General features: G+C 42.5%; 7 protein-coding genes across 8 annotated transcripts in view; 4 read left to right on the top strand and 3 right to left on the bottom strand.

The window, feature by feature from the left end:
- LOC117448658 (lipopolysaccharide-induced tumor necrosis factor-alpha factor homolog) overlaps positions 1-3,461 on the bottom strand; it is a 4,286-nt gene extending 825 nt beyond the window's left edge. Inside the window, exons 1-3 of the mRNA XM_034086004.2 lie at positions 3,388-3,461; positions 2,626-2,655; positions 365-497 (exon numbers count right to left, since the gene is read on the bottom strand). Of these exons, the coding sequence (XP_033941895.1) occupies positions 365-497; positions 2,626-2,650 (158 nt within the window). The 5' untranslated portion in view covers positions 2,651-2,655; positions 3,388-3,461. The remainder of the gene's footprint in view (positions 1-364; positions 498-2,625; positions 2,656-3,387) is intronic.
- A 4,302-nt stretch (positions 3,462-7,763) lies between these two features.
- Positions 7,764-19,842, bottom strand: txndc11 (thioredoxin domain containing 11). The gene is made up of 13 exons (XM_034087702.1): positions 19,527-19,842; positions 18,195-18,291; positions 17,289-17,408; positions 16,701-16,798; positions 14,299-14,428; positions 14,030-14,123; positions 13,222-13,334; positions 12,907-13,110; positions 11,239-11,908; positions 10,342-10,526; positions 9,462-9,574; positions 9,286-9,366; positions 7,764-8,708 (listed from the first exon to the last, which is right to left on the bottom strand). Exons 1-13 carry the CDS (start codon positions 19,652-19,654, stop codon positions 8,189-8,191), a joined length of 2,553 nt encoding a protein of 850 aa, XP_033943593.1. The 5' UTR covers positions 19,655-19,842; the 3' UTR covers positions 7,764-8,188.
- A 3,292-nt stretch (positions 19,843-23,134) lies between these two features.
- On the bottom strand, positions 23,135-38,512 carry LOC117449818 (bifunctional apoptosis regulator-like). The gene is made up of 9 exons (XM_034087709.2): positions 38,349-38,512; positions 37,293-37,593; positions 36,855-36,953; positions 36,422-36,515; positions 28,775-28,947; positions 27,662-27,806; positions 26,766-26,945; positions 25,022-25,218; positions 23,135-24,708 (listed from the first exon to the last, which is right to left on the bottom strand). Exons 2-9 carry the CDS (start codon positions 37,571-37,573, stop codon positions 24,516-24,518), a joined length of 1,362 nt encoding a protein of 453 aa, XP_033943600.1. The 5' UTR covers positions 37,574-37,593; positions 38,349-38,512; the 3' UTR covers positions 23,135-24,515.
- Positions 38,513-41,154: 2,642 nt separating this feature from the next.
- LOC117449834 (zinc finger protein 184-like) lies at positions 41,155-51,317 on the top strand. The gene is made up of 12 exons (XM_034087731.2): positions 41,155-41,337; positions 42,120-42,294; positions 42,394-42,776; positions 43,169-43,382; positions 43,684-43,736; positions 44,787-44,937; positions 45,023-45,109; positions 45,284-45,358; positions 45,460-45,546; positions 45,755-45,832; positions 46,207-46,449; positions 47,404-51,317. Exons 1-12 carry the CDS (start codon positions 41,329-41,331, stop codon positions 48,186-48,188), a joined length of 2,340 nt encoding a protein of 779 aa, XP_033943622.1. The 5' UTR covers positions 41,155-41,328; the 3' UTR covers positions 48,189-51,317.
- Positions 51,318-59,401: 8,084 nt separating this feature from the next.
- Positions 59,402-68,236, top strand: LOC117449842 (zinc finger protein 271-like). The gene is made up of 6 exons (XM_034087739.2): positions 59,402-59,599; positions 61,012-61,145; positions 61,583-62,535; positions 62,969-63,152; positions 64,849-64,977; positions 66,716-68,236. The coding sequence occupies exons 2-6, from the start codon at positions 61,028-61,030 to the stop codon at positions 67,408-67,410; spliced, it is 2,079 nt and encodes a 692-aa protein (XP_033943630.1). The 5' UTR covers positions 59,402-59,599; positions 61,012-61,027; the 3' UTR covers positions 67,411-68,236.
- Positions 68,237-69,834: 1,598 nt separating this feature from the next.
- gaa2 (alpha glucosidase 2) lies at positions 69,835-91,676 on the top strand. Its single transcript, XM_034087721.2, has 21 exons — positions 69,835-69,981; positions 71,274-71,391; positions 73,898-74,476; positions 75,120-75,265; positions 75,863-76,028; positions 77,740-77,836; positions 78,315-78,434; positions 81,999-82,117; positions 82,213-82,344; positions 82,453-82,563; positions 83,580-83,693; positions 83,784-83,868; positions 83,968-84,085; positions 84,178-84,311; positions 85,566-85,717; positions 85,809-85,957; positions 86,361-86,502; positions 86,591-86,689; positions 88,004-88,168; positions 88,479-88,625; positions 89,975-91,676. The coding sequence occupies exons 2-21, from the start codon at positions 71,305-71,307 to the stop codon at positions 90,038-90,040; spliced, it is 2,928 nt and encodes a 975-aa protein (XP_033943612.1). The 5' UTR covers positions 69,835-69,981; positions 71,274-71,304; the 3' UTR covers positions 90,041-91,676.
- A 6,643-nt stretch (positions 91,677-98,319) lies between these two features.
- LOC117449850 (MICAL-like protein 2) lies at positions 98,320-122,128 on the top strand. 2 transcript variants are annotated; one of them, XM_034087748.2, is made up of 16 exons: positions 98,320-98,697; positions 100,241-100,289; positions 109,509-109,647; positions 110,213-110,412; positions 110,608-110,735; positions 110,931-112,805; positions 113,475-113,647; positions 114,403-114,460; positions 114,902-115,020; positions 115,235-115,296; positions 116,562-116,685; positions 116,829-116,931; positions 118,021-118,094; positions 119,578-119,692; positions 120,338-120,384; positions 121,715-122,128. In XM_034087748.2, the coding sequence occupies exons 1-16, from the start codon at positions 98,555-98,557 to the stop codon at positions 121,789-121,791; spliced, it is 3,486 nt and encodes a 1,161-aa protein (XP_033943639.1). In that variant the 5' UTR covers positions 98,320-98,554; the 3' UTR covers positions 121,792-122,128. The 2 variants fall into 2 exon arrangements, with proteins under 2 accessions (XP_033943639.1, XP_033943647.1); XM_034087756.2 differs by having other exon boundaries at positions 98,608-98,697; positions 109,517-109,647; positions 121,715-122,127.
- Positions 122,129-140,000: the final 17,872 nt, after the last annotated feature.

The following is a 140,000-nucleotide window of genomic DNA, read 5'->3' on the forward strand; positions in this document are numbered from 1 at the left end:
TCATATAAAGTAGAAAAAGCACAAAAATATGAATATTATAATTAAACCAATTACCCCTTTTTTATTTTATATTCTTAAACTTTTTAAATGTTTAATGCTATTTTATTTCTAGTTCTCAAATATTTTGGACTGTTTATTTCTTGTGTCTTAATTTCTCTTACGGTATGTATTGCCTTGTGTGTTTTTTATGCTGCTGCAACGCAAACATTTCCCAAATTGAGATCAATAAAGTATCTCTCTATCTATCTCTCTATCTCTCTATCTATCTATCTATCTATCTATCTATCTATCTATCTATCTATCTATATCTGTCTGTCCATCCATCCATCCATCCATCTATCTCTCTATCTATCTATCTTCTCACCCACAAAAGAAGAGTCCTCCACAGAACAAGTAGGTGAGCAGCCCGGAGGAGTGATGCACCTGGGAGAGGACCATCTGATGGCACTGAGGACAGGACACCTGGACCGGACCGTCTCCAAACGAACCGACTACCACTGCACAGCATCAGGAGGGAGGAGAAGTGAAGTACAACAGACAACATGGATTGCTCTTCATTATAAAAAAGCTCTATTATCCCGTAACTTTTTTAGAAATTCTAACTCTTTTCACCACTTTTTTTCAAGGATTCAAGGCTTTTATTGTCAACATAGCTACAGTGTCCACTGTCCATCCATCCATCCATCTTCTCCCGCTTATCCGTGGTCGGGTCTCGGGGGTAGCAGTTCCAGCAGAGAGCCCCAAACTTCCTTTTCCCTGGCGACATCAACCAGCTCTGACTGGGGGATCCCAAGGCGCTCCCAGGCCAGCGAAGAGATATAATCCCTCCACCTGGTCCTAGGTCTACCCCTTGGTCTCTTCCCAGCTGGACGTGCCTGGAACACCTCCCTAGGGAGGCGCCCAGGTGGCATCCTAACTAGGTGCCCGAACCACCTCAACTGGCTCTTTTCGACGCGAAGGAGGAGCGGCTCAACTCCGAGTCCCTCCCTGATGACCGAACTTCTCACCTTATCCCTAAGGGAGACACCAGCCACCCGGCGGAGGAAACCCATCTCGGCCGCTTGTTTCCGCGATCTCGTTCTTTCGGTCATGACCCATCCTTCATGACCATATGTGAGGGTAGGAACGAACATGGCCCGGTAGACAGAGAGCTTTGCCTTCTGGCTCAGCTCCCTTTTCGTCACAACGGTGCGGTAAAGCGACTGCAGTACCGCTCCCGCTGCTCCGATTCTCCGGCCCATCTCACGCTCCATTGATCCCTCACTCGAGAACAAGACCCCGAGATACTTGAACTCCTTCACTTGGGGTAAGGACTCATTCCCTACTTGGAGTGGACAGTCCATCGGTTTCCTGCTGAGAACCATGGCCTCAGATTTGGAGGTGCTGATCCTCATCCCAGCCGCTTCACACTCGGTTGCGAACCGATCCAGTGAGTGCTGAAGGTCGCAGACCGATGAAGCCATCAGAACCACATCATCTGCAAAAAGCAGTGGTGCAATCCTTAGTCCACCGAACTGCAGACCCCCCCCCCCACGACTACGCCTCGAAATCCGATCCATGTATATTACAAACAGGATTGGTGACAAAGCGCAGCCCTGGCGGAGGCCAACCCTCACCGGAAATGGGTCCGACTTACTGCCGAGGACCCGGACACAGCTCTCGCTTTGGGAGTACAGAGATTGGATGGCCCTGAGTAGAGACCCCCTCACCCCATACTCCCGCAGCACCTCTCACAGTAACTCCCTGGGAACCCGGTCATACGCCTTCTCCAAGTCTACAAAACACATGTAGACCGGATAAGCGTACTCCCAGGCCCCCTCCAGGATCCTTGCGAGAGTAAAAAGCTGATCCGTCGTTCCACGACCAGGACGGAATCCGCATTGTTCCTCCTCAATCTGAGGTTCAACAATCGGCCTGACCCTCCTTTCGAGTACCTTGGAGTAAACTTTCCCGGGGAGGCTGAGTAGTGTGATGCCTCTGTAATTGGCACACACCCTCTGATCCCCCTTTTTGAAAAGGGGGACCACCACCCCGGTCTGCCACTCCTTCGGTACTGTTTCCGACTTCCACGCAACGTTGATGAGACGTGTCAACCATGACAGTCCCTCAACACCCAGAGCCTTCAGCATCTCCGGGCGGATCTCATCCACCCCCGGGGCTTTGCCACTGTGGAGTTGTTTGACGACCTCAGTGACCTCCCCCCGGGAGATTGGTGTTGATCCCCCGTCATACTCCAGCTCTGCCTCTAACATAGAGGGCGGAGTTGTAGGGTTCAGGAGTTCCTCAAAGTGTTCCTTCCAACGCCCCAACACTCCATCAGTTGAGGTCAACAACGTCCCATCCTTACTGTACACAGCTTGGATGGTTCCCTGCTTCCCCCTCCTGAGGTGTCGGACAGTTTTCCAGAACAACTACAGTGTAGTTATGACAATGCAAATCCTGTGACCTAAGATTTTCATTGGCATAACTACACTGTAGCTATGTACAAATGACAATAAAAGCCTTGAGTGTGTCACAAAACGCTGTGATAAGAGTTAGAATTTCTAAAAAGGTTACAGGATATTGGAGCTTTTTAATAATGAGGAGCACCCCATGTGTTCTGTCGTACAGACAGTATAGACTCACCCACTGGTATTTGTGCATTTGCCATAGTTCCTGTAAATAAATCGTAGCAAACATTTAGGTAACTAGGGCTGCAACATCTACATACTTCACATTTAGTAAATTATTGTAGTGATCACAAATGCATCATATATCAGAATCAGATTATACTTATTGTCATCATTCTCAGGGACAAACAATGTCATAGGCTTCTCTCAATGCCGTTAAAGAAATAGGAATAAAATAAGTAGTGATAAAAGCAGCGGTAGCAGCATAGAGAAGGCCCCAATTATATTAGATTAAAATAAATGAAATGTACATTAAATACTTTACAATACTACAGCATATGGCTGGGTGTTCCTAAATAGATGTCATCAATATAAGTAATCCGACATCTTTGAAATCTTTCAACTGTTGGTTATTGACTGCCTCTATTTTGACAAAATAATAAGGCATTATTTTAACAGTTTGAACATTATTTAAAGGAGAACACGTTTTTTTCAGTTTGGGAGGTATTTTTAATCAGGTGGTTTTGTTTGTGTGCAGGAACATTTTTGATTCCTAGAATATATTCTCAAATCTGTAATGGGTCAAAGAAACATCACTACGTGACTCTTGTGAGCATCGTTAACCATGCAGTATTAAGACGTACACATTATACAGAATGGAATTAAACATTGTTGCTTGTTAAAGTGCAACAAAGTTCACACACGGACAAATATCTTACAGATAGCTTAAAATCCAAACATACAAATGAACCGTTTTTAAATAAAGCAGAGTACTTACAGTCGTTGTAGAGTAAAGTCTGACTCCAGAGTTTTCCCCACCGTCGGCTACACCTCCTTCTCTTCCCCTGAAGTCATGAGATTGCTGAATTGCCTCCTGTGTGAGCTTCTCTGACCCAACCCTGCCACAAATCAAATGAGCGAGGAAATACTTTTATAACAACAATCATAGATTTCCTATTTCCCACATCTGTGCATGAAAGGAAATCTCTTACATGCTAATCTAACCTTTGACATGGTATCGTTTTTTGCAACAGTATATTTTTAACACATGCCAACAAAAAACCACATACATATGTTTTAGGTTAATTTGATTTTTAAATCTCCACAGTCATTTCCTCATGATAGAAATAGAGATCGGTGCAAATGACCTCCTCAAATGGAAATAAACAACCATCTGTTAAAGTGAAATACATACTGATGTTTTACAAGGCATTTCATCACTTAAGAAAGTAGTAAGAGCTATTTTTAAGAATGAAGGAACATAAGAAGTATCTGGTCAACTTGAAAACATTTACAACATCCGTGTGTCTGAGAGACTTGCAGTGCATGAAACTAAAGACGAATACCTCTCCATTCAGACTGCAATGAGCAGCACATGACTCCTACTGCTCCAAATTAAATCTGGCATTTAACTCTTGGCTGAACACAGCGCTACGGGATTTCCCTTCAGCACCAAGGACATATCTTCATAGAAACATAAATCTATTTTTTTTAAAAGGCCAGGAATATATTATATATTTTTAAAGGTTTTGGTTATTTCTTGAAAGGCTTGGCATCATAGTTTTTATCAAACACTGTCAGATAGACGTAAATGACACATTATTGGGAGTTGTTTTAAAGGTCCCATGACATGGCCATTTCTACTGATCATAATTCCATTGTTGAGGTATACTAGAATAGATTTACACTGTTCATTGTTCCAAACTCACATTGGTTTCTCACAGCATCTCTGTATAGTATGTGTATTCACTCTCTGTCCTACACGGCTTGTTGGAGCTCCTGCCCCGCCCCCTCCCTCTGAGCCACTGTGCTCTGATTGGTCAGCTCGCCCACTCTGTTCTGATTAGTCCACCACCGTCAGCTAAACATCAGTGTTTATGTGTTACAATGGCGTTTGTTAGCAACCAGAAAATGACACCACCAGTAATGACAAACAGATGAGAATGCTGCGTGGGGTCTGGGTGCCGTATTGGCACGTAACGGCTCCGCGGATTGATCCATTTGGGTATGGGCACGTCACTGCACTCAGGAAGGAAAAAATGGAAAATGAAAAATCCCCAACGAGGCGTTCTGGGGCAGCACAGACAGGTCTTTTCTGTGTTAGAGTTGTACTCGCTACAGGGTGTACTTTGAGGGTTTGTGACTCTGCAGACCGTTTACATGCAGAAAAAGCTCCATAACACACAAGGGGACGGGTAATAACCGGAAAAGCATGACATGTGACCTTTAAAATACAGATTAATATGTAGTGAAATAAGTACTTATTCTTTACTGAAGTAAAAGCAGAGATAGCATAGTCTAAAAATACTGCAAGTAAGTCCTGAATTTAAAGTATTATTAGCAACTGTCAGAGAATATTTTAATGACATGTCTTTGTGTTTTAAGATTCTCAGTCTTTCTTTAGTGTCTCCTGCAAGTAATTTCTCAGGAAGACACAGGTCAAAAGGTCTTCTGCCTTTCCTGTGGGAGGAAGGGTTTACTGCCCGATGCAGTTACGAGACAAACAATCTTTGTTTGTTCATCTGTTATCGATTTAGAGTAAAAGCCCGCGCTTCTAAGCTCCACCCCTTCTCAGAGACCAGGTCCGAGCGGTTCTTTCTTTGTGTGGGCAGAATTGATTTGGCAGCCTGCATTAACAGTGCGAGTTGCTTTGTTAATCCTCCGGCCGTATTGAACTCCTGCTCCTCCCGTGTCTCTCTGAGTCCTTTCCATTGCAACAGAAGTTTCCCTTACAAATTGGCGTTGTCGACAGGATACGAAAAGATCTTCAGAGACTGGTAAGTGTACATTTATATTTGGAGATTGCCTTACCAGAATCTGTTATTGACGGTATCATAAAATTACCTGTGAAACTGAGCTTTAATTTTTTTTTGGTTTCTCTACTCGTTTACATTTGGAGGATTAATAAATAACCTTGGAAATTGGTGTCTCGGGGACGTTGTCCTGACCAATTTGCCCTGTGGTTGTTGCTGGGGCATGTGCGTACAGAACAAACACAGCTCATGTAAAAAACAATGAGAATATTTGGGGCTAATAAATAACCTAGGAATATCGACTTTTATTGATTTCCTCTGTGTGTGATTCTCGGAATTAAATTACTGGACAATTACACACAGCAAATATTCGGAGACATTTACTTAAAGTGTCAAAAGTTAACATAAAATGTGTAAACGTTGGTAAAAGTATACAATACATAATTAAACTGGTAATATGTGCTTTGCATGCACAAGGACTGCATATGGAAATGAAATGAAGCTCAGCGCAAGTTCTTTCAGGAAGACTGATACATTCACTCCGTCCCTATATGCGCACGGCTGCATTCCCCCTTTCGATAATACGAGTTCAGGATCGCCAAAGACTTAACGTGTATCATATGGCATGTGTCAATAAATGTTCTTTAAACAAAATGAAGTCTTTCCTGATTGAACTAACATTTGGAATAAAGCTTCGTTTCCCTTTGAGATTAATGTTGCTTGCATGCTTTACATTTCAAATACAGTGTGTCGCATTACTGAAGGAACATCGATGCAATCTTTACTTCATAGTGCTTCTTATGTATTCAGTCAGAAGCAACTGATAAAACAAAGAAATGCATGAATGTAATATCACATAATGTGAGCAGAGGAGATTTTGATTTTTTCACGATGACATTTTTTGCCGAAACCTTAATTCCTAGATAACAACAAGATGACTTTTAGATGAAAGATGATTATTTTTTAATCAGTAAAAACAGGTGCAATATTTCACATGTAAACAATTGCAGCATCTCATTCTTAATACCTGAATAGTTACAAAGAAATCATATTTTTATTGACACAAGGATTCCTGTAAAAATAGATCAGTTTAACAAAACAACGATATCCTTCAAATAAAAAAAAGAACGTCTTTGCAAATCATTTCAAGTGCTCTAAGGCTAACCAACAGATGGGTTAGCAGGCGCCACATCTTCAGTATTAAGTCATTATCAGCTTCATTAACAGCCCTCTGTCCCTGCAGCCAGACGATACACAACAACCAGAGAGTAGTGAGGAGAAGAACTGAAGGAAAAGGTATCGTCTCCGTGTGTAGCAGCTAGCAAGTTAATGGCATTGAAATTGACCTCCGTAATATTCCCTACTTAATCTTCTACATGTTAACAGTTTGTAGTGATAGTTTTTTGTAGAATATCATTTTCCACATTATTGATTAGTCATGTCAGGGGTTACGTTGCATTTCCCCCTGAACCATGTCGTATACAATGCATGAAGCTTCCTATGCCTACTGTCTTTTATATGTAGGCTTCTGAAGTGTCGAGTCTTTAGAGTCACATTCATCTCGAGTAACGCAAAGAAGACTTTGTGTTACATTAGAGAAACAGATTATATCATGACTGTTGTTCTAATGATGGGTCCAGTCCTGTGGGAAATGTCATTATACTGAATTAATTAATGTAAGCTGTATAGATAGATATTTATATATACATCAGATTTAACTTGTTATTGCCAGCCCTGCTCTTTTTCTGAGACGTGGCCATTGTTTTAAATGCAAAGTAAATCAGGGAGTTTGTAGAATTTGGCTGCTGGTCTGTGTAGTAACTTTAACTCAGATTACATCTCCACCCTTCAACAGAAATATATATATATATATAAATATATAATACATATTTGCAAGCAGTTGGCACTGAGTTCCCACATTAGTTTGATCCTACGAGTGGATAAGACCACCGTCGTTACAGCAACTTGGAGCTTTCTCGAGCATCGCGACTCGCCCACCTTTACTTTCCGTTAGTGCTTTTCAACCTAGACTCCATTTCCACATATTGTGGTGTCAAATTAAAGTGAACAATTAAACAACAACCGGTCCAGTATTAAGTTAGAGTGCTGCAGCCGGGGAATGCACGTCCACTAAGCGTTTGCTGCTGATAGGTTCTGACAACATGGAAAGTGTTTCCTTCACCCTGGACTGGGTCTGTTTGTTATTGCGTCATGTTCTGAAAGCTTACCAGCGGCTCGGCCTCTTCCACATCGTCAACATTAGCCTCAACGTTTATCCGTGAACATCTTTGAGAGAACGCAGCACAGCGCTCCGCTCTCCAACAGTTAGTCCTTTCTTAACCAACGATTCAACTAGAAGTCACAATAACAAACATGATGGGGGGGGGGGGTCAAGAGAAAGTGATAGAAAACGGTTTTATTTCTCTGTTGACCCTTCTCAACAGGTTAACAGACACTTTGAATACAAAGCTGAGCCTGCAGGTTATAAAACACGTGTAAGTAGAAGTCCATCGACGGTGCATAACTCCCACGTTACTAAACTGTTCTGCACACTCTCTCAATGCTGGACCCATTTCTAAAAGTACTGTCCTCGTCCATAACGAAACACATGTGGAGTCCAGTGCGTCCTTACTTCTGTCCTGACTCAGCAGCAGTCTTTCTCTCCTGACAGACCTTCGCTGTCCTCATGTTCTCTTATCCGTGACACAGAGCCGCGTCGCGATGCCCCTCGGGTTTCACACGCCTTCCTCCCGAGGGCTTCATTCTGCTCATAACCTCAGGTCTGCTCACACGTCTCCTGGCCCTCTCTCCCCTGCAGCGTTACGGTCAGGATGCCATGTGGCTTCTCCTCTGTTCTCCTTCGTCCCTCTCCTTCTCCTGCTGCTCGTCGGTCTCCGTGCTGTCCTTCAGCGCCCTCAGCAGGACTCTGAGCAGCGTGTTTTCGCTCAGCAGGTTTTCAGACGCGTCCACCAGCTCTTCCAGCCTCCCCACCGCCTCCCCCAGCTGCCGGCTCGTCTCCCGGTGCTGATCCTCCAAGCTCCGCCTCTCGCTCTGCAGATCTGAGTTCGGGGCTTCGAGGGTAATGGCGTCAAACGTCAGCCGCCGGTTGTCTCGCCACAGCTGCGCCAGCTGCTGGGAGAGGCGTTGGCGGGCGTGCCGCAGCGCCTGGACCTCTCGCTGCAGAGAGAGGAACTCTGATCTGAGGACGGAGCTCTGTTCTGCGGCGCCGGACGCTGACCCCGGTTTGTCCGCAGACTGCACAGAGCCAGAGTGCTGCAGCAGGAAGTGAAGGATGTTGGGTAACGTGATGGGCAGGTCGTCGGGATACTTCACACTATTAGGTTTACTGGAAATTAAACGGGGAGAAAATAGTGAAAACAATGTGGCTGAAATGCACAAACATGTGGTAAAATACTACTTCACTTATATAAATAATAATAAAATATGACTTCTAATTATTTTTGTCAAATGTCTCAGCCGAAACTAATGATTTCTGCTTTTTTGTCATTGTTATGTTTTCACTTTTTTCGCCAGGGAAACAAATATATAATGTTTTTTATTATAAGACAATATTAACGGTTTTAAATACCAACAGTCAGTGGTTGCATTGAATTCTTGTTGTCCATAATAATACATTATTACCCATCACGAATCAGTAAGATAATAAAATACACATTAAATGTACATTCTTTCAATTGGGTTAAGTTCATCTTTTAAAAACTAGTAAACAGCATCGAAGTTGTGAAACATGCACAATCCCCCTAGGCCAAGTTATTATGTTTACGTTGACACGAGACAAACATTTCTTTAAGTCGTCCAATTTAAAAAAGACTATAAAAATAAATGGATTCTGGAAACGTTGTTCCTCTTTGATTTCTTGCTGATTATGAGACTGCATCAGCAGCTGAATGCGTGTTTCTTACTTGTACTTAGGAAAGAGAAGAATGGAGGGGACGTGATCCACCATGAACTCCCATGGAAGATCGTTGCGTGCAACATTCACCCTGCACAGAGGATTGCATTTCAGAAATAATGGAGCAGAAAACCAAATGATATGAAAACAGAACAGGTTTGCAGAAGAACGTAAAGCAGAACGCACCTGGCCACGGTGACGGAGCCGTTTCCCTGCAACAGCCGCGCCAGCTGGATGAGGACGTGGTTGAGAACGGAGCAAAATCCACACCACTGAGTGTAGTAGAACAGCAGCACATCCTGCACGAGAACACACACACACACACACACTTTTATTTTCCTCCACAGCTCGAGTCCATTAACTTCATTAAATTGATCTAAAGTGAATTTGTTATAATACAAATGTTCCAATGGTATACAGAATTACAATGGCTTTACCTGAGATACATTTAGTCATGTCTTTTCTGGACATGATGAGGTCATGCCTCTTCATTTGTTATTATAATAATCGTGTTGCATGGGCAGCACCTCTCATCTCCAACATCACTGATTTAAGAATACAGTTTATTCTGGTCGTGATGCTGAAAACTATGGGCTCAGAAAAGTCTCATAATACACACAGAAGGATCCACACTTGTGTTTTTCAATGCATACACAAATGTGTTCCGTTTCATATAGGCTACATGTAATAAAATCCAAATACAGAAACAAGTTTTGCATATGTATTTTTGATCCTCACATATTTGTTTTCCGTTTAAATCCTCTGCACCTGCAAACACACACCACCTTCTGAGCACGGATCGCTGTGCTTTCGTGTGTGGGTTTTTTGAGACTCCCCTGACGGTCACCCGATTCGTACTTGTAATTTTTTCTATCTTTAGCCAATCAGATGTCTCCTAAATTCTAAGCCAATCACATGAGCGCGCCCCCACGAGGGTAGATGTCTTGCGTTCATGACGTAGCGCTTCATGTACGCATTTTGCGCTCTCCGGAGCCGGCAGGTCCGTGGAGCCGGCAGGCGCTAATCTCAGGACCGAAGTACTTCTAGCACCTCTACTTCTTCTTACCTTTTCCACGTCCATGACTGCGGGCAGGAAGGAGGAGGTGGTCAGCTCAGTGATGAAGCGGCGAGGGGGGGGCTGCTGTGTGTCTGCATGCCGAGTCTCCCCCTCCCCAGCTGTCCTGTCCTCTTCTCCCACCAGATGTCTCTGCAGGACGCTGTGTGGAGCGCTGAAGTTCCTGATGAAGGCCTCTGTAGAAAGATAGGAGACACACAGTGAGAATAACTATCAAGGTCATATTCAAGTGTGATAAACAAATGAGTCTTCTAGTAATCCAAGTATTTCTTTCAAACGTTTACGGACTTTCACGTGAAGAGAAATACTGCTAATGTCTCACTGCAGTAACTTGTCTTGTTGATTAGATTAATCAATAAACAACACATCGGGTTGCAGACGGATCAGGGGGAACATGCAGAATGGTTCATCAACTTTCTACATGTTAACTATTCATGAGCCACACTTCCTTTGTCCAATGACTTGCACACTTCTTCGTGGTGACCTTCCCTGTACCGTGTGCAAAACATGTCAGTGTTTGCTTTCGGTCTCCTTTGTCTGATGATGTGGAGAGTGTGCACTCCTCTCTGCACCGAGCACACTAATCTGTGTCCTCCATCAACAGGACAGAGAAACTCTTCACTTTACGTAAATGCGGCTCAGAGCAACACTAGACATGTTTTAAAGAGAAACTAATCAAAGTGCAAAGTTTTAACCTCATTTAAATAATCATTGCCCCTCACAACTCTGTGTAACAGCGGCTTTTCACGTCACCTTTGATTGAGGACATTTGGAACAGGTATATATTTGACTTCACGCATGATCTAACCACCATTGTAGAAACTAGTTGGACCAGTTCCAAACCACACAAGACCGCCTGATTGGGCTGAACCACTCTGCAGGCCTCACCCAGAGACTCCGTCAGCGTGGCTGCTGGGCTGCGGTGCAGCACGTAATGAACCTCGTCCTTCAGGTGCACAATGGTTGCAAACGACCCGTCTCCTTGTGCCCCGGCCCCCTGGTGAGGAGACACACTTCGGTTCCCCGTGGCCCCCAGCCTCTCCGCCAGGGGCCAGTTCAGAGCCACGTCCAGCACGTAGAACCGGAGCGTCCTGTTGGTGTGACAGCGCAGCCCTGTGATGCCTCCCCCCGTGTGAGAGGACGGAGCAAGGGGGGAAGACGGAGGTGGGAGGGGAGCTGCTTGCTCCTCTTTGGCTTGTGATTGGTTGAGCTGAGGTTCTACTTCCCTGCAGCAGGCACTGTATTGGCTGAACGGGCTGTAGCTGCTCAGGAAGTGGCTGCAGCCCTTCAGAGACGCAGCAGGCAGTCGGTGGAGGCAGCAGTGACGGAGATGAGACTGGAACACTTCTCCTCCCCGCGTGGTGGTGGAGGAGAAGGAGCAGCGCACAGAGGAGCTGCTCAGGCTGGATGGCGACAGGCGGAGGCACACCTCACACACCCTCGCACTGAACTCTGGGAGAGGGACTGACTGGCAGCACGAGTGGGGGGGGGAGGTTTCCTCTGAGCTGGAGTGGTTAGCGTTGTCACAGGAATGATAACGCACAGCAATGTCTGCAATCTGAAAGACAAAGGAAAGACAGTTCAGTCGGACAACTCGCGAGTTCTTAATATGTTTATTAGAAGCAGCATAAGTTTGACGTCTCGGCTCGGGCCTCATCACTCCACAGATGTACAAAGAACATTGAGTGATGATTAGATAACTATCCCCCAGCCTACAGGTGGAAGCTGGGGTGGTGGGGGGGCAGGCGAGCAGCAGCAAGTGAACACAGCAGCAGCACAGCGAGGCAGGAAGACCTGGCAGCTTAAACAGAGCGGCATGAAACTGCTGTGACTATATACACTTTTTAGGATAATGCTGCTACTGCCCAATTTTATTTTTAAATTTCATTTCATTAATGTCTCTTATTTTTATTATATATTTTATATTTCAATTTCATTTAATTTTTGTAATGATGTCCTGTCTTGTCTTTGTCTCTGTTTTTCACATAATTTGTTTTATTTTAATATTTTGTTGTCGTAAGTATTTGTAAGGTATTGTTGTTTAAAATAATGAAAAATTAATAAACATATTCTTTAAAAAAAAATAGAGCAGGTGTTTAACAGGTTGGTACGTACATCTGAGTTAAGGTAAGACAGGTTTAATTACATAGCAGTTTTCAAAAACAGTCAATTTAATCTGTTATTTATTATTATTTATAATCTATTATTTAATACATAATAATGCAATCTTTAAAATGACAAAAATAAGCATTTTCTTCAATTCAAGGTATTTTGATTCTGATAAATATATAATAAGATAAAATATATATTATGTAAGTGAATAATAGAAATATACAAAAAGAAAGCTATGAAAGACCTACAACAGAGCCCTTTGACAGGAAGTAAAGGATCCAGTTTCCGTCTCAAATATTTATTTCTTTTGTTCAGGAACTGAATTAGCCTTTCAATTGTACCTGAGGCTATCCATCCTCCTGAGACAATGAAGAAGCATTCTTTGGTCCGTTGTATGAAAGGCAGCCTTAAGATCACGTCCGCTCTCTATCTCTTGATGCTCACCTGCTGCAGCATTGGACTGGGTTTGGTCCCGAGGGGGTTGTGCGGCAGGAACAGCAGCAGAGCCGGACCTTTACTCAGCTCGTGCTCTAGGAGGCGGGACTTAGTTCCTGGAGGCTGCAGCCATTGGAGGACGGTCTCGCGGTGTTCAAACACCCAGCTACATATGGCCTCTGACGTGAAGTTGCGTTCCCTTCGAGGGAAAATCTGACGCAAGAAAAAAAACAAACGGGATTGTTAGCATTCGTCCGAAATGAAAGTCAAATGGAACGAGCATTTCATGATTCCAACACCCGTTTCTTGGTGACAAATGCTTACCAATGAGGAGTTAAATCTTCTGTTGAGATAAACGGATTCATCTTCTTTAAGAGAGATGGCCTCGGCCACCTGCTTGTTGGTCACAACGCCGAAACGTACAACACCACGGAAATCTGCACCGGAAAAACATAGAGACTGAGGACTGGATTGGACATTTCTTCTCCAGGGTCTACGCGGGAATCCTGAAGTCAGATGTAAGACCTTTTAAGACCTCTTAAGACCCTTCCCATACATTTTAAGACCTCATCGCCACTTCCAGTTCTAACCGGTTACATTGGCGACGCACTTAACCTCACATTGACTATACACAGTATTGATTGTCCTTCCTCCTTATCTTCCAACCATTTGGACGCAGACTTGCATTTCCCCATAACGATGTTGCTTAACAACCGGCGTAAACGGACCTTCGCGCTATCAAGCAGTGAGCGTGCGATGTCCTGTTCAGATGATGTCAAATCCAACGGGATGCCATAAATAAACTCCACAGAATCACACTACACACCTATGCCATGATTACATTCAGGCAGACTGTAGAATACAACCTCTCTGGACCATTTATATACTTATTGAAAACAAGCTACACAATGTAATACCTTGGAAAATGCTGTTTAATACTTTTTAAAAGTTGATAATTGATTTATCAACTTTTAATACTTTTTAAGACCCCGCGGACTCCCTGTTATTCCATATACTACTTACTGCTATTTTCAATCATATGCGTTTTCCAAAAGCGAGCCATATCTATCCTACATACTTGACACACATACGACTCTACGATCTTCAGTACCGACTGATCATCATCTCTTACCCCTTTTCAGGGCCTGCAGGGCAGAGGACAGATACGTCATGTACCCCGGGGGCTGAGGAGAGGAGTTAAACTGGAAGAAGCCCACCACTCGAGGCTGGAAACAAACAAGAGACAGCCAATTAGAATACATCACATTGAAATATAGCCGTGGACAGTTTAACACTAAGGTTGATCCACAGATCTTATTTGAGCAGCGTGCATAACTGTAACTGCACGTACTCTGAAGATCAAACTGACCTCCCATCAAATGGCCTGAAGTCAAACAGTACCTCGTGATAGGAGAGAAACTCTTTGAGTGCGTCTCTCGACGGGAGGTAAGTGAGCGGTGTGATGACCCGGAGGATAAAGCTCTCCACATATGGAGCTACATACGGACCCTTGTACTCTATAGGCCCAAACCTGCAGCAAGGAAACACAAAGACAAAGAACATCGTGGATCAATAAGATGATCTCACGCCAACAGCTCAAATGTACCAATCAAATGATTTTAAGGTTGTCTGCTACGTGAACTGATCATGAGACGAGACGCATACACAATTTCTAATCATTGCCATGTGACAGATGAAAAGCAGTTCACTATCTAACTCTGAAACTGAAATGTCGATTAGCGTGCGCTGTCCTGGTAAACAAATAAACAGGAATTGAATGGCTAAAAACCTGGAGTGAAAGTCCAGGGGAAAACACGGACACATGATCCACCTAAATATCCCAAACAGTGAGATCAATGCTGCACAATATATAAGCTTCTTGCTTTTCAGGACAAAATGCTAATCATTTACTGGTTCCTGCTTCTTAAATGTAAGTATTTAGATTTTTGTCCGAATGGAACTAGAAATGTGAAGATGTCCCGTTGGGAAAGTAAGAAAGTGTGTCAGCGAGTGTTGTCACGATACAAACATTTTGGTTTCGATACCGATACCAAGTCAAGAATTGCGATTCCGATTATTTTTCGATACTTTTCTTAAAAAAAGGGAAACAGTCTTCAATGTAATTATTGTGCTTTATTTCACACCAGAACCATGACACAAACTTTTAAACAATGAGAACAATAGATAAAATAAATGACTAGAATTTGTATTAAATACAATTAAGCATCATCTATAAACACATTTTTAGTTTTTCGCTTCTGGCGTCTTTTTTGTCAAGAGAGGGGCGGGACTTAGAGCGTGCTTGAGAGGGGGAGGGACTTAGAGCGTGCTTGAGAGGGGCGGGACTTCGAGCGTGCTTGAGAGGGGAGGGACTTAGAGCGTGCTTGAGAGGGGAGGGACTTAGAGCGTGCTTGAGAGGGGGAGGGACTTAGAGCGTGCTTGAGAGGGGGAGGGACTTAGAGCGTGCTTGAGAGGGGCGGGACTTAGAGCGTGCTTGAGAGGGGAGGGACTTAGAGCGTGCTTGAGAGGGGAGGGACTTAGAGCGTGCTTGAGAGGGGAGGGACTTAGAGCGTGCTTGAGAGGGGAGGGACTTAGAGCGTGCTTGAGAGGGGAGGGACTTAGAGCGTGCTTGAGAGGGGAGGGACTTAGAGCGTGCTTGAGAGGGGCGGGACTTAGAGCGTGCTTGAGAGGGGCGGGACTTAGAGCGTGCTTGAGAGGGGCGGGACTTGGAGCGTGCTTGAGAGGGGAGGGACTTAGAGCGTGCTTGAGAGGGGCGGGACTTAGAGCGTGCTTGAGAGGGGCGGGACTTAGAGCGTGCTTGAGAGGGGAGGGACTTAGAGCGTGCTTGAGAGGGGCGGGACTTCGAGCGTGCTTGAGAGGGGAGGGACTTAGAGCGTGCTTGAGAGGGGGAGGGACTTAGAGCGTGCTTGAGAGGGGGAGGGACTTAGAGCGTGCTTGAGAGGGGCGGGACTTCGAGCGTGCTTGAGAGGGGAGGGACTTAGAGCGTGCTTGAGAGGGGAGGGACTTAGAGCGTGCTTGAGAGGGGAGGGACTTAGAGCGTGCTTGAGAGGGGAGGGACTTAGAGCGTGCTTGAGAGGGGAGGGACTTAGAGCGTGCTTGAGAGGGGAGGGACTTAGAGCGTGCTTGAGAGGGGAGGGACTTAGAGCGTGCTTGAGAGGGGAGGGACTTAGAGCGTGCTTGAGAGGGGAGGGACTTAGAGCGTGCTTGAGAGGGGCGGGACTTAGAGCGTGCTTGAGAGGGGCGGGACTTGGAGCGTGCTTGAGAGGGGAGGGACTTAGAGCGTGCTTGAGAGGGGCGGGACTTGGAGCGTGCTTGAGAGGGGCGGGACTTAGAGCGTGCTTGAGAGGGGAGGGACTTAGAGCGTGCTTGAGAGGGGCGGGACTTAGAGCGTGCTTGAGAGGGGAGGGACTTAGAGCGTGCTTGAGAGGGGCGGGACTTAGAGCGTGCTTGAGAGGGGAGGGACTTCAGGCACAGAGCAGTGCAGGGAGTGGAAGCAGAGCGCTGAACACACACGGCTCTTATTAAAACGGCGCTTTCTCACCGGAGTACTTTTCCCCGTCATTCTTAAAGTACCGATACTAATGAAACGGAGGAATCGTAACGTTTTTAATGGCAGGGTATCGCGGTACCTTTCAAGTATCGGTACACCGTGCAACACTAGTGTCAGCAATAAGAGGACTCCTTTGGTGTCGTCATAAACATCATTATGTATTTTTTAAACCTCAGAAATCCTATTCATTGAAGCCAGAATGTCAAAGTGATAACTCTGAAGAGCGTCTTACCTTCTATAAAACAGGTGGATGATCGGGTACTGATAGAAGCGATTTTGCTTCCTACATTTCCCATGATTCCACCAACAGTTAACAGCTAGAAACTGCACCTGTGTGTGTTTGTTTAGAGAGAGAGAGAGAAAGAGATGGAACAACTATTTCCATAGCACAGATAAAGTGTGGAGCATCGTCAGAGATACGTCCGTCCAGGCGGTATTCAGTCTCATTTACATAACACATTAGCATTTAGCTCTGAGCCTGAGGAACATCCTCCCAACAGCCAGACACATCGTAGCAAACAGGATTCTCACGCTGAACTTAAAGATGGGTTTGACTTTATAACTCAGTCAAACGTCACGATAACTGAGCTGCTCTTTGCGGCTGCTCTTTAGTCAGCGTGTTTAGACTATTCTCAAAACATTACAATTACTACTGTTGTCTTTGAAAACTACATTTACTCTCGTACATGTATTCTGTAACTCATAAGCATGTCACTATAACAACACATGTTCTGCTACCTTATCAGTGACCATACACACGCGCTGTAATGAATGGGGCCACTTGATATGGGAACACTCCTGCAGAGTGCACGTCCTGTACCTGTTTAGCGAGCTTCTTAGCCACCTGCTGCACTTCCTGCCTGGCAGCCATGGAGTGAGCACACCACGGTGCATAGAAGAAGATCAGAGAAACCTCCGCCACGCTGCGGAGACGCTCCACCTGCAGAGGAGATGTCCAGGTTATTGATCAGTTATTGACTTTGCTAGGTTGTAGTTCTCAATGAATGCATTAGTATTATTAAGGACTGACAATTCCTTAATAAAGTACTACTTTAAAGCAGATGTGCGTCTCTTGGTGTAAAGAAGTGGAATTCTTTACTGAATGATTTTAAAGGGCTGTAAGAAAATGTTTATGTTTAAGAAAAAGTATAAAGAAAGCGTATTTAGACAGTATGAAGTTGACTGTGTTCTGGTTTTATGTTTCAGTATTTGTAAGCAGCTGTGACTGAAAGAATATTGCTTTTATTTAGCCTTTTAATGGTTATTTCATTTGTTATTTTTTTGTAAGGCGCAGGTCAATTAAGATTTTCTTCCCTCTACTCCTTTCCACCATGCGCTATAACAAATAAAAAACCAGTACAAGTGTACATGTTTTGTTTTAAAATAACTGACATGTGGAAAAAACAAATACATTTTTTTTTTTAAGTACTTTGAGAAACTATTAGCCGACTCATGGAGCTGCAGACACGTTATTATTTAAGGCAATGGCAAACTAATGTGCATGTGAGTTGGGGAGCAGTCAGGTGAAAGCTACATCAGGAAACATTCGAGTAAGATTCACGCGCAGGAAATGTAATGAAGACTACATGTAAGCCGTATGTACTCTGCAGCCTTATCATGTTGCTAGTTGTTACGGCTGTCCTCATATCCATTCAACAAGTAGATATCACTAAATGTATTGGAGTACATGTCAGGAACACTTGACTCCGGTGTGTGTGTTTCTCACCTGGTCTAGCTGACCCAAGTACAGATCCACTATCGGGGCCTCGGCAGAGAAGAACCGCACCGGAGGCCGAGCTGCTGCCACCACATTCTTAGCACGGCTACAGGGAGGACAGATTTCAATGTAAATACAAAACCATTAGGTTCCCTCTATCAAGCCAAGCACTTCGCCTCTGGGGTTGAAGGGCAGGATGGGTCTGAGATCAGTCGTATACAATATGCATCCAAAGATAAGTTAAGACGGAAAGTATGTGCTGTTAAGTGCTCTTATGAATTGTTAATCGATTAATAAGTCAGTGGACAGAAAATGAATCACTGACAAGTTTGACAACTCTTCATTGGATTGGATTTATTTAGCTAACGAGTTATCAGGTAGCTTTCTTTATTGTTGTAATTTAAATCCATTTAGGTTTTGGACTTTTGATCAGACGACACAAGCACTTTCAAAATGTATTATTACTTTGGGCTCAGAGAACTTGCGATGTATGTTTACAATAAATGGGTAGACAATATATTTAAGATCAGCTGCAGATCATGGAGACCTCAACTGGTTTAGGGCTGAAACTAACAATTATTATAAATTCATGTTTTGTTCAGGAAACAGTCCAGAACCCAAAAATAATTCTTCTTTGTACTATAATGAGTAACAAGGAACGCTCCTTTGACTTGAAGAGCTGGAACTAGATACTGATTAATAAAGTCGAATGATTGATCAAAATAATTAATTTGACTTATTGTTTTCACCTCTTTAGCTGCTAATACTTGTTTGACTTGTACTTCAATAACAACTTGAACTTCTGACTTAAATGTTTACAATACTCATTCTTCCCCCACAACCAGCTAAACAGGATGTGTCTTAGACCATTTGTTTGCTATTTGCCTCAAGTTTCTGTCTCCCCAGCTGAACCTCCACAGCTGGCCTCACAGGAACATACATGTGTTGTTTACTACAGAGTTATGACGTTAACACTGTTGACTTAAGAGTCATGTACAAATACCGACGCTCAAACCGTATTAAAACTAAGACATTAAAGGTATGATAGACTCCTGGGAAAAGGACTGTCTGTTTAAAGTGATTATAGCATTAGTTAATCCTCCTGTCCAGCAGTACACGCCAGTATTAGATTAACTCCACAGCATTATGAAGACCCTAATTACTTACAAGTAGCTACATTGTAATTAGGTGTAGCTAATTTACGACTTTTCAATGCTACAACATGTATCTCTCAGCAAAGTAACCCACATGTTCAGTCAGTTATGGTTGTCTCGTGTTAGCCTGGTGGTCACAAAAACACACTATAAACTAAGTGTATGTTAAGGCAGCTAAGTGTGTTACCTGCATGTGAACTTGACGGCCAGTACGAGCAGCACTCCGAGCAGCACAGCCCCGCAGAGCAGCCCTGGTCTCCGGGCCATCAGAAACAGCGCCTGCCGGAGAGAAGACTGCCGCACCCGGCGCAGCATTACAGGCGGTCAGCGGCTCTCCGTCCCATTTATACTCCCCGGTTTACGGCTCTCTACGCGTCCATTTGCCTACCAAGGGGCGGAGAGAAGGACTGGTTCGACAGGGAGGAGGAAGGAGCTAACCTGGATTGGACATAGGTGCTGCTGGTATTCAAACACGGTCACACCAACCTTTCTTTCCCACGTAGACTTTTCACTTCCGCAACAATGACGTAAGGGAGGGACCGTCAAATGTTGTTAGCTGTTTAAAGCGCACGGTGCATTTCAAAATTAAGGATACATGGGTAGAATAACATACGGTATTTTGGTTGAATGATAAATAAACGGGTTTATATAATTATAATGCTTTAATATTTGGACATATATTGTGTTTTTAATAGTTTTTTCGTGTTGAGTCTTTCTTGCTGTTTTGAGACAGTTCCTACGTTGTTGTAGTGACAGCCGTTGCTGCCATGACGATGGTCGAGCACTAGAGGGTGGTCGTTTAAAGAAAACGGTGCATTTAAAAATCAAGGAGAACTGGGTGAAATAAAATAGGGTACTTTGATGGAATGCGAAATAAATTTGTAAAAATGTATCATGTTTTAAAAACTGAAATATCACTATATTTGTATTTATTTTTGCGTAGCGAGGCTCTCCCTGCTGATCCCAGACAGTCCCTATTGTTGTAACTACAGCCGTTGCAAAACGGCCACGGTCGAACACTAGAGGGCGGACGTTGTAAAGTTTTCAATCAATCAAATCGTTTTAAATAAGATTAAAGTTATGATTCATTATTTTTTATTACATTTATTAAAAATGACTACAGTGACACCTTCATTGGCAATGACAATCTTGTATCTAAGGCTCTCTCCAACAATTCCTGGTAAATAATAAATTGGCGGCCTATAGGAAACAAATAACATACGATTAAAAGCCAAATTAGCATTTTAGGCATCGAATCATTTTATTTACCTTTCATGTGACGTAGACCATAGATATATATAAACACTAGATGGCTCATGGGAGATTTTCCAGCGTAGCTGACCGGCCGCCATCTTGCCACAGTCAACAGTTACTCTGATTCGCGTTATGGTAGCTGTTGTAAGGTGAGTGATCTGCACAAAAATACTCTTAACTCTCTGAAATCTTGACTGATTTACAAACGGTTTGGTTTATTAGAAACATTATTAGCATGGCTATGATACAGGATACTTGGACATGTTGAAATTGCAGCTTTTCTTTGTGTATGTAGTTGTATTTATTAGCTGGCTAATAACAAGAGGCTGTGACCTAGTATTACAAATTTGACCCCGCAACTTTACACTAGTGGGAGAGGCAGAACTGCTCTTTCTTTTCAACATAACTTAAGTTACACATGATTTCTTCCAAGTGGTTTGGCTTGTTAAAAACATCTTGCATTATGATACAGGAATTTGCTGGCTTTGTGTTTACAGAAGTACCTGACCATACCGGACTTTTGTGCAGCCTACGGATGTTTAATGGCGAATCGCTATCACTGGGAGCATATATCGCCAACTACTATGTATTTATTAAATATTCATGTTCCATGAGACGCAGCACTATGTTCCCCACATATGTTTATGTTTGCTCAGTCTAATAAACCCATAACATGGTTGTGAAAGAATACCAAAGCTGAGGCTGGACGATCAATCAATCAATCAATGTTTATTTATATAGCCGAATATCACAAATGTTACATTTGTCTCAGTGGTCTTCACAGTGTGTACAGAATATCAGTATGACAATACGACACCCTCTGTCCTTAGACCCTCACACCGTACAAGGAAAAACTTCCGAAGAAAACCCAGTTTAAAGGGAAAAATGGGAGAAACCTCAGGGAGAGCAACAGAGGAGGGATCCCTCTCCCAGGACGGACAGACATGCAATAGATGCCGTGTGTAAATTGAAAAGATAATACATTTGCAACATAGGTAGTCCAAATGTTTGGAAATGCATGTGTGTATAATAGGAAGATGAATCCACGAGGATATCCATCCAGGACCGATGATCCAGGACCACAGCCACGATTCGCGATCCAGGGCTCGTGATCCAGGACACAGGACCGCAGGATCATCCATGACTCCGGATCCCGGCGTATATAGACACCAAAAAGAAAGACATTTGGGGAAGCTGGGTTAATCGGAACATGAGAGTACACCGGTATAGACAGAGAAGGAAGAAGTAAGATGTCCCCCGACAAACTAAGCCTATATCAGCCTATATCAACAATCAATCATCACGATGATTGATTGTTGGTGTGCCATGTGTCACCGTGTGTCTTATTGGTTTTGTGTTATACTGTATTTTATTGTGTGCAGCTGGTCCTTATCTCCAAGACACATTTAAAACATCTCTCCCCACCTGCTCCTGCTTCCTATACCACACCAAGTTGTTCTTCTTAATAATAATAATAATACATTTATTTTCGGGGGCCGCCTTTCATAACACCCAAGGACACCTTACAGGGGCATAGGGGCAATATAGGGAACAATTTAAACAGTGGATTTTGTGATATATCAGCCGGGGTGAGACAAGACAAACCACAAATGGACTACAGAAGGACACATGGTACAGTTTATATTATTCTTGGTCTTTTCAATAACATATTTCAAAGGTTCTGGATTTGTTTACAAATCTAGAAACTAAATACAGAACTAGGATGATATGAAGATCTCATGTCAAAAATAATTGTGATAAATTAGACAGAACTGGCCTGTCTGTGAGCACATTTTATGTTGGTTTGGTTCTTCTGATAAAGGTGTGAATATCTAAATAATATACCAACATATGCTATTGTCATTAGTTGTGTCCCTGTTCTTCAAGCTAAGGCATTGCTAAATTAACAACTCTTGGCTTACAGAGTGGTAACATGAGACCGATTTTTATATATAAAATATAAATGTATTTTAATTTTATAATTTATTTATAATTTATTTTAAATATTAACAATATAATAAAATAAATGGAAATATATACACCGGCAAATATTTAATATAAATACCTTGTGTGTGTGTGTATAGCTATTGCTTTATCTGATTAATGTTATTTTCATATGAAAGTCCATGATTATAAGTATGCAGTATCATAACTACATCTTTGATGTTTATAAAAAACCAAACCGTTTGAAAATTGAGCAAGCTATGGTTATTTAAATAGTAAACCATAATGTTATGAATGAGAGAACTGCCTGTGGCAAGATGGCGGTCAAGTGGCAACGTCGGTCTCCATTGGCCAGCAGCGCGGGTGAGTCATCTAGTGTTTATATATATCTATGACGTAGACTACCCCTCTGGGAATTATGAAACTGTGTGGACAGCTACTAGAATTTGAGAAGAAAGGCATTTGTTTAATATTATACATTTTAAATAGTTCACATCTCCAGAGCCTTGTTGATATTGTCCTTATAAACATTTGTATCTTATGTTTAAATGACGTAAATGACTATTTCACGAGAAAATAATACACACAACCCGATAGCATTATTTAAAAATCTTTATTTGTTGTCATTACAGAACATTAAAGAACAAAATCACAGTGTATAACTCTTAAGTGCAAACAAACAATGTAATAAAAAAAATAAAAGTATTTGATTAGCTCTACCTACCCGTCACATGGAAATGTATACTGCAAACAAAAGGTTTCTGAACAATAAAAAAAGAATGTGCAACACAATATTTGTCAGCAAGTACAATCTGCTCCGAACAGTTTCTACTTAAAATCATAGGAATTAGAACATATCTTTATAAGCATCTCCATTTTTTTTTAAGACCATATATTATATTTCAATGCTAAATGAGACATGAATAGAGTGCCACAGTCCTAAAACCCGGGGCGACTGTGGCTGCGAGGGAGTGCGGTTGTCTTTCAACCAGAAGGTTGTGGGTTCGATCCCAGCCCGTGCAGCCAACATGTCGATGTATCCTTGGGCAAGATACTGAACCCTGAGTTGCTCCCGATGGCATGGCCAACGGCGTGTGAATGTGTGTGAATGCTAGTACCTAGAGCAAGAGGTACTGCTCTGTATGAATGGGTGAATGACACGTAGTATGTAAAGCGCTTTGAGGGGTCGTAAAGACTGGATAAAGCGCTATATAAGTACAGTCCATTTACCATTTAAAGCCTGAGGTTTCCGTCAGGCTGCAGAACTACAAGCCTCAACATTTGACACATTTCACAACCATATCACCAAACCTCGAATGGGGAATTTCCCGAGAGCTCTGTGGCACTAGGACTGCATATAAAGCCAGGACTGCACTGCAATGATTTAAATTCATGCCAAATAAGGATTTCTATACAGTACACGTATAACACTGCTTAATTCAAACTTTTTTTTAAATTATTTTGAACCAGCAGTTTTTTATTTTAATTTGTTTTGGATTACATTTAATAAAAGAAGCCAGACAAAAATGCATTTACTGATGTTTTAATCCACCTGCAGGCAGCATATGCATCAAAAAAGCTCACCTCTCATCGGACTACAGCCCTCTCTGTGCTACAAAGCTTTCAGAAAATTACTTAAGAGGCCAGGCAATTTCTTAACTGCCCTCTTGACAATCTAGGCAATGTGGTTTGTGAATGCACGCAGAGAGAAATCACCGCAGTAATCAATAACATCACAGATATTTCAGCGATTCTCATCTTGTTGGTTTTGTTTCTTGTACAAAAGCCTCTCTTGTTCCACATGGCAGCCATCCAGCAGAGTCAAGCCTCGGAAGCCAGAAAACTTCCTTGCCAACAGCGAGTAAGCCAGTCTCATGTGAGTATACTGCTGAAAATAAACGCCCTCTCCTCTTCAGCAACTCTTGATATTTGCTGTGAACTGTATGGTATTAATGGAGCACTGTCAGCATGCAGTTTGTTACAGAGCCTGTGTTTCTGGGTGCATTAGCTGCTGCACCACCAGGTCTATATTAATGATGGGACTGAAGTACAGAGCCCAGTAGAAGAGGCAGTTGCACACAAACTGAGGGAAAAAAGGCCACAGGAGGGCGAAGGCAAACCCCTGAGAGAGCATCTTCCACAGGTGGTTCCACATCTTGCGTGGCATAGCCCTAAGGAGAGAGGAACATAGAAGTTAGTGAATAAAGTCTTCTCCACCTCCGAAGCCAACTATAACTTCATATGTAGCTTTAAGAGAACAGAGTATGCTTATGTTCAGGTTGTATTGTGTGCTTCTACTGTGATATGTTTACATGCTTTAATGTTCAAAACATGTTTTATTTTTCTCATACTGCAGCACTTCTTTTCACCCTGTATGTAACCAGGACGTGTTTTTTTCCAAGTGTCCTTACACACAAGAGGCGACTTAAAATGTATTTAAAAACATAAGAAGACAGAACATAAAACCCCCTGCTAAGTGTTTACCTGATGCTGGCTCTCGCCCAGAGTCTCCACAGTGCGCAGCCCTCCAGCACGGACAGCAGCATGGCGTTCACGATGATGAAGCGAGACGTCCAGTAGTGCACGGCCAGCCAGTCCCAGGCAAACTCTGCTATCAGCTGGTACGGGAGCAGGAGGTACTTTACAAGAAACTCTCCCCACTGTCGCCAGCTGGGCTCCATCTGACAAACACAGAAACATCATATGAAACAATTAAACTGGTATGAATGTTAAATATACGAGTAGAAATAAATTGTACAGAAATTAAATATCCTGCATTATATTTGTTACTGGAAATTTGTATTTTTTTCAATTTGTAATGCTATTTTACATATATTTCTGAAATATTTTGGAATGTTTATTTCTTGTGTCTTAATTTCTCTTATGTACATTGCCTTGTGTTTTTTATGCTGCTGCAATGCAAATATTTCCCAAATTGGGATCAATAAAGTATCTATCCATCCATCTATCTAACTATCTATCTATATCTAGTTACCTCAATGAAGTACATTATATTTTGTTGAGAGCTTCATAGTATGTTGAATACTTAAAACGAAAGTTAGTTATAATCAATTATATTCTTGTATAACCCACAATGAAAATGATTCATATTTTAGGTTTTTCTATATTTACAGCATAAACAAAACAAAGTGGTTTGTTAAGTTGAGTGTAAGACCTATAATTATGTATGCCTTACTCTCTGCTAAGAGAGTAGGCAGGTTCTTCCCTCTCCTCTCACAGCAGGGAGGGGGGCTCCGGACTTAAGGAGAAACACATTGAGGCCTCAAAAGAGTGGTTATGTCATAGCCATAGAATATGTTGGTTGGGTATAGAGGAGGTGTTTGGGGGTTTTCTATCCTGTTTTTTGAGCATAAAAAGACTGGCTTTTTTGGATTTCGGGGGGAGAGAGGGGGAAACCCCTGGTATACTCTCTCCCGGTAAGCTCTGGCCCTGAGAGCTGGGTAAGACGTTATTAGTACGTATAGGGATCTTAGAACTAATAACTCTATTTGAATCTGGGAAAGATGAGAAATATGAATTAAGCTTTTTGAAAAAAATATAACCCCTGCATGATATGTTTTGTATGATTATAATGTGTTAAAAGGTAAAGACTCTGTATTAGTTTGGACCTATTTTTCTTCAAATAAACTGATCTCACCTTTTTGGATTGGGACAACTAAAAAGAAAATCTGTGCTCTCCTCTCCTGCTTCAAAGGTAAGACTGCACCCTGCCACACACACTTAGGTAGGAACACACCTCATTTACTGATACCAAAATCCTTCGGGATCGCTTAAACAGATTAAAAAGAGTTGTCTGAATTGAAACAGCAGTTAATTGAACCTGGTTCTTCGGGGAGTTAATAGAGGTGAGATCTTGCTGACGTTGGTGGATCTGAGCCGAGCAGTAAACTTACATAGACTCAATAACTTCGGTCAGGTCAATTAGTAGGTCAGAGTAATTTACCGGAATACATTATCAGGACCTCACCGACTCTAAACAATTTACATGCAAGTGGACAATCGGATGTTAAATCAAGATAGTCGTTGATATGATAATTTTTGTCGGAATAAGGTTACAACACATCATTGTTAGAGTAGTGCCTATTTAACATTTCCAAAATATTCTTATTTTTTATTTCAGTGTGTGTGATCATGGGGAAAGATGACCCGAAACCCCAACTTTGAAGAGGACCTAAGAGAAGGATACACCAAGTTTGCAAAGTGTCACCTGTGTGTTGAGGAAGCTGCTCTCCACTGACTGTCCGATGTTTGTGATGGCCGGACAGCAGGTGTGCAGGAAGGGCAGGAAGGTTTCCGAGTAGTCGAATAAATACAAATAGAAGAGTGTGAGGCGGGGGGAGCGCTTCAGCGCGTACAGCAAGAACAGCGACTTCCCTGCATTAGTAACCTGGCAGAACGTAAGAGAAGAACAGTATATAGAGTAAGAGGACAGTCATTTGTGTGAGAAATATGACAAATACTATCTGGAGATTCAGTGAACTCTTCAATAGGCGCTTTCACACAGGAGTACTTTTCCCAGTATAGTTCCGATAGTTCTTGAAATGTTGCGTTCACACCAAAAAAATCCGGAACTAGAACTTAGTTAATGAGAACCTTTCCCTCCCCCCTTTTTAGTCCCTGCTAGAGAGGTGGTACTTTCCTGGGGAGGAAAAGGTTCTCATTTCTGATTGGCTGGGCGGATTGCAAACCACGCCCCGTAAAACTCAGAAAAGTTTTGTGAAGCCGCCATTGTATTTGCTGGCATTAGCATTATTAGCATTAGCCAAGCTCACCAACGGAGAGAGACTAACATATGGCAACACAAAAGAAAACATGGGAGCGGTGGAGATGAGGAGGTGTCGGCGTTCTGGCGATTTACTCGGAAGGCTTCAGTAGAAGCTGCTGGGAGTCCCAGCAGCTTCTACTGAAGCCAGTCCCCAACTCCGGGGACTTCAGGTGGCAGTATACGCCGTGAAGTTGTTTGCGGTCTGCCAGTAAACCCAAAGCAGAAGAAGAAGTGACGTTAGCAGCTTCATTTGCCTAATCCACCCCCAATAACTCATTCCGGTGTGAACGCGATCTGTACTTAGTTCATCAGAACTGCTAGCAGACCAGACTGTTTACCTTGTATTCCCAGAGGTTCTGTGGAGGTTTGACTCCGAGGGTTTTCACTCTGTCCAGTTCAGCCAGAATAGCCCGGCGGTGAGCCTGGTTGTCGATGCTGTAAGGAGCCTTCAACAACTCTTCATCCCCAAGCATCAACAGCAACCTAAAGCAGAGAAAACAACATAATGACACACAACATGAGATTATGTTTTTCTCTCAAATGCAGGGTGACCTTTGCAACCTCATCAAAGAACTACATTTAGAAGACGAAACATTCTGAATTAATACAGCTCATATCAGTTCTATTTTGTAGTGTATAGTTTAAGCCCGGGTCACACTCTCCCGAAATTGACGATAAAGGAAATGTTCAAATTCGGCTCTGATCGTAAGAACATCGGGCCATTCGTGAGGGCATCTTAAGCCATCGTATGACCACTGGTGGAGTTTCTCAGGCTCCGGCAGCAACTTCGTGAGCGGTGGTAAAATCTTTGGCATGCCAAAAAATTGTCGAAGGTTCATTTTCGTGTTGAATTCGTGTGTCCATTTTGCCCTTCGTAAGGCCATCGTGAGGGCATCTTGTCAAATCGTGTCATCTTCGTCTTTACTTCGTGTGATCATCGGTGCCATCGGGCATTTTTCGCCTCACAAAGACAATGCGAAGGAAACAAGAAGCTGCCCGATTGTGTTAGGAAGACAACACGACCACGTGAAGCCCTCGCAATGCCGTCGTGTAGCCATCGTATTATAGTACAATTTGTGTTCTGTGAAACTGAAAAGGATATTACATTGTTTTTGTTACTTTCGTTGCAGTTGTATGTCTTAAATGTAATTTAGGTTAACTTCCTGTTTTATTTAGATGCTTTTATTTTGAAGGCGAGTTTACGCTGTTGACAGAAAGTTGTCGTTGCTATGGAAACAACATGACGGATTGTGTGATTCGGGTGCCATCGTGTGGCCTTCTGTAGGCATCGTAGTTGCTTCGGCTGTTGCTTGGCTGTTGACCGAGTTCGGGGCCATCTTCGTGCGAAATTCCATATTCGTGTGTCCATCTGGTGTCAATTTCGGGACAGTGTGACGCCAGCCTTAGAAAAGAAACAAAAATGTCGCTAAAATAAAATGTAATTTCTCTACCTCCCGTTGACACTCTCCTGCTGGAAGGGCTCTCTGTAAAGCTGAGCCCAGGGCCCCAGGAGCTCCAGCCAGGACACCACGTCCTCCGGCGTCCAGTGAGACACGGGTTTACTGATCAACATGTCCTGCTGCTCCATCACCCCGCTGCTCCAGTGGTACACCAGCACCATCACCTGCAAACACACACACATTAACAAACAAGGTACAGTTTACATGCCGTTTATCACACGAGAAAGCATTATGGGTATATGAAAGGCGCTCTAAACATATAAGTAATCATTATTAGGGTCTGAGACCTAGGTCGGCGAAGACCCTATTGAAATTGGAAGAAATCGGTCGCGCAGCGACCGATAAACCTGCCAAAAACACCCAAAAACATGGAAAACGACCAACTAAAGCACCGAAAATGTTCGTAAATAATGTCGGCTGATAGACCGCGTGAGCCCAGTCACGTGGGCGAAGCCCACGTGACTGCAAATCGCATAATTGATATCGTAACAATCATCGTAGTCGCTCGCGAAGCGAGCGATAACCATGCAAAACCCCCTCAAAACAGGGTAAAAAAGGGCCAAAAGCCCATGAGAGGTGGCGCAGTGGGTAGGCCGGACGGCCTACAGTGAGGTGCTCCCATCCACCTCAATGTTAAATCGAACAAGATTGAAATTGGACCGATTATTTATTATGATTATTATTTTAATTCTTAAAACGCTCTTTTGAGCCCCGCAACATAAGTGAAAACTCACCAAATTTTGCACACGCGTCAGGCCGTGACAAAATTGCAAGATGTTATTGGTCCCGGAACTTAACGTAAAAAATTGCGTAGGCCACGCCCACTTCCGTTTTTGACGTTAACTCCCCCTATTTTAACTTTCACGTAAACGAACGAAACTTGCCACGCATATCTAGGGTGCGGAGACGAACCAAAAAGCCTCTTGGAGGGGTAAAAAATAACGTACAGGAAGTCGGCCATTTTGAATTTGGTGTCGAAAAAACGCGATTTTATCGCGTTTTTTGCCCTATTTCGCGTACCTACGAAATCTATCTCCTCCTAGGGACTTTTATCGTACGCCTCGAAATTCCTCGGGTAGCTTCGCGAGACATGGGAGAGCTTAAGTTATCACGAGAATTGTTTTCTTTCGCACGGCGTAGCCGTGATTTGTCGCCAAAGTTCGCGTTCGTACGATTTTTGGCGGTCCCTCGCCATGGAACCCCATGATGTCATAACTCAAACTGACATTCTCAGAACGCCACCAAACTTCACATGACGTTTAGCACCACAGCCCTGAACAGCTCTAGGTCAAATCTGATGTTAGTTAATTTGGCGTTACCATGGCAACGGATCCTTCGCCATAAACAACGGTGTCGCTGTAAATGCAATGGACAAGGTCCCATCGTCCCCCAATCTTCACTTTTATATCACTGGTCCATGCCTCAACAGCTCCAAGTGAAATCTGAAATCTCAACGTATGCCGTTTCCATGGAAACGGCATCCCTCGCCAAAACATCCGATGTTGTTGTAAGTCAATGGAAAATCGTCCAAACAGCACCAGACTTCAGACTATCATCAATGGTCCGGCCCTCAACAGCTCCAAGTGAAATCTGAAATCTCAACGGATGCCGTTTCCATGGAAACGCATCCCTCGCCGTCAAACATCATGTCGTCGTAATTCAATGGAAAATCATCCAAACAGCACGAGACTTCAGACTATCATCAATGGTCCGGCCCTCAACAGCTCTACGCCAATTATGGGATGTCATAATATGCCGTTTCCATGGCAACGCGTCTCTCGCCGTGAAACACGGTGTTGTCCTAATTCAATGGAAAAGGTTCCAAACGGCACCAGACTTCATATGATGGCTAATGGTCCGGCCCTCAACAGCTCTATGTCAATTATGGGATGTCATCATTTGGCGTTGCCATGGCAACGCATCCCTCGCCATGAAACATCATGTTGTCGTAATTCAATGGAAAATCATCTAAACACCACCAGACTTCAGACTATCATCAATGGTCCGGCCCTCAACAGCTCTACGTGAGATCGGAAATCTCAATGTATGCCGTTGCCATGGCAACGCGTCCCTCGCCAAAAAATCCCATGTTGTTGTAAGTCAATGGAAAATCATCCAAACAGCACCAGACTTCAGACTATCATTAATGGTACGGCCCTCAACAGCTCTACATGAAATCGGAAATCTCAATGTATGCCGTTTCCATGGCAACGCTTCCCTCGCCATAAACGACGGTGTCGCTGTAAATCCTATGGACACTGTCCCATCGTCCCCCAATCTTCACTTTTATATCACCGGTCCATGCCTCAACAGCTCCAAGTTCAATCTGAAATCTCACTGTATGCCGTTTCCATGGCAACGCCTCCCTCGCCGTGAAACACGGTGTTGCCCTAATTCAATGGAAAAGGTTCCAAACGGCACCAGACTTCAGATGTTGACTAATGGTCTGGCCCTCAGCAGCTCTATGTCAATTAGGGGATGTCATCATATGCCGTTTCCATGGCAACACGTCCCTCGCCATGAAACACGGTGTTGTCCTAATTCAATGGAAAATGGTCCAAACAGCACCAGACTTCATATGATGGCTGATGGTCCATGCCTCAACAGCTCTACGTGAAATCTGAAATCTCAACGAATGCCGTTTCCATGGAAACGCATCCCTCACCAAAAAATCCAATGTTGTCCTAATTCAATGGAAAATCATCCAAATAGCACCAGACTTCAGATGATGGCTAATGGTCCGGCCCTCAACAGCTCTATGTGAAATCTGAAATCTCACCATTTGTCCGTACGTTGACACGTCGACGTGCGGGCAACAGCCTGCGGAACGTCGAAGACCCGCTCAACGCTGCTTGCAGCTTTAATTATGATTATTATTTTAATTCTTAAAACGCTCTTTTGAGCCCCGCAACATAAGTGAAAACTCACCAAATTTTGCACACGCGTCAGGCCGTGACAAAATTGCAAGATGTTATTGGTCCCGGAACTTAACGTAAAAAATTGCGTAGGCCACGCCCACTTCCGTTTTTGACGTTAACTCCCCCTATTTTAACTTTCACGTAAACGAACGAAACTCGCCACGCATATCTAGGGTGCGGAGACGAACCAAAAAGCCTCTTGGAGGGGTAACAAATAACGTACAGGAAGTCGGCCATTTTGAATTTGGTGTTGAAAAAACGCGATTTTATCGCGTTTTTTGCCCTATTTCGCGTACCTACGAAATCTATCTCCTCCTAGGGACTTTTATCGTACGCCTCGAAATTCCTCGGGTAGCTTCGCGAGACATGGGAGAGCTTAAGTTATCACGAGAATTTTTTTCTTTCGCACGGCGTAGCCGTGATTTGTCGCCAAAGTTCGCGTTCGTACGATTTTTGGCGGTCCCTCGCCATGGAACCCGATGATGTCATAACTCAAACTGACATTCTCAGAACGCCAACAAACTTCACATGACGTTTAGCACCACAGCCCTGAACAGCTCTAGGTCAAATCTGATGTTACTTAATTTGGCGTTACCATAGCAACGGATCCTTCGCCATAAACAACGGTGTCGCTGTAAATGCAATGGACAAGGTCCCATCGTCCCCCAATCTTCACTTTTATATCACTGGTCCATGCCTCAACAGCTCCAAGTGAAATCTGAAATCTCAACGTATGCCGTTTCCATGGAAACGGCATCCCTCGCCAAAACATCCGATGTTGTTGTAAGTCAATGGAAAATCGTCCAAACAGCACCAGACTTCAGACTATCATCAATGGTCCGGCCCTCAACAGCTCTACATGAAATCGGAAATCTCAATGTATGCCGTTTCCATGCCAACGCTTCCCTCGCCATAAACGACGGTGTCGCTGTAAATCCAATGGACACTGTCCCATCGTCCCCCAATCTTCACTTTTATATCACCGGTCCATGCCTCAACAGCTCCAAGAAAAATCTGAAATCTCACTGTATGCCGTTTCCATGGCAACGCCTCCCTCGCCGTGAAACACGGTGTTGCCCTAATTCAATGGAAAAGGTTCCAAACGGCACCAGACTTCAGATGTTGACTAATGGTCCGGCCCTCAGCAGCTCTATGTCAATTAGGGGATGTCATCATATGCCGTTTCCATGGCAACACGTCCCTCGCCATGAAACACGGTGTTGTCCTAATTCAATGGAAAATGGTCCAAACACCACCAGACTTCATATGATGGCTCCTAGTCCAGCCATCAACAGCTCTATGTGAAATCTGAAATCTCAACGTATGCCGTTGCCATGGTAACGCATCCCTCGCCATGAAACATAATTCAATGGAAAATGGTCCAAACTGCGCCAGACTTCAGACTATCATTAATGGTCCGGCCCTCATCAGCTCTACGCCAATTATGGCTAAATATATTGGCAGAGTCCTCGAGACACCTAGACACACACGTCGACGTGCGGACAACAGCCTGCGGAACGTCGAAGACCCGCTCAACGCTGCTTGCAGCTTTAATTATGATTATTATTTTAGAACATTGCGAGCACTTTTGACCCCCGCAACATATGTCAAAACTCACCAAATTTTGCAAGCGCGTCAGAAGTCGCTCAAATTGAACGTGTTATCGGTTTCGGAACTTTGCGTAAAAAATGTGCGTAGGCCACGCCCACTGCCGTTTTTAACGTTAACTCCCCCTACTTTAAATTTCACGTAAACGAACGAAACTCGCCACGCATATCTAGGGTGCGGAGACGAACCAAAAAGCCTCTTGGAGGGGTAAAAAATAACGTACAGGAAGTCGGCCATTTTGAATTTGGTGTCGAAAAAACGCGATTTATCGCGTTTTTTGGCCTATTTCCACGTACCTACGAAATCTATCTCCTCCTAGGGACTTTTATCGTACGCCTCGAAATTCCTCGGGTAGCTTCGCGAGACATGGGAGAGCTTAAGTTATTACGAGAATTTTTTTCTTTCGCACGGCGTAGCCGTGATTTGTCGCCAAAGTTCGCGTTCGTACGATTTTTGGCGGTCCCTCGCCATGGAACCCGATGATGTCATAACTCAAACTGACATTCTCAGAACGCCACCAAACTTCACATGACGTTTAGCACCACAGCCCTGAACAGCTCTAGGTCAAATCTGATGTTACTTAATTTGGCGTTACCATGGCGACGGATCCTTCGCCATAAACAACGGTGTCGCTGTAAATCCAATGGACACGGTCCCATCCTCCCCCAATCTTCACTTTTATATCACTGGTCCATGCCTCAACAGCTCCAAGTGAAATCTGAAATCTCAACGTATGCCGTTTCCATGGAAACGGAATCCCTCGCCAAAAAATCCCATGTTGTTGTAAGTCAATGGAAAATCGTCCAAACAGCCCCAGACTTCATATGATGGCTAATGCTCCGGCCCTCAACAGCTCTATGTCAATTATGGGATGTCATCATTTCGCGTTGCCATGGTAACGCATCCCTCGCCATCAAACATCATGTTGTCGTAATTCAATGGAAAATCATCTAAACACCACCAGACTTCAGACTATCATCAATGGTCCGGCCCTCAACAGCTCTACGTGAGATCGGACATCTCAATGTATGCCGTTGCCATGGCAACACGTCCCTCGCCAAAAAATCCCATGTTGTTGTAAGTCAATGGAAAATCATCCAAACAGCACCAGACTTCAGACTATCATTAATGGTACGGCCCTCAACAGCTCTACATGAAATCGGAAATCTCAATGTATGCCGTTTCCATGGCAACGCTTCCCTCGCCATAAACGACGGTGTCGCTGTAAATCCAATGGACACTGTCCCATCGTCCCCCAATCTTCACTTTTATATCACCGGTCCATGCCTCAACAGCTCCAAGAAAAATCTGAAATCTCACTGTATGCCGTTTCCATGGCAACGCCTCCCTCGCCGTGAAACACGGTGTTGCCCTAATTCAATGGAAAAGGTTCCAAACGGCACCAGACTTCAGATGTTGACTAATGGTCCGGCCCTCAGCAGCTCTATGTCAATTAGGGGATGTCATCATATGCCGTTTCCATGGCAACGCGTCCCTTGCCATGAAACACGGTGTTGTCCTAATTCAATGGAAAATGGTCCAAACACCACCAGACTTCATATGATGGCTCCTAGTCCAGCCATCAACAGCTCTATGTGAAATCTGAAATCTCAACGTATGCCGTTGCCATGGTAACGCATCCCTCGCCATGAAACATAATTCAATGGAAAATGGTCCAAACTGCGCCAGACTTCAGACTATCATTAATGGTCCGGCCCTCATCAGCTCTACGCCAATTATGGCTAAATATATTGGCAGAGTCCTCGAGACACCTAGACACACACGTCGACGTGCGGACAACAGCCTGCGGAACGTCGAAGACCCGCTCAACGCTGCTTGCAGCTTTAATTATTATTATATTTGGACTTTTTTTCGTGCTTTTACCCAGCAAGATGACACCTTTTGTAAAATCAGCATACGTCATAATTAAAGATAAACCGTACAAATCTCAGTTTCTAAGGAACATCATTTCCAGTACAGTTCATGTGAGCCAATAAAACAAAAAGCCAAAATCATCCCAAAGAAACCAATTATTGGCACACAGGTCAAGGCTGCCTCCACCAACATGATTACATTTTGACACACACACACACACACACACACACACACACACACACACACACACACACACACACACACACACACACACACACACACACACACACACACACACACACACACACACACACACACACACACACACACACACACACACACACACACACACACACACACACACACACACACACACACACACACACACACACACACACACACACACACACACACACACACACACACACACACACACACACACACACACACACACACACACACACACACACACACACACACACACACACACACACACACACACAACTGCCACGTAGTCAGACACACAGAAACGCTGCTCCAAAGTGCCACATGAACAAAATAAACATGGTCTGTCTACATGACATGAACCACCGACCTCCGCATCCAATACTGTGCTAACTTGCAAATAATACACACCACTGTAGTTAAGAAAAACAACCTAAAAAAAAAGTGTAATTTTGCACGCTATAATAGTTACGTTTACAAGACTCTCCTGATATCATGAAGCAGGAAGAGGGACATAATGTATAATAAATAATATTGATTATTGCGCACCATTGCAAAGTAGTCTTTTATGCATACTGTATATTAAGGAGTATGAATCTAATTACCAATCAAGTTATGTTAGGCAATCATCAAGCTCATAATATAACTTGTTTAACAATATAGGTCTTTTTTAAAAGTTCGGACTGTTAAACACACAGGTTTTTAAGTCAAACAACCAAAAAGATTTACGTTTTTTACATAATTTCTATTTTCCAAGGAGAAAGAAAAAACGAAATGACATTGTTTACAGTAAAAAAGAAAGTGTTCAATAAGGTTACTTTTTCATGGTAACCTTGTGCCATGTCAATAAATCTATAGAAAACCCTAAAAACTCGATGAATCTGATGAAAGTAAAAGTGTCAAGCACAGGTCAATGGCACTGGTAAGAATGCAGCGGGGCAGCAAACTGGTTTAGGGCCAGTTACCATTTGATGTTCACAAAAAACTGTTTTTACTGATGTTAAGTACTTACAGCCACACACGTGAGTGCCGTCAGGACTCCAGAGAAGAAGAAGCCCGCTCCTTTGTGCTGGTTTGGCTTGGATCTACCTAAGTTGTCACCATACCTAAAAACATGTAGATATATTTGTCAGACCAGGTAGAAAAGCTATTAAATACAAGTAAACAGATTGAAAAGACACTAGGGCAAAAAAAATCCTCATTGTCAGAGGGATCTCCATTCACGTTGCATGATGGGTAATGTGTGCACTAGGTATTGAGAAGGAAAAGTGTGGAATATAGAACATATTTCTCGTTCTGCTGAATCCATTTTAAGCATTTTTGTTTTAAACCGTCCGTTGTGAGTCTGACAATGTTACCAGAGGGCTCTAATAATTATGTGGAGTGCTCATTCCGTGTATCCTAGGTTTACACACTGTACCAAGGATTAGATTATACAGTACTACCTCTGAAAGGCCAGCAAGCTCCGGGAGATTTTGGGGTTGTCCTGGATCTCCGCTCTCCTCCGCTGAACCACCTCAGTGAACAGCTTGTCAGTTGCATCCCTAGAGATAAGAACATTCCATTAACAACAGCCAATAAAACCTTAAAAATACTTTGTGGGTAGCGACAGGAAGGTGTATTATATCATATCAAAACTCTCCATTAGAGCTGAGTATTAGCCTACTGAAAGAAAATGAACCTCCAACTATAGTGTCAATTAATTCAGTTAATTTTCAAGCAGAAATAAATAACTGGAATTGAATTTGTAGGAATATAATTTCTGCCAGACATTTTAAAGACGTGGCCTTGGGCTCTGGAATACTGTATGTGAGACATGCGAGTACTGTGCTCAGAAAGACAAACATTCATCGCATGATATGATCTGGCCGTGAGTAGCATACCTCAGTAGTATGTTGATTTTAGGAAAGCCTGCCCACTTCTCCCGGCACTCTGGGCACTCGTTCTTGTGAGAGGACTCCCACCACAGAGCCAGACAGTGGCGGCAGAAGTTATGGCCGCACGTCAACGTGGTGGGGTTCACTAAGATGTCGTAGCAACAGTGGCACGAGAACTCATGTTCTGAGATGTTGGTGGTGGAGGGCATCGACTGAGAAGACTCAGATAAGTAAGGGAGGGCCTCCATTGATCCTCCAAGACCGTCATCTGATGAATCCCACTCCATCTGGTGCAACAAATCCAAGTCTGAATGAGAAGAGAAACAATGTTCAAAGAGAAGTGTCTAAACATTTCTCAGAGAAAACCTGCAATATAAAGTTTGTACCGTGATTATTTAACGGTTCTCCGATAAATTACTTGACTTTCAATCATCTCCAAACAATATGATTAAGAGGTGAATACATACATTACACTTTAAACAGTAAGAGGTGGAAGTAATGAAGTAATCATATGTTGTACTTAAGTACAAGTACCAGTACCAGAGTGTACTGCAGTCCTGCATTGCAAATATTACTCAAGTAAAAGTATAAAAGTATGAGCATCAAAATATACTTAAAGTACCCAAAGTAAAAGTAGTCATTCTGCAGATTGGCCCATTTTGTTATCATATATATTATATGTTTTGATTATAATTATCGATGCATTAATGAGTTTATCAAAGCTGGTAAAGGTACAGCTTTGTATACTGCAGGTAGCTTGTGAATTTACTTAGATACTTTACACCACTGCAGCTAACGTTTAATTAGCTGATCTCAAACTGATCTGGACCAGGAATCTGGACGTTAGCTGTACTGTAACCAGTAAGCTTTTCACTAGCATTTCATCAACATTGTCTTCCCTTTAAATCAGAAAAAAACTCGTATATTACAGATAACAATATGTACCATCGTTAGCTTTAAAACTGATATGCTAGTTAGCACGTCAATGATACCTGACGCTAGCATAACAGAAAGTGAGAGTAACACAACATAACTTGACATTCAACAAGATGACAGTTTTACCTCGTCTCAGAAATGGCCTTTGCTGGAGGATGACATCTTGTTAAAATATCTTCAGTGTGATTATCGGAAGGTTATCCTGCATCGAAACGTCCGCAGATGAGATGAGTATCCTGCCGGAGGAGCTGTCACCATGGCTCTGCGCCGTGCTCGCTCCCGTGTGGAAAACCCCAACCAAGCACACGCTTACGTCATCGCGTGACCGTGCGGGTTCAGGATTGATTTGTAGTGGCTGGATCACATGACCTTTTTAAACTCACAAAGATAATAAAAAAGGAAGTGAAAACATAAAACGTCCTGTACCTTTGTGTGTGTTTCTTTTTTAAAGCAGCATACAGAACATCTTCATTTACAAAAAAAGATTCAGGTCTTATGATAATGTTTTAAAAAAGCAATATATTTAATTTTTTGTTTTTTTGTTTTAGAAAAAAAGATCTTTCATATTAAATATCTTTACGTATTATTTTTCAAGTTAGTTTCTATGGTTTTCTTATGTATTATAAATCCGTGTATCTACCGTCCAATTGTTTTTCTTTATTAGACACGTAAACGTCTCATGAAGAAAGTTTGTTTTAACGCTTATTCAAAATAGCAGAGAAACATGCATTCGTGTACTCAGGAGGGGACATTGACAGAGGATTGTTGGAAAAGTACACAGTAAGTACTTCATAGTACTTGTGGGGGTAGTTTCACTAGTACTGAGTCCAACAGGATCAATCTCACGAAGAACTAATGGCAACAAAAAAGAATTCCCTCATCAAACTTAGCAGAAGTGGCTTGATTTTGTTCTCAGCAGGGGACTTTGAGTATTTCTCAAAAAATACACAGTAAAAGTACTTCAATGTATTGTAAGTAGTAGACTAACTAATACAAAGTCAAACAGTATCAATTTCATTAAGAACTAATGGCAAAATTATATTTTTATCATTCATCAAAGATAGCAGAAAAACATGCATTATGTAGCTACTATGGAGGGGACTTTGACAGAGGATTACTCACAAAGTACACAGTAAAAGTACTTCATTTTATTTCTGGTAGAAGTCAAACTAGAACCGAGTCCAACAGTGTCAGTTTCCTTAAGAACTTGTGGTAACAAATATTTGTATCACTCGTCAAATATAGCAGGTAAAATGAAGAGCAGCTGATTTGAAAAAACAAACGCGAGAGGCGGCTGAGTGACCGCAGTGCAGAACCGCTGTATAGTTTAAATCTCCTAACAATGTTGTCCATTTTAGACATCGGCTTAATATAGCCCTTAATAACATCCATTTTCTGGGCTCAATATATGTCTTGGCCGTTTTCGTTGTGATCGCTAAATTCCCCTTGTTTATAATAATCACCGATCCTTCAGCAGGATACTGATTCAAAGTGTGATTTTAGCAAACGAGTGCTTTTGTTTTGAAATCACTTCCGTGAGTTTCGCCCCGCCTCAAATCAAAAAGCAAAAACGCCTCTCAGACGCTCTTCCGTTTATGTGTTTAATAAAGAAAAACAATTGGACGGTAGATACACGGATTGTTATATTATCATTAGATTTTTTAATAATTGATTTTCTGTTATATGTCAGAGGGAAATATTCAGAGATTCAAAGGCTTTATTGTCATACGCACAGTAGCTACAGTGTAGTTATTATCTTAAGTCCCAGGCTCCTCCATTAATGCAACATAAACATGTATATAAGACATAAAATAATATACCAAATGTAATGAAATAATGCAAATAAAAATAGTGCAAGAAATGACAGATTGAGATAAAAAAAAATGCAAGAGAATGTTGCAAGACTGATGAGCAAGTAACGCTAGAGAAGTCATTATATACATGTAAAATAGAATAAGATGTGCTATAATTTACTCCACTTTAGTTTGACACTTATTGCTACTATTTTGTAGAGTATTCTTAGGTTTGCCTAAGTAGAGTATTTTTTCAACCACTGTCTATTTTCTTAAGGGATAAACCTGAATGTTATGGAGTGGTGTCGCCAACTTCCTGAAAAGAAAAATGATTATTTTTAAATTAAATGGAAAGTAGTCTGGAAATAAGAAAAGTATAACATTCTATCTTAAAAAGAAAAATGGACAACTTTCCTGCACTAATTTTATGAATTGAAATAAAATAGCACCATATGCTTAACTAATATTTAAAAACAAGTCTGTGAATCTGTTTGTACATCAGTATTTGAACATGTGTATGATAAAGAAAGTGACATGTGTGCCTCCAGCAGCAGAAGAAGAGGACAGAGGAAGATGTCGTCTATTTTCTTCCTCAGTGATGTTCAAACCAACTGTTGTCTGCCATGTGGCGTTTAAAATCTGCTTTAGTGCAAAGTTCAGATCAGATTCTGGACTGAACTTATCATGAGGTATTCCTGACCTTGATAATTACAAACAGTAACCTATTAACTTTCACGTTGGCTCTGCAGGTACAGGAGACACCTTCCAGGGGCCACCACTCCTCAGAGGGACCGTCCCTAGATTCCCTTGATACCATGGTGAACTAAAGTAAATACTAGTTGTCTTAATTATCATTATTATTAAACACACATTTACACGGTTTTAGTACTTTACTTAAGTATTTTCAATGGAGGCGTTTTACTTGTAATGGGGTATTTTTGCATTAATACTTCTTCTTAAGTAAAGGATCTCAATACATTTTCCACCTCTGCTAAAATGCTTGTCCATTTGAGTATTTATTCTCTAAAGTACTTTTATACTTTTATAACATTCGGTAGGGGGCGGTATTAGCCTCCAAGCTTGTAGCCTGCAATCACGGAAGGTAACAAAAAAAAAGCAGCGAAGAAGAAGAAGTGGTGGCCTAGCAGCAGCGCGGTTAGTTCCTAACGGCTGCTGTCAGTTCCTAACGGCTGCTGTCAGTTCCTGACGGCTGCTGTCACCACAACAACGCAACAACGTAACAACGTAGCTTCATTAATTCCTCACCCTGGTTTTCTTATGACATCCTTCAGACCCGGAGAACACTTCCCATTATGTTTGAGGTAAAGTGGCTGCTTTTCGGGGCTGTTTCTATAGAGCTAACTGTGTGTAGCTTTACTGTTATAGTTAACTAGCAGCTGGGTAGATTAACCTGGTAAACAGGTGAATCAAAAGTGATGTTAGGTGTGGGTCAAACTGGGTTAGTTTAAATATAACAACTTCTCACTCCTATATTAAATATGTATTATATAGTCAGAATAGGTTTATTGGTAGCTAGTTAGCTTGTGACGTTTGTTATTAAACTAACGCTGGTTGCATTCAGTAACATATAAACAGTGTAACCAAGTACATTTAACATTTTAAAGGACTTGTACTTTACTTGAGTATTTTAATTTGTTGCTATTTTGTCCTTCTACTGCTCAATTTCAGAGTTAAATCATGTATAATCCACACTTGAATAATACTTTAGTTAAAATCTGAGTAGCATACTTCTCCCACCTCTGATTGTTATGGGGAAATGTGTTGCATTTGTTCCTTAAAAAACCCAAGAAAAAATATCATAAAAATACGTTAAAAGGGTATGTGTTTGAATCAAATAAATACTTTAGTCCTTTCTCCTGAACATTGCAAAGTGTCTCTCATTGTTGTCAATGCGAGACACTTTGAATTATGATCACACTCAAACTGTAACAATGTGGCATCACTCGTCCTGACGGATCTCGTATTTTTTGTATAGCATTTTTCATTTAATGTATGCTGCACTTAATGTTGTGAGACATCTCAAAGGTTTCTGAGGTTGGTTTTTATACTGAGCATTATTGTCTCCGTCTGTATTTCTCTTTAGGATCCTGATCTCCAAGATCCGTTGTCACTGAGTTTAAATGAAAACTATAATGGCCAGAATTTGCCACAACATGATACAAAAAAAGCACCAACTAGCCCTGAGTATGATTGCAAGACAACAGAGATTCGAGTCATCATCAAAGAGGAAGAGGAAGGGTGGACTGTGAGTGAAAATCGTGAGTGGTGAAATCTTAAATATCTGCATCACCTTAATACATACACAAAAATATACTTGCTCATGATTTTCACATTTGTGTTTATATTTTTAAACACAGATGAGGGCTTCAGATCAGCGGGAGAAAAAGAAGAAACTTCCACATACTCATGTCCTCCTGACGTTAAAGCATGCGGGACGGAGAGCTCTGGATACTCCTCCACCAGAGAGGAGCGGCCGACACACATGCTCACCGACTCGGAAGAAAAACCTAGGATTTCCTGCATAGGGGGAAAATCAGATGGGAGTGTGACCGCGCATCAGGGCAATAACACTGAAGAGAAACCCTTCTGCTGCGAGACGAACCCCGGACAGAAAAGGAACATGAAATCCTGTCAGAGACAACATGCCGGGGAGGAGAGTCAAGAGCAGAGCCTGCATGTAAAACAAAGCACTTCAACAACAGAAGAAGCAGAGACCAAAAGATCAGTACCTTGCCAAACAGTATGTAAACATAGTTATTGTGGTAGAAGTGGGTGAATCCGAATTGTACGAACAATTCTCACGGTTAAATTAAGAGAGTTTCAGAACAAAAATGTACCTGTATCATGCGCCTTTTTAAAGGACGAAACTGCACACATTTGAGTGAAAGAGACCCTTTAAGTGTTTGATCAATCACAACAGAGCTGGCCTGAGAAAAATAAAGAGCTTTTGGAACATTAGAGAATGTAAACATGTCCCAGTAAAGACACAACGTGCAATTATTAACCTGAAAATGTGCATAATATGTCCTCTTTAAAGTGTCAAAGTTGATTTAGAAATGTTTTTATCGCTATGCATTCCAACAAAGTTAGAACACATTTCTCTGGTCACAAATCTGGTTGTTGTGTATTCAGGATTCTGCTGAGCGTAGCCCCCTGAAGTCACAGGGACTGAAGATGGCGTCTACAAACTTAGAGGACCAAACGCTGCATCTGACCGTCAGGCTGCAGGCAGGGGAGGAGGAGGAGGAGGAGGAGGAGGTGGAGGAGGAGGATGGGGGAAAAAAAGAAGATGAAGAAATCGGGGGTCTAATCAACTCTGATGGAGAAGTGCTGGATTGGGATGCCAGTAAGTGATTCATAAAAGAATGTCTGTTCAGTTTACCATATGAGATGATTTGGTAAAGCTTATTTCAAGCAGCTGTTTGAAATAAAAGACATTTCCTGGGAATTTGCAACCAAACAATTCAAGTATTTTCAAAACAAGAACTTTTTTCGATTAATGAGATATCTATTGTCTTTTAGTTTTCTGTTATCATTTTGTTTACGTTGTTAATGAATGGTATTTGAATGCAGCTATTTATGTTACACCTATTACAGGTTTAAACTTATAATAATATACTTATAATTATCTTGATTTCTTTTTACAGAAGACAGTCCTGACCAGGGCTCTGATTGCAGAAAAAGTCCTCAAGCTAGCAAGGTAATTTCTTCTTGAGACTCAATTTATTCATTTCCCCAAGTGCATATATATTTCCATATTCAATAAAGAAAATAACAACAACTCAGTACTGTAAACATATTGGTTGTATAATTGGACCAGGAAACGACACACAACATTCATTTAATCACAACATTTATTTACAAAGATTTTGAACATGAGCCAAACAATCCTTCTCTCAGTGAATTATCTAACTTTCCCCCTACATGATTTTTAGAAGTTACTTTCATTTTCTTACAATAAGATGAATTTCCCCCCCAAAACGTTGTCTCAACTTCTCTTGAAGGACAACATCAGATTTCCCACAATTGAACAGAAGGAAATTCATCCCAACCCACTTCACTTTTGTAGCCTTTCGAGTAGGGCTGTGCGATTATGGCAAAAATCCTAATCACGATTATTTTTGGTCAATAATTGATATCACGATTATTAAAAACGATTATCCATTTACATCCATTTATTGAAAAAAGAAATGTGAACAATATGTTTTTAACAGTTGATTACCCTGAACTTTAAGTATAATTCAACTGAAAAACCAATAAAATAAATAAATAATAATAATCGTTGTTTTCGTAATCGTTGCAAGCCAAAATCGTAATCGATTAATTGCACAGCCCTACTTTCTCGCCAACACCAAAATAAATGTAACTGTTTCCTTGTGTACCTTCAAATGAAAGTAGGTATAAAAGTGAACTACTGTAGAGAGCAGTTGTTGCCCAATAACAGTACTTCATTATTTACATGTTGCCCTCCAGAGTAATTAAACTTGCAACCTAGTGCACTCAAAAGTACAACATGTCATCTCATTATTACTTTTGCATTTGGGACGCTTTGAAATGGCTACTGATGTGGGATTACTATGAATATATGGAGAAATGTAAATTGACCGTTATTCCACTGCATCCATCTTTACGATTGCATGTTGTTATTCTTGAAGGCAAAGGCAGAATGTCTTCCTGTGTGTCTTTATCTCTTGCCACTTGATGCAGTGTGCGCCCCGATGCTGATGGTTTTGAATGATTATGATCACAGGGTGTCGTCCCGTCCAAGTCTCACCTGCAAGGCCAAACCCAGAGAGGCAGCAGTAGTCCAACGCTCATCATGGAGGTTGTGTCTGTGGGGGCAGAAGGGGAGGAAAGAGAGAGAGTAGTAAAGATGGCAGCTGTCTCGTCCTTATATTGTGGTAAACACAAGTCAAAACGATACATTAAAAGAGTACAGGATGTAAAACAATAGTTATGACTCGGTTATCTTTTCAATGAAACCAGGGAAGAGACACAGAAGAAAGAAGAATGTTCCAGCAATAACGGGGGTGTCATTGGACGACACAGAGAAAGAAGTTCCTGCCAATCCTGGTGAATGAAGATTTTGAATATAATACACATCTTGAATATTGGTTTAAGAAGTACATATGAAGGAATTAGAAGGGTTGTTTTTTGTAACATGGCACTGCGATTTCAGCATCAATATAATAACGGTGTCTTTCCATTTTGTAATTATGGTTCATGGTGCTTTCCTTTGTCTCAAAGTAAAAAGAAGGGGCAGAAGAAAGGTTTCACAAACTCCTCCACTGAGTGCCGAGGATCCAGAGGCAGAGCCAGGAAGTGAGTGTACTTGATTTGTATGCCAAATGTTTGTTTATGCTTTAAATTAATCATTGTGCATGTTATTGTTTTGTTATATTAACTTGTTTTTTTTCTTGAAGTATCAAGGCGTACCCGAAGGAAGAGAAATGTCCCTACCTACGTGGAAACAGAAGAATTTACCTCCAAAGTTGCCCGCCGGGTTGCTGGTAAAACATGAACAAATACGTTTGGGTATTGTTTCATTGATTCCGATTTTACTCTGTGATTATGATTCCTTGCATAATATTACAAAAATCACTGGTTTAGAACAGAAAACAAGTCGGATTTGAGTCTTCTTGATACCCAACCAATTTGTTTGACAGTTTAGCATAAATATATGTTTTCGACTAAAAGCTTCTTCTTTTTTTATGCTAGCAAAGCGACCTCACAGAAGGAGGAAAGATACCAAACTATCTCCTGAAGGGGAAGGAAGAAACACTGTTGTTTCTGCTGGTAAGAGCAAATAAAATGTTCCACAATATTCTATAACAAACATGGTGGAGCAGCTGCAGCTAATCCTGGAGAAACCATTATCATTGAGGAAGGATGTCTGTGTTCTTAATTTCTTTGTTACCATGTTACCAAAATGTTAGTGTAAGGATTTAAGTACTTCTTCAAAGCTGCCTGTAGTTAAATAAACCTGGTGCAGTGATTTAGTGCGATGGATATACTGCTGTGTAAACTATTATTTTGATATGCAGATTTCCAATGCAATGCAAGGAACATGGTTAGTTTGTGATTGAATGTTGGTATGGCAACAATCTCATTTTGTAGGCATTAAATCAACAGACAAACTTTTTTATTTCACTGTTTTTTTCCATTTATAGGAAAGAAGCGCCCCAGCAGAAAGAAGGTTCATGTTCCCATAGAAATCCCTCCTGAGCTTCTGAAGAAGCCCAAAGAGAAGATGGAGTACCACTGCACAGTGTGCAGCAAAGAGTTCCCTCATGCCTACAAACTGGAGAGGCACGAGCTGATCCACACCGGAGAGAAACCGTACTGCTGCTCCATCTGTGGGCGGGGCTTCAACCAGAAGGGAAACCTCAAAACGCACCACAAGGTCCACTTAGGTGGGAGCTGAAAACACTGAATCATATCTAATCATTTAAAATATTCTCATAGACTATTTGCAATTCTATTTCTCCCAATGAATACATGTAATGTAGATATTAACAGTTGTCTTTACTTTTTAAGTATCAGGGTGTCCGCGGGGTCTTAAAAGTATTAAAAGTTGATAAATCAATTTAGCCAAAATTAAGGCTATTAAAAAGTATTAAATGGCATTTTCCAAGGTATTACATTTTGTAGCTTGTTTTCAATAAGTATATAAATTGTCCAAAGAGGTTGTATTCTACAGTCTGCCTGAATTTAATCATTGCGTAGGTGTGTAGTGTGATTCTGTGTAGTTTATTTATGGCATCCCGTTGGATTTGACGTCATCTGAATAGGACATCGCACGCTCACTGCTTGATAGCGTGCGAAGGTCCATTTACGCCGGTTGTTAAACAATATCGTTATGGGGAAATGCAAGATTGCGTCCAAATGGTTGGAAGATAAGGAGAAAGGACAATCAATACTGTATATAGTAAATGTGAGGTGAAGTGTGTCGCCAATGTAACCGGTTAAAACTCGAAGTGGCGATGAGGTCTTACAATGTATTACATTTAACTTCAGGATTCCTGCATATACCCTGAGTAAGTATTCTCAAAGATACCAAACAATCTTGAAATTGGCATTTTGTTAAGATAATCTGAATTGTTTTTTATTTAATTCCTACATTTGTTAAAAAACATAACTTCAGTCAAGCAGGCTTAAGTCAAACCTCATGTTTTCAGCAGATTCAGTAGCTTTTTTATATTGCACATTGTACACAGAGCAGTGCAGGAAAACAAGAATGAATGTCTTCCAAGTTGCCTTAAAATGACCTGTGACGGAAAGTAATGCAGTAAGTCCTAAAGCAATCCTAAAAAAATGTGTAGTTGAAGAGTAAAACATGATTTTTCTCTACTTTTGTCTCTGTGAAGGTCTTAAGGGCTCTTCTGATCTTGACGAGGAGGTGAATCCGATAGCATCTGAACTCTCTGAACACTTAAAGTCTCTGCCGGGCGAGTCCAGGATCAGATCGTCGCTGCGCTGCCTGGACTGTGGAACAGAGTGTGAGAGTCATTCAGCTTTAAAAGCACATCACGTTACTTCGCACACAGAAACAGCCGGGGAACCAGACGCAGTCAACCACAGCCCGTCGCCGCTTCTCTTCTGCCGCCGCTGTGGCGTTCAGTTCAGTGAGAAAGAAAAGCTGGAAGAGCATATGAAAACACACATCAAGGCCAAGCCCTACTCCTGTCCCGACTGCGGAAAGAAGTTCATCAACGAGAGCTACATCCAAATTCACCAACGCATCCACACGGGAGAGAAACCGTTCCTCTGCTCCGACTGCGGCAGAGGTTTCCACACCGCTTCCTCTCTCAAGCTTCACGAGATGCAGCACTCTGGAGAGAGGCCGTACGCATGCTCCATCTGCGGGAAGACGTTTCGGATAAACTCGTACTTAACGGCACATTACCAGACCCACATTAGAGACAGGCCGTTCATCTGCAGTGTCTGCGGGAAAGGCTACTCCAGAGCGGAGGAACTGAAGGTGCACCACCGGCTGCACACCGGGGAGAGACCCTACGAGTGTGGAGAGTGTGGGAAGAGCTTCATTTACCGCCAGGGTCTGCGGCAGCACCAGCGCACGCATGCTGGGAAGCGCATCGGACCAACCAGGCAGCTGGGCAGACCCAAACAACTGGCCAGCATGGACATCTAACAGTTGATCTATTGATGTTAGCTGTTTGAAGATATTACAGTTAATCAAGCACTTATTTCCCGTTCTTCTTCCTTCCATTCCTCCACTCCCTCCACTCTTAAACAGCAGAGACAACAGAGTGGTGCCGGGATGACGTATTTACCCGGAAGTAAGCTGCGCATGGGTTCCCTCGACAAAAAAGCAATGGGATTTCTCCATAGGATTTTGGGAAATAGCTCAAAATAGGGTCTGTGGAAAACAAACCTGTTTGATAAATGCACGTTTTGTTCAGTCGGATAATCTCCACATGTCTACCCTACTTTTATAATTTTCTAATCATAAATCTAATCGCCAGAAGCAAAATGCTAACGTTATGCTATAAACGAACTACAGCCGAGTACAGCAGGGTCGCACGACTTCAACGTCACGTCAACTTAAAGAGCCTGTGACACGGTTTTCCCCCATCATCCAAACCCATCAATTTGAGTACATATTGTCCCCTTGAAAACCGTTACTGAACTGATTTTGGATATTTGTACTTTGATAACCATTAATCTGCCTTCAATGTTGACAATTTTCTGGATCTTCTCGCGGATTCTTCAAGTCCCGCCAAATTATGGGTGACGTCATTGCGGGCACAGCGCTCCAGCTGCACCGTCCAGGATCCCAGCATCTGCATGTAAACCTTTATATATATACAGTCAGATGTAAACGCACGACGGCGCACACAGCAGCAAGCTCAGACAGCGATGACAGGTTAATGTTGAACGTGTCTGAGAGCTCATATGAGGCTGAAGGATCGGTTTATGTTGTATCTGTTAGAAGTTTAGGAATGAGGTGCGTCAATATGGGCGATCATATGGTCATGTAGCCAGTGGTGGAATGGGACTAAAAATCATCCCGGGACTCTCGACCGGCCCACTTCGGTACCGAGCTGTCAACGGGGGGAGCGGGGGATGTAAAATACAAATATAATGTATAATGTCTGTGTCTTTGACATTAGCGCTGCTAGCCACCTGTGCCCTGTACTACGAAGCCAGTTCAACAGACCCTGGATATGTTTGAGTAACAAACAAACTAACAACAACAAACTAACAAACGAGATCTCGCTAAGCGGTCCTACGACGCTGGTTATCAACTCGGTAAATCAAGCCAGGGTTTCTCTCTCCAGCTGAGAGCGCGTTCACGTCTAAGACACGAGTGGATCTGACTTTAATTACATTTGTCTCGAGTGTTTCGTCAACATAATGTGTTAAATAATACTTCTGCATCGAGTCTGTGACACTGTGAGTGTTGCACGGCCAGATGAGGCTGGAGAAGATGACTCAGATAAGGAAATATATGATATATTATGATATTATCTGATCGATGATCTGATTGATGATGTAATATGAATGATAAGTGCGACACGTCGGCGTCTTCTCTGCATACGGCAGTTTAAACTGTATTTCCTTTATCCTGTAATATGACTTGAGAGATTTAAACTCCGCACACTGAGTGGATCTCTTTTCTATAGACGCCGGAGGCGGGCAGCGTCAGGTAAAAGAAGTTATTTAGCCTTCTCAAACCTGAGCCTCACGCGCCGCCTATGGGGGATGTGCTAGTTACTTATCCGACCGGCCCACTTCGGTACCGGCCCATCGGGATTCGTCCCGATGGCCAGTCCGCCACTGCACCCAGCCCACGTAAACTGTCAACGGGGGGAGCCTCGCTGCGGGGAAACGGTGGACCTAGTGTCCCGATCGGAGTGGGAATAATAATAATAATCCGTGCATTTTATCCATTAATTTCCCCAACATTGTGTTAAAAAACCACACGTTTAATCCACGTTGTTGGTGTACTACAACTACAAAAAGCATCGGTTTGTTTTCTCATCAGTAAATGCAGACCGGCTCAAACAAACGATTTTTAATCATCATCCTCACTCATCATTTAATGTATCATATGTTCGCCGAATTGACATGAAAGCACTAATAAATGTAGTTTCATCCACTTGAGTTTATAACCACAAAAATAATCGATTTGTTTTTATATCACATCCGATGGGAGGAAATTCAGCAGCTCTCACTCCCGATTTGTAATCCTAATGTAATCATCATCTTCACCACGATCATTTATGTTTATGTCGCCGAATTGACATGAAAGCACTGACAAATATGAATATACTGTAGTCAACTTCATTAAAACGTTATTAACGTGCCTAAACTCAGTAATTCACCATTTCTACGCATGACAACACACTTTGTCTGTGTTTGGCTCTCGAAGCGTTCCCGCATTGACGTCACTTCCGGCTTCCCCCAAAACTTCAAAATGAGTGAAGGAATTTCCCCGCGATGTTCGAAATTATTGATATTTAACGAAACGGTATCGCTTTTTCTTTTTTAAACTGACGGTTCGAGATTACTAGTAGCCCAATATTTCATTGCACAACAGTTGTTGGGATGGTGTCACAGGCTCTTTAAGATCCATATTCCAAAACAAATTCAAAATTGTACAAGTTGAATCGTTTGTTTTAACAGTTAGCAGGAGGCAGGTACTTGCTTTCAAGCAGAACATGGGGGAAAACAAACTTAGCGAGAGTGTTTACGTGTTCGGCGTAATGACGTACAACGTCCTCGACAACTTCTGTAGTCCTATTCAGCCACTTGTTAACAACCATCGTTTTTCAGACACGTAAACTCTTCAAGAATCACCAGTGGGGTCACTGCTGATGTATTTAATGTCGTAGAACAAAACATGATCCGTCTCTTAAATGTGTGTCATCCACAGACCTTATTTCCAGATATTTTCCAATATCCTATGGAGAAATCCCATTGGCTCTGAGACGAGGGAACCGGTAGTGGTAAAATGCTAACTCACTTCCGGGTTTTAGGACTCGTCACTGCACCACTCTATTACTGTGTTGGAAGATATTCGCTACAGAGTCTGTGTGGGTTGCCAAGAATATTTTTAAAGATGTATTGTGTTGTCTTTCTCGTATCATGTTTTGTACCCATGCTCTTATGTTTACTCTTCTCTTGTAGCCCATCTGTGCAATTTGAGTGCCTTTGTATCCTGCATGCCAAATACTAATACTTAATGTTAAAAGAATTATGCACAATATCCTTGTTATAAGAACCATGTCAAATGAATACAGATTTTTTTCAGAAACCTGTCTGGACTGTTTTTTCAACTTTTCAATAACGTATCCCCACATTATAAAACGTATAGTTCAAGATATATTCTCAAACAAATCATTAAATGCATGCATAACTTACTGGTTCGCTTTATCCGACCATTTCTTAGTAACTTTTGAAGTACTGTTACTTGACTACAAAGCATTAGTCAATAGCTCCTGCAGCAGAAACCTATCTGTTAGCTCTATAGCCAAATTTAAGGAAGAGATTCCACCAATATCAATCAATCAATCAATGTTTATTTATATCGCCCAATATCACAAATGTTACATTTGTCTCAGTGATCTTCACAGTGTGTACAGAATATCAGTATGCCAATACGACACCCTCTGTCCTTAGACCCTCACATCGTACAAGGAAAAACTTCCGGAGAAAACCCACAGTTTAAAGGGAAAAATGGGAGAAACCTCAGGGAGAGCAACAGAGGAGGATCCCTCTCCCAGGACGGACAGATGTGCAATAGATGCCGTGTGTAAATTGAAAAGATAATACATTTGAAACATAGGTAGTCCAAATGTTTGGAAATGCATGTGTGTATAATAGGAAGATGAATCTACGAGGATATCCATCCAGGACCGATGATCCAGGACCACAGCCACAACTCGCGATCCAGGGCTCGCGATCCAGGACACAGGACCACAGGATCATCCATGACTCCGGATCCCGGCGTATATAGACACCAAAAAGAAAGAAATGTGGGGAAGCTGGGTTAATCGGAACATGAGAGTACACAGGTACAGACAGAGAGAAGGAAGAAGTAAGATGTCCCCCGACAAACTAAGCCTATATCAGCAAAACTAGGGGCTGAATCTAATCAGCCCTAACTATAAGCTTTATCAAAAAGGAAGGTCTTAAGCGCACTCTTAAAAACGGATAGGGTGTCTGCCGCCCGAACACAAACTGGAAGCTGATTCCACAAATGTGGAGCTTGATAAGAAAAGGCTCTGGCTCCCATTGTACTTTTAGAGACTCTAGGAACAACCAACAACCCTGCATTCTTGGAACGCAATGCCCTAGTAGGACAGTAGGGTATAATTAGTTATTTAAGGTAAGATGGCGCCTGCCCATTAAGGGCTTTGTAGGCGAGAAGAATAATTTTTAATTCTATCCTGTGTTCTATAGGGAGCCAGTGTAAGGCAGCCAGAACAGGAGTAATGTGGTCCCTTTTCCTAACTCTGGTTAGTACACGAGCTGCAGCATTTTGAATCAGCTGAAGCGACTTGACTGACATCTTGGTACTCCCTGATAATAAAGAGTTACAATAATCCAGCCTAGAAGTAACAAATGCATGGACTAGTTTCTCTGCATCGTTTTGAGGCAAGATATGCCTGATTTTTGCAATGTTACGTAGATGGAAGTAGGCGGTCCTTGAAATTGATTTTATGTGGGCGTTAAAGGATAAATCCTGATCAAATATAACACCAAGATTCCTTACAGTCTCACTGGAGGCCAAATTAATGCCATCCATAGTTAGTATATCTTTAGATAAATTGTTTCGTAGATTCTTCGGGCCAAGTACAATAACTTGTTTTGGTCGTGTTTAACATCAAAAAGTTTAAGGTCTTCCGCGTTTTTAAGTCCTTAAGGCAGTCTTGTATTTTATTTAGATGATTCATTTCATCAGGTTTGATTGATAAATATAGTTGAGTATCATCCGCATAACAATGAAAGTTTACAGAATGATTCCTTATAATATTGCCTAACGGAAGCATATATAATGTGAACAAAATAGGTCCGAGCACTGAGCCCTGTGGCACTCCATGGCTAACTTTGGTTTGCGTGGAAGATTCATCGTTAACATGTACAAACTGAGAGCGTTCAGATAGATAGGACCTAAACCAGCCTAAAGCAGTTCCCTGTATGCCAACTAAGTACTCTAGTCTTTGCAATAGGATGTCATGGTCGATAGTATCAAATGCAGCACTGAGATCGAGAAAAACAAGAATAGAGACAAGTCCCTTGTCTGAGGCTATTAGAATGTCATTTGTGACTTTAACCAGAGCTGTCTCTGTGCTATGATGTGTTCTAAAGCCGGACTGAAAATCTTCAAATAAATCATTGTTTTTTAAGTAATCACACAACTGTTTTGCGACCGCTTTCTCAAGAATCTTTGAGAGGAACGGAAGATTAGAAATAGTTCTATAGTTGGCTAAAACCTCTGGATCGAGGTTGTGCTTTTTAAGAAGCGGTTTTATCACTGCTACTTTGAATGATTGTGGAACATAGCCTGATAATAAAGACATATTCATAATATTTAATAAAGAAGTGCTAATTAATGGAAAAACTTCCTTCAACAGCTTAGTTGGAATTGGGTCTAACATGCACGTTGATGGTTTAGAAGAGAGAATCATTGAATGTAATTGTTCAATACTTAACTCGATAGCATGTCTGCATGTAAGGGAGGAAACTTATACAAAATGTACACCACCCCAAATTGATCATGTTGTTGATAGTGGTACAGATACTTCGCTTAGGCAATATTATAAGGAATCATTCTGTACATTTTCATTGTTATGCGGATGATACTTAACTATATTTATCAATCAAGCCTGATGAAATTAATCATCTAAATAAAATTCAAGACTGTCTCAAGGACTTAAAAACGTGGATGACCTTAAACCTTTTGATGTTAAACACGACCAAAACTGAAGTTATTGTATTCGGCCCGAAGAATCTACGAAACAAATTATCTAAAGATATACCAACTATGGATGGCATTCATTTGGCCTCCAGTGAGACTGTAAGGAAGCTTGATGCTTTATTTGATCAGGATTTATCCTTTAACGCCCATATAAAATCAATTTCAAGGACCGCCTACTTCCATCTACGTAACATTGCAAAAATCAGGCATATCTTGCCTCAAAACGATGCAGAGAAACTAGTCCATGCATTTGTTACTTCAAGGCTGGATTATTGTAACTCTTTATTATCAGGGAGTACCAAGAAGTCAGTCAAGTCGCTTCAGCTGATTCAAAATGCTGCGGCTCGTGTACTAACCAGAGTTAGGAAAAGGGACCACATTACTCCTGTTCTGGCTGCCTTACACTGGCTCCCTATAGAACACAGGATAGAATTTAAAATTCTTCTTCTCGCCTACAAAGCCCTTAATGGGCAGGCGCCATCTTACCTTAAATAACTCATTATACCCTACTGTCCTACTAGGGCATTGCGTTCCAAGAATGCAGGGTTGTTGGTTGTTCCTAGAGTCTCTAAAAGTACAATGGGAGCCAGAGCCTTTTCTTATCAAGCTCCACATTTGTGGAATCAGCTTCCAGTTTGTGTTCGGGCGGCAGACACCCTATCCGTTTTTAAGAGTGCGCTTAAGACCTTCCTTTTTGATAAAGCTTATAGTTAGGGCTGATTAGATTCAGCCCCTAGTTTTGCTGATATAGGCTTAGTTTGTCGGGGGACATCTTACTTCTTCCTTCTCCCTATCTATACCTGTGTACTCTCATGTTCCGATTAACCCAGCTTCCCCACATTTCTTTCTTTTTGGTGTCTATATACGCTGGGATCCGGAGTCATGGATGATCCTGTTGCTGCGGTCCTGTGTCCTGGATCATAAGTCCTGCATCTTCTTATTATACACACATGCATTTCCAAACATTTGGTCTTCCTATGTTGCAAATTTATTATCTTTTAAATGTACACACGGCATCTATTGCACGTCTGTCCGTCCTGGGAGAGGGATCCCTCCTCTGTTGCTCTCCCTGAGGTTTCTCCCATTTTTCCCTTTAAACTGTGGGTTTTCTCCGGAAGTTTTTCCTTGTACGATGTGAGGGTCTAAGGAGGGTGTCGTATTGTCATACTGATATTCTGTACAAACTGTGAAGACCTTTGTTAATAGTTCTATCGCTCGAAGTGGAGTCGAAAGAGATGAGTTTTCAGTCTGTGCCGGAAGGTGTGTAGCTTTCTGCTGTCCTGATGTCAATGGGGAGCTCATTCCACCATTTTGGAGCCAGGATAGCAAACCCACGTGTTTTGGCTGATGGGAACTTGGGTCCCCTTCGCAGCGAGGGTGCAGCGAGCTGTTTGGTTGATGCAGAGCGGAGTGCACGTGCTGGGGTGTACGGTTTAACCATGTCCTGGATGTAGGAAGGGCCAGATCCATTCGCAGCATGGTACGCAAGTACCATTGTCTTGAAGTGGATTCTAGCAGTTACCGGAAGCCAGTGGAGGGAGCGGAGGAGCGGCGTGGTGTGGGAGAATTTAGGAAGGTTGAAGACCAGACGAGCCGCTGCATTCTGGATGAGCTGCAGAGGTCGGATGGCACATGCAGGTAGACCAGCCAGGAAGGAGTTGCAGTAGTCTATGCGTGAGATGACGAGAGCCTGGACCAGAACCTGCGTCGCTTTCTGGGTCAGCTGGGGACGCATCCTCCTGATGTTGTAAAGCGTGTATCTGCAGCAGCGGGTTGTAGCAGGGATGTTTGCAGTGAAGGACAGGTTGTTATCTAGGATAACACCCAGATTCCTTGCAGTCTGTGTCGGGGAAACAACAGAGGTGCTGATGTTGATTGTTAGGTCAAGAGTGGGACAATCTTTTCCCGGAAGGAAAAGCAGTTCAGTCTTGTCAAGGTTGAGCTTGAGGTGATGAGCAGACATCCACTGAGAGATGTCAGCTAGACAAGCAGAGATGCGTGTGACGACCTGGGTCTCTGAGCGGGGAAAGGACAGAATTAATTGGGTGTCGTCAGCGTAGCAGTGGTATGAAAAACCATGCGGGCTAATGACAGATCCGAGCGAGTTTGTGTACAAGGAGAAGAGGAGGGGACCAAGAACAGAGCCCTGAGGGACCCCTGTAGTTAATTGACAAGGGTCGGACTCCGACCCTCTCCAAGTAACCCTGTAGGTGTGGTCTTTGAGGTATGAGGTGAGGAGGGAAAGTGCAGAGCCTGAAACTCCAAGTTCTTGGAGAGTGCGAAGGAGGATCTGATGGTTCACCGTGTCGAATGCAGCAGACAGGTCCAACAGGATGATGACAGAGGAGAGGGAGGCTGCTTTAGCAGTGTGCAGTTCCTCAGTGACAGCAAGGAGGGCAGTTTCTGTGGAGTGACCTGCCTTGAAACCAGACTGGTGCGGATCCAGAAGGTTGTTCTGATGGAGATAACAGGAGAGCTGTCTAAAGACAGCGCGTTCAAGTGTTTTAGACAGGAACGGGAGGAGAGAGACAGGCCTGTAGTTTATAACATCAGACGGGTTGAGAGTGGGTTTCTTTAGGAGAGGGTTTACTCTCGCCTCCTTGAGACTGTTTGGAAAGTGACCAGACGTTAGAGAAGTGTTGAAGAAATGGGTGAGAAACGGTAGAATATCAGGAGCGATAGTCTGAAGGAGGTTTGAGGGGATAGGGTCCAGAGGACAGGTGGTAGGGCGGGCAGAGGTAATGAGGGTAAGAACCTCACTTGGAGAGAGAGGGGAAAAGGAGGTTAGTGTGCGGGTGGAAGGAGGGTCTGGTGACCCAGCGGTGAGTAGAGGTGAGTCAGAAAAATAAGAGCGAATATCATCAGCCTTTTTTTCAAAGTGGTTAACAAAGTCGCTTGACAGAAGGGAGGAGGAGGAAGGGGCTTTGGGGGGGTCCAGGAGGGAGGAGAAGATGGAAAATAGTTTTTTGGGATTGGAATAGGAAGATTGGATCTTATCTTGAAAGAAAGGGCTTTTTGCCTGAGAGATCGAAGAAGAGAAAGAGGAAAGGAGAGCCTGATAGGTTAGGAGGTCGTCATGGTGTTTGGATTTCCACCGTTTCCGCTCTGCTGCCCTAAGGACGGTTCTATTAGCACGCAGTGCGTCATTTAGCCAGGGAGCAGGAGGGGACTGACGAGCCTGCCGAGATGTGAGAGGACAGAGAGAGTCCAGAGAGGATGAGAGAGTAGAGAGGAGAGTTTCTGCAGCAGAGTTTGGAGGCAGGAGTTGGAACGAGTCAGAGGAAGGGAGGGCTGAGAGCACCGATGAGGCAAAGGTAGAGGGGGAGAGGGAACGGAGGTAACTGCGGACAGGTGCCGGATGAGAAGAGAGTAGTTTGTTATGTTTGGAAAGGGGTAAAGAGAATGAAATGAAGAAGTGATCGGAGGTGTGGAGCGGGTTTACAGAGAGGTTAGAAGTAGTGTAGTTCCTTGAGAATATGAGATCAAGGACATTGCCAGCTTTATGAGTCGGTGGGGACGGAGACAGTGAGAAAGCAAAGGCGGTTAACAGAGATGTTAGTTCATCTATCTTCCCTGTCTGGAGGTTGAAGTCTCCAAGAAGTACAGCGGGAGGGCCAGTTTCAGGGATGTGTGAGAGGAGATGATCTAATTCCTCCAAGAAGTCCCCCAAGGCGCCTGGTGGACGGTAGAGAACAACAATGGTTAATGGTATAGGATGGGCTACTGTGACGGCATGGAATTCAAAGGTGGAAGGAGCGAAGTTAGGTAGCTTGAAGAGGGAAAAGCTCCATTTGGGAGAGAGCAGGAGACCAGTGCCACCTCCTCTGCCAGTGGGTCTGGGTGTATGGGAGAAGGAATATGCTGTGGAGAGAGCTGCTGGGGTGGATGTGTTGGATGGAGTAATCCACGTCTCAGTGAGAGCAAGGAAATCCAGAGACTGCAGGGAAGTGTAGCCAGATTGTAATACTTTTCGCCTCATTCTGAAAGAAAGAAGTGAAATGTGCCAACGTGACGGCCTTCTTGGTGTGTGGTGCGAAACGGGAGATGTAGTTCATTGAGCGGTTTCACACAAAAAAAGTGTTACTTCACAGTTTTACGTTAAAATTATCTTTTAAATTGACAAACATCATATGTGTAATTCGTGGCACAATTCAAACGGGATCGAAAGATAATCTTTCTCTCTCCATTGGCTTCAATACATACTTTTTTCGAAATAAGGTCCCATGGAGGTCCCCCGGAAAGGGAGGGACTTCGCCATATGGGCTACACTCAAAACTACTTCAGCACCACGGACAGCACCTTAGATGTATCAATACTAGGCACATTGAGAGCTGCTAACAGGACAGGCTACGGCTTCACCCGACGGTCGGAGGATAACTTGCAAAAACTTGTGTCAAAAAAAGGATCGACAATGAGTCAGGCAGAATGGATTGACATATTACCTGAACAACCCTCTGACCCTGCACTGTGTCTAAAGAGAATAGAGGTGGCAGGTTAACGGTCATGGTGGAATTCACAATAGTCTTAGAGAAGTGCATCAATACAAGTGTATTACTGTGTGAAGTATTTTCCTTTCAAGTGACTGAACTGAAAAACCTTCAGCGGGAAGCCTCTACCATTAATTTAAACTTCCGTCTTGTTTTCTCCTATTTTTGACCCAAGGTTTAAGTTGCCACTGAACCTTTTCCCCACCAAAGCATTGGCCTTTAGTCGGACCACAATGGAATATGTTAAACAATACTATGAAAAGACAAAAATGTTTGTACTATTTTCTCACTGATTAGTATAAGGCAGTGATGCATAACATCCTCAGATCCTTTACTTGACTAAACGTAGTGACTCCCAGTAAAAGCTCTGACTTGAAAATGTCATGCAAGTCAAATGCAGTTATAGGGCCCTTGGCGCCCCCATCAACCCATCGGTGGCACCACAAATTGGGAAATAATAAAAAAAAAACCTGGGTTATGTGGTTTCTTGATTTCCTCCACTGACACTGGAAATTCATTTCAAACTATAGGTTACTTTCAATAGGTACAGTTTGAGGATACTTATGTTGCTGTTATCTAATTTTGGCCACATTAGGGCAGAAAACAAAGCGGTCTAAACACACAAAATGAACATGATATTACATTTGAATAATAATTTACTGAAAAAGACAGAATAACGAAACAAATAATTGTAAACTAAACCCATCATTAACAAAGTATCACAATTAAATAATAATTTACAAAAAAAGTTATCATTGAGTTTTATGTAATTGTCAGACTTAATCTACCTGATTTGAATACAATACATGTATTTATTAATATATAATTGAAAAGTCTAACAAACCACGTTAAAAAAAACTAACAAAAATGGGGCTGTTATTTTGGTTTGAAAAGTCAACCGGAAGTACAGACACTGCTTTAGGTGGCTAGCAGCTACAGCTAGAAAGGTTATCATCAGAGCCAAACGCTTTTTTAACTTAACTCATGAGTTAGGGGGCATTTATTTGACACATTATGAGGAGATATTGAGCATGAAAATGAGAGAGAAGTAGAAATATATCCCTGTCTTTCATATAAACTTCTGTCGAGGGACTACTTTTTTTTACCTGAGGGGAAATCAATGCTGAGGTTGGTCAAAACGTCTATTGTCTGTTAAACGCTAGCTAGCTGAGATAGCGAGTCTTAAACATGCAAATGTAATGTTTGCAGATAATTACCGTATTCTTTTCACGTTGAAAAGTATAGTGGGCATGTCGCAACTGTTATTTGTTATTGTTGATAAGCGTCTATAGCTTAAGGGGAGGCAACCGTTAGCTAATTGCTAATATCAGCTAGTGAACGTCAATGGCTAGCAGGCTAATAACAGTTTCCTCAGAAGGTGGTCGCTGACCAAAGCGCTGGTCATCTCCTTCAGAGGTCAAATACTGGCTGCTGTGCTGCAGGGGAATCCTCATTACAACGGGTTAATTACACAGAATAACAGGCTTGACAATCAGGTTGCTGCTTAACTTAAATCAGTATTAATGTGAGATTTAAAGGGATGTAGAACAAGTGGGTGCCATTAAGCTAGCCTTTGAGCTAACAAGGCTACTCTCAGTTGACATTCACTTACAATCACTGTCAATTATTTTGATAGTGAGCACCATGACAGTTCCAGTGCTTATAGTGTTGCAGCTGAAATGCATATTCTTTTTATAACACGTGTTTAATCTTTAAAGGTAGTCTGTCCATCAGATCAGGCCCAGCCATGTTCACACCCCCCATCACAACAAAGCATCCGCCCTGCTGAAGTGTCCTTGAGCAGGACGAAGGATGTCTTCCAGGCAGACAAGAGACACACATTTACCCCAAAGAGATCTGGTGCATTAGGCTGAATATCTAAAGCTAAAAGGAAATAAAAACCACAGTCACTGAATTCATCTTTGGGTATTTTCTTTATAACTGACACGACACAGCTCAATACTGCTTAAACATGAGATATAATACTTGGTTGCAATATAATAATCAAATGTATTGTGTGAATTATAAAGATATCTAAAACAAGAATTCAATGTTCACAACCACCATATGTCACAAATGTTTTAAAAATAATTATTTAACCAAAATTAGAATACACCTTAATTTGATATTTTGAATACAATGTGAATAAAGGAAAGTCAATTTGTATATTGTTCACAGTCGGATTAGCCCGTCAAGGCAAGTTTGGTTCATGCTAATTTGAAATAATGTGTATTATTGAGTATTTTATCTGTGACAGTTCTATGATTCATTTCCAGCCTTTGAGTGATCAACTTTGCTTGCAAAATATGTTTTATATATACACAATGTCCTTGGGCAAGACACTTCACCTGAACTTGCTCCTGTGGGTATTTTCCACAGTGGTGACCATTGCATGTATGATATGTGTAATGTAAAGCGCTTTGAGCATCTGGAAAAAGCGCTATAATAAATATAAGGAATTATTATTATTACAATCACCTGTTGTAAATGTTATTGTAATTCCTGTTTACTGACTCTTTGGTTTTTTCCCCTCTTAAAAGGTTGTATATCTGAGAGATGGGCTCTGAAAACCCAGAAGACTTTGGACCAGCTGTGACCCTCGCTGAGGAAGATCAGCAAGAAATTGGAGGCCTGATCAACTCCGATGGAGAAGAAGTGGAATACTCAGATCTCAGTGAGCAAGTATTTTGTTACACCAACATATACACTTGAATGCAACACTGTAGTAAATACTAGCTTTGTGAAACGTAATAATTGGCGTTGACACTGAGTTTTTGTAGTTAGCGGTGGACCCCTGAATGTAAATTACATTCACAATATATTAAGAATTCCTTCTTATATAATACTTAGCAATACATTTCAACACGGTAAAGACTAAAAAAAAGAAATATAACAACTGAAATAGAAGTATGAAAAATGGCTTTTACGTAAGGTTTTATTTAATTTCTCATTTCATTGTAAATCATGTGTAAAGATTGGAGATTTTATTCAGGAAAACATTATCATACCGACCTACAGAACACAGGACTTCATTACATGTCTGAACAAAATAAGTATAACTGTTTGATGTGCTCAGGGACTTACTATTGTCTCGTCTTTTTGATCAAACAGGAGAGAATGACCTCCCTGGCACTGAACCTGCAGAGTCTCCCTCCAAGACATTCGATCAAAGCGAGAATGAAAAACTGTCGTCCCTTCACAGCTGCTCAGTTTGTGCGAAAGACTTCCCGTACGCCTCTAAGCTTCAGCGACACCTACGCACTCACTCAGGCGAGCGGCCCTTCCCCTGCTCCATGTGTGAGAAGAGGTTTCCAGAGAAGGGCTTGCTAATGATCCATGAACGGGTCCATACCGGGGAAAAGCCCTTCCCATGCACTTTCTGCGAGAAGAGATTTGCCAGTCAGGGTGAGCTCAGGCTGCACCGGCGGACACACACAGGCGAGCGGCCGTATCACTGCTCCATCTGCCTGAAGAGCTTCTCCCGACACTGGCATCTGAAAACGCACTTAGAGGCGATGCACTCGGAGGTTGTAGCGGGCTTCGTGAGGAAGAAGTTCCCGTGTTCGGACTGCGATAAGAGCTGTAACTCGGCCGCCGAGCTGAGAGATCATCAGCGGACTCACACCGGAGAGAGGCCCTACCAGTGCTCTTTCTGCGACAAAAGGTTTGCCTTGTCGGGAACACTGGTGAGACACGAGCGTCTGCACACCGGCATCACGCCCTACCACTGCTCCGACTGCGGGAAGACGTTCGCTCAGCAGTGGACTCTGACCACACACATGCGGACTCACACGGGGGAAAAACCCTACAGCTGCACACAGTGCGATAAGTCCTTCGTGGCTCCTGGAGAGCTCCGCAGGCACACCAGGATCCACACGGGAGAAAAGCCGTACACCTGCAAGGACTGCGGGAGGCACTTCTCCCTGGCAGGAACGCTCAGAAACCACAGGAGATCGTGCACACTGAACAAGGATGTGTCAGTAACTGGGGACGTCTCAGAGCCAGTTCAAGGTGGAGATGGAGAAGCATCCCAGCAAGAACCGCCCAGCAACACCAGCCCTGAGGTAGAGATGATACGCAGCTGTTTCAGAGTAACATCTCTGTCAGTCAGTTATACATAGCTCCTAAACCTCCTCTCTAGTGCTGAACCATTTGGAAATGATTACTAATTGCGATTTATTTTTGACTGATTGCAATTGTGATATGATTTACAATATTGCATCATAATCCTCATTATCATTGAAGAAAATAGATCTTGGTTTGAGGAGGATCTGTTTAGTTAAGTCTGTAGATTTGTATGGTGGTTTCCTGCAGCTTCAAAATACTTTATTCAAAAGGGGTATTTAAACACATATTTAGTCTTTAACAAATATTATGCTCTCTGCAATTTGAATATTACACGAGTCCATTTTGAGATTTCAATGAAATAACCCCGTAATTATGCAGCCGTACTCCGAACATGATGTTGCCTCTGTTCTTATGAAATTGTCTTTACAGGTGGCTGACGGTCAGAGTTCGCCCAGTGCAGGTGAGCCGCGCGCCTCAGAGGATCTAACCTGTGACCAAGCAGCTCCTCGTGAAACTAAACTGCGAGAACCAGAAGACCGACCAGAGGACAGGGCCGCCAGTCCGCATATGAATGTAATAGTGAAGGAGGAGGAAGAGGAGGAACCTTTGTGTGGTACATAAACATGAGATTACACATTTCTCTCACGATCATTGTTTATCTTAAAGAAGCCTGATGTCTCAAACATCATCAGAATTAAATACAAACCTGTTTCTTACTTTCAAGCCATTGATCAGTGCCTTGGTGTGCAATTTTATAAGTAAGTATTTTATATTAAGTGTTATGTTTTAAAGCAAACAAGACATTTACTCTGACCATCTGTACTTAAAGGTGGGGTTGGTAATTCACTTCAGAAACACTTGTTATATTCCATGGAATGCTCTTAACATCCCGATAGCAATGAATACATAAAAACATGTCATCTGTGGAAGCCGTAGCGCTGTAAAAAGCACGACCAATCATCTGAGCCGGCCCGGCTAAAGTAACTGGATGGCCTACCTGCCTGTCAGCCTTCCATCTGTGCACAAACTGATCTCGTGCCCTCATTGGTCATGTGCGCGTTCGTGTGTGTTGGAGGAGGGGCTCTGTGAGGAAGTCTGAAGGAAGAGGCAGATTTCTTCCTGTTGTGTACGTTCAAATTCGAGCGCACTCGAGCTGGTTTCTCCATTCTTACCTACCCTACCTTTAAGTTCAGTGTTTTATTCAATCATCACACATAGACAGGATTAACATCCAGTGCCACTTTTTCACATTCCCAAACAAGAGATGTCTTTGTTAGATAATCATGTGATTGCAGGAAGGTACCTGAATGCACCATGTCGGACAGTTTGCACACAGAATAGAGATGCAAACTGTAACAATCTTATATTTGAAGCCTAGTTACCGTCGAAAAAGTCCGGGAGCTACTGTGGTAATTTGACCAGGCAAAGAGAGTGGCTGACACATTAAGAGTGTCCTCGAAATAATAAAGTCCCCCCCCGAACTAAAACCTAGACAGTCAGTCTGGCATCTCAAAAACCGTTCCATTAGCCCAAACACATTCCACACCTCCAACAAAAGTACAAACACAAATTACAACTGGAGTAATTCTCCGGCAATGTCCAACTTAGAATGCAGTCTTCTTGATATGGCTGAATAATCCCAACGAAAGCAAAAATAATAAATCCAAAGTCACTCCACAAAAAGGTAATCCAATTCAACCGAAAACACTGCCAACAGAGGAACCATCTCCCAAAAGAAGGGACTCGCTGGCCGCCGAAAAAGGGAAATAATATTCGTAATCTCTCGGGGTTTGTGATGCGAGTCCATGCTGGTCCTCGGGCTCTTTGGGTGTCAGCTCCTAAAGCAGCCCTACAGTATCCCCATCCTCCTCCACCCAAACCTTTTATTCCCTCCCTCTCCTTTTGGGCCCGCCCCCTTTTCCTCACCTGTATCCAATGCGCACCTGATTCCCCTGCCACTCCCTGAGGGAAAGCAGGAGGGGAGAGAAGGACCCACTGCATAGTAAGGACAGCAGTATATTTCTACAGTGATGGCTCCGTCACGTTTCCACTTTTTCTCTCCAAATAGTTAGTTGACCTACTTTGCATGATTGTGCCCCTTGTTTATCAGCTATTCTTTACTTTTGGATATTTTCTTGGATCCAACGTCTCAAACCTACTTGGGTATAAATCTGCTGAATTCGTTTTACTCTTAGTCCCATTGGATATATTTGTTTGTTGCTGTGGATAGATTTTTTTTTTTTTTACACTTTACTTAAGAAAATGTTGATGGTTTTAACATGTATGTGTTGTTCCTCTTGTGTTTTTAGAAGAAGCTCCTGAGCAGCTTTCTAGCAGTGAGGATTGCACCATGCAGGAGGAAACTGAGGAGCAGCGTCCGGAAACCAACGCTGAAATTAGAATAACAGTAAAGGAGGAAGCAGAGGAACTTGTTAACAGTAAGGGAATTAAGTGAATTTCAATTGAAATAGCTTAGACCTTGGGTGTTTCTCAATGTCGAGGACGCTTCCTTGGTAGGACGTGTCCCTCCGAGTCAGGTCCTTCAGAAGCGAGGCAAGAATCCTTCCTAGCCTCGGAAAACGAAGAATGGTGGAACAGGCTAACAGGTGTGCGTCATATGCGAGGCCCCGCCTTAAATGGAGCGCGATTTCCGCCAAAGATTTTATAAATTGGTCCGTGCGCAAAGCATTGTGGGGATTTTAAGACCGCGGAGGATACACATGTGCAGCCTCGAAATTTCCCGCAACGAAGGACGCCGGCCTCGGTAGTTATCCAAGGATCCTGGACATTGGAACAGTCCTTCGGCGGCACTCGATGACGTAGCATCCTTGAAATAGTGGCTCTGGAGCATCCTTCCTCGACATTGAGAAACACCCCTTGTCTTTAATTCATTTGACTGGCACCTTGTTCGAGTAAATGAATTGATTTAATATGTGTTTTACCCGACTGAATTCAGCCCACCCTTTTCTCTTTTTACCCTCTGTTCTTTGATGCCGAGTCTGCATCCACACTCATCTGGGTTATGCTGGAAACACTGATAGTATGAAATGCAGTGTCCAATGTCCAAGTGATTTTCTTTAAAGATTTCTGTCACACACAAACCTGTCATCAGAGTCGGTTGGTTTAAAAAAGTGTAAAGGAGTTTAAATCCTGGTTATTTTGGAAAGGATAGGAAAAATGTAATTTATTTTAGATTAAGCTAGTGAAGTAGCAGGCTTCTCATTTTTAGCCAATATTGTATTTGGCAGGATCATTCCCTGCAACTTAATTCTGAGTTAAAATACATCCTTGGATTTGGTCTGGAAAATTCGCTTTTTATAAGCTGTGTTTATACTGTGTTTGTCTCACTACCAAAAGGTGGTTTCTAAGAAGAAGTGATAGAAAGTGGACTGTGTCTTCTTTCAGTTCACTCTGACTGACTCTTTGCTGTCTCTGACTGGTTTGAAAATGAGAACCCTGCACTTGTGGTTAGTGTTGATTTTATATTTCTTCTTACGGCTCCTTCATTTCTAAACCATTTGACCACCTATGAATATTTTGACTATGAAAAACATAAACATACACAAGCAAATATTCCTTTAGAGTATTACTAAAGTGTGTAACCTTGCATCTTCTGAAATAAACCTTGTATTTCTATTTCATATCAGTGGAACACTCCTGAGATGCTTGTACCCTTTAAGATAGCAGTACAATAAATGAGGGATGCAGTATTCTTTCCTAAAACTTTACTATAATGTCCGAAAATACAAAAACAATTCTGTTCACTAAGATGGTGTCTTAAAATGTGTTTTTTTTAAGTCCAAATCTTTTTGTCTTTGTCTTATATGATATCAAATAGAAGAATAAGAAAATCCTTATAACTGAGAGGCGGAAAACTGCATTTTATTGCCAATTATTTTTCTGCCGATCCACCAATCACTGCAGCTTTTGAGCCGCCTTTTTGGTGCTGCTTTATTTGCCCTTACATAAACTCACATGCACTTCCCTACTTGACTGGACTTGAATTCACACAATTGAGTTGAAGGCTACTAAGTGGAGCATTTGTTTTCATCTACTTTTATCTCTTTTCAATCTCGTGTCATGTTGTTGGGAGCCGTGTCTTACCATCCACAAGGTTCAAATAAGTTATTTTCTTAAATCTTGGCTTTTTGTAACTCGTCATTTCTGTTTCCACAGTGTCTGGAGAGGATCCTGAACACGACTCGGACAGCGGTGGGGAAAGTCCTCCTGGCTCCCCGGGGCAGGAACAGGGTGACGATGTGACGAAGAGCTCGTTCTGCTGCGGGCTCTGCGGCAGAGACTGTTACAAGATGTCCGCTCTCCAGATCCACATGCGCATTCACTCTGGAGAGAAACCTTACCAATGCTCTCTGTGTGGGAAGCAGTTCACCCAGAAAGGTCAGCTCAAAGGTCACCTGAAGGTCCACACGGGAGAGAAACCGTTCTCCTGCCCCGACTGCGGGAAGAGCTTCGCCCACTCGGGAGCGATGAACCGCCACCGGCTCACACACACCGGGGAGCGGCCGTACCACTGCTCCGTCTGCGAGCGCAGCTTCAACCAGTCGGGACGCCTGAGGGAACACGAGAAGATCCACTTTGGGGAGAAGTTTGACTGTCCCCAGTGTGAAAAGAGTTTCACGAGAGCGTCGAGCCTCAAGAACCATTTCAGGCTCCACACGGGGGAGCGGCCGTACGGCTGCGATGTCTGCGGGCGAGGATTCAGCCGCTCGCAAAGCCTCCGCCTCCACAAGCGCAAACACCAGCAGACAGACACCGAGCAGGACTCTGCGTTCAGTGGGAAGAACGAGGACTTATCACAGAGTGACGACAACTCCCCAATTAATATGTGTTTAGCGGACAAAAATGACTGATAATGTATTTATATAAACCATAGAGATATGTACCAGTAGTAGTATGATTATACAATGATTTAAGGCAGGGAAACATGAGCGGAAAGTAAGGTTGAACTTTCACATAAAAAGCTAAAATATTTAACTCCCTGCAATTAATAACACACACGTGTCAGGTGGTGTTCAGCAACTAACTACAGACAAACTGACCACACTAATATTTACTACAAACACTTCCGTAGAAATCTTGAAAACTGTTCAGATGATACATTTTAGTGGACGTCGTATTTACTCGCTTTCATCACACTCACCTATGTTAGTTGCGTCAAAATATCACTCCATTTAGAGTATTTATTGTAGTTCAAAAATCTAATTTAAGGTGTGATTTCAAATCTTTCCATGCAGTACTTGCCATTCAAAATAACGATGTATGTGGTAATTGGATTACAGAGTGATTATGTTTTTGTATCAGACGTTACCAAGGCCAATGAAGCAGTCTGCGAATCAGGTGAAACTGGAATTCGTTCTTTGATTATGAGCTACCAAAATATAAAAAAATGTAAATAAAGCAGTGAGATTATAATGTTCATCTGATTGTTTGCCAAAACCATTTTTGCCTTATTGTTGATTTATCTGTGTCTCTGTTTATGCTACTCAACAACCACGTTATGAGTCAGGTTCACCTGGTTTGGGAAAGTCTTAAGGCCAAGTAACTATTGTGAAAAAGAGAGTCATCCTGTAAGGCTGTGAAACAGAAGGGTATAACTTCAAACCATGGTAAATGTTGCCCGGTGCTGCCTCTGTCTAACTGTATTGGACATGTTATACTGAAGAATAAAAGTACTTAAGGCTGTTTTGTTTGCATATTTCTGACTGGAGGAGTTTATGTACTAGAGGTACAAATATGCTTACAACAAGTCGTTCATATTTAATATATCAAATAGTATAAATGCTCTTGTGTTCTATTCAAAGGTGTACTGCAAAGGTAGTGCTAGCATTAGTATTAAGCCGAACTGTTTACTCTAGGTATTTTTCTAACTAAAGTAATACATTGTTTCAACCAATCTTACCTGGTTTCAACTCATCTTAAGCTAGTCCCTTTTCTGCTGGAGGTCAGGTAGTTTCTCCCAGAGAAAAAGTCATCTGTGAAATTATAGTAATTGATGTTTGACCCCCATTGTAGTATATTTGCCTGAATCCACTCTGACATCTGCAGTAGTGATGGGAATTCCGGCTCTTCTTGGTGAGCCGGATCATTTGGCTCGGCTCACCAAGAAGAGCCGGCTCTTTCGGCTCCCAAACGGCTCTTCAGTTTACCACATATTATACCTTTTATAATTAAATCAAATGTAGCCCTGTTTTGACTAATGAATGATTTATATGTGTACACATATCACTTAAATTATTCAATACATCCTTTGTACTGAAGTATTCAAAAGTAAAAATTACATGTTTAATATAAATGATTTGCTGTAGCCAAATGTTTTCATTGCATTTACAGACCCGTGTAACTCTCTGATACCGCCCAGTGAATGCACTGACTTGCTTGTAGAACCACGCTACACAAAGCAGATAGCAACACCTATAAAAACTTAAGCATAGACATTTAAAAAAAGGGGGCTACTGTATCGACATTTTAAAATTATATTTAAAGAAAAGGCCCTGAAAAAACAGCAGGGCTTTCAGTAACTATTAACTATAGAAAAAAAGACAGCAACTGCTGACATCAAATCTTTGCTGAGCCTAAGGATAATCAGAAATAAATAACATAGTGAAAATAAATATATTGCAATGCTCAAAACAGCAACATCCAACCGTCTCTAATCCTTGGATAGTACATGTCACTGCATGCATGCAAGGAGCAGCTGTAGCGCGGAGATCATCATCATCGTCATCGTCATCGTCATCATCATTCTGTCTTGTATTACTTAACAAAAAAAAAAACCGGCTCGTTCGCGGGTGCGAGCCGGCTCCCCGTCGTTCACGTAAAAGAGCCAGCTCTTTGAGTTAGTTACAACATGATACAGCACAACGAGTCAGTTCACATTACATGTTTTTATAAAACAGAGCCAAAAATATTCCAGAAATGGGTAGTCTACATTGTATTTTGCCAGGCTATATGAAACACTTTAAACACATGTTTGGAGCAATGATACATTTGACCATACTTGTTCCCAAAAGCTACTCACGTTTAAATGTTGCTTTGCAGGCTTTCACAAAACTTGAGCTTCCCCTGAAGTGTGGCTTGGGGACACCTGATTTAAAATCAAAACGATACGTAACAAGACCAATCATACATTAGTACTACTCTCTCTATAGCATAACGATGACGACATAAGAATAACATGATCTTTGGAGTTAAATTTACTTTCGGAGAGTCCAACATGGAGATAGTAAAGGGTTCTTCAAACGGAAGTTCCGTAAATTACGAGGTGCCATGAACGGGACATGAAGATAAACAGACGCACACCATGCAGCAGAAGAAGATTAGCAACGCTACGGATTATTTAGCTAACGATACATGTATTTAAAGGGGACATTTTCCTCGGTATGCTGCATAGTTTCCGTCACTAAGACTCTAATAATATCCAGGTAAGCGTTTCTGATGTTAATGCCCTTGTCAGCTCACGTTAGCTAGTAAAGTTACACAGCTGTTAAAGTTAGCTAATGCTAAACCGTTGCTACAACAACGTATAGGGCGACTAACGGTCATTAACGGCTTCTTGTAACTATGATATTGTGTCAGCAGTAACAGCATTGAATTAAGTGGTCAAATGTCTCCCTGGTGAACTTTGACATTCACATGTTTTTTTCTGTGCAGCTAAAGTTAGCCACATCATATTGAGCAGAATGTGCAACAGGCCATATCAGTGTGGGCCTCTTGGTACCTGAATGTTACATAACAACAACCAGTGGTGGGAGAAGTACCTGCATTCACATGTACACATGTATTAGCATCAAAATATACTTAAAGTTCCAAAAGTAAAAGTAATCATTGTGCAGATTAGTCCATTTCAGAATAATATATATGATATGTTTTATAATTGTTGATCATATAAGTGTTCTCAAAGCTGGTAAAGGTGCAGCTAGTTTGTATGACTTTGTATACTGCAGGGTAGGTAGCTTGCGGATTTACTCCAGGTGGAACTAAAGTATTGGTTATAGTAGTGTAGTAGTATTATATAGTGTTGATTTATATTTCACATTATTAATCCAAATCTTCAAAGTAACTAAGGCCATGAAATATATGTAGTTTAGTATTAAAATGAAACCATCAAAATGAAATCATCAAAGCAGCACTCCAGAATTATTACGGTCATTAAAAACCTGGAAAAGTCATGGAAATTCAAAATGCTAATTCCAGGCCCTGGAAAAGTTCTGGAAAACAATATTTTCCCCAAAGTTTTGGAAAAGTCATGGAAATGTAACTAAAGTTGCATCAAATATAATTTATATTGTATCTAATCGCTGAAATAGTAATACTATAACGATAATAAATACTGTAATGAAACGGCATTTAACTGACGAGGTGTTTTGCAGTGAGAGATTTGAGTTGCTTTAGCGTGTAGAAGCTAGTAAGCCTTTGATTTGTTTTAGATAGGCACTACATGTTTCATATGCAGACCTTATTTTCCGGTTACATGTTAAAATAAACCATTTTCAGTGGTACTGCTGCTGAGAGAGTAATGTTTTTGGTCATGGAAAATTAGGTAAAGGTCATGGAAAATCATTGGTGAAAAAGTGCATGAACCCTGACACTCATTTTCACTTCACGCGTTCTTATGCACACTTCCCCCCTGAAATCCAAACAACAGGAAATGATTCTGGCCACCTGACTGACCTTTGATCTGCTCTCTCGCTCGCTTTCTGCCTCATGTGTTCAGGCGCTCCCTTTGACGAACACACACTCTCAGGATGGTGTCGTACAAGCTGCTGAACCCTGAAGATGTGCAGTTTTCCAGTGCCGTTCTGTCCGAAGAGCCGGCCCGGGACGAACATCCAGTGAGTTTATTTCTACTTCCTCCTCTGCCTCCAACACACGGCACACCGTTTTTTAAAGTGCAAATGGTTTGTTCCTTTCTGTGATTTAAATCCTTGCTGCAGAAACTTCCTGCTCTTTCTTCTGGCTGCCAATGTTTTGTGGCATATTTGACACACTACGTGCAATGCTCTCATTATTTGAGATAGTTTTATCTTCCTAAACGCTAAATGTCCTTCCCTACTTTCAGCTTCTCAATTGTGAGAATTTGCTGCTTTTCTTTGACCTAAGTGATAGGAACTAAATGTTTGTTGTTTTTAGACTGTTAGCTGAAAAAAACAGGACATTTGAGACAACAAGCTTGACTTTGAAGGTCCCATGTCATGCTTTTCCGGTTATTACCCGTCCCCTTGTGTGTTATGTAGCTTTGTCTGCATGTAAACGGTCTGCAGTCACAAACCCTCAAAGTGCACCCTGTAGCGAGTAAAACTCTAACACAGAAAATACCTGTCTGTGCTGCCCCAGAACGCCTCGTTGGAGATTTCTCTTTTTCCATTGTTTACTTCTTGGGTATAGTGACGTATTTCGGGTATAGTGACGTAACGTCCGCGGAGCCGTTATGTTTGGACCAATCCGCGGATGTTGCGAGGATCGCTGCTGCGATGAGTGGACAGTGTGAGCTGGCTCACTGGTGTGGGGTCAGCGAGACAGCGAGACACCGCGGAACTCAGCCTCAACACACACACAAACTCCCAGCCAGGCTGCGGGTGTGTGTGTTTCGGGCTGGGTTTCGCTGTGTCTCAGGGAGGGGGGGGGGCAGGAGCTCCAACAAGCCGTGTAGGACAGAGTCACAGACTATACAGAGATGCTGTGAGAAACCAATGTGAGTTTGGAACATTGAACAATGTAAATCTATTCTGGTAGACCTCAACCATGGAATTATGATCAGTGGAAATGGCCGTGACATGGGACCTTTAAAGAAGTTGTACATTGAATTTTTCACAATTATTTTTAATTTGAAGAATAAATAAGTGATTAGTCAAGAAAATAATGAATGATTTATAAAAACAAACCAGATCTCACAGCCATAGTTTGTTTCTGTTATTGTTCAAGAAGCTGTTTTCCAGTAAGTCAATGCAGAGCTGATAAAAGTGTATCCAGGTTCGACCTGTTGTCTTTGAAAATGTTTTTAAGTTGCACTTCAGACTGCTCGAGGATTGTTTTTTTCCGTCTGTAAACGAGAAGAATTTCTGCATAATTTGGGTCTGTGATGCTCAAAATATGTATTTCATAATTAACTAAATGAAAAAAACCTCACTTGTTGGGTATCCATCCTGAAGAGGATCAGCATTATTATCAGTATACATTTGTTGAATGGTTGCCATTCGGTGCTTTTTCCAGTTTTGATTATTTTATTCCTTTTTGTTTTTCCAATATCCCATTTTAGATTGTCCCACATTAGGGCTGCACGATTTTGGGAAATAATCGAATTGCGATTTTATCTGACAGATATTGCGATTCGATTTGCGATATTTGTTTTTAAGCGACCCAACGGAAGTTTATTGTAAAATGCGGCCATATCTCCGGCTAGGAAGGTCGTATCAACGTGCTCCCGTCTCTAGCGCCCCGCAGCCCGAGCTACGAGTGAAAGAACTAAACTTACATGAAACTTCCGTTGGGTTGCTTTAAAGTCGAGCTTCAGTTTAAGATTCACCCTGTAATAGAAACATGTGATGGAGCATCACTAACCTGACTCAGGTGGTTCACCAAACCATCTAAAGCTCCATTGGAAGCCCTTTGGAAAGGGCAGGCACTTTCAAAAATACTTGGCAGGTGATTGGATCATCATGGGCCACTTCTGATTGGTTAACAATGGCTGGTACATGTCGAGCACAGCACTTCTGATTGGTGTGGATGACTGACAAACAAGAAGAAAAAACAAAACAAAAAAAAAGTTTAAAAAAATCGCAGGCTTCGCGATTTAATAATTGCATTATTTCAAATTTCGATTTCAAATCGATTAATCGTTCAGCCCTATCCCACATGTCGTTTGTGTTTTGAGTCTATACCACACTGCTGTTGCTGCCTGTTTTTATACACTCTTGAAAAATACTTCAATACTGAAATATATGTAAGATTCAAAGGTTTTATCGTCATATGCACAAAGCTGCAGTGTAGAAATGGCAATGAAATTCTTCTGACCTGAGCTCCTCCAACAATGCAACATATATAATAAAATACAAAATAAAAAGTAGTGCAAAAAGTCTATACATGTCAATAGAATATGAAATTAAATAATGTAAATGAAGACAACATTAAATATGGTTTATTGCAGTGATAACTATTTATATAAATGAGTATATTGCAAGATGACAACAGGAATGTTTGTCGGGGCTCGGAGCTCAGGTATAGGATAGTTTCCCCATACCTGAAAGGATGTTTTTCCTACAGTGTAAAGTATTTGATTGTGTTCCTCTTGGTTTCTTCTCTGACTGGGCTTCCTGTTTATTTCCCTTGTTGTGTGTTTAGGTGCGTGAGCCAGAGGAAGCGTCGCTGCTCCCTCGGCGCCGTGGCTGCTCCGGCACCACGGCGCTGCTGGTGATCGGCTGCCTGCTGCTGCTGCTCTGTGGAGGCTGGGTGCTGGGCACCATGTTCTGGCTGCACCGTCCCTCCAGCATCCAGCCGCACAGACGTCCGTCACCGGCCTCTGGACACACTCCAGACTCTCGAGTAGAGACGGGAGTAAACGGCACTGCAGCAGCCGCTTCCCGCCGCGAGGCCTGCAGCTTAATCCCCGAGGCGTGGAGGTTCGACTGCTACCCAGAGAGAGGGGTGGCTGTGACCCGAGAGCTGTGTGACGCGAGGAACTGTTGCTTCATCCCAGCATCCTCTCCCTCCTCCTCTGCATCTCGCCCATCGGGGAGGCACGGCATCCCGTGGTGTTTCTATCCCGAGGACTTCCCTTCATACTCGCTTGTGTCGATGAATGACACATCGCTGGGACAAAAAGGGACGCTCGTACGGGAGGTGAAGACCTACTACCCTGCAGACATCCTCACTCTAGAGGTGGAGATACGACACGAGACGGACTCAAGACTACGAGTCAGGGTGAGGGAGTGAGCATTCAGTCATATTTGTACAAGTTACTCAGCATGCACTTGCAGTTTTTGTACAGGCACTTAAAGAGGACATTGTCTGTTCATTGTCTGGTTCATATTTGTATTTAGTGTCTCTCCTGTGACATGTCTCCATGCTAAATCAAAAAGCTCTTTATTTCTCTCATACTGCCTGTGCTGCAGAACCTCTTTCACCCTCTGTCTGAAACCAGAGCCCAGTCTGCCCTGATTCGCTCTGTTGTGATTGGTCAACGGATTAGAGATATCCCGCCCCTTAGCCTATCACGTGCAATGTGTTGGGAGTGGTATCCAATAAATGTGCGAGTGTTACATAGTGATGTCACTATGTTATGGAATGGGGGGCGGGGGGGTGGTAACTTTGGACCATTGAAATTGAAATCCACAAAAACCTACAGTCTGTAACACACAACAGGACAGGGAAGATGGTGCCTCTTTAAGAGTGATTTCAGGTCATCTGAGAAAGGGCATTTATTGCCCAATGTGATCATTGCCAATCCTTTATTAAAGCAGGCGGGGATAAAGCTGCCATAAACTGAAAAAGGTCAGTTGATATCAGTTTGTTCTGGCCTGTAACTTAATAACCATCTTTATTTTTCTCATGTTTCGCAATCTAGATTACCGACCCGGCTAATTCTCGGTTCGAGGTTCCCATCTCCGTTCCCGCTGCCACGAAGAAAGCAGACAGTCCAGAATACATCGTGGAGATTTCCAAGCAGCCGTTTGGTCTCATCGTGAAGAGGAGATCTACAGGCGCAGTGCTGTAAGGCTTACATAGGAAACGTGAGGATGAGAAAGAAGGATGTTCACAATCTGAATATGTTGAATACAAGATAAAACACATTGCATTGTAAGAATAATCTAACATTGATTAAAAAAAGTCATATATCAAAATTGTCCTCTCAATATCGATATTTTGACAATATTGTGGGGTTTGATTTTTTTTTTTTTTTTAATGTGTAAAACAATAATACAAAAATAAATAAAAATGAAACATGATAATTATTATACTGTACAAACTTAAGCAGGGTGAAATTGATGAACGAAAAAATATTATTGACTTACAAATAGTTAATGTAAACTTTAACATTGATGCTTTCACAACATATTTACACAATGAGAATAGTGTTGAAGAATAGTTCTCAGTAATGTGGATGTATTGACTAAGTGGGCAAATAATACAACACTTATTGCATTCTTACACAGCCTGGAAAGCCAAGAAAAGACATCAGTTAGGACATGTCTACGATATCAGAAAGCTCCGTTAACATTTATCATGATCTCCATAAAATATCGTTATATTGCCCAGCCCTATAGATAATAATAATGAACATGATATCACTCTCTCTTCCCTCTGCAGTCTGAACACCACAGTGGCTCCTCTCCTCTTCGCGGATCAGTTCCTCCAGCTCTCCTCCTCCCTGCAGAGTCAGTTCATCTACGGGCTGGGAGAGCATCGGTCCTCCTTCCTGCACGACGTGCACTGGAACACGCTCACCATGTGGGCCAGAGACGTGCCCCCCATGGTAGGAGAGGCCTGTTTATGTCACTCTTCTGCTTACAGTCTGAGTTTTTGGGCAAGAGGGTGCCTTTAATTCAGATGCAGTGTTGAAAGGGGGAGAGAAGGGGGTGCAATTGTTAACACAGTTTAGCCGCACACAGATATTAACATTCAACTGATAGGACTTTTATTAGGTTTTCAACATTATATCAAATCAATAAACTTATAATTATGATAATAATAATCAATTTGATTTTTAAGTGCACTTTTCATTTGAGTAAACAAAACTCAAAGTGCTACAGAGTGAAATGGTTCAAACCAAACAACAACAACATATATATATTTAATAAAGTAAACAACAAAATAAAAACAGTGACGTTTAGGCCGGCTTGGCAGCAAGTGGGGGTTTTAAAGGTCTAGTAAAAAGCTATTCTAAAAAGATGTAAAACAAGCCCCCAGGAAGTGCGCCGGACTCCGATGAAAATATTCGTTGTGTCCAAATGGCGGTACTACAACTTCCGTATCAGTCCGTGACGTCACCCGGCCCAGAAAGACTTTTCCCCATTGACTAACATTGGGAAAGAAACGTCTGTAAATCAGCGGATTCTTTTTTTAAAACGAAATAAACTAAACAGTATGAACTATTTTATAGCCCTTATTATAATCATTAAGTCCTTAAAGTTGTAAAATGCACTAAAAGCCGAATCTAGGGCCGTTTCTCAATCTCGAGGATACTGGCTTCCAAGCCAATATTTCAAGGATGCTATGTCAGTGAGTGCCGCCGAAGGACTGTTCCAATGTCCAGCATACTTGGAACTCCACCGAGGCCGCGTCCTTGGTTTGGGGGAAATTTCGAGGCTGCACATGGGTAGACTTCGCATCCTTAAAATCCACACAATGCTTTGCGCACGGACCAATTTCAAAAACCCTTGCGGAGAATGGCTGAATCGACGCAGCACACATTTAAATGTAAGTATGTAGTGGCGTAGTAGAACATGTGTTGGTAAATATGTTACATTTGTTTCCACCAAACATGTGTTCCGTGAAAGTAAAGCAAGTTCATAATTAGATAGACATCGTGAGGTATTTATTTTCGGTACAGTTTATGTTGAAACCGTTAGAGAGAGTGGCACACTTGTTAGCCTGTTCCATTCTTCTTCGTTTTCCGAAGCCGTGGCTTGGAAGTATACTTGCTTCGTTTCTGAAGGAAGTACGCGACTACCAAGCCAGCATCCTCGCGATTGAGAAACGGCCTAGATGTATTTTCTGTCTCCATTCATTCTACTGAGCCGAGAGTGGGAGCTCCGGGGGCGGGGCTTAAGGGGCGCATGCTCTGTGAGCGCACATACGGGTTCTTCTGCTCTGGCAGCCAGGCATGATGGGTAATCTGTGGCGTTTCGCTCTCTCAAAAGTTTGGCCATTTTGACTTCATGCGCCCCCAGTGAATGTTTGCCTAGGGTCCCCACACACTCTAGAATCGGCACGGATTATAATTATATAGAAATAGACATGATACAAAAATTATGACTGAACCAAAACCTCAACCAAAAAAAAAGTAAATAAATAATAAGTTAACTTAAATAAATACATTAAATGAAAAGTAATGCATAATTAATACTTTTTTAAAATAAAAAATAAAAAGAAGAGGGGTAAAGTGTGAAAGATATCTGTTAAGGAGTTACATTGAATCTGTAGTTATGTAATATTCAATAATTGTGTTCCGCTCTTTAATATAGGAACAGACCAACTTGTATGGAGCTCATCCATTTTACCTGGCCATGGAGGAGGGGGGGGACGCACACGGCTTCTTCCTGCTGAACAGCAACGCCATGGGTCAGTCAGGTTTCACTACGTGCACTCACACGCATCAGCAGCTTATTCTTCCAGTGTTGCGACAGTTCATGTGACAGGATGAAGCAATACAAGCAGAAGTCTCTGTGTCACAGAAGCACGAGTTTCATTTCATCAAAGAAGTCATTTGTAGGTCAGGCTGTATTTTTAAGATACTAAGCTAACGGAAAGGTGGAATTGATTTGTGAGTCAAAGTTAAACTTTATTGATTTCATTTAAGCCCGAAAAATAAGGAATGTTGAAGATTACCTTTTAACGCTATATTGCAGATATTTTTTCTTTATCAATTTCCATCTGTTTTTTACTAAACATCTAAAATATCTAAAATATGTGTATTTACTCATTATTTCCTGTGTAAAATGTTTTATTTGTTTGCTTTTAGTTTCATGGATGTGAGTTTCTCCTGGATCCCTTATCGTAGATCATTACGATTTTAATCAGCAGTGTCTCTGTTCCTCAGATGTGGTCCTGCAGCCGGCCCCCGCCGTCACCTGGCGCACCATCGGAGGAATCCTTGACTTTTACGTCTTCCTCGGGCCTGATCCTGCTTCAGTGATTGGACAGTATGTGGAAGTCATCGGTCAGTAAGAGTCTTCTTGGATGTAGTATTCGTTTATTTGTCCCCGGGGGGGAAATGGGTTGCAGCACATCACAAAGGCATTAAAAAAGATAAGACGTACGTCACTGACAACAACATAGACACAGATAAAAACCAACAGACATAAAAAAACAACAGATATCGGCAGACGTGACTATCTCATTTGCAAAAAGGGGGGGGGACACAGTGCCAGACCAGCTGGGTAAACAGTGCGTCCTAGCCATCACTGATGCAGGAGTTTGATGGCTTGTGGGACGAAAGACAGCCGAGATCTGTTATTTTTGAACAGAGGGGCACGATACCTCCGCCCGGATGGCAACAGTTCAAAGTAAGAGGCAAGAGGGTCCTAAAACTCTGTCCTTGTAAGCATTCTATATTAGCAAATGAGATTCCTGTCAATTTACTGGACAATGTTACGGCCCTCCCGACTGACTTTGTCTGCGCCTCAGTGGCGTTGCCGAACCAGCATCTGATGCCGAAGGAGAGCACACTTTCAATAAAAGCATGATAAAACATCTTAACCATTCTGTTGCCGACATTAAAAGACAATCATTTACGTAAAAAAAACATTGAATGGGTTCGCTATTTAAAAGAGTAGGGTTGGGCGATTGTGCTATTCTAAAATGAATATCCATCTCCTTTGTTTTTGGTGTTTAGAAGCAGGTTTGACTTCTCACACCAGTTCATAAAGAAGTCAAGGACAGGCCCATGCTCCTCTTCCTCATCAAAGAGGAGGCTGACCAGGGCCGTATCATCTGCATACTTAATAAAGTGCCTGTTGGGAAAAGTGCTCGTGCAGGAGTTGGTGTATACAATAAATAAAAGAGAGGATAAGACGCATCCCTGGGGTGAGCCTATCCAGGTAGTTATTGTGTCAGAAAGTGCCATGCCTATTTTGACCTGCTGAGTTCTACAGCTGAGGAAGTCAACCATCCAGGAGATCAGACCAGGTTCAAGTGAGAATTCTTCAGTTAAAATTAATGCTGTCAAAATTATCGCGTTAACGGCGGTAATTAATTTTTTGAATTAATTGCATTAAAATATTTAACGCATTTAACGCATGTGCAGAATGGCCCGCCCCATACATCCCACCAGTGGCAGCGCCAGGGTATGGCTGGGGTAGGCTACACCCATACCAAGAAATGGCTTAGCCCCACCATGAAAAATGATGTTAAAGTAAGCAAAATAAAGTCCGCCAACTCGCGCCGAGAATTGCACAGACAGCAGTTAGTAAGATTGATTTCAGAAGCCACTTGTCTGGAAATACCGAAGACCAGAAACGGTTTTGAAAACTCACGTAGTGATCGTCTTCTCAATAGAACATCTTTGATAATGTCTTCTGGCCAATCAGAATCACGATAACGGCATGGTGTTGTTGCAGGAAGTCCCGACGGAGAATACTTTTGTTGTAGTACAGGGCTGCAGTCGGATAGTTTAAAAATCAGCTCCTAAGTTCTAACCCTATCGTCTATTCCTTGACCTCTGAGTGAAACGTCACGGGGTTAAGGGATAGTGGATAGGAGAATTCAAAAGGACTTAGGAGAAGAGACTGCGGTACTTTAGAGAATCCGAATGCACTTTCACTATCCGACGTGTTTATGATGCGCCAGCGGACGTCATTGTGTGCGTCTGCTGCTGTGGGGGAACTATGGAAACCACAGTTTTCTATACAGCGGACTACAACATGGATGTTTAATAAGAACGAGGGACTCCTGTGAACTCATCTAGAGACTCTGCACTGTGCTCTGAAGCTGTTGCTTTGCTTTATGAACGGGGACAACAGAGAAACATATTCTTCATGACCAAAGCTGGAATTGAAATAAAAAAGGAAAGTGAAACTTCTGCTCGTCACCCTCTCCCTCCGGTCCACATTAATACAAATGATCCCAATACGTATGATTGTATGAACTAAAGATCTTAAAATCAATACAGATGTATTTATTATAAACGTTAGTCCTTAACATCTATCACTGTGTATATCACCATTCAAACATCTTTTAAAAGTTGAACAAACCCCACACAGCTCAGTAAAGACTGTGAGATGTTGACTTTATTTGATAACTTCAGTGAAAACTAACGTTCATATTTCTCTTTTTGATTATAATACTGATGAACGTTCAAAACAAAGCACTTTGACAACTTACCACCTATGTTTTAAAATGCTTAATAAGCACCGTAACTTTCATGATATCATTTCTCCGTCATAATCGGTTGTTTCCGTGAACGGCCGACTGTTGAGTGACGGCAAATGCTGCGGCTGCAAGGCATTGTGGGGCAGCATTTTCGCTTCTCCTGTCGGTTAGGGAGGTCCAGTGGTTCCTAAGCTAAAGGAGGTTATAAAGGAAGCTTGAAACCTCCTTTCCTATCATTCTCATCATTCTAGAGAATTCGAACGGCACTTATCATGGCTGTCACTGAGGGACTTCCGGGTCATTTCACTCCTTTAGGTTCCTAAGCTAAATGGACTATTCGACTTCAGCCCTGGTAACACATAACGGGTACGCAGGTTATGTACGTAATCTGAAATGCGTACCGTCACTTGTGTCCCAAAGCGCATTTGCGTACCGACGTACTTGTGAAGCTTTTCCAGAAGGCGGTTAGAGCACCGGACGACAGTCGGTCTCCGTGTGCACAGACAGGGCTGCTGTTAACGTCGGTCTGTACAACGGAACTGTGCCAAAACTACGCCAACCGGCTGCGGAGGGAGACTCCCCCCTTCACTGGAGAACTGCGCTAAAACAGCTGATCACAACGTTCACACTCTGGTCAAGAAGTACTCCACTAGCGCCCCCCCTCTGTCGACTTTCCTGAAGTACTCCCCATTGATAGAAATCAACACGTAATGAATTAAGACCCCACGGTTTGATGATTGATAGGTGCTCTCTTTCATTTTGACACACAGAAAAATGTTACAATAAACATGTGAAATGGATATATCCGCCTTCTTTCATTTATCTTTCCATTCCCACAACAATATACATAGAGAAATGACATATTTTGAACATCGTTCGAATGGTGATTCATCTGATTAAAAATTGTAATCGTTTGACAGCCCCAGTTAAAATATTTGCTAAAATACTTGGCTTGATGATGTGGGACTGTTTACAGTAGCTGCATGACTCTAGCATGTCCTACAGTGTGTACAAATAATAATGTACCAAGAGACAGACCCAAGGGTACACCGATATGAACAGATTGGCTTGCAATGAAATTGTATTTCTGTAGACAACATGACAGAAAACACTAGATTTGTGAAGTCATCTTAAATTAGTCATTCTTCATTTTGATACTGTTTAATATAAAGTGTTTTGATAAAACGTACGGCAGTTCAATCTAAAGAAATTAGTAAAACACTTATTTTACTCTTGATGTCCTCACTACTCAATTCAATTCAATAGCTTTATTAGCACGACCATAATTACATACAGTATTGCTAAAGCTCGTATTAGTTGCAACATCCATACACAAATACATCCATATAAACAAACTGCTACATTCGGAACATAAGCAAACTGCTCTCTCTCTTCTCCCTCCATGTTTCCTCAGGTTACCCAGCGATGCCCATCTACTGGGCTTTAGGCTACCATCTCTGTCGCTGGGGCTACAACACGAGCGACTCCACCTGGGAGATGGTCAAGAGCCTGAGGAACTATAAAATACCCCAGGTTAGGATTACCCAGAAGTCTGTTTGTGTTTATGTCAGTATTTTCTGTTTGTTCTTCTGCGTAAGTAATTATTCTTGGTGTGGATTTGTTCACAGGACGTCCAGTGGAACGACATCGACTACATGGATCAGTTCCTGGACTTCACCTTTGACTCCAAAAAGTTCGGCACACTGCCCGACATGGTGAAAGATTTGCATGTTCATGACCAGCGCTACGTCATGATTCTGGTACACATGAGTTTGTATTTGCTCTTCAGTCCGTGTACTTTCTCTGTTGTGGTGTATTTGTGTAACAGCTGTCGTCGTCGTCCCCCCCCCCCCCCCCCCCCCCCGCAGGACCCCGGGATCAGCAGCTCTCAGCCTGAGGGATCCTACTGGCCGTACGACGAGGGGCTGAAGAGAGACGTCTTTATTAAAGACGCCGAAGGAAAGACACTCATCGGGAAGGTGAGACACTGTAATAATGTTTCACCAACAACATCCCATGACACAATTACTACTCTCGCCTCTCAAGGTTCCCATGGGTTCTTAAATTCATTAGCATTTTATGAATTTAAGGAGAAAAAATCAAGACCTTGAATGTTTTTTTCTTTGATTTAAAGGGGACCTATCATGCAAAATGCACTTTTGTACGTCTTTTATACATGAATATGTGTCCCCGGTGTCAGGGAACTCACCAAGTGTCAGAAAACACAACCCTCTCTCTTTTCCTCCATACCCAAATCTCTAAAAACTGGGCTGCAACGGATCTGATTATTATTTGAATTTTTCTGACGTCAGAAAAGGGGTGCCCCGCCAATGGGCAACTCTCCACCTATCAGGGGAATGAGAGACCGCTCGAAAGCGCCGGAGACGCTGTAGTACATATGCCAGGCCTGTAAGTGGCGATGTAGTCTGCCACAAAAGCAGAATCAGCCCTTGCAAAAACAGGGCTGGAAAAGAGCAAATAGAGCGAAATGAGGCTTGGCTAAAATGCATGATCCGTTTGGTATTTTGAAAAAAAAACTACACAGACATGTTTTATATAGGTATGGCCCCTACAATATATGTTTAAAATATAGCATGATAGGTCCACTTTAATATAAGAATAAAAGTGACTTGTTACTGTAAGAGCAATAAGACCTTAGTGAGTTCAGAGAATACTTTTCCAATACACCTTAAACAAGCAGAAACACGTTAACATGTAGAAAAGTGATTTTATTCTACTCTGTCTGCAGTCTTTCATCCAACGCCATTATGTTTTAACCACAGAAGGCTTCTTAGGCTAAATGTGAATTGTTACTAACAAGCTAAAACAAAAAGGTGTCTGTTTTTTTAATTTCACTTTTTATATGTCTTACACTTTGTCACTTTGGACCCTTGCATTTGAGGAAATTGGGCTTTCAAGGTCATTGAAAAGTCCTTGAACTGGAAGGTGTGAGACTGAGTAAATTAGAAATAAGATCTTCCCTCCCTTGCTCCAGGTGTGGCCGGGTCTCACAGCTTATCCTGATTTCTCGAATGAAGTGACTCATGAATGGTGGTACGAAAACCTTCTGAGGTTCCATGAGAAGGTGCCATTTGACGGGTTGTGGATTGTAAGTATAGAAATGTCAGCCATTATTTAAAAAATGACTCTCTGAACTTCATTATATCTTCTCTTTGACCTCCGTCTCATCCGTGTTTAGGACATGAATGAGCCGTCAAATTTCCTGGATGGATCTACTAATGGCTGTCCGTCAAACAGTCTGGAGAATCCTCCTTACACACCTGGTGGGATCTCAAGCACAAATCTAAACAAACCTGACATATACAATATTACAGAGTACTTATAATGGCCAAATAAAAAAATGGTATTTGTCTTATTTTTAGGTATACTAGGAGGTTTGCTCAGAGCCAAAACGTTGTGTGCCACTGCCCAGCAGAAGCAGTCCATTCACTACAATATGCACAGCCTCTATGGACTCATGGAAGCTAAGGCGTCTGCAAAGTAAAGACCCATAACACACACATAAAACATCTTGAACATAATTTATGTACATCTTCTTATTGTTTTTTCATGTTTTGTGTCCTCTTGTCCAGCGCCATGAAGCGCATCGTGGCGAAGAGACCGTTTGTGATCTCCCGCTCCACCTTCCCCTCTCAGGGCATGTACTCCGGTCACTGGCTGGGAGACAACAGGAGCCAGTGGAAAGACCTGTACACTTCTATAGCAGGTTAGACACATGAATTACACAGCAGTTAGAAAAATCACGTTTTAAGGAAATCTATACAATTAGAAGTTTGGTGGTATAGAAAAAACATATTGTATTTTCAACGGGCAGCCGAGAGGTGATTATTAAAGCATTTAAGAATATAAACACACACATATAAGTGTTTATTCTGCATTAATCTGATATTAACATTTAGTTTTTCCAACTTTCATCTAAGAAATATTAGTTTGGTTTGATCGAAATAGACAAAAGGGTTACTTCATTATATAAAAGGGCTGTTTGTTGACAGGATACATATATTCAGACTTTTTACAATTGTTCAGAAATTGGGTAGATCAAAAGTAAGTCAGCGGACGAAAACATTCTTCCAAATAACGCACATGTTGCTCATGGGAGGTGTGTGGTGCAGTGGGTTAGTGCGTTGGTGTTGGGATCAGGGGAGTACAGGTTCAAACCCCACTGCCGTCAGCATGTCGTTGGGTGTTTCTCAATGTCGAGGACGCTTGCTTGGTAGTGTCTTCTGAGTCACTTGATTCAGAAGCGAGTCCAGAAAAATTCCTGGCATTCGGAAAACGAAGGTTGCGTTCCAATAGTCCATTTAGTTTAAGAACCTTCCTAACCAAGTGAAATGACCCGGAAGTCCCTCAGTGGCAGCCATGATAAGTGCCGTTCCAATTCTCTAAATGAAAGGAAAGGAGGTTTCAAACTTCCTTTATAACCTCCTTTAGCTTAGGAACCACTGGACCTCCCTAACTGAAAGGAGAGGAGAAAATGCTGCCCCACAATGCATATCATGAAAGTTACGGTGCTTACTGCTTATTAAGCATTTTAAAACGTATATGGTAAGTTGCCAAAGTGCTTTGTTTTGAACGTTCGTCAGTATTATAATCAAAAAGAGAAATATGAACGTTAGTTTTTACTGAAATTATCAAATAAAGCAAAAGTAACCAAAAATAATGAAAAGCAATTTAAAGTGATAGCCTAATAATTGTCATATTGTGCATCAAATGCAAACTAGTCAGCAATTTTGAATATATTTATACGATGTTATGATACATATGTTGTGGTATAACTACTAATTTCAAGATTTCTTCTAAAAAACATATAGTTTCAAATGTTTCATTGCACACGCTACTTTACGCTTATTCTGTAAACTGCAGGACCGTTATGTTATGTTTTTTTAAGCATGGTTAAATGTGTCTCTGTCATGTTGGTGCCTGTTTTGAGTCGTCCACCTCTCTGTGTTTTCTCCCTCAGGTATGTTGACCTTTAACCTCCTGGGCATCCCTCTGGTGGGGGCAGATATCTGTGGTTTCAGCGAGGAGCCGCAGGAGGAGCTGTGTGTGCGCTGGACGCAGCTGGGAGCTTTCTACCCCTTCACACGCAACCACAACGCCATCGACATGCGGGTCAGGCGACGACCACAAAGCACAAAAGCTGTTCTGTCCCTCAGTTCTTTATAGAGATGTCCTGAAACGCATGTCTTTGTTTTCTCTTCAGCCCCAGGACCCCACGGCGTTCAGCCCTCTGGCTCGGACAGCGATGAAGCAGGCTCTGCTGCTGCGATACTCTCTCTTCCCCGTCCTCTACACACTCTTCCATCACGCACATGTTCACGGACACACTGTCGCACGGCCGCTCATGTTCGAGTACGTATCAGAACTTGCTTATTAGGATGAAAACGTGGATGTATGTACCATGTTGTGATATATAAAAGTGAACCGCAATGTCACTGCTCCTTTTGAGGTGAGAGGGCAAATTTAAAGTGTCATCCATTATACAACGATGGCTTATTAAAGCACAGCCAAGAATAAATATAAATATATATTTGGAGATTAGTTTTGGATGCAGCATGGTAGCCAACATCAGCATAATTGGATATTGGTAAAATAGTTTTTAACGCAAGCTTCTAGCAGTAAATGAAGCCGTTTCTGGATCTTTTTGTTCTCAACATAGTAATTTAAATGAAAGTTCAAAAGTATTTTATTTGATATTCTGGCCGGATTAGGATGTTTTTTTTCTCACTGTTTGTTTCCTGTATGCACTCCAAAGGTTTCCAAAAGATGTGAAAACCTACGGGATCGACAAACAGTTCCTGTGGGGGAAGAGTTTGTTGGTGACACCAGTGCTGGATCCTGAAGTGGACTATGTGGACGGATACTTCCCAGAGGGCCTGTGGTATGACTACTACACGGTAAGACACACGCAGAGTGCACAGGGAAGTATGATTCAGGAACAACACGGTGTAAGCAATCCTCTTCTCCACCTGTGACCCTCCTCAGGGCCACTCTCTGCACAGTCAGGGGGAAGACCTTCGACTGCACGCTCCTCTGGACAAGATCAACCTGCATCTGCGCGAGGGCTCCATTACTCCAACACAGGTAGAGAAGATTTGTGGTTCAAATTACACCGCATGTTTTTAATGATAATACATGTCCGCACTTAAAGGTCCCTCTACACCAGTGCTTCTCAAAGTGTGGTCCGCGGACCACTGGTGGTCCGTGAGTGCCCCCTAGTGGTCCGTGAGTATATTGGTAACATTTCACATTTGAAATACATAAATAAATAAAAGTTTTCCGCACTCTCGCGGGAATATCTCCACAATGGAGCGAGCTTAAGTTTCACTTTCGATTGCATGATATAGCCTAGCGCAACACTTTCATCACACATGTTTCCACTTGTTTGTACCATTTGCAGGCGATTTGTAATCTGTTCTAGAAAAACAATGTGTTTTTGGATATTTTTGGAGTTAGGTGGTCCGCGAGTGTTTTTTTTATTGGTTAAGTGGTCCTTGGTATGAAAAAGTTTGAGAAACACTGCTCTACACTGTACAATGTCAGACAAAGTCGATCACTTCCTTTGGAGATTTTCAGTGCATAGAGCTGCCAGCATAATGGCCACATTTTTGTTATTATATTTTTCAGCTTTTAAATTATTATATGTGCAAATATCGTATACAATGCCATAAATAATAAGTGAGATGAAGAAAATAAAAAATACGATGGCCTGTTAAAGGAACCCCCCTAACATTCAAATTTAAGATGGCTGAATATGCTTGCAACCAATTTACAAAAACAGATATACATTTTAGATATACCACCACTGTACCATACTTGAAAAACACAATTTCTTGAGTTTTGACAATTTTAAGTTTTTTAAAAGTATGTGTTTTCTTTATAAATGTTTACATGGACTGCGATCTATGTTTGTAAAATGTCATTTTCTTAAATGAGGGACTGCGGATGGAAATGAGCTCAAAGCTAAACCTGGCACTGTTACGCTTGATACATTTGAATGTTTTAAGTGTTCATTACTGTGCATTGTCCCTGGTAAATAAACTATTTAAATACAAAATATATAAATTCAAAGAAAATACAAAATGTTCCACTCGAGAAAAACTAGAGATCTGAAAGAAACAGAAAATCCTCTACCAGGAAAATAAAGGCTGGCATGCAATGGGTGTAAACAAAGATATATTATGATATATCTATTTTTCTGGAGATATTCAAACGAAAACTATTTTGCAGTAATTTAATATCTACGTTAAATCCATTAATATTATCAAGCATCTGTTTTGTAGTGTGTCTAATGAACGCACACTGTACAATCGTGTGTGTGTGTGTGTCTGAAATATTTTCAACTGGGCATGCTGGGGAAAAAACAAAACTTGTGTGTGTGTGTGTGTGTGTGTTCAGGCGCCCAACCTGACGCTGTGGGTGAGCAGCGGGCAGCCGCTCCACCTGGTGACGGCGCTCTCTGAGGGCGGAGCGGCCAGCGGGGATCTGTTCTGGGACGACGGAGAGACCGTCGACACCTACGAGAACAACCTGTACTCCTACATCCTGTTCAGCGTCGCCCAGGTGATCACACACACCTCGGCCTGCCTTAGAATGAGAATTGATAAGAGTGGAGAGAGTGAACCAAAACAGAAAAGTTGTGGGAAACTAGCATGCTCCATTGAACTCAGGTAAAACATTCTTAGTGGGTTAATCACTATGAAATGAAATACAATTTTAAGACCTTGACTACACTGAAACAAGGGAGCAAGTGCATGTGGTGCATCCGCCCACTTTTCAAAGCGTTTCCCCTAATATTTATCATAGCAGAGAATGTTTACATGTCATTAAAAAACGATGCTATGAAACTAAAATTCATCTGTCTATATTATAGAACGTGATGACGTCACAGGTTCTGCATAGCAACGTGGAGGCAACCTACATCACCGTGGAGACGGCCTCCTTCTACGGCGTGAAGCAGAAACCGAGCCGAGTGACGGTGAACTCCCAAGATGCAACGTTCACCTACAGAGACAGCCAGGTGAGGAGCGCAGGGTTGGAGACTATCATTGCTGGGTCTCTTGAGCTTAAAGAGGACAGTTCTGATCTTATAAAGTGGGTCGTATGAGGTGCTTATAGTCAAGCGTATTAGCAACAACACTTTAATCAACATTCAATAAGTGTTATCAACCACTCCAAGTAGGGCATGAGTCCTTACCCCAAGTGAAGGAGTTCAAGTATCTCGGGGTCTTGTTCTCGAGTGAGGGAACAATGGAGCGTGAGATGGGCCGGAGAGTCGGAGCAGCGGGAGCGGTACTGCAGTCGCTTTACCGCACCGTCGTGACGAAAAGGGAGCTGAGCCAGAAGGCAAAGCTCTCTGTCTACCGGGCCATTTTCGTTCCTACCCTCACCTATGGTCATGAAGGATGGGTCATGACCGAAAGAACGAGATCGCGGAAACAAGCGGCCGAGATGGGTTTTCTCCGCCGGGTGGCTGGTGTCTCCCTTAGAGATAAGGTGAGAAGTTCGGTCATCAGGGAGGGACTCGGAGTTGAGCCGCTCCTCCTTTGCGTCGAAAGGAGCCAGTTGAGGTGGTTCGGGCACCTAGTTAGGATGCCACCTGGGCGCCTCCCTAGGGAGGTGTTCCAGGCACGTCCAGCTGGGAAGAGACCAAGGGGTAGACCTAGGACCAGGTGGAGGGATTATATCTCTTCGCTGGCCTGGGAGCGCCTTGGGATCCCCCAGTCAGAGCTGGTTGGTGTCGCCAGGGAAAGGAACGTTTGGGGCTCTCTGCTGGAACTGCTACCCCCGAGACCCGACCACGGATAAGCGGGAGAGGATGGATGGAACCGCGGGGACACAAATTCAGAACAGAAAAAGTGCATTAGCTTTAAATAAACCAAACCATTTGAAGTGCGACTTTACTTTTAAATGATGATTTAATGTAAGCAGATGTTCTATGGCACTCCGAAGTACTAACACAGAAGCTGAGCAATGTGCTGCCACGGATGAGGGCTTACCAAAATCAATATCAGTTTTAAATGTATGCTATATTTTCATTGCTTTACCCTGGCGCCAAACGTACCTTTCGTAAGCCGTTATATCTATCTTTGTTCTCTTCAGACTCCTTTGACAAAAAGCTATAATTGAACCCAACAGGAAAAGGGGGTTGCTGGTAAAACGCTGCCTTGACTGGTTAGTTTGTTTGACCAGAAGCTCCTACTGTATCATTTGCGTTGTAAAAATACAGTTTGTCAACCAAGTCATTTTCAATCCACAGTTTGAATGCAAAGTGCAGAGTGCACATGGATACGTGAGTGAGGTTACCATGTTGTCTGTTGTATCAGGAAGAAGCTCTTCAGGCTGACTCGTTGTGCTTTCTCTCTGCAGGTGTTAACAGTTGCAGATCTCGGTCTCAACCTCAGTCAGAACTTCACCATCAGCTGGATGTTTTGAATCAGATGTTTTTATTTAATCGTTGGTTTTATTTGCTGTTAAAGTCTCAAGCTGGTACTCTGTCTGTATGTTTTAGGGAAGTGATGATGTGTAGCTCTGTACTCCAGGACAGTGGAGGTTAAAGAAAGGTAAGGCACGTTTATTTTCAAAGGCACATTTCAGCAATAAGGCAATGAAAACATGCTTTAGATTAACCATAGAAAGCAGTGAGATGAAGTGCAAGACAATCACATTATAAACTGACATTCAATTGGAATTAAAAACCTTATATAAAAGTACAATAAAACAAGACGACCAATAAAAGGAATGATAACTGGTTAACATTTTATGCCGCGGCCACACGAGGACAAAAACGTCTAAACGCATAGGATTAACGCAATCGCAAACAAGCTTCCGTCCACACGCAATATTCACCGGATAGTGTCTGTCCACACGAGACCGCTCCGTTTAGCTCCAACCGCTGGAGAAGCTGCAGTACATGCAGGAGCCTGTACGTGGCGCTGTAACTTCCTCCACAAAAGCAGCGAAGAAGCATGGTTGTCATGGTTGCCCTTCTGTTTATTCTGCGCGGTGGGGGCCGAGGGAACGTCAGTCAACGTCTATTAAAGTTTAAATCGTCCTCGTGTGGCCGAACGGTCTATATATGACACTAAACAGTAACGCAAACAACCGTTTTCGTCCTCGTGTGGCCGGGGCATTAATCATCATATTTGTTTTGGGTGAAAAGACTCACGGACCTTTTTTTTTTCTTTCCTTGAGGCGTCAATTTTAAACTGCCGATCTGATTTGGTTGCAAACACACGGAAATGAAAGATCAGATTCATCACTTTAACCTCGGAGTACAGAGACGAGCTGTCTGTGTGTCAGAACACACGAACACACACTCTGGAGTGAGTCAGGTCAAAACACACACAGGCTGTTGGAAGCACAACATGCAGCCATTGGCCTGCAGTAGTCTGGACACTGCTTTAAATATCTAATGTATTGCCTGTCAACACGTCGCTGAACTATCCTCTGATTCAAACCAAAAGCTTGTTTTTTATTTATTTCCTGTTTTAAATTCTCATCAGCTGAAGGATTATGTGCAATACGAGAAAGAGAGGATGATGTACCTTTCTAGAATTGGAGTCTGAATATATTTCATGATGTGCGTGAATGCGTCTTTACAGCTTATTGTTGCACTGCTTACTTCTGCAGTGTTAAAGGGAGATGCCGGTGCCTTGTGATTCCTGTGGTTGTGAGCGTCACTGGGTTTTAAAACGCTGCTGGCTGGTAGTACTTCTGCCATGCATGAGGATTACTTTAATGCATACTGTGAGCTTTCGCTGATACATTTCTGTGTGTACAATCTTTAAGCTTAACTTTGACCGTAATGCTGTGAAGATCTGATTTGAATGTATGGTCACAGAACATGGCTGAGAAGAGCTTGCACCTTTTCAGAGCAGATCGTCAATGCATGTGTGCTTTAAAAAACAAAACAAATATTTCTACGCATGTAAAATACGATGCTAAGTTTATTTTACTCTGTTGTGTCAAGGTAACTGTTATTGTGCCTCAAAAAATGCAGTATTTTTCATTAATTGTTGTGTTTTATTTTTGCTTTTTATGAACAAAATAAAAACTATTCGAGCTCTAACGGGTCTGTGTTTTTGAATTTTATGACGTGTTTTTTGGGAAGATGAAGTAGTAGTATTTGTTTATTTGTCCCCGAGGGGAAAATGGGTGGCAGCACATCACAAAGGCATTTAAAAAGATAAGACATACGTCACTGACAACAACATAGACACAGATAAAAACGGACACACATGAAAAACAACAGATACAATAGAAAACGTACGCATAATATTTACCCTGATTTATTTTAAATTTATTTTGCCTGCATTTGGATTTTCTCCTTGAGGTGCTGCGGCCACTAGAGGGCACACTTTCTCACAAAGAGGGACTTTTACACTAAATTCTAATCCGTTTTTTAAAGAAGACTTTGAGAAAAATGTGAAGAACACAATCCGTCAAAGCATCCTTGAACAACATACTTAAAGGTAGGGTAGGTAATACACTTCAGAAACACTTTTTGTCATATTCCATGGAATGCTCTTAACATCCCGATAGCAATGAATATATTAAATGCTTTGACAAAGGCCCATTCCCAAACCGCCCCCTACACCCTACCCCTACACCCTACCCCTCCGTTTGCGCGTTCACGCGGAGGGTCCGCCATATTGAGGGCTGTTCCAAAGCAACGAGTGTGGAGGGGGAGTGGGCTATCAAGCCCTCAAACAGCGAGTCTGCAGCGGTGCTGACTTGAGACCGGTCTTTACCTGACCGGGAGTCACGCTGTGTGTGTCCGTCAGGAAACACGCTGTTTACAAGTAGTTCCAGCAAACATCCACTGATAAACTGCGATGTTAGCGACCTCATGATGACCTCATATGTTTTTAACTTAGGATCATACCTGTGTTTAGTCTAGAAAAAGGTAAATGTGTGCATTTTATTATAAAGTTGTGTATATTTACAGACCGTTGCAAAAACTAAGAAGCTTATAAACATCAGGTTTAAAACTAAAAGAGCTTTGAAACACAATGAAAGATGTTTGGAGTTTTATTTGAGTTATTCATTTAAACCTTTTGTCTAAGAGATGCTGATTTGAAACCGTTGTTACATACAGGTACGGCATTTCCTGTTTCTGCCGGAGAGAGGGGAGGCCGTCCCAAAGCTTGCCGCTGTATTTACTCCCTCCATCTGACAGGAGGGAGCCTCGTTGAGCTGCGAGTGTGGCTACAGATGGAGTTCACTCCGTCACGTAGGGGTAGGGTCGAGGGAGTGGTTTGGGATTGGGCCGATAAATCCATCTGTGGAAGCCGTAGTACTGTAAAAAGCACGACCAATCATCTGAGCCGGCCTGGCTAAAGTAACTGGATGGCCTACCTGCCTGTCAGCCTTCCATCTGGGCACAAACTCATCTCGTGCCCTCATTGGTCATGTGCGCGTTCATGTGTGTTGGAGGAGGGGCTCTGTGAGGAAGTCTGAAGGAAGGGGCAGATTTTTTTCGGCTGCGTACTTTCAAATTCTAGCGCATTCGATCTGGTTATGACCGTCTTATCTTTAATATCCATTGTTAGAGGGAATTAATACCGTATCTATTTTTACAACAGTTACTAAGGTTGCAAAGCCTTCTCTGCATTCACTCGTATCCACAGACACATAACTCGTATCAACAGACACAACATGAATATCTCTTTATAATTATAACTTTATTTAATAAGCATCTTTAAAAACTGAGATTTCAAAGTGTGTTTACAGGCAAAGCAAAGCAGGTTAGAAGAATGAGAAATAGTGCTAGTGGAGCCTCGCAGCAGCGAAACTGGGGCGCCGTATTTGCGCTTCAGATGAGGCTCCCTCCGCAAAATGAAGAACCCTCGGCAAGATAAGGCCCCCTCGGCGAGGTCAGGCCCCACGCAATCTGCGTGATCTGCCTGCAGGGAGGGGCGGCCCTGGTGTTTTCAGTCTGCTCCATGTTAAACCCTGCCGTTATTTACTTTAGAGAGGAGTCTCAGGATGTCGCTCATTAAGATCCACGTCATCTGAGGACTGAGCTCAATTAGCTTGTCTCTTCAAAGTAACATTCTTACATAATTTCTTTCATGTTTTTCAAATTGTATAAAACAGATTGGGTTAAACTCAAGCCACTTTTTAAAACTATGGTCTGCATTACATCTTAACCAGTTAATCTGACTTCCAAACGTCACTTAAACAACCATTAAGCAACACTTTTAAAGTGTGTACTCCACATTTTCCCAGCATAGGACAGTAAACACATTTTAACACTGACTTATAACACTTTTTAAAATCTTTGCATATGCTTAAACAAAATAACTTGTCAAATGTGGCCACACCTGGCTTTGAGTTGAAAAAAATGCAACAGTGTTGATCTAATTGTATTTTTGATAGTTTTATAAACAGGGAGTTAGCATTTTTTTGTATACTGAAAACATATGTGGAGGATGAATGTGGAAAGAGTTCATGGATTGTTGGTCAAATGGGGTCATTGAATATACAATGAAGTCCTCATAGACTTCTGTTTAGCTGCTGTGTGAAGGGTTGTGGTCTGTATTTTATTTTGGACATACCAATTATTATATTGGACATACATGGAATCTGCATTATTTTCAACAGTTTTCAAAACATTTTGTTTAAAAATACGCTGCAAACATAAAGTGTTTTGCAGGTGGTCGCTAGAGGATGGAAACATATGGTAACTAAATCCATTTTGTGGGAAAGCAAGGAATAATTATTCACAACTTAGTCCACAAAGACGTCTGTTTAGCTGACCGTGTGAAGAGTGTTGTGACTCCAGTTGTGACCGATGCATGTTCGCAGCCTACGCGTCTTGTTAAGTGCTGCTCTCCATAGAAACCAACCAGAAAGCAAGCTGTGAACTCTGAGAGAAAGTGCCATTTCTCATGAGTCATAACACCAAACAAGCATTTGATTGTCCCCCCCCCCACACACACACACACACACACACACACACACACACACACACACACACACACACACACACACACACACACACACACACGCGCGCGCGCGCACGAACGCGCACACACCCTCTGATAGTGAGTGAATTGTCCTGCAGTGCTGATAGACCTGCGAAAGACGTGATGTTTTTGTTGGCTCTGTGCAAACGTTCACATGCTAACTGTTTCCAGATGGAGGTTTGTGGAGGCACTATATCATCAAGCGGAGGGGGAGGGAGGAGAGAACGAGCAGCGGGGGTCTGTGAAAAGCATTCTGCTCCACTGACGGGGGCATTTCCTGTCTGGATTTGGGAGGATTAAGTATTTGTGTGTGGGGGGTGTTGTATGGTCGGCATGCAGAGGGGAAGGGGGACTTCACGGGACTTTGAGGGGATGCAGTGCATTAGACTGAACATGCTCCTGATGCCTGTGTGGGAGGAGTGGATCACATTTAGAAGGAAATAGTGATTAAGAGTCAGGGTTGGAATTTATTTGAAGAAAAAACAATTGTTGGCACATTGTGTGTTTCCGGGCATGCTAAAGTTGCGTGTTGTCCCGTATTTATGCAACTCATTTCCTGCTAAAAGCTTCATGAAATGCTGTGTAATGCATTTCTGTTACGCATTGTTCTGGCATGACATTTGATTGTACTTATTTTTAACAGATGGTTATTGTGCAACAGAGTCTTAGGGGTCATAACAAAGCTAAAAGCAGCTTCATTGTCTGATTGTTACTCTCGTTTAAATGGGGTTTGTTTCAAAAACAGTTCAACAACACAAACCAGCTTTAAAGAGGACAGATGCTCATTCCAGGTTCATATTTGTATGTTGTGTCTCTCCTGGGACATGTCTCCATGCTCTAGTGTTCAAAAAGCTCTTTATTTTTCTCACACTGCCTGTGCTGCAGCACCTCTTTTCACCCTCTGTCTGAAACCAGAGTCCAGTCTGCTCTGATTGGTTAGCAGGCCGGCTCTGCTTCTCTCAGAAGGGAACTGATGTTAGCCTTTGCAGACCATTTACGCCAGGGGTTCTCAAAGTGCGGCCCGCGGGCCAATGGCGGCCCTCGGAAATGTTTCTGGCGGCCCGCGATAGTTAATGTGACACGCTGAAATGCATGCGTTATATTTTAATCCTCCATGGTTGTATCTAGTAAGAATTAGAATGGAATTTAAGAATGGTAAAACTGCACCCCCTGGGTTGTCATTCCTAAATTATGAATGACAGCTTGTGGAAAGTTTGCTATGCTACTGGTTGCATGGCAACTAGGCATCTCGCGAGTTGCGGTAATTGGTTAAGGATTTGTTTTGGAATTATTTTGTGTTCCGTTTTTTCTTGGGCGGCCCTCAATCCAATATTGGGTACCTAAATTGGCCCTCACTCATCAAAACTTTGAGAACCCCTGATTTACGCACACAAACCTATAGCATATAACACACTACAGGAGTTGGAAGACCCCAAAAGGGCCTCGGGTGTGTGCTCCTTATATTCTTAGGAATGTTTTGAAGAGTTATTTCTTTAGGTATAAACCTTTGTTAGGTTTGTGATTAAAGCTAGATGTTAGTTATTGACCGGATACATACTGTATGGACATGGAGACATACTGTACAGGTCAAAATGATGCACATGGGAAAACAGATGTTCTGTCATCTGTTCAGTCCGTGTTCCACTCCTTGGCCTCCACACCTGCGCCCTCTTCAAAGGCGTGGTGGCGACCGCAGCTCCGTGAAAGCACAAATCAAACACCCAGTCACATATTGACTCTGCTATCAGATTAACCTTTCTTAATCTTGCTTTCCATTTTCGATATTTTCTCCTTTGTATAACTAAAGCTGTGTGTGTGTGTGTGTGTGTGTGTGTGTGTGTGTGTGTGTGTGTGTGTGTGTGTGTGTGTGTGTGTGTGTGTGTGTGTGTGTGTGTGTGTGTGTGTGTGTGTGTGTGTGTGTGTGTGTGTGTGTGTGTGTGTGTGCGCTTTGCAAACTAAAGCTTTTATCATTGTTTGCTCATTGGTCTGAAATTACAGTTATCTCCGCTCAACCAACAGGAGCTTTCACCCCTGAGAGGAAGATGATGATTCATTAACATGTGGACTAAGATGTGATGGTCACTGTTAAGTTGGCACTTCCATGTCAGCCTGAACACTTCTTCAGCTCGATGCAGAGTTCACCAGAACAGAGAGTGAGCCACAATTAAGAAAACAGCTCAAAGACGCTAAAACACGGCCCTCTGTAGAATTTAAAGAGGCCCTTTTATGTTTGTTTAGTGCATGTAAATGGTCTGCAGGGGCTAAAATCCCTGTTTTCTCCAGAGGAAGTCTCTCTCCAACACACTCTGCCTGAAACACCTCCATTGAACTCCTTTGTGTACCTGAATATAGTGACACCACTGTGTAACACTCAACTTCTATAATGTAAATGTCGAGAACATTTAAAAGAATGATACATGTTCAACATTGTGGAAGACTTGTGGTTCTTATGAAATACACCGTCATGATTTATTGCACTTATTGCTATGGATACAAGTGTCAGCTGTAATGTATAGTCATTGTTCGTGTTTATATGACAGGTGTGTTTGTGTTGTGACGACACATGGTGGTGCTATCAGCGCCTGTAACTCACTTTTTCATATACCTTGACCTTTAAACCTTCCACGTTATTGATCTGAAATCCGCAGATCACTCCTTTAACAAACAGAGAATTAAACATGACAAGAAACACACTTTGACGACAGTGAAGCAAAGCACAGAAAGAATATCTGAAACTGACTCAGCAAAAAGAAAACGGTGCTGTCTGTGAACAAAGCGTGAGCAGGTGTCAGGTGACTGAAACGCAGACAGGACAGGACAGGACGACTCACTCGAGAAACAGCCACACCTGGTTAACTGGTTTCACTTACCTTTATCCTACTCTTACCAAAATAGCTCCTTGTTAAAATCATTACATGCATTATGACATGTTCCCTTTAATACAGTGTAAGCATACAACTTATTGTTCTGGAGGTTATTCAGCAGGAAACTGGAGGAAATATAGACCTTAGCTTAGCTTCTGAGAGGTTTCTTTTTTCAAGGAGCTATACATGACTTAATTGCTCTCAAATTACATGTGGGAGGGTGGGTTTGTATTCTTCCCTTTAAAGGCTGTGGTATTCTTTGTGGTTCACCATTCACAAGTTAAATGTGCCAGAGGGACAGAAAAAGAAAAATTGGAATAATAAAAAAGAAAAAGTTTCCAACAGAAGCAGCGTTTATAACATTGTGTGTAAAGATGAAATGAACCAAACAGTAATGTTTTGTTAACGTTTTGAAAAGTTTTATAAAAAGAACAGACTTTTTGTAGTGGCAAAATGTTCTGAGTAAATTGGACTCATGTTCTCTCCAAAGTCTTATCTATGTGATTAGTCTGCATGAACACACACACACACACACACACACACACACACACACACACACACACACACACACACACACACACACACACACACACACACACACACACACACACACACACACACACACACACACACCACACACACACACACACACACACACACACACACACACACACACACACACACACACACACACACACACACACACACAGATAGAGGGTTACAAGAAGACACACAAAGCGGACTGAACTCCACCCATATGCCGCGTAACTGTCGACTTTTCGCAGGTGTCACATCCAGTTTCTCCTCAGACGCAAAAGGGTGATTCCCACACACTCGCACTTTGACACACACACACACACACACACACACACACACACACACACACACGCACACGCACACGCACACGCACACGCACACGCACACACACACTCACACAGAGTCCTGGCTCTCCGTCTGTCATTTCCTGGATCCAGCGTGTCCAAGCTGCTGTGGAAACTTTTTAGCAGTGTGTTGTTGAAGGGAAGGAGGGAGGAACGAGTGGGGGAGCTCCGGGAGATCTACAGCCGCTCTGCTGCACTCGAACTCGGATCAGTCCGCCTCTGAGCTCCGGGATGTCGGCCGTGAAGGCTCTGCAGCAGTGGTGCCGGGTCCGGTGCGACGGATACCGGGATGTGACCATCACCAACATGACCACCTCCTTCAGGAGCGGCATGGCTTTCTGTGCCCTGATACACAAACACAGACCCGATCTCATGTGAGTAACAAAGAGGGAAACTCATGGGTGAAGTTCTTCTAAAACACACCTTAACAAGCAGGTTGGTGCTGTTTGAATGAAGGGTGTTTGACAACTGTTTAGAGAACAAGGGGGACATCGGTTTTACTTTCCAGCTTTATTGTAGGTTTGTGCAGTTCTTTAATGAAAGGGAACACACTTTATTGGTCTGTAGGGAAACCAGGAGCTCAGCTGAGGGCTGTGGAGATCAGCTGGGACGTGGGAGTAAAGTCTGCATGTTTTAACATCAGGACATATTTCATTTTGACCTCACAGCTGACAAAGGCGATCAAACATTTAATTCATCCTGGTTCTTCCTGTTCCTCAGTATTTATAATAAAGAATGCAGTCAGACTCAAACAACAACAAGGCGTGAGAATGAAATCCGTACAGGCTGATCTCTTCTGAATACTCAACACTGAAATGTGCTTATTGTGAAAGACATGTGTCTTAATTGTTGTGGTCTGATCTGTGTCAATCAAGCATAAATACTTATTCGCTTCAATAACATATCTTGAATGCTATAGGCCTGAAAGAACATGCATTCACAGCCTTGTAGTTGACAGGAATATTGATTCAGACCTGGCTTGTTCTTGTTTGTTCTTGTAGTGTGAATCAAGTAGCACACACCTCTGAATGTTCATAAAGTGTCATTCAGTTAAGGGTTGATAGCTGCTGTTGATTCGTTAAGACGATTATTAAGAAATGTCAGAATATAGGGTAAAACGTCAAGTGTGAAACCCAAAGATATTCATTATACAACAATAGAAGCAGGAAGTGGTGTATGTTTGGCATTTCTTGCTTCACATGTGTTTTAAATGTTCAGGGAATGTGATTTTCCTTCTATTGACAAATAAGTTCATCGACTAGTTTCAGTTTTGCATGTGCACTCAAAACTGAAAATAAAAGTCGTATGGTATCTCATAACGTTGTCTGTGTGTTAAACATCCTTTCGGTTTGAAGCTTTGGCATTTAGTGTTTGACATTTCCTCTGGGTTTTCCCTGGACCTTCTGAACCCTAACAGGGATTCCTCCAACGGGGAATATTGGTTGCTATTTATTACTTGACAGCTGTACAGATGTTTCCAGAGATGTCCACATTAGGCTTTGGCTGAAATATTCCAAAGATTCGACCTATCGACTCTAGTAAATCTTTGTCCGGTTTCACACAGAGTTGCCTGGTTTTGTTCCAGAGGAGCCATTAGGACGGACACACAGTCGTTTAATTTGAAGAAGACACACAGCTGTTCCATTCCACGTTTTCCTCACAGCCAGATGAGCGTGGTACACTTCATGTTTACATGGTTTGAGGCTTTGCTTCGGTTTACTGCATTTAGACACGCTCCTTTATGAATGCTGGCTGATCTTCGTGTACGTTTCAGCTGCATGACACACTGACATGATCATGTGTCACCGCAGCCGTGTGTAAAGAAGTCATCAGTCACCCTGTCAGTGTTATATATATGTTTATCTGAGGGGCGTGTATGCGTGTTTGTAACATATTATCCTTCTTCCTCTGTTGCAGAAACTTTGATTCACTGAATAAGGAGGATGTTTATGAAAACAACAAACTGGTGAGATATGTTTACACTCTGCATTTTGACCTTTCAATGTATTTCGTAAGGGGAAACCCACATTTACATTTTAAAGGGGCCCTATCATAATCCTTTTTATTACCTGTTGTCTCTAATATTAGGTTTAAATATGCCAATGAGGCTTTCTAATACAAACGTGTGATGTATTCAGGAGAACTTTGCAGATAGACAAAGTATGTAAAAGAAACACCTAAATATGATTTTTAGATGTTTTCAATCCGACTTTAAAGGGGAAAGGAAACACCAATTACAGTTATAATATTCCGGTAGTTTATTCATTTTACAATGGATATTGATCGTAATATTTATTGTATATGATATTACTCGCCAAAAGAAAATTAATTATCCGCCGGCCGGGTGGGGAATTCCGGGACCAGGCCGCCGCCATTAGGGGAGTCCCAAATGGTGACGTCACTGGCTGTGTTTTCGCTCCACCTGAAGTCAACACAACGTAGCAGATATGGCAGCGATGGAGGAATTTTGCAATGAGATCGACGTTTTGAACGATGAATTTGACTATTCGTCGGGAGATGACATTGATGTGGAAGCATCTACAGTTACCAGACATCCCATGGCCTATGCTTATGAACCGATTCGGTCGAATAGAGTGGCATACGATCCGGAATAAAAAAATTAAAAAAACACAATGCTAACAGTGAGCCTCTGAATTAGCCCCGAGCGAAAATGCTAACCTATTACTGCACCGAAAATCACTCCTAGCTCCCTTATTACTTATCCTAGCCGCATATCCAACACATCGTTTATGATCGCAAGGAGACACAGAATCTAACAGTGCCCACCTCAACACTGAAAGATACAAACTCGCGAGGTTATCCACAAAAACGTACATCAAAACAAGTGGCGCTAGGTACTAACATACGCCAGGCTAACGGCTTACCTTCCTCATTGTCTGGTCTAAACTGGTCTTCAATGGCATTACAACGATAAAAACGATGATGTAGTTAATCCATAGGTTAATATCCAATGGGGCTGTGTCCCCTTTGAAATGTTCTGATAATCTATAAGCAATACAACTGCAATTCCGTTATCTGCTGTCCGCTCTGTGCTCCGTGCGCTCTGGGTCCTGCAATACCATCCATCAATAGCAATACTAGCCTTTTTAGGGCTGTTTTCGACAGATGAGCGTGTGTATGCCAGTTTAATTAGTTGAGCTATAGAACACCCCCAATTCTCTATTGTGCGTCATAATAATAGCTACCATTTAGTTTGGACGCGATTGCGTTAATTAATAAGGTCACACTGTCAGTAAATACATGTGTGAGCTAGTAATCTGGTAGTGCTGCAATATTTACCTCTCTCTCGGCAGCTGAAGCAACTCGTTTGGTGGCTCGAACTTCACGTTTGTTGACACTGTCATTGTCTTGCGCGGCCGACGTGCTGGGACGGTCGGTGTTCCCGACTGCATACGTTGAGAAATCGAATATTGTGGGAACAGATCCTGGCTTCAAATCCAATGTTTTGTATTGAACCAGGCATCCAGACTGGACTTTGAGCAGCTTCTCATCCTTTAGTGGCAGCCTATGGAAATGTACTTCTTCCTTCTTCGTATAAAATCCATTTGTGCAGCCTGGGGCAATACAATAAACTCCTGACGACGACCGTTTTCTTGTAATGTAAACTACTGGTGCATTGCACGCCATGTTGTTTGTTATTGAGCTTTGGCCCAGGAAGCCGTACCCAATCAGTGACGTCACTGGAAAAGTCCCGGAGCAATGGAAGCGCCCATGGTCATTAGGCACGTATTTCAAAAAGTAAATTCGCGTATCTCGATCGTTTACATTGGAAATAGACTAGATAAATACATTTCCTAATGGTAATATTGTCGCATGGAAAGCAGTTTGAAAAGTGTTTCCATTTCCCTTTAAGGTTCCCTGTTGACTTTTCATCCACTTTTAGCGATATGGAGCTGTTTGTTTACGAGTAGGTGCGGGTGTTCTATATCGTATAAAGCTTCGCCCTCTAAGGCTATCGCTATTGGGTAATCCCCACTGCACGTGTGCAGCACTGACAGACTTATTCCACGCCCACCTACGATGTGGGCCCCACCTCCAGGCTCACTTCCGTATAAATAGGAAGTAGGCCCTACAATCCACTCCTACTTTTCTTCAGCACTCCGTTGCAGAAGCATTGACAGGCAAAACCAGTTCTTTTAAGAGCGACTTACTAAAATTCCTGGTTCTCCTGGGCCCATCCTCCCTCTCCTCCGGACGGGGGGAACAGGGTGGGGGCCCGGTGTCAACCCGACATATGAGTTACGACCGGAGCTCACGGTGTGAGTTTTGCCGGGGATTAGAGCACGCAAACGCGGCTCTCACTCCCCAGGTGTCGTGCACTCATTGTGTCCGTCTCCCTCTGGCCCACAGGCAGTGGAGAGCGGACGCTCTCGCTGCTGCGGCCGAGGATGATTGGCTAGTCCAGGAGTTTTACTCTGTGGACCAAGCCCTTTATTTATTGGATCCGAGTGTCGGGCAGCAGTCAGGTGACTCCTTCCCCTCCATTCACGGATCACCATGTGGTTCCCCCGCCCTGTCGCCCTGTCTCCCTCTCCTCCGGCGGGGGAGACGGGACGGGGGCTCGGGGTCAGCCCGGTAGCCGAGCATAGGTTCGGCTGCCGGGCTGACGGGTCAACGGGTCCCTCTATCCGCCATCACGGCTCTGCCGTCGATAGGTGGTATTCTCCAGGAACTCCCGGAGATCATCGGAAAGGCAGCCGCCTAATGAGATCTCCCCGTTCCCAAGGTTCAAGAGAGCTCTCCTCCGGATGCCATAAAAAAAGCTGCATAAGCGGCTGCCTCACAGCCTGTCGGTTGTTAGGCAGCAAGGCTAACGGCTCAAACCAGCTGTCTTTAAAACCTGTCGGTTAATTAGACAGCCCGGGTTTGTTTCCTATGTCACAGATGTGCCTCCTATACACACCTCCACTCATTCCTCAAGCAGGTTTGAGCGTGAACCTCAATGTCCGTTTTACGAGTTTTCTCCTAAATGGCGACATGAGGAGAGCCGCTGTGTAATACAGCGTGTGGAGCTGCATAAGCCAGCTGTTTGTTACCGGTACGGTTAACAGACAGCGCGGCTCGCCATTTGAGCCGGCTGTAACCTGTTGGTTAGCGCGGCAGCGGGGCTCACGGCACAAGCCAGCTGTTATTAACCAGTCGGTTATTAAACAGCAGGGCTTGACGGTTAAACCTGATGCTCCTAACCTGTCGGTTATAGGCAGCACGGTTTTTCCTCTGTCCCAGATGTGCCTACTACACACGGTCGTAATGAGCCTACGGCTGTTATTACGCACTGTGTGAATAGCACTGCACACACCTCCGCTCATTCCCTCAGTGGGTTTGAGCGTGAACGCGCCTCAATGTCCAGTTTGAGCCTTCTCCGAAACAGAGACAGGATGAGAGCCCGTGTGAGGTGTGGAGGGCCCCTCGCAGCCTTTTCGGTCCGGGCGGGCAATGGCGGCGAGGGCTCTGACGTGGCTCGTCACCATGACAACCACAGCACATCCAAAACATGCGTGCGCTCTCAGAGTATTACTCAGAGTGGCGACGCGTGTATTCGATGGACAGATGAATAATAATAAGCAGCAAGGCCCACCGGGTAAGCCGGCTGTCCCTAACCTGTCGGTTATAGGCAGCATGGCTCCGGCTGTCTTTAAAACCTGTTGGTTTTGAGGCAGCTCTGATTTTTTTCCTCTGTCCCAAAACCTACCTCCTACACACGGTCGTAATGAGCCACGAGTGCCATTATTACAGTGTGGACAGCACTGCACACACCTCCGCTCATCCCTTAGGGGTGTTGAGCGTGAACGCACCTTAAATGTCTGGTTTACGAGCCTTCTCCTAAACGCGACATAAGGAGAGCCTGTGTGAAATGCAACGTCTGGAGGACTCTGGCGTGGCTCGTCACCATGATAACCACAGCACATCCAGAGCAGGTTCCCGCCACCGTCGCGTGGGTTGAATGGACAGAGGGAAGTTAATATGCAGCAAGGTTCCCCGGGTTAAGCCAGCTGCCAATAGCCTATTGGTTACTTGGCAGCATGGCTGCCTAAGCCGGCTGGGTTTTTAACTTATCGGTTAATAAAACAGCAGGGCTTGCTATTCAAATCCGTCTACCGTAAACTTTTTGGGTTTAGGCAGCTTGGATTTTTCCTCTGTCTCAGACACCTCACGGTCCCACGGTCGTAATAAGCCCACGAAGAGCCATTATTACGCATTGTGTGGACAGCACTGCACACACCTCATCCCTTAGTGGTGTTGAGCGTGAACGCGCAGTTTACGAGTCTTCTCCTAAACGACGACATATTGAGAGCCTGTGTGGAATGCAGCGTGTGGAGGGCTTTGTCACCAACCACAGCACATCCAGAGAATGTACACCCGGCGCTATCAGAGTACTGGATGGGTACTCAGGGTGGCGGCGCGTGAGTCTGATGGACTGATGGATGAGCAGGCGGATGGGCAGAGGGTAGTCGCTGCAATTCGCCTCTCCCCCCCGCAGTTCTACGGGATACAGGAAGTCTTGTCATCCCAGGAACAGTGTCTCGCGCTCCGTGCAGAGCGGCAGGAACTCTGGTTAAAGAAAGCCTTTTCCCGGGGTTCCTCAAAGGGAAGAAAATCAGGGGTTTTTACCCCCGGTATTTTCTGGTCCCGAAGGAGACGGGGCGGGGGGAATGAGACCCATCCTCGATCTGTCAGTGTCCAACAAGGGAATGGCCTTTTCCCATGCTGACGATCAAACAGGTGCTGGAGTGTGTTCACCAGGGAGGTTCACAACCATAGTCCTGAAGGATGCTTACCTCCACGTAACCATCATCCCGAAACACAGCAAATTCCTGCGTTTCTCATTCCTGGCTCCACGCACTTTTTTCAAAGTGGGTGGAGACGGTTGGAGCAGCTACTCAGAATGGGGATGAGGGTTATTTTGCCTGGACGACCGGCTGTGGCTGGTTTTTCAGACGATACAGCTCGTATCTCATCTGTCAAGCCTGGGTTTCATTATGAACTGGAAGAAGAGCTGTCCTCTTCCCTCCCAGACATTTAACTGGGAGTGGAATTGAACTCAGCCCGCATGAGAGCGCGACTCTCACAGCAGAGAATGGAGAAAGTGACAGCTCTCCTCCGGTGCAGCTGTTAACCTGTCGGTTAGCAGGCTGTCCCAGATGTGCCTACTACACACGGTCGTAATGAGCCCAGGGCTGTTATTACGCACTGTGTGAATAGCACTGCACACACCTCCGCTCATTCCTCAGCGGGTTTGAGCGTGAACGCGCCTCAATGTCCAGTTTACGAGCCTTCTCCTAAACAGAGACAGGATGAGAGCCGGTGTGAGAGGCAGAGTGTGGAGGCCCCCTCGCAGCCTTTTCGGACCGGGCCCCTCTTGGGTTGCTTCACGGGCAACGGTGGCGAGGGCTCTCTCGTGGCTCGTCACCATGACAACCACAGCACATCCAGAGCAGGTCGTGCGCTCTCAGAGTATTACTCAGAGTGGCGACGCGCGTGTTCGATGGACAGATGGATAATAATAAGCAGCAAGGCCCACCGGTTAAGCCGGCTGCCCCTGACCTGTCGGTTATAGGCAGCATGGCTCGCTGCATAAACCGGCTGTTTTTAAAAACCGGCTGTTTTTAAAAACCTATTCGTTTTTAAGCAGCTCGGACAGCTCTCCTCCGGCGCGTCACACCCCGCGGGGCGGTGACGGCCCTCTCTGTGATGCAGTTGTTAAGGAAATATATCAGCTGGTCACGTGGTGATCCCCCTGGGTCTCCTTCACAGTGAGGAGACTCCAGAGGTGGTTTATTTGCCTGCGTGTCGACCCCGTGCGTCAGAGGAGACGCATGGTGTACATTCCTCCTTCCGTGGGTTTGGATTGAACCCACAGGAAAAATCTCCACGTCAGTGGGGGTGCCCCTGGGCAGAGAGACGTCACACACCGCAGTGTTCACAGACGCATCTCTCGCAGGCTGAGGAACGTGCATGTCGCAGGCAGTGGGGGGACAGTGGCCGGGTCACATGTCTCTCCATATAAACGTGCTGGAATTACTATATGGAAAGTAATCCAGCACTTCGTCCCGTTGCTGTACAATCAACATGTGTTGGTTCGAACAGACAACAAAGCAGCGGCGGCCTACATAAATAGCTAGGGAGGTGTTCGATCAGCGCAGCTGCTGAACACACATCCTACACAGCCAAATGGACAATGTTCCGTTTGGTGTGTAGGGAGAAGCCTGGACCCCGTTGGCCCCCCTGCCTCGTGCTGTCGTTCCTCCAGCTGTTGCTGGACAGGAATTTGACCTATAGCACGGTCGAAACATATGCTTCTGCCATTTCATCTTGCCACGTAGATTGGTGTCAGCACGGTGTGTAGTCACCCTCTGACAAAACGTTTTCTACGAGGAGTACAGAGACTCAGACCTGTGTCACGCGCTTTAGCGCCTCAATGGGATTTGGCTGTAGTGCTGGGCACACTGAGTAAAGCTCCTTTTGAACCTTTAGATCAGGTTCCCCTGAAGTTCTTGTCAGCCAAAGTAGCTCTGCTCCTGGCTCTGACATCAGCTAAAGGGTGAGTGATGTGTCTGCTCTCTCTGTGGCTCCTTCATGTCTCCAGATCCAAGGAGATGGCAGTTCAGCGGTGTTTGCGCCCGAACCCGGCTTTTATGCCAAAGGTGATCACAAGCTCGTTCAGATCGAGAGTGATAACCTTGGATGGCGTCTTTCCTCCTCCTCACACATCAGAGAAGGAAGCCACATCTCATCTCCTCCGTCCCGTGCGCGCGCTGGCATGCTATGTTGCACGCACAGCTGCTTTACGCAAATCCCAGCGTCTGTTTGTGCATTATAGAGAGCGCTCAGTAGGGCGGCTTCTGTCTGCACAGCGCCTGTACACTGGCTGGGTGAGGCGGTGGCACAGGCGTATGTTTCCTCTGGGTTGGATCCCCCGGAAAACATTAAAGCGCACAGCACCAGGAGAATATCAACCTCTGCGGCGTTGCACGGAGGAATGACAGTAGAAGACATTTGCACTGCTGCATCTTGGCCTTCACCCTGTTCGTTTATTCGTTTTTATTTGAGGGATGTCTCCCACTCCTCTCTGACACATTCAATACTGAATATCCTGCCAGAATGAGTAATGTCGGGGGTTTTCAATTGCATGCCCTCTCTCCTGCCTGTCGGCACTTAGAGAACGGCCTTTTGTTCCCCTCTCTTGATCGTTTTTAACAAGTGAGACTTGATATCTACTTTTATAAACGACAGGTAGCCCGAGTAAGCCTACCTTCGTTCCCTGATGGAGAATATTCATTTTTTAATGCTATATTCCCTGGGAATGGAATGCTCCATTTACGCACGGCGAAATGGACATGGGTTATTAACTGAGTAGGTGTGTTTTGTGCTTCTGGTAACGGACGGAACCAGTGGGGCGTAGACTACATCCTGCTTCGCCCTTAACCCAATAGCGATAGCCTTAGAGGGCGAAGCCTTATACAATATAGTGCTGGGGTTACGTACTGTAACCCAGCTTCTATGAGTATAGGCGCAGCCCTCTAAGGTTCGGGCCCCACTGGCTCCGCGAATAGCTGAAGAAAAGCTATTTATACGGAAGTGAGCCCGGAGGTGGGGCCCACGTCGTAGGTGGGCGTGGAATAAGTCTGTCAGTGCTGCACACGTGCAGTGGGGATTACCCAATAGCGATAGCCTTAGAGGGCTGCGCCTATACTCATGTTAAATGGTCAGGATGTTTATCCTGAGTGCGACGACACACAGTCCTCCCAACAATTTCACATCATCATCAAGGATTTGATATACTTTGGCTTTGAAAATATGCACACAATTGTTGAGTGCATGTATACAGGTTTACAGACTTAACGATGCAATAAATCAACCTCAAAGGCTATTTTATAATCTATTTATTATATAAACGACGTACCTGCTGCTATTGCTTTCAGTCAGTCTGCACGTCAGAATGTTTCATCTCAACGGCGTCACAATCCGACAAGATGCATTCAGAAAACAGATATTTAGTCCAGATAAAAATGTATGTTGTTGAGTCCCAAAGGCTGGAATTAGGGAATGTGCCATTGCTCCGAGACCCCCCCCCCCCCCCCCCACACTTTACGCCCCTGTCTTGATTTGGCTGGTGTGCACACTCTCTAATTGTTACTTGCAACATTTGGCCCTATCGTGCTCGTTCACTCTGATATTGCATGAGCACCATTTATTGTGGGGTAACGGGGAACTTTCATAAACAGTCAGTGTTCGAACATAGCTGAGAGGAGAATCCGTGGCCAAATATAGAGTGTTTCATTCTGTGCTCTGAGACGTTGGCGGCTTCATTGCATTCTTACTTTCAGTTTCTCCCTGTAGATTTATTACTGGACTCTGAACTCTCAAAGTGAGATGGAAAAAAGCCGAAATGAGCAGCCATTATTTGTCACAAGTCAGGATTGTAGCTGAAAAAACTGTTTAGATCAAAACAACGATGGGCTGTAAGAATTCTGCAGAGTAAACAGTGGCTCTCTGGACCGTCTGATTACTGATTAAGTCGTGCCTCTTCTGCACGTCGACTTGCCTCTACTTGTTGTTTATTTCTGCTGCCATGGAATCAATGAATGTGGATCTAGCTTGGACATTCCTGACTCACTTTCTCTGTTAGCACTTGCAGATGTAATCTCAAAGAAATAAAACACATTCTTAATTCTTATGTTGTTGCAATTTTAAGCAATCGTTGGCATAAGAATATACTTTGTGATTAATAATAAGTAATATGTTTTATCTTTTTTCATCATACACGTCCAAATCCAGGATGCACATCTAACATCTAATGACAGGCACTCAAATCGGTAAAAATAATATATTTAAAAAACATATAGGCAAACATATATTGCCACTCTTGCTTTCTTTAGCGTAAAAACACACAACATCTTCCAATCATAAGATCTTATAGAAGACTGGTCAAATAAAGCTGAAAGAGAATATTATCTAGAAAACTAACAGTCCCAAACATGAACTCACAATACAAGCATGCTTTGAATATCTGATAGTAAGTGTCTTTAGATATAGGAAGTCTCATGAGGATATCTGCTTCTTATGTGATTTATTAGTCCATTTCCATTTTGGCTGCTCGCTCAAGATACTTAAAATCCACCCTGAGCTTCCTCTTGTTGGATAAAGTCGATGATATTTGCAGGCGTTCAGGGTCGCGGAGGAGTTGGGAATTCCAGCGCTGTTGGATGCAGACGACATGGTGGCCCTTAAAGTTCCTGACCGCCTCAGTATCCTCACATACGTGTCGCAGTACTACAACTTCTTCCATGGACGCTCCCCCAGTGAGTATCAGTTTCTCTGTGTGGCCGATGCCGCCTTTGTTCTTTTGTTCTTGTCTTTCTGTCTCATCCGACCCCAGGGGTTTAGCCCAATATCCCTCCTCGACTCCTCTGTCCTCTTTCCTCATTCCCTTTACTTGAAAGTGAGTCCTGGTATCCAATTCATTAAATGCCTGCAGAGGAAGTGAGGAGAGGGGAGGCTTCCAGAGGATAGGCAAGTGAGGAAACATGAGGGCAGCCTATGCAGTAATTGTATTTTTAGAAGCGTATACATGCTCGGAAAATTGCTCCAAATTAAAGTTTGAAATATACCGGGTCTGAAGGAATGAACTTTGCTCCATTCTTGCTGACTCACCTGACTCCGGGGGTTCATCCCAATATCCCTCCTCTGTCCTCTTTCAGGACAATTACAGAATGACAATGTAACGGGAAAACATAAGATACTAAATGATAATAAATTAATGAATAAAATGGCATAGCATTCCAACTATTCCAAAGTGGTTCTCCAGTAAGTGATTGCACACTTGTACAAACTGTGTGTCTCTGTTACTCTGCGTTCCTGCTGCAGTCGGGGGTATGGCAGGTATAAAGCGCCCGGCTGACGGCCCCTCAGGCGGCCCCTCAGGCGAACCATCTGGGAAGAAGAACCAGCCGGTGGCGGCGAAGGTGTTTCCATCTTCCAAACCGGCCAGAGAGAACAGCCCTCCACCCTCCGCCAACATCACACGGCCCTCGTCCTCCCCGAGACAGACCAGAAATACCACAAAGGTAACATCTGCTGCCTGAATACAAGCGTTACTAAGAGTGTCAAGACGGTGTACACATGTTGTAAGACTAATGCAAGACGGCCCAAAATACACATTTGAGTAGCTCTACGAAACTGCTGCTGCAAAGCTAAACAAAACGTATTGCCTCAGATAAGTTACAACATCACCTCTTGAAACCTCTGTCTCCTTCTTCCAGGATGTTGTGGTGGAGAAACCTCATCAGACAAGCACCTTAAGCAACAAGTGTGCGTCCTGCAACCAGCATGTTCACCTGGTGCAGCGACACCTAGTGGACGGGAAGCTCTATCACAGGCACTGTGCAAAGTAAGGACCCATGTTAATTCAAGTCTTATTTACACTTATGTGATTTTGTCAATCTGTAATACGGAGTTTCTCAACAAAGATTCAATCAAAAGCATTACTTACTAGTTACTCTAATAAGAAGGGGCAGCCCTAAATGGCACCAACAAGGACTCTGATTGGCCCGAAATTACATGCAATGTTTTTTCTGTGTTTCAGGGCAATGTCGCCTTCAAACCCCACTGCACCTTTCAGAGGTTTACCCACAAACACTCCTGTTTCCAGATTCACGGCTTTATTAGAACCAGCCCAAACCAAACCAACGCCTCCAAATCATCAAACTCCTTCAAGTCCTCCATCTTACCGAGCTCACACAACTCCTTTAAGTCCTCCATCTTACCGAGTTCACACAACTCCTTCAACTCCTCCATCTTACCGAGTTCACAAAACTCCTTCAAGTCCTCCAACTCAAACCCGTGCAACACCTCCAACTCCTCCATCTTACCGATCTCATACAACTACTCCAGCTGATCCAACTCCTCCAACCTACCGAACTCATACAACTACTCCAGCTGATCCAACTCCTCCGACCTACCGAACTCATACAACTACTCCAACTCCTCCGACTAACACTCCCTCCAGATTGGGACCATCGTGGCTGACGGAGAAACCCAGCCCCCCTCCCAGCATCTCCACCACTTTCTCTTCTTCGTCTCCTTCCCGGCCTGCTTTGAATCTCTCTTCTGCTGCTAAAGAGCCCCCGACACCTGTTGTCTCCAAACCTGCGGCCTCACGGACTACAAATGTGTCCACCTTCGCCACAACGACCACGAACAAAGACACAAAGACACCGTCTAGCAGCAAAACGTCCACGTCTATATTTACAACAACACCATCGGAGAACAAAACGACAACGTCTATCAACACCAAGACACCGTCTAGCAATACATTTACCACGTCTACAGTTACAAAGACACCGTCTACGGACAAAACAACAACGTCTTTCAACACCAAGACACCGTCTAGCAACGAAACAACCACGTCTTTTTTTGCAAAAACACCATTTAAGAACAAAACGACAACGTCTATATTCACAACGACACCGTCGAGCAACGAAACGACAGTGTCTATTAACACGACACCATCTAGCAACATAACATCAACATCTAGTAGCACAAAGACACCGTCTAGCAACAAAACGACCACGTCTATGTTCACAACGACACCGCCTACGGACAAAACGACAACGTCTATCAACATAAAGACACCGTCCAGCAACAAAACGACCACGTCTATGTTCACAACGACACCGCCTACGGACAAAACGACAACGTCTATCAACATAAAGACACCGTCCAGCAACAAAACGACCACATCTATTTTCACAACGACACCGCCTACGGACAAAACGACAACGTCTATCAACACAAAGACACCGTCCAGCGACAAAACGACCACGTCTATGTTTGCAAAAACACCATCTAAGAACAAAACCACAATGTCTATATTCTCAACGACACCGCCTAGCAACGAAACGACAACGTCTATCAACACGACACCGTCTAGCAACAACACATCAACATCTAGTAGCACAAAGACACAGTTTAGCAACAAAACGACCATCAACACAACGACACCAGCTATCATCACAATAACACCGTCTAGCAACACGACACCGTCTATTACCACAACAACATCAGATAACACAAGGCCCGTTGCTGCCCCTCGAAAATCCACAACGGCGGCAAAGACGCTGAAGTCCAAGCTCAACTTCTTCAAATCAGATAGCCCTCCTACAGAAGAAGAGAGAAAGACTGTAACCTCCAGCATCGTCATCAACAAAGGGCCGAATGCGAGCGATACGGTGCAGGAGAAGGCCTCGGCAGCGCAGGCCGTCACCGTGGTGGTGAATGTTGGAGGTTTGGGTAAAAAGGCGAATGTGAGCTGGGATACAGAGGAGACATCTAAAGCAGTTAGTGGAGAAGATTCAAAGACTAAAGCAGCAGCTGCCGTCATCTCCAAAAGACTAACAGAGGAAAACAACAACAACAGTAAGCCAGCATGGACCAATGTAGCGCTGAAGAAAACTGACAAGTAAGTAATGTAACCACACACACACACACACACACACACACACACACACACACACACACACACACACACACACACACACACACACACACACACACACACACACACACACACACACACACACACACACACACATTTATTTTCAATTATGATGATAATGAAAACAAGATAATCAAAATGCGACACACTTCGTTTAGCAAGTATGCTCTCTTTTTGTCTTCAAGCACCCTAACCTGGTTTCCCTGAGTTACTGCCTGGAATATGTTGAATATAGAAAAATGACAATAATAAATGTTTTGTTATATATTGAATATTTATATACACGATGCATAGCCTTCTTTTTCATGAACTTTAAATATAATAATACATAAAATAAAACATAAATATGAATACAAAAAAAATTGAATAATCCAAAAATGTATATATCTAATGATGTTTTTAAAATGTCACACTTTAAAATGTTTTTTTTGTTATGCTTTATTGGTGAACTTTTATTTTAGAATGTTTTTTATTTCCAATATTTTTATTTGTTTTTGAAGACAAATTGTGAAGTTAAAAAGTATTGATCTCAATATTGACCAAAAACAATTATGACTAGTCTTTATATTGTCTTGCTTTACCCTGACCTCTACTGGTGACAAATATAATTTTTTTCTCTTCGCCTCTCCTCAGGCCTCCTCAGGTGGAAACTCCTAAGAAAGATCCGGAGCCTGTGAGAGGGAGACGGAGGCTGAAGGCCGACCCCTCCATCCTCGCTGACCTGCAGATCCCCAAAGACCCGAGCCCCGTCAGAACCAGAACCCCAGAGAGACCTGCCTCAAAACCCCGCAGTGCATCACCCTCTGGTAACACACACACACACACACACACACACACACACACACACACACACACACACACACACACACACACACACACACACACACACACACACACACACACACACACACACACACACACACACACACACACAGAGAATTCTATCTACTTCAATTACAAGTGATGGAAATCCTCAATTGGATAATTTATAAGCTAAGCTGCGGTGACATGGAGGTTGTGATAACTAATGAACAGAGCACTCCTAAACAAGGACATGAAAGACTAACTGATTATTTGTTATCAATCTAATTTGTTTGTTTTAATAAATAAAACCCTGAAAATTATGTTTTACTAGGAAATGAGACGGCCTAGCTTATGTTTATGTCCGTAAATACTATTTTTGAATGTAGTATGTTAACTAAATGCACTCAAGGTGGACCTTGAATTAAGGTTCAATCTAACATTGATCAACCATTATCTTTTTTAATGGCTTCTTCTTCAGAACATGTTTGGTATTGCATTGAGTTTCAATGATACCTAAATGAAGCCTTCTTTCGTAAAGGAGCTCCTTTTTGTGAAACTATGTTTTAGGGTATAATTTGCTTTAAGTTCATGTGGACCTTTTACTTTCCTTTTACCCTGAATACAACCTGCTTTTTGTGGGAAATCCATCCAAAACAATAAAAGATAGGAAAGGACATTGCATAATGGATATGACTCTGAAGGAAATGAACCAGGAAATGAAAAACACTAAAGATTGTGTTTTCCTTTTTCTCATTAGCATCAGAAAACAGTGACTCGCCTTCAGACTGGAGGTCGAAGCTCAAACCCGTCTCCAAGTAAGACTTAGATCTGTGTGTTGCTTATCCTTCCCCTTGCTGGCTCAGTGCCTGCTCTGCTTGTGTGTGGCCTCACAACACACCACCATCTCTTTCCTCCCCTGATGTCCTGTCCATCCATCCATCCTTTGATCCTGTCTCTCCTCCATCCTCCCGACCTTCCCCTCCTGCAGGAAGCCTGAACCTGCTGCTCCTCCAAATGTCTCGGCCATATTTTGTAGTCGTAGCTTTCGGCCTGTTTTCTTCCGCCACATGCATGCGAGCCCAAATGGTGTCGACACTGATTCGAGTCCTCCGTGGAGCGACATATGCTCAGTGCTCAGCTTCTTTCCCCCGGATGACGTTTCCTCCCACTCTCATGAATCAAACCTGCAGAAAGGAGACTACTTCTGGGAGCAGATAAACAAATTAATTTCTGTTTGTTTATTCTTCCACCCACAGACCTGCTGCTCCCTTACAGCCCTCTAAACCCTTGGCTAATGGAGCTGGAAAACCTCAGACTTCAGATTCGTCTCCCTCCTCTCATTTGTCCACCACTAGCATTTCACCTGCAGAAAAGGGTAATGTGGTAACATAAATATGATTTTAGACAAAGAAACAACATATTTGTTTTATCTTATTCCCAAGTATTTTGTCCTACATGGACATGACAATGTAACTGCTGCAAATCGTCTTCCTAAAAGACACAAACAAAGACAAAAAGGAATCATACCTCTTAAAGTTTCCCCCCTCTTTTGTTTTAAAATTATTCGTTTCTTTTATCTAATTTTATAGGATTCCTGAATGGGAAAGGCCAAACTACAAATGGCACCAAGCCTGAGTCCGTGATTACCAAGGTAAGTTTAAGTTAGCTTACCTATAAGTTAGCATATTCTTTTCAGTGCAATCCCTTGTTTTTGTTCAGTCAAATGTAGTCATTAGAATTTGACACCTTGAAACAGTGGCTGTACATCTTGAATGTACTGTAATGAATAGTACTGCTGTAGCTTCACTGTAAAAACGAGTGTAGGCTAACAGTAGCTAAAGCATTTTAGTCGTCAAGCTGATGCTAATAAAGTTAGCTTGCTAAAGATAATTGAAGTGTTTAAATGTGCGTAAAAACTAGAGTATATGGTCATACATAAGGAGCTAGCAACAGATGTAGCCCTCAGAAGAATAACAACTAATACGTTTAGTTAAAAGCTAGCTGGAATATAAATTTACGTTAGCCTACATATATAAGCTAGCTTGTAAAAGGTAAATAAAGGAGTGAAATAAATTAGGTATTATTTGTATTACCTACTTATTGTAAGTAAAAGTAAAAAAAAAGCTTTCAACCAACTAATTGGAAGAAAGTAAATGTTTGAACCCCCCTTTCCAATGAATTAGTGCTTTATTCACGTATTTGGTACTATTCTGATTATCTTTTACTTATGTAAGGATGTCATTTTAAAGGCTCTAGGATCACTAAGATGTAGTCCAACACAGTCTCACGGCATTTCGTGTTATAGTCACGAAATTCATTTATTGATTCGTGTTCACCAACACGATTTCGCCATTTTCTTCGTGCAAAAGCAATGTAAATAATAACAAATTAGAACAGATTTAAAAAATACAGATTTCAGTATTCGATTTTAGAAGCAATGTATTTCTATTGGTAGTATGTTTCGTGCCTGCACCAAATAATAACACATTAGAAGGGAAAAAATATGACAACAAATACAGATTTCAGTATTCTGAGGCTCTGAGCCACTTCTTTTCCTCATGGACGGCAAAAAGACTCGGACATTATACCATTTAAAATAAAAAGGCTTAGGGTAAGATATTGAGTAAGAAAATGTTTTTATGAACCACACAGCTTCTGGTATTCCAAGACCCGACCGGACACAAAGACGTGGTGCAGGCACGAAACATACTACCAATAGAAATACATTGCTTTCAAATCGTTCTGTGTGACACGAAAAAAAATGCGAAAATCATGTTGATGAACACGAATCAATAGATGAAATTAATTGTGTGACTATAACACGAAATGCCGTGAGACTGGGTTGTATAGTCACATGAGTGTTTGATCTAAGTTATGGTTCACATCTTCACTTACATGTGTGTGTTGCATCTGTAGAAGAAACCAGACTACATTCAGAAGGAGGACATCATAAAGGAGCTGCAGGACATCGAAGATAATCTGAACGAGTGGGAGGGGAGAGGAGTGGAGCTGGAGTTGAGGCTCCGCAGCAGCGAAGCAGGTGAGACACACACATACACACACACACACACACACACACACACACACACACACACACACACACACACACACACACACACACACACACAGAAGCTTCAGAAAAAGGAGTGTATACGGGGTTAACTGTGTGTGTTTGTGTGTCAGATGGAGAAGATGACGCAGTCAGTGACGAGCTCATGATCGAGTGGTTCAACTTGATCAGGAACAAGCAGGTGGCCATGCGCCGGGAGTCAGAACTGGTTTACATGTGAGTAAACACACACACACACACACACACACACACACACACACACACACACACACACACACACACACACACACACACACACACACACACACACACACACACACACACACACACACACTTAGAAAAGGCCACTATTGAGCGATTAGTGAAACAGACTTGTGTCCAGAAGGTTGACAGTTTGAATTCCCAGTGTCCTCCAACAGCAGGACGTCAGGAAGCAGGATGCTGTTATCAGAACACACACACACACACACACACACACACACACACACACACACACACACACACACACACACACACACACACACACACACACACACACACACACACACACACACACACACACACACACACACACACAGCAATTATTACATTTTCAAATGACTATTGAACCTTTACTCCTACCAAGGCATTTTAAGGGAAAATTGATAGTACACACCAAATCTTATGTATTTCATGCTTATTCACAGTGACAGTGACTTTTAATGTGTGTGTGTTTATTATATCTTCCCTTTTTAGACCAATGTTTTGACTCGTGAAACTAATGTTTTGGCGCCATCACGTAGTTAGGATTAGATCATTTTATCTGTTTAATCTCTCAAAGTGTATCAGTATCCCTTGTTGTGAAGCACTTCGAGATATGTCTTGGCAGATGAGAAGCGCTATATAAATTAAATATATATATATATATATTTTGTTAGGGTATCCGGTAAATGTTAGGTGTTCTTTTGTTGCTTGCTTCTGGTCGAGGCCAAAAACCAAGCTTAAAAAAAAAGAGTGAAAATGTGCCTATCCAAAAACCAAGCTTAAAAAAATGCTGATTCTACTCCGTACTGTACGATAGCAACAAATACAATAAACAATTTAATTCATATAATAATATTCGTTATTTGTAGAGCACCTTTCATACAATAAGTGCAGTTCAAAGTGCTTCACATAGACATTTCACAGAACATTGATATCACACAGAATACAGTTACCATGCAGTAAAAGACATAACGACAAACTAAAAATAGAGTAGACACGTAAAAAATACATTTGGATTAAAGGCACAACGACGAAATTGTAAATGTTGTTTTTTATGTGCAGTGGGAAAACGCAGGACCTGGAGGAGGAGCAGCCCAGCGTGGAGCAGGAGCTGCGGAGTCTGATGGAGAAACCAGGTGAGCCTTTGTGGAAACACCTGGAACACACAACACATGAAAGTCTTTGACTATCTCGTGGCTCATTTCAATCTGTGCCACATTAGAGGTGGGGTAGGTAAGTTTGAGAAACCGGCTCGAGATCGCTAGAATTTGAAAATACACAACCGGAGAAAACCTGCCACTTCCTTACAGAGCCCCTCCTCCAACACACACGAACGCGCACATGACCAATGAGGGCACGCGATCAGTTTGTGCCCCGATGGAAGGCTGACAGGCAGGTAGGCCATCCTATCCGTTTACTTTTTACAGTATTACGGCTTCTACAGATGAATTTTTTTATGGATTTGTTGTCAAAGCACTTCAGATATTCATTGCTATCGGGATGTTAAGAGCATTCCATGGAATATAACAAAAAGTGTATCTCGAGCCGGTTTCTGGAACGTACCTACCCCACCTTTAACAGGGCCCCGCTTCTTGACTCACACGTTAAAAACAGTCCAAATAAAACTCTGTAGGCGCTGATTTCTTTGCCTTCCTTTGGCTGATTTATTTACTTCTTCCATAAAATGAAACAAACAAATAAACGGAAACGATCAGTGTGACTTGAGGTCAAAGACCGATTCCCCGTTCCTTGCTGAAGACAATTTGACCTCCCACCCCCTCCTTATATAACAGCTGATTATTAGAAAATAATACATTTATTATCAACACAAAAAATGGCTCTAAAATATGGAAGCCCATTTCCGCCACCTGAAAAAAATAAAATCCCCATGAAAAGTCATAATTATAAGATAAAGTCATAATTATAAGATAAAAAGTCATAATAATGAGATAAGAAGTGCGCATGCGCTGCAGTGGCGCTGTCTTCAAAGGACCCTTCATCACCTTGCTGCTCTCCACCATGCAAACGGCATCTAGTCCTAAATAAGGTAACTATTACAGGTGACTTTTGTAAATGTTAGATGTTACATATAGCCTATATTGCAGCTAAACTACAACAATGCAGTTCATAGCTTTGACATTACCTGTTATGAATATAATATATATGCCTATAGTTTTGTGGTAACGTTCACGAGTTAGAGCAACTCACAGCAGCAGTATGCCTACACTATTGTCATTAGTGGCGTGAACGTTACCACAAAACTATAGGCATATATATTATAGTTCATAACAGGTAATGTCAAAGCTATGAACTGCATTGTTGTAGTTTAGCTGCAATATAGGCTATATGTAACATCTAACATTTACAAAAGTCACCTGTAATAGTTACCTTATTTAGGACTAGATGCCGTTTGCATGGTGGAGAGCAGCAAGGTGATGAAGGGACCTTTGAAGACAGCATCACTGCAGCGCATGCGCACTTCTTAAGTCATTATTATGACTTTTTTATCTCATAATTATGACTTTTCATGGGGATTTTATTTTTTTCAAGTGGCGGAAATGGGCTTCCATACTAACAGTATCAAACATCTGTGATTGAAATGTGTTTGTGTTTGAGCAGAACATCTGAAAACTTCCCGGGACAAGAAGAGAGAAGAGCAGCTGATGGCCAAACTGGTGGAGATCGTCAACGACAGAAACGCCATCATCGAGGGTCTCGATGAGGACAGACTCAGGTGGGTAATAGTGGTGCTGAGAAAGTTAGAAATGAATGTAATAATAATAATACATTTATTTTGTGAGCGCTTTACAGAGGTAGTCAAAAAGGAAAACAAATAAATATAGTATTAAAATCGAGCAATAAAACAATCACACATTAAAAGCCAGCTTTGAAGAGGTGAGTTTTTGTAATGCTCATAAACCTTGCTGCAGTTATTCATACACTTACACATACACTTTCTAGCTGTACAACTCTTCAAAGGAACGATGACATCAGCACATTAACCTCATAGGAACGCCAAAAAGCATTATTTATTGAATCATGTCCAAATCTATAATCATTAAAGTTTGCTTTGAGGCAGAAATGTACAGTTTTCAGCTTCTTAAATATCAGAAATTGTGATTTTTCTTTCTTTTTTTTAACATGAATGTGAATTTTCAGGGTTTTATTTATTAAAACAAACAAATTAGATCGATAACAAATAATCAGTTAGTCTTTCGTGTCCTTGTTTAGGTCCTATTTACTCAAGTACTGAACAAAAAAATAAAAATGTCGCTGCCCAGGTACTCATAGATTACATCATATATGAATAAATAAATCACATATATTCACACGGGTTTGAACTGCTGTTAATCTTTGTTTGTTGTGTGTGGGTTCTCAGGGAGGATGAGGAGGATGAAGAGCTCGACAAGATGATGATGACTTTCAGTGAGTGCTCTGTTCATTAGTTATCACAACCTCCATTTCACCGCAGCTTAGCTCGCTTATAAATTATCCAATTGACGATTTCCATCACTTGTAATTGAAGTAGATAGAATTCTCAGTGTGTGTGTGTGTGTGTGTGTGTGTGTGTGTGTGTGTGTGTGTGTGTGTGTGTGTGTGTGTGTGTGTGTGTGTGTGTGTGTGTGTGTGTGTGAGAGAATGTGCTGCATTTTTACGGCTGCCACCGGACCATGTTTTCATCTTATTGGATCTAATGACTGCTAATGGAAAAAGCATCAAACAAAAGCGCTCCCCCTCGTTCTGTCAGCGGCGCTTCCTATTAGACAAATGGACCAAGCAGCCGGTTAATTTGACCCGCTGACGGGATAAAGTTAACGCCGGCTTCATTTGCAATTCATGACCGTGAAAGCAGGGCGGGAAATTGAGGAGATGTATTGAACTTCAACGAGAGGTCGTTCTGATGCGGCGAGTAAACGCCGACCGTGGGCTAAATAATCGCCATTTCATTTTAATTTATTCTGAAAGTTAAGTTTCGCAGTTCATTCCCACTCAGTCACGTGAGAGTTTGCACACACGTTGTCTCACTAAGAGGTACACGCTACTCCACTGATACTCAACTGACAAGAGGCTTCGGCCAGTAAGTAAACAAACATTATTAATATTCATCCGATATAATGAATAAACATTAAAGGCCTTCTTCTTTCCAACTCTTTCAACTTCATAGTTAAACTATTATGTAGTGAATGAATTACAAATCTATTATTGTTAAAGTGGTGAAGAAATGCCAAACACTAAATGTGTACAGCTTTACATTGGGATTTTTTTTACATCGCGGTCAATCGACAAAGTTGGGCGTTTTGATTGAAATAAATAAAAGTCGTTTTTTAATTTTGTTATGAACTTACCGGTTACTCAACTTAGTTACCAAATTAACTAAGCACTCGGAATGACACTAGGCCTATATGACATATGGGATATTTCACTGCATTTAAGTTGTTGTTGGTTTTTAGGAGTGTATACAAGATTAACTAAACCTGTTACGCGTTCACTCACATTTTGTGACGATTCATTAGCATCAAAGATATATAAATACCTCACCGGGAGAGATTGAAAAGCACATCTAAGCTGTTTCACTGTGAAAAGCACATGTATCGGATCAGATTTCTCATCATGTGTGTGAACTTTAATGGTCTTCAAGTAAAGACACAAGGGATGTAAAGGAACCAGACCTAACCTGTTATGTGTGTCTCTCTCATCTCTTCCCCTCCTCTGTAACTTCCTCTCTTCCCTCCCCTCCTCTCATTTTGTCTCTCAGACGTCAAGAAAGACAAACCAAAGAAGAAGTCTCCGATTACCAAACTGTTCGGTTGGGGGAGTAAGAAGGAGGGATGACGCTCGGCAAACCCGCCGCCGCTCTCCCTCTGATGTTTGTGTTCATTCGGCTGCTCTTGTTGTAGTCTTAATGTCAGCGCACTCAGCCTGTGATTCATAGGATAGCACTGATAGTGTGTGTGTGTGTGTGTGTGTCTGTACATGTGTGTGTCCTCGTTTTGAGTGTATGTGTGATCTGTCATTTTAAGCGCTTTTAGAAACATGCCCTTCCCTCTGTCGACTGCATCACTCAAGATCTGACATCGCTCCTGCCTGCCAGTGACACACACACACACACACACACACACACACACACACACACACACACACACACACACACACACACACACACACACACACACACACACACACACACACACACACACACACACACACACACACACACACACACACACACACACACACACACACACACACACACACACACACACACACTGTACATGATGTTGAGGGGTTAATGACTCACCAGCCGTGTTGTGATTGGGTTCAGCGCTCCAGTTGTTAATTTTAATACCCTTCTCGTCTTAATCTGTCTACTTAATGCTCTCTCACTCACACACACACGCACACACACACACACACACACACACACACACACACACACACACACACACACACACACACACACACACACACACACACACACACACACACACACACACACACACACACACACACACACACACACACACACACACACACACACACACACACACACACACACACTTCCTCTCTATCGTCTCACACACGCCACTGGCTGAGACGATGCGTGTACAGTACGCAGTGTATACAGTAACACGGATGCTAATACGAGTTAAAGAACAAAGCACTCAGACAACTTTAGGGTCACTTTCCGACCTCTTTTAAGTCGATTACACGTTGAACTTTTAACATTTAATCTTAAAGGTCCCGCTTTCAGCATTACATTTTTATATCTCGGTCAACAACAAGTGTACTCAGAGCCGAGGACTATTCTTTCTTTATGTAATAGCATCTCGTAGACTTCAGGAGCTATTCCCCTTATCTCTGAGTTCCTTTCAATGAGTTTCAGAATATGAAGTATCAGAGAAGGAATAATCATTCTTCAGCTGAACTTGTTACAGCCTTCAGATAAATGCAACCTATACTGAGGAGATATATAATCCGTTTATATGTCTTAAAAATAAAAACCCTTATGCATAAATACACTCGTACAGCATGAGCGTAGCATTTCAATCCTGGTCTTTTGGGAACAGCAGATCATGAAAGTTAATTACTAATCATTTTCAAATGTCCACAACATATTATGGTTTCTATCCAGCGTCAATTATCCTTCACGAATGTACAAAACCATCACAATAATACGAGTTATTCTCTTCACTGTATACGTATTGATATGTTTTAGTTACACATTTATGAGTGAATTAACATTTGATACTCAAACATGGTTCACCGGACGTCAGGCTTTGTTCCACGCGTGTTCAGCAGTACTTTAATATGTAGTTTGTGTTTTTACGGTCGGTCTCGAGAAAAAGGATGAATGGTTCGTGTCATGTGACTCAAAGGTTTTCAAACTGAAAGCATGCTTTGACTGGATCTGTCGGTCCATATTGGATCTGGATTTGTGTTTATACTCGAGGCACTGAATCAAACTTCAGATGTCTGTGCTGTGACCAAACGGCTCTAACTAGTTGGTATAACAACATTAGGATTGTATATATGTTAATGTTCTCGTCCCTTTTACTCCCCTTTATCTCTGTATAGTGTATAAACGTGTATATGTATAAATGGTACTAACGCCAGATTGAGTAAATGGAGAAACCTGCTGGACTTACTTCCTGTAAAAATTACTGTAATAAACCTACTAAAAAACATATCGTTATTAATTGATCGTGGTTTTGTATCATTCAACACTCACAATATGTCATTTTTTTTGTTGCGTTTAGGTGTCTCTATTATTTAACTCGCATGGAAATAGAAAAGCACATAACTGTAATGGTGGATGTTTATAAATAAACCACATTAATTAAATGCTTTTCACCTTCAGACGCAGTGGTATTTGTATTTTGCCTTATTATTCCACACTTATATGTATTGTAGTCTGAATTAGAGTTTGTATTAGGATGGTTTTATTGAGGTAATGTTTTATTTGGTAGATTTGAAGATGCATTTTCGGTGTGAAACCACTAGGAGGCAGCATGACACTTCCCATGTCTCAGGAGCTCACACACACAGAGCAGGAATCCCTTTTTATCTTTGGTCTGTATATCTTAAAAGAAACAGTCATACACGATGCAACCCTGACACCGAATAAAAGATGTAGGAATATCATCTTTTAAAATGTATATTCTACGGGAGTAAAGTTTTCCGCATCGGATTTTACTTCTAATTACACTACTGCAGAAAGTCAATGCAGTCCCACCATGCAGGCTTTTACGAACATTTATCCAGTTACACGAACTATTACATAATATACATTTATTAAATAACAGATGAATGACAGATGTCGGCACAGGGACAAGAAAAGGATATGGTCAAAGCTGATCATAGAGAGTGTGGTTGCTGACAAGAAAAGCCAGTCTTGTTAGTGTGTGTTTCTCGACCTTATTCTCTCGCATGAGGGATTTAGTAGAGAGGTCCTGCTCCCTATTTAAAATGCCCCCTGCTGCAGCTTTGTGTCCCCAAAATCACCTCAAGAATTGAAAACAGATTTGATGGCAGAGGAAACATGTTTTATTTTATTTTTGAGATTTCAACACAGAAAATCCAATATTTCAGTTAATTTTCTACCTTTTGGACCGACACACATTTAAAACAGATTGTTCTTGGAAGATTTAAAGTGGGTTTTTAAATATTACCACCACTTTGTTGTACCAAAAACTGAGCAGTCCAGCCTTCTTGTATCCTCTACCTGTAAGAGCTCCAGGTCAGGAGTGAGTAGCTACAGATGAGGAAAACTGTAAAAACATGTGTTAATCTACTGCGACACAACCACACTGCTCCGACTGACGAGGTCAAACACACACAAGCAAACACAAGAATAATTAATTTCCCTCTGAAACATCCATTCACTGGAGCAACAAGCAAAAATACGAAGACAAGAGCAGGGAAATGGACTTTTAGCTCATAGTCGTTGTTTTTTTAATATCTTTTAGCGTGAAAACACAAGAGTGTAATCCTCCCCTCTGTAAAGGCAGCATCTGTTCCTGTTGTTATGTGTGAAAGTGTTTGTTGATTCCCTCCTAAAACCATGATAACATGTTCCCTCCCCGCGCCGCCTGTGTCTGAATCAATCACGTCTCCGTTTAACTTCGGAACATGTTTATCTTGGGGGTGAAAAAAGTGCCTTTAAAGTCGACTGAATGAGGAACATGTATAATGTGTGAGACTGGGGTTTCAGTGCGAGTGTATACCTTTGAGATAACACAGTGGGCCCTCACACATTATCCACACAGAGTTTTTAAACAGTTTAAAGTGAGGCTCTGACATAATGTGATCCACCCGTTCACAGCTCATATCTGATAAATCCATGTTAAAGTGGAATAAAGGAATCATCAGCATACACTCAACCTGTTGGTATTGTTGTTTTGAACGCCTTTATGTTCCTTTCCTCACTCCTTTAAGAGTTAAAAGGGAGCTGTGTTCAAGATTTGACACACTGCACAGTTTCTCTTCATCCCTTTACCATTGTTCAGCTTGGTCTTTTTAACACATCGGATTTTAAGGTATCTTCAAGTAAACTCAAGTAAAGTTTCTTCTTCTTCCTTTTGTATTTGTTACTTAAAGGTCATACGTCATGGCCATTTCTACGGATCATATTTCCATTGTTGAGGTCTACTAGAATAGATTTAAAGTGTGCAATTTTCTAAACTCACATTGGTTTCTCATCCAGCATCTCTGTATATTATGTGTATTCACCAGGTATTCACTCTCTGTCCTAAACGGCTTGTTGGAGCTCCTCCCCCCCCGTGAGCCCAGTGTGCTCTGATTGGTCGGGACGAGCTGCTGCGAGGAGCGGACAGGTTTCCGGGTCAGCGATACAACGAAAGCAAGCGAAACTGTGTGGCTTGATATTGAGTAAGACAAATGTTTATAACGCTGTGAGAATGGGTCTGCGGAGAGCATTTCTCCGCCCTCCCAACTCGTCTGTCTCCAGCGTTCAGGGAGCTCTAGGCACGGCAAGTTTATTTATATAGCACTTTTCAACGCAAGGCAATTCAAAGTGCTTTACAAAAAATGAAAGACATTAAGCATTAAAAAAGAAAAGCTAATAAAATAAACATTAAAAGGAAAAGTACATGGATAAAAGTTACAGTGCCGTTTAAGATATGAATAGTTCAATTAAAAGCAGCGACAAAAAGAAAAGTCTTCAGCCTGGATTTAAAAGTAGTCAGAGTTGCAGCGGACCTGCAGGTTTCTGGGAGTTTGTTCCAGATATTTGGAGCATAATAACTGAACGCTGCTTCTCCATGTTTAGTTCTGACTAAGTCAATGGGGAATCCCTGTTAGTTAGCCAAGGGATCCTGGTGTGTGAGGTGCTCCGCGCATTGGTCCATTTGGGCCAATCCGGTCATTTGTTGTTGATTTGGGTTTTCACACGTCACAGAACAGGAAGCAAACAATGGAAAAAGAGAAATCCCCAACGAGGCGTTTTGGGGCAGCACAGACAGGTATTTTCTGTGTCAGAGTTTTACTCGCTACAGGGTGTACTTTGAGGGTTTTTGACTCGTTTAGATGCGTAAAAACCTTCTTAACACACAAGGGGATGGGTAATAACTGGAAAAGCATGACATGGGCCCTTTAAATTGCCTAACGTTTCTAATACCTGGTATACATTAAACCTGCATTCACTCTCTTTTAGTTCTTGGAGTCAGTGCAACCAACATGCTGAAATCACAACATGTCCTTGTAAAATGTAAGCATATTTACAGATCCAGCAGACATGGACAACAATCAATGTGGAATAATCCAATATAGTTTTTAACACATTTGTAACGTAACATATGTACTTTTGTGGGAGGATGTGACGCTGAGATGGACCTAATGGTGTCTACCAACCAGAGGATCAGTGGTTCAATCCCAATCCCCCTGGATTCAACTTGTCGAAGTGTCCTTGCGTAAAGATAATTAAAGGGGGCCTATGCTTTTTGGGGTTTCCCTTTCCTGCAGTGTGTAACATAGGTTCTAGTGCATGTAAATGGTCTGCAAAGACTAACATCCCAGTGTTCCCTCCAGAGGCAGTTTCTCTCCCACTCCCCCTGCCTGAAACGCCTCTATTGGAATCCTTTGTTTACTTCCATAACATAATGACATCACTATGTAACACTTGATCTTCTATTGGCTAGCACTCCAACACATTGTGTCTGATAGGCTAAGGGGCGGGACAATAGAGCCGGCCAGCTGACTAATCAGAGCAGCCTGGGCTCACGACTGAAACTACATTTATAAATTATAATACAGATATGAAAGTGAAAATGTGGGACTTTGATGAATGATCTATTTCTGTATTTCGTTTGCGCTGAAACGGTGTGCCCTGTGTAATTATGCGGGGCTGTGACTTCCTCGCTTTTGATGGAGATCACAAGATTCTTATAAACCAGTGAGAGGTCATAAAATAGACCTCTTGACAAAGTTTAAAGTGCTGTAACCTTATTTTGTACGCTGCTTTATTAAAAACCTCATGTTTAGTTTCTGCTTGGATAACATTCCCTGCAGCGCAATACGTTCTGCTTCAGCAAAAGAGCGAGAATGGAGTCGAAAGGTGACGACGGATTTGAAAGGAAAGACAGACTCTTGCATGAAAGAGGGGTAAATGTGTGTTGAATCCATGGCAAAGTGATTTCCTGTGTAGCTGTGATGCGTCACTGCGTGCATGAGTACACAAGGTGGAACAGAACGGTTTGGATTGAAGTGATGTTTGACGTTATTCCGTGTCCAAACCAGCATCACTGCGCGTTGACCGGAGAAAGAGAAAAGTGCTGTTTGAGTATAAGTGTGTCTTTGTGATGACAGCGCTGGAAAAGCCATTTAAAAACCTCTGGATGTCGCCCGTGGAAACCCTTTGCATGTGGTCTCTACACACACACATACACACACACACACACACACACACACACACACACACACACACACACACACACACACACACGCACGCGCACACGCACACAGTGGTGACAGGCGGCAAAATCATCTCAGGATTTTGGTTCAGGTCTCCGTCTTTGTGTTTCTCTAAGTGTCTGTGACAGGACAGAAGGGTAATGATCAGTGTGTGTGTGTGTGTGTGTGTGTGTGTGTGTGTCTCCATGGATGGATACTTCTGTTTGTCTGAATGAGTAATGTAACAGACAGAGAGGATATGGGCTCAATGAATCACAAACACCATCCATCAGTGGGAATATTCCCCCTCACAGTTTCAAGCCGTAACTTTTTGTAAACTGTAAATGACTTCCTTTGAAACAGAGAAGATAATTGTTCCCAAAAAAGTGATTAAAAGCCCTCAAATTACTTTTTTAAACACACGTCTTGCTCTTTGAACTATATTTAAAACTCTGAATGTCCAAACAAGACACACTTTGTTTATCAAGCAATTATTTATTTTGCCGGTTCCTTATGTTATAAACAACACACACACACACACACACACACACACACACACACACACACACACACACACACACACACACACACACACACACACACACACACACACACACACACACACACACACACACACACACACACACACACACACACACACACACACACACACACACACACACACACACACACACACACAGAGACTAGTTATATAACATGAAGAAAAGGTTGTACATTTAGATGTTTAAGAACAAGCAAGAAAAGTATCTCCTTTTTGAATGTCTTTCTCTTTGTGTAAAATGTGAATTCATCACATGCTCAATGTGTTACATACCTAATGTCCAGATGATGTCTTATGCTTTGCTACCTGCTCCATCCTGAAAAGCTGTTTCTTAATCTCAACCATTTCCTTGCAAAACTAAATATTCATGACTAATGAACATCAACACATTATTCTTCAGAAAACCCCCTGGTTATTGTTGATCAAGGTTCTCAACAACTCATGCATTGCCAGAGCCTTTGCAGCACGAGCAGAAAACTCTCCACCTGTTATAAGATTTAGATTCAAATGTTTCTCGATCCTGATGCACAGAAGTTCCTCACCATTGAGCTCAGACCACTGCAAACCAGGGAGAAGAGCACATACAGAAATCTCTGGTGAAATATCTGTAGTGGGATTTTCTGGTCCACCTTAAACGCCAGTCCACCTTAAGAGAGCCTGATTAGGGCAGCAGGTGTGGCTCATTAACGCTCCTCTATATAAACATCTGGTGAACACAGAGGCTGCAAACACACTGCACTTCATTCCTGCGGTGAGTTAAAGGTCCTTTAAACACAATCTGAGTATCGGTACAACAGCTAACCGCTAGTGATGGCGAGATGAAGCCTTATGAAGCTTTGAAGCTTTCCAGCCAATTGGTTCGCAAAAGGGTTCATCTCATGAGGCTTCATCATGGGCTTCATTTGAACACAAACCCCCTGCTGGTCAACGTGTGTAAAACAGGCAGATTGGACATCTCAACAGTGTGCTCTATCTCATACCGAGTTCCCAATGAGTAAAGCCTTAGAATAACTCTAAACAACGAACATAAAATCCTATTTTCATGTTAACAATATTGTATTTATTCCAGTTGAATGATTGTGATTGAAAAGCCTAAGGAGGCTGGTAAACATTGCAAAGAGGGATTTGTATTCCTTAATAATATTCTTAAACGTAACCATGTTGTAGCCGGAGAAAGGCTAAACCATATCAAAGAATACATTTATTAACTACTTTATCTCATTTAGCTGTAGCTTTTATAAACAACAACAAATACGTATTGTTCAGTCGTTGAACCAGAGACCCTGCGGTCGTGAGTAAACTGCTTTCCAGCAGAGCCGCAGCACACACGCTGAATCTCTCTGAAAACACTGCAACATATTTATTCATGTTTATATTCCTACATGTATTTATGCTTGTATCTATTTTATTATACTTATGACATGTTCCGACCTCTATATGAGTGAGGGTCTGAGCTCTCTTGATTCCATCGTGTCACCGGGCCCGGGTACAGGAGGGGTAATATGGTTCTTATAAATACATCTGTCACTACCCGATCCGTCCCCCTGCCCGATCGGTACTGCGCATGTGCGAGATGGTCCGGAAGTCCGGACAGCTACCCGAGATGGACACTTGACACAGTGGCTTTTAGCAAAGCTCAAAAAGAAAACCGAGAGATATGAGTTATTGTTAATGCAACGTGACTTCACTATTATTTAACAACTCTTTTTATTGGGTTCTTTTATTTGGGGTTAAGTACATTGTCAGAATAAGTGAGAAATGGATTTAACTTCTGTTAGACAGCCATCATACTGAATACATATTTACTGTGAATGTGTGCAAACATGTATGGCATATGGCTGTCTAACAGAAGTTAAATTCATTCCTCACTTATTCTGACAATGTACTTAACCCCAAATAAAAGAACCCAATAAAAAGAGTTGTTAAATAATAGTGAAGTCACGTTGTAATAACAATAACTCATCTCTCTCGAGTTTTCTTTTTGAGCTTTGCTAAAAGCCACTGTGTCTAGTGTCCATCGTGGGTTGCCGTCCGGACTTCCGGACCATCTCGCACATGCGCAGTACCGATCGGGCAGGGGGACGGATCGGGTAGTGACAGCATCCATGGCATGGGTAATATCAGCACTGTGGTTCAACCATCCATGGGTTCAACGGTTCAACCGATCTGAATCGCTTCGTGAAGCAGTCACGTGGTATCGACAGGCAGCGAGGCTTCGTTTTTACATTTGCATACCTGTTAAGCCTATGAATGTGTCATACCCACTTAACGGGAAGAAACTCAGCTACCTGACGATATGAACCATTTTTACCGGAACGAAACACAAGTCTAACGCCGAGCCTCTGAATGAGCACTAGCTCATAACTCACGGAAGAAATATTATTTACTTCATCGGATCTGCACAAACAAGATATCATATGAAAGCTGAGATTCCACAGATTCCAAAGGTATACGTATCATCACTGAGCGAAACCAGACAACACACAACTTAGCTTTACGGAGCCAAAACGGCAAATACGTCTTACCTTTGCTGTTTCTGATCACAAGTTGTGTTCAATGGCGTTAAAACGGATAGAAACGCTGCTGAAGGTTAATCCAATGTCTCTGTGTCACTTTGAAATGATTACTGATAATGCATCGTCATATTTATGGCAATAATCGTATTTTTCATAGAGTGTGACGGAGCTTCCGGTTTTGGGAAAACTGCGTGCGCATCACTCTCAATCCTCAATGGTAATGTTTAGATCAGGGGTGGGGAACCTTTTTCCTCTCAAGGGCCATTTCAATTTTTACAATATCCTCAGAGGGCCGTACAAGTTATTGACCTCTGCTTAAAAAAACTAAAATCACAGCCCATTCATTTCATGCTGTGCAGAGAAAAAGCAACCTCTTAATCCAGATATCTCACCATGACTGTATGCATGCACGTGCACGGTGTGGCGTGACCACCAACACAGAAAGATATGGAGACAAGATGTGTGCAAATGTATTTAGTTTCCGATCCATGTGAACATGATTTAAGTGGGGGGACCTAAAAAGATTTTTTTTTAAATGTTGAAGTTAAAAGCATCAATCTGGTGCACTTTGAGAGCAACATTAGGAGATCTATGGATACATCTCTCAACACCCATATGAAACAGAACTGGAAGCAGATTTATTTTTCTTTATGAATATTTTAAAAATCACTCACTGTATTCTTCTTTTTTTTACTGTCATATAGTATTTTATACCTGTTTACTTTATTCTCAAACATTTTTTATAACTATAATGATCATATAAAGATGTGCCTTTACCTCACTGGTTGTAGAAAAAGCTTCTTATATTCGTTAGCATAGCTAGCTAACCAGATGCTAATAACAACAACGTTATTGACTGTATGATCAGTATGACAGATGAGCAGATCGCCACTGGGCTTTCAACTAAAGACACAGACACGCAAAAACTGCGGCATGTGTACGGCTCCTCCTTATGGGTACTACAATTTCTGAAGAGCCGAAGCAGCGTTCTGGTGCTCTCCGACAGAACTGCACTCCTGTCAGACGAGACATATACCACGTGATGACACGTTAGGCTCGTGTTGTGTTCAGGGACCCTGACCTTGGCCAGGAAAAACAGGCACTCGCTTGTTTAATTATTTTGCGGTCTAGATTTCTTAATTTTTTTTCTTTTTTGCGTGTGTTTATAAATTACCTCGAGGGCCGTACCAAATTGTCTCGCGGGCCGTATACGGCCCGGAGGCCGGAGGTTCCCCACCCCTGGTTTAGATGGATTTTAGGAACCTCCCCTTGATTCTATTGGCTCTAACGGTTAAAAAGAGGTGTCAATCACCAACATCGACCAATGGGTTCCAGAGAAATGGCAAATACACCCAAAAACCAAATCACCCCAGAGGTGTTTTTTTTTTTCTAAACCTCTCTAAAAAGATAAGATAAGATAAGATAAGATGAACCTTTATTAATCCCCGAGGGGAAATTCAGTTGTACAAAGCAGCAACAGGGTAAGCGTGAAAAAAAACAGTACAGCAAAGATTCACACAGATCAATAAAATCTAAAATAAATAATAAATAACATAAAATCAAGGAAATAATGATAATAATAATAAAAGACTATGAAAATAGGAGATAAATAAAAATAAGAGAAAAATAACTGTATATATTTGGTCATCATCTAAGTTATAAAGTGCGGAATAAGTTAAAGTGACAAGTTAACATGGGTTAAAAAGGTCAAATATTACTTGTTTTGCATCAATCTTGATACAGGGTACTTATTATATGTTATAGTTTGGATTCCTAAAGCTTTTAGTCTACCATCCCACCATGCAAGGGTGCTTTTCACTATAAGTAATGGGTTGTGTTTGGACGGACACTATAATTTACATTTTTTTACTATGTTCAATCTGAATTTTAATTTAAAATAAAAACATCTATATTGATTCTGACTTTTCTACATCCAACTCACAGGTTTATCATTGCTTTGAGACAAAAGATTATTAATCTACCCCCTTTAGAAGTGAAGATATAGTCCTTTGTTCTGGGCATGTCATTTTCGAATCTGAAAAACAGGCTTAAAGGTTAAAGACTAGATGTCAACGAAACCTTATGAATTGTTATCTGCCTTAATCTCTTATCACAGAAGCCAATATTTTACTGCCCGTTTCATTTATGCATGTTCGTACTAGACGCTTGCATTTTAATCTTTAATTGGCTCTTAGACAATAAACAGACACTATGTTTTATCAATATTTGCCTGTTTTAACTTTACTTATCTACAGATTTACACGACATCACGATAGAGACACTTATAGTCCATGCACTGTATTACAATGTAAAAGTATGGCAGTCAATTAAACGTAAAAGCAGTAGATACAGAAATGGCTTTTGTATGTTTGGTATTTTCTTATTTTGATAGATAATTCACTTGTGATGGCATTTGGAGATTTCTGGACTGAAAGCAAGGATCTTCTCGCAGTCTAATGGATCAAAAACTCTGCATTCATATTTGCTTTGCCTCTTCTATTTTTCTGTAAAAGGCGCCCAATCAAAATTGTTTTGTCACCCCAAGCGTGTTGCGCATGTTAGTGCATGTGAGTTTCTATCTGAGTGTCTCTTTCTGCAAAGCGCTCAGACAGTTAGATCAGAAATAAAAGCTAAACCATGGAAACAATAGGGAGACTTATTTATTTGAACCATCAAAAAGAATTGCCATAACTATTATACAACATAAACAACTGCCTTCCCTGTGTCTATGTTTGTTCATTAAGGCCCTCAATATGATCTCTTACCTCTTGTATGTTTGAAGGTCAGAAGGACACCGACACTGCGTGCATTCGAGCTCATATTTAGAGTTAATTGAGCTGAATTGGGATCAGCAGAAAGCTTAAAGCAGAAAATGAGAGAAGCACTCGAGTGGCTATCGGTAACATAAAGGAACAAAAGTGAGGGGGGGGGGATGAAAGGAGATGATTTGCAGCGTTAATCCAAATTGAATTACATTGATAACATCTTTCTTTCTGGCTTTAGTTCATATATATTTTTCTCATTTCATTTCACTTTCCACGTTGTTGTTTCTCGCACTCCAGACAAAGACGAGTTTCTCTTTGATTACAGCTGGCTGGTTGCTCGTTAAAGCATGTATTTAAAAACACTAACTAATGAACAAACAGCAATCGGTAGATATTTATTAGACTCTCTTTTCCCGCCCGTTAATGGTGAGAATTAGCATATAAATGAGAGATAGCTCTCTGCTTCAATTTGTCCATTGGGACTTCTGATTATCTCTTTCTCCTCCTTTTCGCTCCTCTCCTTATTACTCTTTTTCTCCTCTGTCTTTTCCCACCTCTTACACACACGATTATTCATGTTTTCTATTTGAGGTCTCCTTTTGCCGTATATATTGACTGATATTTGCTGTGTTTGCGATTATTTGTTTTCCTGCTTCCTCCGTGTGCAGTTAGTTTAAGCGTACCTAATTGCTCCTGACTAATTAGCAGATGAGTTGAGGCACTTGGGAGATAGATAACACACACACACACACACACACACACACACACACACACACACACACACACACACACCACACACACACACACAACACACACACACACACACACACACACACACACACACACACACACACACACACACACACACACACACACACACACATTGAGACATAAATACACACATTTCTAGCACCTTTTGGTCCGTGTCCTAAGTGTTCGTCTCCTCTCTCGCCTGGGCGTCCCCAGACAGCGGAGGCCCAGCGGTACGCAGCAGGAGGTGTTAATGATGTGAGGACTCGATGCTCTCTGCTGGGAGCGATCTGTTGTGTGTGTGAGCTGCTGTCTGTCACCATACGAACAGAAAAACATCTTCATAGTTCAAATGGAGTGTGTGTGTGTGTGTGTGTGATGCTATGACACCGATGTAGGTGTGTGCGAGTGTGTCTGGTTTTCCACTTTGCGGTTGCTCTGCATATTACAAATCATGAATCTCCCCCCTGTCAAACAACGCTCAGACAACTTTATTAGTGTGTGTTTGTGTTCTCTATTTTAGGTTGAGATGACTTGGCTTTGCGTCACTGTTTCCTTTCTGTAATTCAGTTTGTGTGTGTGTGTGTGTGTGTGTGTGTGTGTGTGTGTGTGTGTGTGTGTGTGTGTGTGTGTGTGTGTGTGTGTGTGTGTGTGTGTGTGTGTGAGGTCATGTTGGATAGTGCGAATCAGGACATTTTGTGAGAGCTACTTTCTACTTCTTCTACGGTACATCTTTAAGCAAATGATTGTACTTTTCACTTGGTTACATGTATCTGATGCCTGTGCTTACTGGTATTATACTCGTACAGCCATTGGTGTGATGATTCTCCAAAGTTATGTTGTCATTTGCGTTGCCCTACGAATGTCGAGTGCATGAGAATAGCATGAATTAGCTATTAAGATGATCATTTAGGATGAGACAAGTGCATAGAAAGTGTACTTTTATTTCTGATATGCATTCTATCTTTCACTTCTGGTCTCTTTCTTTCTCTAAGTGGAACTATACAAAAGATATACTTACTCGCCTCTATTGGTTTTGAAGTTAAGATGTTAGTGTGTCTGATATTCCTGTCTCTTCATCGAGCTAACACAATGAGAACAGGGACACTGCACACATTTTTTGTTAATGTCATTGTTGAATCAGTAAAAAACGAATATCGGCTAATCGTTAGCTTAGCTTAGCTTAGCTTAGCTGGTATGTAAAAAATGACAATAATGTAATTCTTTGCTACTGTGACACTTTTAAACTTGTTACAAGAGTTAATAGTTGTTTAATCATCTAATCCATAAGGCCCGGGGGCCAAATCAGGCCCGTGGTGGATTTAATTTCGGATAATTTCTAATCACTATTAGATCTGGCCCGCCGGTATATTGCACGCACACCTTCACTCCATCCTGAGGGTCTCCTCCGCTCAGAGCCTGAGCCCAAACATTGATGAACCTGCACCCGAGACGAGATGCAAAGTATCTGAGCTAGCATCACAGAGCAGCACACTGAGTTTACATGTTTCCTTCTGCACTTTGTTTCTTGAGACAACAGGGCATGTTTGGTTTTCTCTTTGAGGCAAATAGTTTTGTTGAAGCTGTTGTTGGCCTGTGGAAAAATGTAATCATAAGAAGTGACTCTGGAAAAGCTGCAGATAGAGCCATAAGAAATGAATGCAACTGATTATTTAATGTTTAATGTTGTTTTTTATTGGCAATAATTTAAGCTTTGTTAGTTCCAGGTTTAATATGTGCAATAAGTTCATTTCAATACGTTTTGCAATAAACGTTGAACCAGTCCGGTCCTCGACTAGTACCCATTTTTTTTATTTTGGCCCACTGTGTATTTGAGTTTGACACCCCTGCTCTAATCTCTTGTTTTCACTTAACTTTTTTTATTTATCTCACATTTCTTGTAAAGTATTTTGAAACCATAACCCTCTAAGACAGGGGTGTCAAACTCAAATACACAGTGGGACAAAATCGGTAGAAATGATCTTGCGGGCCGAAATTAAATCCACCACGGGCCTGATTTGGCCCCCGGGCCTTGAGTTTGACACATGTGCTCTAAGATATTGCGAGTAAGTTAACCTTCATATCACAAAACAAACATAAAATAGGTTTACAAATAAAGGTTCAAATGCAATACTATTCTTTCATTAAAAGACATTAACATTCATAAAAATACACGTCCACCAGATACAGAGCAACGTTAGCATAAGAGTTTTTAGCCGTGTATCCGTGAGCTGTCCATTGGTCAACTCCTGATTAAAATATCTCTCTTTTCTCACTGGAGAAAAAGATACAGTCATTTAGTGTGTTGTGAAACTGAAACAATCCGCTCATAGATCCTTAAAAGCTCTGTAAAACTGACTTAAAAAACACTCGCCGTGGTTAGGACAGAGTCAGCTAATACGTGGTCCACGTGTCCATCGTCAGGACGATCTGTTCCCCCTAATGTTTGGTACTGTTTTACACTGACTCACCATTTCCCCACTGAGAGCTGGCTGATGCTCGCACAAATAGAGCAGTCGTTAGAGTAAACATTTAAAGAGTCTAACGTTCTGCCTCGTGAAGACGTTTTTACAGCGTCTGAGAAATTAAGTGCGGCCAAATGAAACACAAACTTTGGCGCCGCAGATTCAAAACCAAGAAAAAGGATTTATCATGTGGTGTAACCCTGACTCCTCTGTTTCATCCAGCGCAGCGATTTGCTCAAACGTGTTTCTTTGGATTCAATCTGCTTTCCTGCTGCTTTGCTTTTTTCCCTAAGTATTTGTGTCTTTTAGCAGCCTAGTGATGTTAGACACACACACACACACACACACACACACACACACACACACACACACACACACACACACACACACACACACACACACACACACACACACACACACACACACACACACACACACACACACACACACACACACACACACACACACACACACACACACACACACACACACACACACACACTGAACCCCTTAAGATCTGACACCCTTTCAGATATCCGCATTAGTCCCTGTAATCTAATTCCTGGCTATCGTCTTACAAATCGAATCATGACACACCCCTCATATTCAATATCACCAAACCTCCAGCCTTTTAGTTTGGCCTCTCAAACCACCGTGTAAAAGCTTCATCACGGGCCGCGCTGATGAAATTACCCTCCATTATCCCCCATGTCTCTTTCTCCTTCTCCCTCCAACTCTCACTCCCCACGTTCGGTCTTACTTGAAGGAGTGTGCAGATTTAATTTACAGCAGGACTCATGAGCCATTTAGCGCAATCTCTCTCAGTGTGCGAGGATTGATTGATTAGTTCTTATCTTGTTATCTGGGTCTGTGGTCGTCTTGATAGGCCTGTTTGTTCTCTCACTAGTCTTTCTATCTGTATCCCTTTCCTGTATGTAATTTCATGCCTCCATCTACTGTGTGTGTGTGTGTGTGTGTGTGTGTGTGTGTGTGTGTGTGTGTGTGTGTGTGTGTGTGTGTGTTGGCCTGCAGCTTCTCTGTCTACTTTCCCTCCAATGTGGGAATCAGACACTGATAAGGACGGATTGTCTTGCAAGATCAGAATTAGGAAATTACATGCTTTACCGGTCCCAGACTCACACACCGTCCTCTCTCTCTGCCGGCAGACTGCGAGACGATATTGTTTCTCAGAATTTGCTCAAATTGCTCGGCTGTAATGGCCGACTAAGTAAATAAAATACTCCACTGACGGCATTTCAGCCGAGAGGCATCAGCATGCTCACTGAGAGCCAACTGTTTCGTCAAGGTTTTCGGTTACATTAATAGTATTGTTTCCAATGTTTAACATGTGAGGGGTTTGTAATCAGACAAAGTACAGGGAGCATCTTAATTATAAGGAATTATAATCATCATTTTGTTTTTAAATAGTTGGTTTTATTGGTCAATTATGTGTACTCCGGTTTAAGAGAAGATAGACCTTTACTGATCCCCTTACGCAGCGTCCACACGGCGGCGTGCGTTGAAGCTTGCCGGTGAGCTTGTCTGAAACTCGACCAACAACCAATCACATGAATAGCCCGCCCCGGACACACAAGCACGCGGTTTGATTGGCTAGAGCTTGTACTGGTATATGATTTGATTGGCTGACGCTTCCGTCGAAGTTTCAAAAGTTGAACATTCAAATCAAATCAAGTTTTATTCATATAGCACATTTATAAACGATTTTTGGTCGAGCCAAAGTGCTGTACATATAATAAAAATAGCCTACAGTAGAGACACTTTACAGCAAATACAACAGCACAGATTGTTCAGAATATCAGTATGAGAAAAACGACACCCTCTGTCCTTAGACCCTCTGTCCTTAGACCCTCTGTCCTCAGACCCTCACATCGTACAAAGAAACACTTCCAGAGAAACCCCACAGTTTAAAGGGAACATGGAGAAACCTCAGGGAGAGCAACAGAGGAGGGATCCCTCTCCCAGGACGGACAGACGTGCAATAGATGCCGTGTGTAAATTGTAAAGATAATACATTTTACAGCATATAGACCGAATGTTAGGAAATGCATGTGTCTGTAATAAGAAGATGAATCCACGAGGATGTCAGCTACAATCCTGAGGAAGCCATCAGGGAAGCAGCACGACGAGACCCAAGGCAGGACCGCAGAGACAGGTTCAGCCACGACCCGAAGTCCACGACTTAATCCAGAACTCAGGATAGAGGATCCAGGACACAGGACTACAGCAAGAGGATCAGCCTCGACTCCGGATCTCGGCGTAGATATAGATACAAAACAAGAACAAAGATTTGTCTGGGTTAATCGGAACAAGAGAAGACACAGACACAGACAGAGAGGGTCATTGGATACAAGTTATTCTTGATAACCCTCTAGAAAGATCTCATGAACTTCCCCACTCAATCTATCAAGACCCGAGCAGTTCTATTAGATATAGGACATTGCTCAACTTTTGAAGCGAGCAACGCGAGCAAAGCTCCCATAATGCAGTTTGGCAAAGCGTGACATCACCCCATTCAAAGTGAATGGGGAGAAGCGTTGAAGCTTCAACGCACGCCGCCGTGTGGACGGTCCGTTATGGATATTCAGAGGTTGTTATTGGAGGTCAAAGGTCACTGTTATACCACAACACTCCAGACTTCATAGAGTAAATATGACAATTTCACACAAATGTCTGAGAGGAAGTAACAAAACTTTAGACAGACATGGATGTAACCGGAAATGTGACTTGTTGGTGGAGGCATATAATAGTGAGGCGGTTATTCTAGTTAACCACGCCGCTCCTCCGCTCCCTCCACTGGCTTCCGGTAACTGCTAGAATCCACTTCAAGACACTGGTACTTGCGTACCATGCTGCGAATGGATCTGGCCCTTCCTACATCCAGGACATGGTTAAACCGTACACCCCAGCACGTGCACTCCGCTCTGCATCAACCAAACGACTCGCTGCACCCTCGCTGCGAAGGGGACCCAAGTTCCCATCAGCAGAAACACGTGGGTTTGCTATCCTGGCTCCAAGATGGTGGAATGAGCTCCCATTGACATCAGGACAGCAGAAA

The sequence above is a fragment of the Pseudochaenichthys georgianus genome, chromosome 1 (assembly GCF_902827115.2).
Source record: "Pseudochaenichthys georgianus chromosome 1, fPseGeo1.2, whole genome shotgun sequence".
Classification (NCBI taxonomy): Eukaryota; Metazoa; Chordata; class Actinopteri; order Perciformes; family Channichthyidae; genus Pseudochaenichthys; species Pseudochaenichthys georgianus.

What these genes read in the sequence shown, in the direction of transcription:
- txndc11 (XM_034087702.1), bottom strand. Translation starts at nt 19,654, where the DNA reads ATGCTGCGCCGGGTGCGGCAGTCTTCTCTCCGGCAGGCGCTGTTTCTG. An exon ending in CCTGCAGGCCCTGAAAAGGG is followed by an intron (nt 13,335 to 14,029) that starts GTAAGAGATGAT and finishes TTTCCGGTGCAG; the next exon opens with ATTTCCGTGGTGTTGTACGT. An exon ending in CCAGTCCAATGCTGCAGCAG is followed by an intron (nt 11,909 to 12,906) that starts GTGAGCATCAAG and finishes TTTGTCTTTCAG; the next exon opens with ATTGCAGACATTGCTGTGCG.
- LOC117449818 (XM_034087709.2), bottom strand. Translation starts at nt 37,573, where the DNA reads ATGGAGTGGGATTCATCAGATGACGGTCTTGGAGGATCAATGGAGGCC. An exon ending in AAAATCAACATACTACTGAG is followed by an intron (nt 36,954 to 37,292) that starts GTATGCTACTCA and finishes TCTTATCTCTAG; the next exon opens with GGATGCAACTGACAAGCTGT. An exon ending in AGCTTGCTGGCCTTTCAGAG is followed by an intron (nt 36,516 to 36,854) that starts GTAGTACTGTAT and finishes ACATGTTTTTAG; the next exon opens with GTATGGTGACAACTTAGGTA.
- LOC117449834 (XM_034087731.2), top strand. An exon ending in TCCAGAGGCAGAGCCAGGAA is followed by an intron (nt 45,359 to 45,459) that starts GTGAGTGTACTT and finishes TTTTTCTTGAAG; the next exon opens with TATCAAGGCGTACCCGAAGG. An exon ending in GCACCACAAGGTCCACTTAG is followed by an intron (nt 46,450 to 47,403) that starts GTGGGAGCTGAA and finishes GTCTCTGTGAAG; the next exon opens with GTCTTAAGGGCTCTTCTGAT.
- LOC117449842 (XM_034087739.2), top strand. Translation starts at nt 61,028, where the DNA reads ATGGGCTCTGAAAACCCAGAAGACTTTGGACCAGCTGTGACCCTCGCT. An exon ending in AGTGGAATACTCAGATCTCA is followed by an intron (nt 61,146 to 61,582) that starts GTGAGCAAGTAT and finishes TTGATCAAACAG; the next exon opens with GAGAGAATGACCTCCCTGGC. An exon ending in AGCAGAGGAACTTGTTAACA is followed by an intron (nt 64,978 to 66,715) that starts GTAAGGGAATTA and finishes CTGTTTCCACAG; the next exon opens with TGTCTGGAGAGGATCCTGAA.
- gaa2 (XM_034087721.2), top strand. Translation starts at nt 71,305, where the DNA reads ATGGTGTCGTACAAGCTGCTGAACCCTGAAGATGTGCAGTTTTCCAGT. An exon ending in GAAAGACACTCATCGGGAAG is followed by an intron (nt 82,564 to 83,579) that starts GTGAGACACTGT and finishes CCCTTGCTCCAG; the next exon opens with GTGTGGCCGGGTCTCACAGC. An exon ending in GAAGCTAAGGCGTCTGCAAA is followed by an intron (nt 84,086 to 84,177) that starts GTAAAGACCCAT and finishes CCTCTTGTCCAG; the next exon opens with CGCCATGAAGCGCATCGTGG.
- LOC117449850 (XM_034087748.2), top strand. Translation starts at nt 98,555, where the DNA reads ATGTCGGCCGTGAAGGCTCTGCAGCAGTGGTGCCGGGTCCGGTGCGAC. An exon ending in GAGTCTGATGGAGAAACCAG is followed by an intron (nt 118,095 to 119,577) that starts GTGAGCCTTTGT and finishes GTGTTTGAGCAG; the next exon opens with AACATCTGAAAACTTCCCGG. An exon ending in CTCGATGAGGACAGACTCAG is followed by an intron (nt 119,693 to 120,337) that starts GTGGGTAATAGT and finishes GTGGGTTCTCAG; the next exon opens with GGAGGATGAGGAGGATGAAG.